The sequence below is a fragment of the Cupressus sempervirens genome, chromosome 1 (assembly GCF_028749045.1).
Source record: "Cupressus sempervirens isolate cs-2001-9-10 chromosome 1, ASM2874904v1, whole genome shotgun sequence".
Lineage (NCBI taxonomy): Eukaryota > Viridiplantae > Streptophyta > Pinopsida > Cupressales > Cupressaceae > Cupressus > Cupressus sempervirens.
In genome coordinates this window covers 319,118,146-319,262,324 of record NC_143118.1, presented here as the reverse complement: position 1 = coordinate 319,262,324, position 144,179 = coordinate 319,118,146, and the positions used below count along the sequence as shown (strand labels likewise).

Genomic DNA, 144,179 nt, shown 5'->3' with positions numbered 1-144,179 from the left:
TTGTGTCTTTCACATGATTTCACTGCTAAGATAGGAGGTTATTTATCTTCAAATTAGTCACACATGTTGTTTAGGACAAGGTATGACACCAAAGTCACTATCCAATTTGAGCCTATTGCAAAAGATCACATTGAGCCCTATAATCCTAGCCCTATCAATGCCAACTTGATAATAAATGAATTAGAGATAATGGGGCAAAAAGTCAAACTCCGATTGAAGGTATTTCAAATATACTTCTTGATGAATGGCTTTTTCAAGACCAAATGCAAAATACTTCAGCCCTTGTTGAACAGTCAGACCTTGGAGTTTACATGATGATGGAACCAAATGCCATGATCCCAAATCTTGTCAAAGAGACTGACGAGCATGATGAAGACTTAGTTGAACAAGTTTGGGACATGTATTTTGATGGTGCTAGAAGCAAAGTCGAGGCTGGTGGTGGTTGTATGCTGATATCTCCTAGTGGAGAGAGGTATTATTCTTCTTGTCATTTATGTTTTAGTTGTTCCAATAACACGACTGAGTATGAGGCATTGATACATGGACTAGAATGGGCTAGAAGGATGGGTATCTATTGTTTAAGGATCTATGGAGATAGTGAGTTAGTGGTTAATCAAGTGAGGAGTTTGAATACAACCAAGAAGAATTTGTTGAAATCTTACAAAAATAGAATATGGGATTTGTTAGAAGATTTTGATGCCATAAACCTGATTTCAATTCCAAGAAATCAGAACAAACATGCTGACAAGTTGGCTGCCATAGGGGCAGAATTTAATGTTCCCAAGGAAGTGAGAAACACAAGCTGGAACAAACATATTAAGGTGGTTGTTAGACTGGTTGTACCTGATAATAGCGTACATTGGAAGGTTTTTGATAGTGACTAGCAAATCATAAATTTTATCAAAGAAGACGTAGAATTCTCTCTGATGAATCAAGATAAAATTCAGCATCTCTTTGATGATCAGATTATACAGCTAAAAAATAACAAAGTTCCAAAGGGATTGGTTACCCTTGAATTAGTATTTAATATTGATGATGAAGCTAAAAGGCCAAAATCCAGCATTCAAGTAGAGCAAGATCATTACGAAGAGGTGAAGGTTTCAGTAGGGAAGAAACTTAAGCTAGGAAAAGTGTGTACAGCACAGGAGAAAGTGTCTTTTATGCAGCTTTTTAATGAGTTCAGTGATTTTTTTTCTTGGGAGTATGGAGACTTGAAAGGCTTTGATCTGAAATTAGCACAGGATACCATCAAATTGGAAGCTAGTGCTAAACTAGTTAGGCAGAAACAAAGGCCTATGAATCCCAAATTAGAGCCTTTAATGCAAAAAGAACTTAACAAACTGATTGAGAGCAACATAATTTTTCCAATCAAACATACTTCCTAGGTTTCAAATCTAGTCCCAGTGAGAAAAAAGAATGGCAAGCTTAGGCTTTGTGTAGATTTCAAAGACCTTAACAGGTCCTCATTGAAAGATCACCACCCTCTCCCCTCAATGGAACAAATTCTATAGTTTGTTTCAGGAGCTGAACGTTTTTCATTGCTGGATGGTTATAGCGAATACAATCAAGTTTTGGTTAAAGATGAGGATAAATATAAAATAGCATTTACAACCAAGTGGGGAACTATGGCCTATAAAAAGATGCCTTTTGGGTTGTCTAATGCTGGAGCAACATTCTAGAAAGCTATGGATATGGCTTTTGACAAACTAATGTACAAGATAGTGTTGGTATATCTTGATGATATAATAGTATTTTCAAAAGAAGCAAAGGATCATCTTGGCCATTTGAAGCAATTTTTTCAATGCTACAGAGAATTTGGGATATCCTTGAATCCTAAAAAAAGTGTTTTTGCTATTCACCAAGGCAAGTTGCTAGGTTATATTGTGTCAAAAGAAGGAACCACCATTGATCCTAAGTGGCTTTCTACTATTTTGGAGCTGCCTTTGCCTCATCGTAAAAAGGGACTCCAAAGTTTTTTAGGAAGGATCAATTTTGTTTGAAGGTTCATTCATAACATTGTAGATTTGCTCAAACCATTGATAGCCATGCTCAAAAAACATGCAGTTTTCAATTGGACAAAGGAGGGAAAGCAGCATTTTGAAGAGATCAAGAAAGCTCTAAGTGAAGCTACAACTTTAGAAAATCTGAATTTTGATAAGGATTTTATCCTTTATGCTTATGTGAGCTATGATTGTATTTCTGCAATTTTGGTCCTAGAAAATGAAGATGCCTTTGAATAGCCAATAGCCTTTTTCAGTCAAGGGCTTCATGACTATGAGCAGCATTATTCCTTTGTGGAGAAGCATGTGTTGGCTATTATTAGAAGTTTAAAAAAATTTAAACCTCTAGTGTCTAACAGCAAGATTAATCTTATGGTTTCTCATCCTAGCATGAAGGATCTCCTCTTAAACAAGGATTTAAATAAAAAGAGGGCAAGATGGATCACTAAAGTCATGGAATATGATGTGCATATCAAAATTACCAAGCTCATCAGAGGTAAAGGTTTATGTGAGTAGCTAGCTGAAGGCCTTGTTTTAACTAAGACAGACAATGTTTTAATGCTGCAAACTAGACATCAGGTGATTGGATGACTGAAATGATAAGTTTTTTGTAGCATGGCACATATCTAGCTGATATGAATAAAGCTAAAAGAAGGTATTTCAGGTTGCAGTCAATTCCATTTGTGTTGCTTGGAGGTGTGCTATTCAGAAAGGATCATAGTGGTGTGTTACTGCGATGTGTAGCTTCTCATCAGGTTGAGAAGATCTTCCATGAGTTTCATGATGGAGTAGCAGGAGGACATTTTGCACCTAGGACTATAGCTTGGAAAATCCTAAGGGATGGCTACTACTGGCCAAGTTTGTTTAAGGATGCACATGCTTGGGTCAGAAAATGTACCAAATGTGCTATTTTTACTGGGAAAGACAAGTTGCTAGCTTTACCCCTTCAACCAATTCAAGTGGATCAGCCCTTCATCAGGTGGGGGTTGGATTTTATAGGACCTATTAGCCCTCTATCTAGTTCAGGACATAAATGGATCCTTACTGCTACTGATTATTTTACAAGGTGGACAAAGGTAGTGGCATTAAAGGAGGCTAATAAAACATTGGTTCTAAATTTTTATGAAGATTTGGTAGCTAGGTTTGGAGTCTCAGAATCAATCATATCTGACAATGCATTGGCATTCTTGGGATTAAGAATCACTGATTGGGTTGTCAAGCATGGTATTCATTTGAATACATCCTCAAACTATTACCCTCAAGGTAATGGTTTGGCTAAATCCAAAAATAAGAATCTGATAAGGGTTATTAAGAGAACATTGGAAGATAACCAACAAAATTTGCATACTAAGCTAAAATCTGCATTGTGGGCAGATCGTATAACACCAAAAAGATCAATTGGAAATTCCCCTTTTATGCTAGTTTATGGGGAGGAAGCCAGATTACCCTTATTTGTGGATATTCTAGCTTTGGAGATTGTGCGTTAGTTGGAAATTTTAGAGGGTTAGGACCTGATGGCAGTCAGATATGTTGAGCTCATGGAGTTAGAAGAAATGCGAGACAAAGCAATGAAGGATATGGAGTATCATCAACTCCAAATGAAAAGAAGTTTTGATAAGAAGTCAACTGTCAAAGTTTTCAAAGAAGGTGATGTTGTCTTGAGGTGGGATGTTCTAAAAAGTAGACCGGGATAGCATACTAAGTTTGACAAAATGTGGAGCGGTCACTTCATCATTACAGAGTGCAAGGAGCACAATGCTTTTCAGTTATCAAAGATGAATGGAGAAAGGCTACCGATCCCTATGAATGGGATCCACCTCAAACCATGTTTTGAGGTATGAGTTTCAGTCCTACTTTGTACATATTAGGTTTAGATTCCCTTGTTTTCAATAAATGCGTCTACTTTTAGTTTAGTTTTTCTTTCTATCATATTTTGGTTTGGTAGTCTAGGTTAGTTAAGTTGCTGGTTTATGTTATCCTACAGTCATATTCGCCATTTCATTCATGCATGCATAAATGTGTGTGCTCAAATGCATATATATATCCAACATACGCACACATACATATCACTAACACTAAATATGTCTGGTCGTCAGCCATACATATCTGCATACCCATGCATACGTTGCATACATGCATGCACTTAAGTCCATACATCCACACATATGTCTACCGAATGGTCGACTATGATAGTTCAACTCCTAAAGTTGATACTCGAGTTCTGACCCTGCATACCAGTCAATTTAATAAGATTTTCCAGCCTTATTAAATTCATGAACATACATTCAAAACTGAACCAGCAACTTTAGAAGTCGCTTTGTGTCAAGTTTAGGTGCTAGGGATGCATAATTCAAACTCTATGTCTAATGAGTATAGCAAACTAGTTAGATGTCTTCACAACATACATACAAGCATGATTGCCCAATCAAGATACCTATGCAAGAGTCAACCAACATTACTTCCAACTCAGTATCATTCATATAACTCATAAAGATGAAGATAAGTCTTCATCATTACAAGACACCCAAATCACACTGAGCTGAGAACAATAATCATTGATTCCTGCATTATCAAAATCCATAGCCCAATGGACATATAAGACAACTGGTCTTGTGTATAGCAGGCATACATCCCATGGAAGTCACCAAAAATGTTATCAAAATTTCATTACCTACGAAATTTTTTTTTAACATGAGTCTACTGTTTATCAATTGTATTAATTTTCCAATGTTCACAGAAATGGAAAAAGTACATTGCATTGATAAAATGAGAAAATTCTTTATTTGTATTAAGCAATGAAAATTTTCAATTTGGAGTTTATACATTAAAGAATTAAAGAACATGTACTGAATGAAAAAGTGATCAAAATCTCTCACACAAGGCCGTGAGAGTAACCTGTTCATTATTCTTGTGCAAATAAGGAACATGTAGAAAATAGAATAAATGATACAAATGAACATGAAAGAGTATAAGAAAGGGAACCAGCCATTGCCTGGGGGTATATGGCTGGTCTAAGCCCACATTCCTGAGGTTGCCTTGCTGAAATTCAGTTCTCCCTGGCTCCCTAAGCATCCAACTCCTACAAAAAAGTCAAAGAAAGGTATAGGTTAGATCCATATGGATCTAAGCAATGTCTGGTTCCGCAAAACATACATATACACTTGTATCATTTAGTCATGATCCAAATTTGAACAATAATAATGAATTCAATTAATCATGGAGTAGCAATATCAGAGTCTGAAAATCAAAACAATGCATACCAGTGATTTTATTATTAACATGTTTGTGCCATGTGTAGAAAGCAGAGACATTAAAATGAACAATAACAAGTTCAACTACTGATGAAGTTGTTTATAGGTGTCACGAGCCTGTGCTTGAACCCTATAAGTCAACTTAATCAACATTTTTAATCCAGATGCAATTGAGCAAGTTAAATTAGAGCAAGGGAAAAATCCAATTACAAAGAGTAATATATGCAACATTTGTGCTGTATCAACATCATTAAATCTACAGTGAGAGAAAGAAATATAAAAAGAATGTTCGAAGCCAAATCCATTCATGGTGGCCCTAGAAATAGAAAGTAACCAGCACGAGAATATACAAATGGAATGCTAGACAACGAGAGTGTAGAGTAATTTTGTCTAGAAAGACATCAAAAAAGAAACAACAAAAAGTTTATCTGTTCAAACCCTGCAAATGTGTACTAGAAGCTGATTTAAAAATTCTTGAATATTTGATATAAAATAGCGATATATCTCTTAAAATTATAATCCAAAAATCTGGGTGCAAATGAATCACTGGTTTGGCATTATAAATAAATCTTACCTTCAACAAGTCATGGCAAGAGTTTATGAATAGCAGTCACAATCAGTATTTATGAAAGATACATTTTCTCCAGTTATTCATTTAAAGACCAAGTGTATAGGTAATGACAGAATAGTGAATATGTTGATGATCAAACTGTTAGTGATAGCAGAAGGCTACCTCCAGCAGACATCATTTATGGTGAAACTAATCTTGTTAAGGCTGGAAGACAGCAAGCTCATTGAAACAGTTAGAATACCTATTAATGAGGAGGGGGGCTATATCTATCTCATAGCATCTGTTTCCTCACAAGTATGCTATCCTCTATTTTGCACATTTTTTGCTATTGGAAAAGGGGGAAGTTCTTGAAATCTCAAGCCACAAGAGATTATTGAATATGTTTTGGTTGTAGAAGAACTTTTTAAGTATAGAGTTTCAAATGTTGTGTTTATGGAATGAGGGAGCCAATGTTGAAATTGAAAAGCTATTTTGGAAGCACTTCATGCATGGAATAAGAATATGGAAAATGAGGAATATTCAATCACAAGATAATGAATGAGTTGTGGAGCTCAATTCATCAATTTTCTCAAGAGATATTTTTGATAAAAACCTCTATGCTGCTGATAATGCAATTCCTTGTCTAAATTGTGGTGACAGAATTCTTGAAGAGATATTAGGCATGATGGAAGACACAAAACTTGAGATCCATGGAAGGAATGGACAATTTAACCATGCAATCATGCACGCTCATTGCTCTATGAACGGAGTCTCTTCTAATGTAGAACTTCAAATTATAGAGTTTGCAATGGCAATTTCAGACTATGCAAAACGGCAGAGGAAGATCTTGCTATGTGTTCACACAACAAATGGAACTACGTTCAAAATTGGTATTGTTACTTCCAGCAAAGCCATGGCGGCTTCAAAGCTCAGAACAGCAATAATCTGTTACAAACCTCTTTTTTGTAAAGAAGATGTATTTGAATGACAATTTTATAAGTCATTAAATATATATTCTTCTATTTTAAATGCAAAAAGAGAGGAATTGAATTAATTCGATATTTTATGGTCTTGATTGAAAAAGTTAAAGTTGGAAACATGAGGAACCTTTTTAGGAGGAAGTGTGGAGGTCAAATTTGACTCTTCCTTTGTAGTTGAGAGGTCTTTATTAGCTGTTATAGTGTTTTTAGGGTAGTTATTAGTGAGTCATTGGGTTCTTTATGAGATAATGGAGTTTTCCTAGGGATAGGACTTCATTAAGTGAGTGATTAAGTCCCCTCTTTTTTGTGCTATCATTTTGCATACGACCCAAGAGGTTGGGTTTTGTACTTAATGAGTTTTAGAACTCATTGGAAAGTAGTTCTGAGTTATGCAAAATAGTATTGAGTGATTTTTTTTATCCTGAGTATTGTTATGTGTTTTTCTACAACTATTTTTGAAGAAATGTTGAATATATGTCAAGCATTTTACAGGTTCATTTTGGAAAAGATTTTCAAGCCTCAATCTTTTTTTGTGGTACTGTGTAGTTTTTCTGATTTGATAGGTTAGTCTATGAATTCAAGGGTTCCTTGGTAAATCTGTCTTAGTTTTTACCCTGTCACTAGAGTTTATTTTGACTGCGGGTCACCTTTTGTGTTTGTTTAATTTTCATCTTATAAAGTTAAAAATTTCTATTTTTCTTAATGAGTGAGAATCAAAACCTTAATGTGAAACATTGTTGCAGGCCAATATAAAGTTTGAGTGCTTATTAGTGTTTTTCTTGTATATTGATGGTGAAATGGTTGTTATTCGTTGAAATCTTTCTTTAAACATATTTGGTGCATCACCTTTTAGGAAGTAGTTTATTTTTTCCATTTTGCAATCTTCCTTAACCCTTTTCTCAACACGAAAGTAGTATTAGAAGAATCAATCAGGTGATTTCCCATAAAGGAGCCGGCCTAGAATTTGGAGGTTTAACCATTGATAGGTTACCCATAGCCTTTGGCTATTCCAATGTTGGCCTAAATTATCAAATTTCTCTTGTAATTCGATAGGGTGCAAATTTAGGTGACAACAATGACTTCTTGTTATAGATTCACAAAGAATAGATTTAGTAAACAACAATAATAAATGCATGTTTACTTAGGCAATGGGGGTCATGAGCATTATTTCCAAACCATTGTCAATAATACATTACGATGTATACAAAAAAGTGTTGAATCTCATTCTTTTTCTATATCCTCTCCCTTATCGCCTAACATATCTTCTCCTACTACTCAAAAAAAAAAAAATTTCTAAAATTATTCATGGTAAGGTGATTACTAGACCTAAAATTAGAAAGAAACTTAGTGAACAACTTGTGAATATTCTATTTTGCATGTATCACTGTGATCATGATCACTGTATTAATGGTTTTCAAGATTTACATTACAAGATTCAACAACTCATTAATGACGAGGTTATTCATATGTATCCTTGTGATAAGGTCTACTTCAATCCCAATTTATATAAATAACATCTAGCTCTCTAATATGTTTTTCAGTTCCATGTAACATTGTTAGCCTATCTTTTGGGGCCTTACTGTCATGTATGATCTTCTCTGTGAGTAGCATAATACTTCCTATTTTTATTTTATCTTACACTTGGAAGGGAAGGGAACCCTATCCATCTTTCTCAATGTTCCAAGGATCCACTATTTCCTTTGTTTGTGTGATATTTTTTATCATGTTACATTCAATCTTATATAATTTACAATTGGATTTCCATGGTAAATAGATCACTCATCTTGGAGCCTCATAATAGCATGTTATCACTTATGAGGATTTGTTTTTTCACTTTTTTCATGGTCTCCTTATTTTCATATATTTTCATTTAATTCAAACACAGAGTACAATGACATGGAACAACTTGTTAGGGCCAAATCCTCTTCCTATGTACATGTCTTGGGTTGATTGACTAGCATATCACACACACATGCAATACCATTTCACCTATCCTATAACATACAAAATCATGTAAAATTCAATATGCTAAATTCCATACACAACTAATGCATTTAAATTCAATATGCTAAATCTTATACATAGATAATGCATTCAAATTTATCCCATATACGAGTAATGCATTTTAATTTAAACACACTAAGTCCCATACATGGGTAACACTTTTTTTTTGGTATGATTCATAGTTATATGTACATGCATTGGGTGAGATAATCACATTGTTTGCTCTTTTCTTCCCTCTATCAGTAATTTGTCTCTTATTATGATCTTGGAGTTAGGAAAGAGTCAACCCCTTTGGAGCTTGATAGATTATTTGTCTCCTTGATTATGATAATATTATCTGATGCCTTCTTCTCTACTTTTCCAAGAGCTTGGATTGAGCCCACACTTTCATTAAACTAGGGACTAAAGGTATCATCTTAAATTTGAAGCACTTTATCTAATCATGGTTTAGTACCCATTTAATGAGATTTCATTGAATTTTCATTCTCCCATTTATTATTGTATCTTTTTATTCCTCCTAGATGGAATTTGAGTATGATCTAATAGGTCCTCCTTGGTATTCTTATTTGATGGTAAAAAGTTTGAGGTAGGACATATCCAATTGGTGTCCTTTTTCACATTCAATAAAAAAAAACCCTTTTTTGCAATGAAATGAAGTGTTTCTCAATATCTACACAAAATATCTCAAAATCAATGCTTGTTGTAGGGCCCTGAGGGAATCCCAAAGCTTTTTGGGCCCTAGGCCAAGGATTTATTACAATCCTGAACTAGATTACAAATGTTATGCATCTCTACATTGGGTTAGGGATTTACTATGTCTTGTTGTGGTCTCACAATGTACACCCCCTAGTATATGTTTTGTCTACCAAATTCCTAGTATAGAATCTAGGTCACTTTAGGACTCCCTTGAGAGTTTATTTCAAGCCCCAGTAACTGGTTGGAGGGACTCAAAGAATCAAGAACCTAGAGAGAATCTTCTAAAGGGAAAAATTTTCACTCCTAATAGGTGCACATGTGTGCACCATTACAAGGTGTGCATATGTGCACCCTTATGGAGTTGCACAAATATGCACCTCCATAAGTGTGCACTTGCACACTCTTGGAAGTGCGCACTTGCGTACCTCCATAAGGTTTCCTAGTGTGCACACCCCTAGAAGCATGCATGTGTGCACCTCCAAGAGTGTGCACATGTGCACTATCCTAAATGTGCACCTTCCTCAGGATCTATATAATACCCCAAGCCCTCGTGAGTTTCTAACTTCATTTTTGCCTCCTCAGTAATGTGCACCATCACACCTTCCAATGTGCACAACTCCTCTGACCCATTGAGCTACAAATACACAAACTAATATTAGGAGCACCATGAAGGTGCACACATGTGAACCTCCACCTAAACCTAAAAGCCTAAGAAAGACAACTCTAAAACTTAAACCTTAAGACACAAACACTATAGGAAGGTGTGCACCTCCCCAAGGTGTGTATATGCGCATCTTACCTTACAATTCAAACCTAAGGCATCAAAGGTGTGCACATGTGCACCTACATGTGCACCTTTCTACTTTCAAAAAAATATTAATTTGGTAGACACTAAGGAAGTGCGCATATGTGCAAATTTTGTGCTAAAAAAACACACAAAACAACCTAAGTCTTCCCCCCTCAGTATGCATATGCATTGTGCATGTGCATAGCTCACATGTACACACCTTTTCTAGGTGCCAGGTGTGTAACTATGCACAAAAGACCAATTAGGAGCCAAATAAGTGCATCTATGCACCTGTAAGGGTGTGCTAGGTGTGTTATATTACACAATAGGGAATTTGGGGGGATTGACTATTTTGGTTACACTCTGACTAGGTTTTGATCTGTTTGGGGAAAATTAAGGTTTAGTTTAGGTTAAGGTCTCCTTTCTTGTGTAGATAAAATGGCATCATCATCCTCTTCAATGGAAAAAAATATAACTCTGAAACCCATAGTATTCAAGTACCAAGGTGCACCAAGGAAATCTTAATTCCAAGATGGACATGCTGAGATCAGAGATACATAACTCGATCATATAGACAAGAATACCTTCCTTACAATTTGTATAAAACCTAAAGAACAATCTCCAATGGTGTTGGCTCTTATCAAGTTAGGCCTTGTTAATGTTTTATCATATCTAACATTCATCCAACCTTCAAAACTCATAATGACTCTTGCAGGAAACTATGTGATCGAAGAGAAGGTTGTCAAGAGTGTTATAGGAGAAATAGTCTTAGACCTCTAACCAAGAAACATTGAGAAGGTATTCCATCTTCCAAGATTTGACCAAGATTTGAAGATAACCTATGACAAAGTAGAGAGATGGTATCAAGAGAATGAAAAAGAAGCCAAAGAAATAATTCAATCATCTTTTCTAATTGACCAAACACTAGTGGACTGTAGGGTCAGCAAAGTGGACATGACAAGAGGGTATATGAAGGATGACATTGTATATGAAATTATACTTCTAAGTAGAGTCATGGGACTTCCTACAATAGGACACCTTCACATCTAGATGGTCAACTTTATAGAAACCATCAGGACAACAATGATCCCAATTAACTGCTTAGTGATAATTTGCATGAGCAATTCATAGCCATGAAAGTCAATCCAAGATTCTATATGACATCATATATAGTGTACTTACTAGAGTCAAGAAAAACAAACTACCCATGACTTTACAGAAAAGGGAGCTTGTAGGATTCTAATGCTTAGCCCGATGTGGTGTATCCATTACTAGTGAAAAAGAAACTTTTAGAGTAGAGTGTAGAATAGTAGGTGGTGAATGATGGCTTTATATTCTCAATCATTAGATTTATAAAAGGTGATTATGCAAAAAGGATGTCAGTAGAGGGTGTGTTAATAATAGTGCAAACCTTCCTTGATCAATCCCTAGTAAGGCCAGAAATGGTGCACCAACATGAGAGGGAGTTCAAGTACTTTAGGGATGATAAGGGCTCGAACAAAAGGAAAAGATTACCTATAAAGGAAAAGAAGAAAACAACCCTAGTGTCTCAATATGAACAAGCTAAGACACAAGTTGAGCTTGAAGCTCAAGAGTCTGAGCAAGAACCACAAGTTCCTCCACATGAAGAATAGGTATAGGATGAATAGGTAGAGGAAGGACAGATAGAGGAGAAGAGGGTGTCACCAATAGCTACACAAGAGGAAGAAGCCTCCCCATTAACTCACAAAAAGGCAAGGATTGAATCAACTATGATGGGAACATAAGGAGATGATTAAAGGAAAAGAAAACTCCACCCCCACAAGTTCCTAAGACAATCCCAAAAGTGGAAGCAAAGGAAGAAGAAGGGGAATAGATTGAATATGTCCCACTAAGCCAAAGGACCCATTTAACAATGGCAACAGAGAAAGAGAGAAGAAGAAGTTCAATGGTGACCCCTCCATCTACTTTAAAGGATCCTATCTAGTTATCAATGTTAGAAGATGAGAAACAATAATGGATAGCTAACATGGAGGATCAAGAAACCAATATGTTTGACCTCTCCAACCTTGACTTCATGCCAGTGGGCACTGAGATGGTGGGAGATAAGATAAGAAATACTCCCACAAGTGAACCCTTAGGAGAGTATTAGGATTAAACCACAAATAGAAATAATAATTACATTCAAATATAAACAATAACAAAAAATAATGGATCACACAGAAAAGAACAAAAGGCACCAAGATTTAACATGGTTCACCCAATCCCTTAGCTACGTCCACCAAACAGCAAGTCCAATATTATTACAATTCAATGATTACAAGAACTAATTTTTGCATCACAACTTGATGAAAATACCTAACCCTAAGCCCTTTTATACAAGTAATTTTATACCACTTTAGGGTTACAACATGTCAACCATATGTCAGCCATGGCCCAAAAAAAATTCAAGGTGATGCCCTGAACCCCAAAGAATTTATGAAGTATGTACAGTACTTTCCTAATCAGTCACCACAAACTAATAGAGAGGATTAGAACCAATTACTACCTCTACCTCAAGGACCTCTAGGTATTCCTTCACCATCATCTCAGGACTTGACATTTTTGGATAAAGGCTCAATGACTCCACTTCCTCAAGCTATAGAAATAGAAGAGCAAGTGACATAGGAAGGAGAGCCCCAGCCACTACATGGAGATGAAGTATCTAAGGAAGGGTAATTACTTGAAGATCCTCAAAAAATTAATCATTATATAGAGGCTAGGACCTTAGCCCAACCAAATACAATGACTCCAACTATAGATATTTCTCAATGAGAGAAGACTCTAGAGAGAACTAATAAGGAAAAGAGGCCTATAATACAAGAAACCTCTTTAGCAAAATACATATCTCCCATGTGTACCACACCAACATGGTTGAAGAGAGAGGTCATTTTCCATAAAAAAAGGCAGTTGGACTGACTATTGAGGAGCAAATGAGATAATTTATGAAAGCAATCAAGAAGCCTAAGCCATCTACGAGCAATGTGCGAATACTGGCCTTCATAATGAAGAATCAAGATCAAGACTTGATTGCACATATAGCCATTCCTCCTCTGCATGTTGATAGTGAAGACCTAACTCCTAAGGATTATCAAATCAAGGAGGTCATGTTGGGGAAGCCCACAATAGACACTACAAAAGTGATGATCACTATAGATATGAAAGAGGTATTTAGACACATGGACCAAAAGAGTCTAAATTAATAGAACTACATAAACAAATGAGTTATTAAAAGGCTATTTTCATGAGGTTGTGGGCCCTATTGACCTAGATAATCTAGAGATCACTCTTTCTAAGGCATTAGAGAAGAAAGGCATGGGAATAGTAAAATTGGACCCATTTTTGGAAGCATGTCATCTTTGGCATGATAATTTTGAGGAGAAGGTTGTGCAGATAATACATGATAATTTGAACTTGTTGCACCATATTTAGATGAGTGTGGAAAAATTGGTATCCATAATGAACCAAGATTTTTGATTAATGGATGAGGTACATACCTAGGCTAATGACCTACGAGCACCAAAATCAATAAAAGCACAAAGATATTATACGCTAATGGAGGTATGCATTGCTAAAGAGCTAGAAAAGCTCGATGATTGGATTGAAAAGATATTAGCTGGCAATGCAGTCATGGAAAAGCTACATGTAGAGATCTAGAGGATCAAAGACCAAACTCAAGAGCAATTTTTGGAAGTGGAAAGGTATTACAATACTACTTGCCTTGATATTTTTGAAGATGAGTCTAAGACCAAGCTAATAGTGATGCAATCAATAGTCCAATAATTTCAAGGAATATTCAAAAATGCTTCATTAGGTGAAGACATAAGATAAGCATTCAAGATTGAAGAGGTATTGCTGGAGCTAGATACAAAGATTGAAGATTTTGCAGCTACTCAGATTGAAGTAATGAACTATCAACAATTAGTAAAGAACAAATATGGAGCTTTGGATTTTCCAAAAGCCACCTAAGTAGCAAAGATTATAGAGGAATTCAAGAGCAAAAATCCTGCCATCATTTTGGTTTGAAGGGGAAGAAAACCCAGATGCTAGAAATGTAATTTTGACACTTAAGAAAATTTTGAATTTTTGGAATCTATCATCAAGGTGCACAGGTGTGCTTTTTGTAGAGTTGTACCAACAATTTTGAAGAAGTAGCAGTGTGTTGGTAGTTAATTTCCAATTCCTAATTTAGAGCATTCTATGTACTGGAAACATATTTTGATGGTAGTTCAACTCCCTAAAATGCCTAGAGAAGGTTGAGCTTCCATTTTTAGAGCTTGCAAAGACTCCTAGATTATCTTGTGGCTTCATTCTTCTTATCTTCTCATTCTTTTATTCTTTTGTGTCATGTAAAGGCTCATGCACCCATTAATGAATATAAACAAGGGTAGAGACCTACTTAGCACCATTTAGAGAGTCAATGTGTATATAATTAGATTTTTTAAATTATTTTTTAGCATGTGTTTGCATTTTAAGAGCTTTCACTTCTAACACAAAAGAAGGAGATGATTTTTTATTAATACATGGATGTAATCTGTACTCCAGGCCATTATTTTGATGCAATAATATATGCTATTGGTGCTTTCATTCTGAGTGTAGTTATTCTTGTTAGAGTGTGTTATTTTTGTGAATCCATGTTCATGAATAATAATGGAGCCAATAGTTTTAATGTGTTGTTATGATTATGTGACCTTTTAGTTTTGGTGTTTTCTTCATGTTAACAAATTTTGTTGACATACCGAGTTGGAGAAAAGATCACCTATTGTTCCTACATAGCTTCTTGTCTTGCATAAGTGTACTTTCCATGGCCTTGTGATTTGATGAGATGTAAAACATCTTTCAGTTTATATTGAGTTCTCATCAAAGATTGCATCAGTGGAATTGAGGAAGTGTTGCTCCTATTTTCATTAGTTTCCTACCTGATCTTTTTGATGATTTAACTTACAGACCATGGTTTATATCTATTAGGAATTTCCTTTTCAAGTTATTTCTTAAATCTTTCATCACCATGTCTTTGTTATTTTCTTTTCTAACACTTGGTTAACATAGGAATTCATATAGTTACATTGATAAATTGCATTCATCATGAAATAGAAAATACCAAAAATATATCTCTTTTGTGGTTACTTTTTAAAAACAAAAAATAGATTAAACATCTTATCCAAAATTGGTTTGAACCAGCAACGACCTCCTCATGAACATACACATTTATCTTCAATTGAGCAGATTTTAGTAGGTCGCAAGATCACCCAGAACCTTGGAGTTGATCCTAGATTAGATTTTCAAGAGAGGAGTTCAAAAGGATTCCTATCATTCACCATCATGCAAATCGACAACTCAACACATCCCTCACCTAGAATCTATTTTGGGTCCTCTTCTTGATCCTTGTGTCAGAGTTGATCTGAGGTATCATTACTTTTTCCCAATAGGTTGGTAGGAGAAAGTTTATTTAGAATCCTTTATAAGCCCACTCATTTGATTCATTTGGAACCACAATTATACAAACAATAAAATTAAGGAGAAGAACCAACCATTTAAGAATTCAAACATTTGAGCACACAATCCTTCTTCAAGTACATTCAAGGAGATCCTTTTGCAATCCATTAGAGAGGAGATAACTTGAATTCAAGGTTCTTTCAAGGAACTTCAAAGGATTTTATTTGGGGGCTTCATCATTGATCTTCTATTCTCATGCGACAACCTATCAAGATCTAGCTTCCTTCATTGCTAATAGTGGAGCTTGTCATCAAGAGAGGGTTCCAACATTCATCTTTCTTCTACATTCACATCTTCTTGATCTAGTCAACTTGCTAGAGTGAGTTCATTGCATTTTATGAGAAATCCTACTATTGTAAGGTAAATGTTTTTATTTACTTTACATCTCAAACATTATTATTTTAATTTCAAGGTTAATTCCTAAATTTTTGTTTGACCAAGGAAAACCCCTTATCAAAAAAACAAAAGCATTTTTCTTGTAGGTTATAGATCTTAGAAATCATAATAGAATATACATTCAAATACCCTTTTCGTAGAACTTGAGATATCTAAAATCTATTTTGTGATCAAGCACAGAAGGTCAAGGATGCATTATATCCCCACCCTCACAGATTGATCCCATCTTATATTGATGTTGTCCTTGTAGGTTGTCTTTGACTTGGAGCTGAATGATTTTTGGGTCCTGTAGATATTGTAGTTTCACATCTATAACTATTTATATTCGCTAATAGGAGCATAATAGAGGGCAATGTTAGTTACCAAAATTTTCATCCTATACTAAACTGAAAGAGTTAAGCAATTTTGGCATAACATGGGATTCCTTTTAGTGTGGGACATTAAAAATGAAATGAAACCTCTAGGTTCTATGTTGGCTCCTATTTTAACAATCGCCTAATTGTACTTGAAATTTATCTAAAAACTTTAAGGGTAAAGGGTAAAAGGAAAACTTGAAAGGAAAATGATAGAAAACTGATATGTCAAGGTGATACACTACAAATATGATAGCACTTTTATCCATAACACATTACAATATAACTGATAACATTGAAGCATGCATAAACACAACTTGGTAGCAAATGATAAAAGTGTTTCATGAATTGGAGGCCTATTACTTCAAAATTCTAAATTTGTAGGAGAAATGACCTTTTAGGACTAATCAAACTTAGAATTAAGTAAAGCTTCACACTCCATGACCTACTCATCTATATGATTCTCAATAAAGGTACATTTTCAAGAAATTAACATATAAGATTTAGACAAACTCAACATGAAAACATCAAATTGAAGGAAAGAAGTACACAAAAATTAGAACTCCAAATAGGTCTCAAAGCTTATGTGTGTTCAAAATATTTGCAAAGGTGCTTTCCAAAAGCACTATGTGTTACAACTACAAAAAGATATCAACTAAGCTTCTCTTAGGAATGTAGAAGAACTAACTAAAAATGATCCTCAATACATGCATTTATCTTCCACATGAAGATAATACCCATAAAAATAGGCCATTAAAACCTCATTGATTCTTTGGGTCAAGTGCAACAAAAATCCTAAAATATAGGACCTAAGTTGCCTCTAAAATGTATGGAAATAAACAAATAAGTCTCTCCACTCCAAAGATTACCATAAAGAATCTTGAAGATGACTTCTTTTATCCCCTAAATTAACTCAAAATCCCTACATTCCATCCACATTTTAAAACAAATTCAAACTTCCTTGAAGAAGTCAAAAATCAAAAAATATTTTAAATGGAACTCAAAATATTATTATAAATAAAATATAATCTATAACAATGTCAATTTTAATCACAATTATTACAATACATATGGCATTCACATTAAAACATTTCATTTTGAAGTTAATTAATCAAAATGGCAGAACATATCAAATCACACTTATCCAAAAAGTTAAATGAAGGGGGGAACACATTGCTATCAACCTAGCTATGGATTCCAAATTTTAACAAATAAGATTTTTGGTTTGGAACCAACACAAAAAAACTAAGTGTTTGATCATATTAGAAAATGCACTATTCTTTTGGCTTACACAACAATCTTCAAGGCTTCTAATACCGAACTTTCATGTAGTTGTTGTAGCATCATTGTGATTGTGCTAGCAAGATTTTATTGCTTCTTTGGACTATGGCCTTGACCTACAACTTGAACTGGCTTGCATGAATCTTACTTTTGTTGTTGTGAAGGATTTCTTTTTTTTTCTTAGGTCACAACTATGGTTTGAATCTACATTCTCTATGGCATGAGAATTGATTTGAAACTAGAATTCTTTGGTTAGGGCTCTTATCTCTATTTATATTGACTTTGATTGTGAACTTGATATTTATTGGAACAAGGGTTGGTAGATTTGAACATTTGACTAGAGATAAGTTATTTTCTATGAACTATTATCCTCACTTGCTACTAGTGACAATTGGATGTTTTGATGTTTTTGTTTGTTTAAAGTATTTAAATAGTATGTCATAAAAACATAAATTGTTGTCTTTTTTTTTTTTAAGTTTCTCTTTTATCTCACAAGTATGAAGCCGATAATGTTAGAGTAATTAATTTTTTATACTTATTAATTAAATCACTTTGATTTAATTAAATAAGTTGCTTATTACTCTAGTTTTCTTAAGCTATCTCTTAGGTGCATATAATTAATATTTTATATTAATTATATTGTGCAACTTAGCTTTTTTAGGCTTTAGGGATTTCGTTCACCTTTAAGGTTGAACTCTTGTAATTCTTTTTTCAAGCATTCATTCAATCAATCTTGGTATACAGTTTTTCTCTCATCTTGTTGAGTTTTTCCAAACTCTGCTTTTTCCTTCTTTTTTCAGTTTCTCTTCAGCAGGTTATTTGCATGCAAGTGATCTTGGCAATCTGTGAAGTTGGTTTTCACAACTTCTACAGATAATGTCAGTATTTACTTTGAATAATGAATCTTAGTTGAACTTATTGCTTGAATAGTGCATTGTGAAGCTCTTCTATTGGGTTAATTTTCTCAAATATGCATATAATTTCCTAAGTTTTTTTTTTAATTATTTGTTTAAAATTACCCTTCATGCAAATATGACTTCTCTTGAAGATGCCTCTTATTCAAACACTATGAATGGAACCAGAGTTGAAAATATAGGTTTCTCCTCCTATTCTGAAGTTTTATAATAAAAAAATGATATGGGTTCTCCGTTTAACAAGTTTTACAACACAATATATGGTTTTGTTTCTTCATAGGTCCTCATACATATCTCTTTTTTGCTCCTTGTTACAAACTTCATATCATGGGCCCATCTTTTTATCTTCTTTCTATGTCTAGTTGTTTATGTACTATACTTCTCCTTCTGATGTGGTATGCAACATGGTTGTAGATGTTGTTGTTGTTATTGCTTAAATAAGGTCGTCATCTTCTCTACTATAAAAAGCAAGGGTTTTCTTTTATGGTTCAATTTTCCAAGGTGTGTTAAAAAAGAACCCATCATTATATGTTAGCAAGAATATTTGTAGATCTAGGCTCTATTAACAAGCAAAGATGAAGTTTCCTCTCTTCTCATAAACTAAACAACCCATTTAGATTTTCATAATTGGGACCCTAATTTAAAAATAATGGCTCTATCTATTACTCACTCTACTTTACCAACTAAAAGCTACATTTTACATATTATTTCATGTTGGTCTTGTTCTTGTACAAATTGTTTCGATATTTCCATATAGAGACTGAGATGGTATTTCCTTTGTTAATTTGTTTTTACTTTCATTACCCCTAGTATACTAGAATTTTGTTGTATGCAAATGCAAGGCTTGACATTATCTTGTTGTAATACTCATGACTCCTCCTACAGGCTGTAAACAAAGCATTATTATCTGGCTAGGAAAAGTGTTTTATATAATATCTACATTTTCACATTGATGAAAAGAGTTGGAAATCATATGCTATTAGATTTGATCACTGCCATAAATTAGTTACATTTAAATATGTCACAATATCTCTTGTGGTTTTTCCCTATTTTATTGAAAAAAATTGTTTGACTTTACGATCATATTCTTTTGCTTTTGTAGAGACCAACAAATAAAAATGTTTATGGGTAGCAAAAAAAATGCCTTCTATGTTCACATTATGATTATGCTGCTATTTATGCCTCTTATTATCTCATTATATTTGATGATACAATATATTGCTCCATAATGTTGTTTATGTGTATGTTTGTTGAACTCGCTCTTCTTTTCTCACGGATACTCTATAAGAACCTGTGATGTATTTCGTGTTCTCTCTATTGTTGAAGATAGTGACAACATCATCCTTCTATTCAGTTGTACCCTTATTCAATATCCATTTGCATGATAACAATAAAAAAAGTTGTCATCCCTATTGATTATTCTTTGGCATATACTTTAGCTCTTATTTTGAGGAACATCATGCCTGTTTATTTCATTATCATTCTCACTTTGGGAAACAACAACTTTGTTGTTGTTCGTATGTTTGATAGACATGTCTTATCTATTTTTGCACTAAAGTTTTCTTAATTTTATGATAGTGACATGTTCTACTATAGATGTTGACTTTATTTCTTTTAAATGCACATGCTTATCCATAAACTGATGTTCATAATTTGATAGCATAATACCCATTGTCTGTTCAAAATTTTGATTTTCATCCTTTTATGGTAAGGAACATTATTGTTGATCCACTACTAGCATGATATTGTGATAATACATGAACTCTAAATAGCATCCTCTATTTTTGTCAAAACTCATCGCATCTTGCTAAAAAATAGAATTTTATACTCATTTTAATCATAGTTGACGTCATGTAATTTTTGTAAAATAGAAGGTTTGATCCATTTAAGTGATGTCCATTAAAAAATTTCCTTAGTTATTGCAACTATCATCTACACAATGATATAATGAAAAGATTCATATCAAGAATTTAATATGTCCATGTAATATTATATTTTTCCTTTCTTACTTTTATCTAATATATGTTAATCAATGATATTTTAGGATTGAATGCTTTTGGAAGCCACACTTTGCATCTATGTGTCAAATATATGGATACCTACAAAAACACATTTCAATAAACATTATATCATTAGGGTTAGCACATGAAATATAGCAAAAGAAAGCACAAAAATAGTAAGAAATTTGTCATATTGCTATCTAACTAAAGCATGAGTTGGAAAATAAGCATGGTCGCCCTCAAACCAAGATCCTAAATTAGGTGACAATGTACCCCTAGAATAAGTGATTCAAGATGCTATGAGAAAGTGAATGACATGATTCAATTCCATTATCCAAGATGAAAGATTAGCTAATTATTTAAAACATGAATCAAATGCATTAAATGAGTAAACAATTCAACAACGTGACAATACAATTCTAAAAGAGAGGTCCATGAATTTGGAAGCATAACAATGAGTCTAAGAATAAGGGCCATTTGAGTTTCAAGTGCATTTTATTTCTATAAACGAGGCCCAAATGAGTGGTTAAGATTCAAATTTTAGGGACAATTAGGATGCAACATGGAGTGATCCATGTGATGTTCCACCATTTGTCCATGTAGCAACCTCCTTGTCTCCTAGTCCTCTTGAGGATGACATGCAATTAGGAGGTTTTATTAATTCATTTTTATCAATTAGCTTAGCCAAGTGTATTTAGTAATTTCATTTAATTAAATAGACTACGAAATTAATGTTTGATTTAGGAATTAATTGATTTAATTGATCATTTGATTGAGATTGAATTGATTGATTTTGATGAATTGTGTCAGTAAGAGGGTCGACATAATTGAATTGAATTTTAAAAGAATTATGTCATTAACATGGTTGACATAATTAGGGGAATGTTTTGATTAGGAGAAAATAGGGTCTCGAGTCTATAGGCCCATTTTAGGTGATTAAGACATCCATGTGTCATTAATTTACTTTTGTTTCACATGGCACAATTAGCTTTAAAAAAATTGAACAATGTTTTGGATTTTGGATAACATGGATATTTGTTATGAGGTATTTGATTATAGGTTGGTCATTTCTTAGATCCCCAAATCTAATCAAATTTTCTTCTTCTGTGATTGCAAGGTATTGTGCTTTGAAAAAAGGGAAAATAGAAAAGCTAGAGCACACAAAATCAAACACGGAAAACTCTATCAGTCATTCATACAATGACTAACCCCATGACTCTCATACCTTATTTCATTCTTTTCACATGCATTCATTTTGTGAATTCAAACATCGTTCTATTTTTTCCCTAGCTAGTTTCACAACTTGTGTGAAGCGTTTGAATACTTTGATAAATGAGATTTATATTTTTAGAAAAGATGTTTGATAATGTAGCAACTTATGTCATGTTTATTTATCTTTCCTTCATAAAATATAAATCTATGCAATGAATGGGATCAAATTAAATATCTTTTATATCATAGCATAAAATAATAAATTGAATTTCAAAATTATCACCTTGTAGAAACATGGTTCTACCTAATTTGAATGTGTAGGTGAAAAATAGGTAACAAGCATAAATTTAGATCCAATTCTCCACTCACTTTTCAAGGTTAGTCATTTATTTTCTTTATTCATTAGAACATATTTACTTTCCATATCTATTATCTTAATTGTATTTAATAGCTTCTTGCTATATAAGGAATTTAGGTCTTGCATTCTCTCTCTAATTCTATAATCATTAGATCTCTATTTGTATTAGTGCTCCTTCATCATTAGATTGCATTAATTTTCTTAGATCTCATAACCTTAGATTTGAGATTGAAAGGATTAATCTCCTTAACTTCCCTTTGAGGTATAAGGTCATCTCCCCACAATGATATGTGAAGTATTTAAGAGCTTTATGATTGCTTTACATTTCACTTTATATATATATATATATATATATATATATATATATATATATATATATATATATATATATATCTTATACTAGTACATATCTCTTGAAGAACAAAGACCATTTTGTATCTAAGGTACTTTAGTATTATGGACAACTATTTTTGTCATACTTATATTTTATACACTTATAGTTTATTACAGATACAAAAAAAAACATTGACATTAAGAAGTGTTTGTTAATGTTTGTTGCCAAAATTTGCATCTGATACCAAACTATACAAGTTTAGCAATCTTGGTATAATATTGGATTCACTTCTATGTGTGACACTGGAAATGATGTGAGAAAATATAGATTCTATGACAACTCCTATTTGGATAATAACCTAAATGCACTAAAACTAGCTTGGAACTTGAAGGTAAAAGGATAAAATGAGCTAAAAAATGAACAACTTTGTAGGAAAGCAAACTAGCTACTAAAAAGTTATGAAGGTGGTTCACTGAAATGATTATGATACTTAGTGAAGAATAAAACTTAAGAGTAGTATATATAAATACTAAATATGGAATAAACACAACTTTGGTATACAAGCAACTTAAAATAATTTTTTTACTACAAGGAATAACACTAGCTCTGAGCTTTGGACTACTAGGAAAAAGATATTTTTCATAACTAGTCAAACCCTCAACCAGAAAAAATTCACAAGTTATAACCTTTCCAACTACAATAATTTCACTCAAGATGCAAAATCAAGACATCACATGTAGGATTATTAGAAATCACAACATAAAACATCAAATTTAAACATATGCATACAAAAAGTGAACTCTAAAATAGGTCTCCAAAGTCTCTATATTATTTTGTCAACTATAGAATGTCTTCAAAAATATCATGAGTTACAATTACAATAACATAAAAATATTGGTACTAAAAACTCCCCCAAAATTTTTGTATACAATAAATAAGAACTCCAAAGAAATGAGCTTCAAAGCTCATTATTACAACTCTCACCCACTCAAGGTCAGATCCAAGAATCTAGGCTTCAAAACTAAAGTCAATCACCCTCCAAAATAGGAGAAAGAGGTTAAAAGAAGACCTCTCAACCCTAAAAGTATGTCCCACCTATCTAATAGAACTCTCCACTTACTAAAAAGATTCAAAAAAATCCTTAAATACTCTTAAAAATTATCAAATATTGAACTAATCCATCATCCCCAAGTCCACTCCTAATGTTCCCAACTAACTCCAACTGCTAAGAAGAAGTTAAAAAAAATAAAGAACATTAAGAGAGCCTTATCTTTTCTTTTGGAATCTCATTAATATTAACCTCCCTCAACACCAATTAAGAGAATAACTTAAGTGTGAAATTTCTTTAGAATTCAATTTCAACAAACTGATTTATGTAAACATCCATTAGCTAACATTCATTACATTAATGAATAGGTAGTATAATACAATTTCAAACACTAAGAAACATGACACCCTACCCCATACAACCTTAAGTATTTCCTTTGAAGATTATGTAGAAAATAAGAAGCCATGTGGACACTTTTGGTTCATATGAAAACTAGGAAACTTACTCTAAAGAAATAAAACATTTTGCATCTCATTTCAATTGGGCTTTCTAGAAGGCTAGAGAGAAAGGCGACCTAGATTTTTAACAAAACACTGTCATTTTTTTACATATCCACCATGAACCTCTACGTATTTCTCTTTTTTGGAGAATTCAAAGGTAACAATGCCTTTTTAAAAAAATTTATGGGCTATAGAATTTTTCTAGTTTCAATTCATTTATATTGCATATGTGACTTCATTCTCATATAAACTATAATTTTTCCTATGTTAACACTTCAACAATAGCTTATTAGGTTGACCCTTTACTTCTCACTTGCAAAACCTTGATATCTAAGTCCCCATGAAGATAGATTAATAATTTTGAGTGCTTCTGAATATATGTGTTCTTTGAAAATAAAAGAAAACTCCACATTTTTCTTCTTCCTTTTGTTTGGAGATTCCTGCTTTTAAAATCATCACGATGTTTACATTTTCATTTGGGTATTTAAAATTTCCTTTTTTCCTTATTTTCACTAAATTTTGGTATATTTATCTATAAACATATTGTGACATTGAGACTGAGTGTAGGGATTTGTTAAAAATAAAACCTTGGCAATGTTCTAGTTAGAATTTTTTCTTGCAATCGTAGGCATTGGAAAAAATAAATGGAACTCTCTATGCATACTATTGTAACCTTATTCATGTACTCTCCATTTTCATGTTTTCATCATACATATGGGCCATGAGGCTTATGATATTTTATCCTTTGGATTTTAGAGAGAATTTTTGTGTTGGAAATATTCATAAGAAAGTGAACTCTATTGGGGGGGGGGGGGGGGGGGGGGCGCGGTGAATCAGTACCTTAAAAAATTAACCATAAAGCATTCACTACACGTCCATCTCATAATTTATCATATAAACTAAAATAGCTAACTAAAAATGTTCATACATAGCATAAAACATATAAAACATAACACAATAAGATTTTTACCCAGAAACCCTCCAATGAGAAGGTAAAACTGGGGTGGGGATGACACCCACAAATCTTCATTACTGCAGTTGTAAAGTGTAGCCAATTAAAGTTACAAGAAGTTTGATCATAAACTATGATCTACCCTATGAAAGGTATGTCATGTTAAAAGCTTACAAAGACTATTAAATCTTACCCTGTTAAAGGATTTCAACACCCTACTAAAAGTGTGCCTTGTTAGATAACTTAAACTCGCAATAAAACAAGCACTCGGTTAAGAGATTTACACAAGCCTATTAAGACTACACTGTTAGGATATTTTCTCTACATCACTTGTTAGAATGATTTATCACCATGATCCTTGGGTTAAAAATATCAGATCTTCTCTTTCCATGTATATCCTTGATCCTCTTGATTAGATATGTCTCCTTTGTCCTTTAACTGCTCTGCTATGTTCTCTCTAATTAATTCTGTAATTTATATCTCTGCCATAAACTCCATAGTCACCATGAATGCTCTCTCTCTCTACACTTAGCACTAATTCTTCTCCTCTCATATGCACATGCAAACTCTTTAAGGTTTTCCCTCCTTAAGAAGACTTAGGTGAGCTAGGGTTAGGTAGGAATCAACGATTGTAATTCATCCATTTTGTCACTTAATACATCCCTTTTTCTAATTGGTTGCATGTATTATATAGGGATTCTTAGTATACCTTCATATATATCTTCTAGAATAGTAAAACATTCCTTAAGTCATCCCAAAAAATGTTACATGGGAGTTTGTGCCATTACCAACAACTATGCCAAAAACTATTTACTTGGCACTTGAAAACTCTGATACTCGACATTTATTATATCCTTAATGTCCTAAATGAGTCAAAATCTACTATTTTACTTGACATCTAAATCACTTAGCATATATGACTTGCTCGGCACTTGAGTGACTCGGCACATATCATCTACTTAGCACATATTGGTGCTTGGCACTAACTATGTATATTGCTCGGCATACACTACTTACTCAACACATACTAAGTTTTGTTAAGTAATGACTTAAGTATTTTCTTTTTGACTTGTTAAAACCACAATGAGATCAACAATCTCCACCTTTAATATGAGTGTAAAAAACACTTTTTCATGCATATACAACCTAACTTATGTACATAACTCAGGTAATATGTATACATTTACTTGGCTCTCATACAAAATGATGAAATTTGCAAAATTGATGACACAGCTGTCATACCTTAGTGCACCAAAATTTTATAACTCCCCTGAGTTAATATTTCCTTTCTGTAATTGAATGTTATACTCCTATTGAGTAAGTGTGTGATCTTTTTTTGTTCCCATTTTCTGCATGAGTACTCCCCCTGACTCAAAACTATACTATGTATTTGTCAATCTGCTTTCTCATTCCCACTTTGTTGCAAAAAAAAATTTAATCCCCCTTTTTTGGCACTTATGTCATTTGGGTGGTACATTGATAATGTGTTTGTCCAAAAAAAAATTTTGGACCTCCATGATTATTTTCAATGTTGCCTCCCAGTTATTGCATGCTACCTCTAGAGAGTAGTATTGAACATCTAGTCGGGCAACAAGCTCAACTAGGCCATTATGTGTTGAAAGTTGATTATCTTTCTTCATCAATGTTTTAGCGAAGGCTAGTTCCTTATGCAATACTTCCATGTGTGGGGTCAACATGGACTAGATACTAATCAAGGTAGCCCTTATAATTACATCTTGTTTTTGTAGCGTGGCTAGCTTACCTTGAGTAGATAGTAGTTTCTTAAAATGAGTCTAGCTTTGACCATGAGATAATTTCAATGTTGTACCTATAGAATATAGATCTCCTTGTAGCTGGTCAATAGCCCTCTATACTTCTTGTGTTAATAAATTCACATTAAAAAGCTTTGTGTATAGAGAAAATATATCCTCTAACACCTATTTCACATCCTCCATTTTGGTTGCTAAGTCAACCTATCTTAGTGTAATAGCACTAGAAATTTTTTCAAGAACTTTAGAGTGAAACTTCTTTTCAGACCATTCTAGAAGTTTAACATTGTAATCTAGGTCCTCATCCCTGATCTTATTAACTATGTTGACTAGTTGCTCAATGATTAGTTTTTCCTCACTTGACTCTAGTAGACTGAATGGATCAAGAAATATCTCTTTGATGTCATGAAGCACTTTTTTTTTTTATGCTCTCATCTAAGCAACTCTTTTTGTTTCTTCCTTTCAAGAACTTCCTATAGAATCCTCATTTTTTCTATGGTAATTGTTGTAAGATCAAACTTTGGTAGTTCAATCACCTCATCTAATTTTACATCTCCATAAGATGTACCTTCATCATACTTAGATGTACTAGGACTATGCCTTGATATTTGTAAGGGTGTAGCATTTGTACTTAGCCGTTGAAGAGTTTGAATAATAGGAGGTGATATAGAAACTAGTAGGGTAACCAAGGTCTATATAGCAATTTGTTTTTCTTCCTTAGTAGTTAAAATTGACTCTTCAATCCTATCCTTATCCTTCTCTTTGTTGGAATCTTCACCTTGCAGTTGGGAGATAGGTGTACGGTTGGCTTCCTAACCTATGTGTATTGTTGTCCCATCCTTCTTAATAGTTAATATTGTTTCCATTAAAGGATTTGGAATTAAGGTGCTAACATTTGGTGTCACTACATCCTTCGCTTGATAAACCACAATGGGTAATGCAATTTGTGTATCAGTTGTGGCATTTTCCTATTCTTTGTCTTATGTAGATCGAGGGGGAACTTTGGATGATTCTTGTGATTTCTCCCCTATAGATGCCAATTATTCCTTCTCAATCTCATCTACTCTCACCAATATAGGATGGTTGCATAATGTAGCTATAGTGGTGGAGTCAATCAAAAGTTTCTTCATGTCTTCATCTATCAAGGGATTGATGTTTTGAGCAAAGTTGTTAGGAACATCCTTAATTTGTATTGAGTCCTAGTGACTCACTTTGTCTACATGTGGGGGACTAGCACTCAGCACTTGTACCTTTGGTACATTATGATTATCTTGTTGCTTGTCATCAGCTATGGCCTCTATTTCTATTGTTGTTATAATACCTCCCACATGACCATCCTTGACTTGGACTTCTTGTCCTTTTTCATCTTTCTTATCTCCAATTTCCTCAGGAACTTGATCACTTGGCTTTTTTGTTGTCAACCCATAGATGACTTTTCATATCTGGGTGCTCTGTTTGGCAACCTCTTCAATGTTATTTTGCAAAATGTTAAAAGCTCTATATTTGGGGATAAATCTCCCCTTGAATTTGTTCATATCTTTTTTCATCATTGTCTTATCCAAAGCAGGCATTACTATGGCAAGTGTAGTCTCCCTAATCTATCTTTCTATTGTTAAACTATATTGCCACTTCTGCTCAACTTAGTCATAAAGACTCTTTGGTAGTAAGTCAGAAATCTCTATAGGCATGGTCTTAAATGTAGCCATCATCTCATATATGTCCTCTTCCACGTTATTATGATCAATGTTTCCTAACTTATCAAATACACCATTGCAAAACTAGACAAATCTACATTATTTTTAACATTTTCACACAAGTTGTCTATATCTAATGAGGGATTGTGGCTTACCACCTAAAATTGGCTGATGTCATCTAATTCTATCCTCTCCTCATCTGAATTAGCTGCTAGAGTTTATTTTCTTTGTACATATGTCTTCTTTGTAAGCTGGCTTGGCTCTACTGAGGAAATAGTCCTCTTTCCTTTTGGTTTATCTGCCTCCTTTACTTTCTTGGTGGTTTCCCTTATGCTTGACCTAGAAGTAGGTACTACTAGCTTTTTTTGTGAAAATATCACAAGCTTCTTCTTGGGTTTCTCCACTTCAGGCTCCTTTTCTTTTCTCTTCTTTTCAGTTGGCTTGGGTGCTTCCTCGACTTCTTCTTCCTTGGCACCTTCTATATTTTCTTCTTGATCTTCTCCTTGTCCTAGAGTGAGCACCAATACAGCTTCAACTTGATGTTCTTCTTCATCATTTTCATCTTCTTCTTCTTCTTCCTCTCCCCCTTTACCAAATCTCTCCTTGATCTTCTTCACAAGCTTGTTTTTCTTCCTTATCACAATAGTTGTCTTCAAATCAATAGTGATTCTTGATTTGGCTTCCTCATAGTTTCCAAATGAGGTGGCACTCTTTTCAACTTCCTCTAATAATAAAGATGTAATGGCTATAGATGCCTCATCTACATTAACTTCATAAGGGAAGGGATTCATCCAACTGACCCTAAGTATGGTTGCTTACACATATGTGTAATCTACATCAACTAAAAATCAAACATCATTGTATTATTGTTCAACTAGTGATATAGGAATCCTTAGCCTCTGTTTCATAGACTTCTTGAAGTCCTCAAATTAGATTTTCATTACTATTTCAAAATTGTCTCCAAGCTTCTCAATTAGATCTATAATTTGTAATGTCACTAGCCTATTGGTCTTCCACACTATTTGACCAAATGTTGGAAAAACATTATGCACATAGAAGAATATGCAGACAAGTAGTGAACCAAATTTACATTGTGCACTCTTTTTCTTTCTTATGGCCTCCAAGTTTTCTCATAATTTTTGAATTTGTAACTCAGAAAGGTCATAAGTGTGATCTTTCTTCACTATCTTGTATCCCAAATCCATAGCCATGTATGATACACTATTCAATATGCTCGATTGAAAGAACATGTGAGCAACTACTCTCACTGCAAATTTAATAAGGGGATCTAAAATTGTGTCTATGGACATTCCTCTCTTATTCCATACTACCCTTGTATTACTTTGCATCACTCCACATAGTTTTAGGTATGTCTAGGGCTGGATACCCTGTCACTTGATTGATGATCCTTTTATTGATCTTAATGGATCCATTCTCTAACCAAATGAAATTATTATGAATATAGCTCAAAACAATGCATATCCAATCATTGTTAAAGACTTGAGGAAAATCTAGGCCATGATTTAACCCTTTCCATTCAACAATCTTGTAATCTTCCCTCAAAACTCCATTATTACATAATTTACTGTATGAATCTCTTATTTTCATGTCTCTTACATCTCCTATATTTCTAGTGTAGCATCATCTGACATCTTGTATCATTAAAATTTTTGGTGGTATCATTAATAGTGCACCAGACGGGTCTCCCTTATATGATATCTCAGGAATAGCTTGGAAGGGTGGTTGTCTAACTTCTTTACTAATTAATTGCACATTAAAAACTTCTTTTCCTTCCTTCCCAACATTTGTAGAAGAGCTAGATGTTATTTTATGTAACTAGGGTTCACGAAAATTCAAAAAGCAAAACTCAGCACTAGTGAAATACCTTTTGAATCTAAAAAATGGTACTAAGTAGCAGTTGAATCTAGTTCACAAACACTTGAATCTTTCTCCTCAGTTCACCTTATGCTCTTTGTACACTCTTTAATCTCTAATGAATGCAAATGAGTCAAAAATTGACTATATAATCCTTGATATTTGACAATAAATGCTTAATGCTTATACAGCTGTAAGCTTGGCTATCATAGGATTTCCCATTCACTTGGCTTATACATGATTTTCACTACACTCAGCAACCACATCAAGCTCAACCACTACTAACATGATTCTATCACTTAACAATAACATGAAAACTAATAAAACTATAGTTTTCTTCCAAGTTCTAACCAATACATTGCATCTTAATTCATGCATATATAATCTTTTTAGAACTCAGATTCTTGGAACCAATGTATGAAATAACTTTGAGATATCAGTCCCACACATACCTTATGATTGCTTAGTTGGGGGTAATATTATCACTTGATCCATTAGATAAAGTGACCTCATTTGAACTTGATGTGATACAAAATTCCTTCTTCCATGTTGTTCATCTACACTTTGACCTTTTCAACATTGACCTTTCATTTGCCTTTATTGTTAGCATTACTCAATGCTGGTGATTTGGTTGGATTGTTTTTGCTAATATAACTAGTCTTCAAATAGCTAAAGCATGTAGTCTCACTCAATCATCTATTGTAGTTGCCTCTGAAATGTTTTCTAACACAATTCTCAGGAACATGTCCATACTCTTGACAATAGTGACAACTATACCATGTATTGTAATCCCAATTGTAGGATTTTCCATTTTGTTGTACCTTTATCTATTTGTTTGATGTCCAATTGGCATTAGATCTCCTTTCATATGCTTTATGTCCATACTTCTGACAATTATGGAAATATCCTTCAAATCTCTGTGTGCTTAAGGTCTTCGTCATGCATTTATGTGCTTGATGTCCTTGTTTGTTGCACTTATGATAATAACCCTTCAATTTATGCTTAGGGTTTTGATTTGCATTGTTGCTCCTTCAACCATTTATTGTATGACCTAACTTTCTACAATTATGACAAGTGGGTTTGTAGTTCTTACTTTTTTATTTCTTTGTTCACCACTTTTCAACGATTCTCCTTCCTCAGTACTGGTATATCCCAATCTAGTAGTATCATTCTAGATCTAGGAGATCTCAATAGTCTCTCAAAGTATTTGATGGGTTCACTAGGTTTGTTGAAACTTTCAGCAAATTCCTTTTCTTTTCTCAGTTCATTCCTTAGTTTCTCATTTTGCAACTTTAGGGTTGTGATCTCAATATCCTTTCCATTCAATTCATGATTGACAATCATCACTTGATTCATTATTTCCAGTTGTATGTGAGCAATTATAGTTACCTCTGAAGTCTTCTCTTCCAGTCTATTGGTCAGTGTTCTGTCTTCATCTTTAATCATGACTTTGACTTTGTCTTCCTAATCATGATTGTAATTCATCCATTTTGTCACTTAGTACATCCATTTTTCTAATTGGTTGCATGTATTGCATAGGGATTCTCAATATACCTTCATATATATCTTCTAAAATCATAAAAAAATTCTTAAGTTAGCCCAAAAATGGTTTACTTAGGAGCTTGTGTCATTACAAACAACTATGCCAAAAAATGTTTACTTGGCACTTGAAAGCTTTGATGCTCGACATTCACTATATCCTTAATGTTGTAACTTGACTCCTGAATGACTCAGCATCCATAGTTTTACTCAGTATCTGAATCACTTGACATATATGACTTGCTCGACACTTGAGTGACTCAACACATACAATCTTCTTAGCACTAAATATGTATATTGCTCGGCAAACACTACTTACTCGACACTTTCTAGGTTCTATTAAGTAATAACTTAAGTGTTTTGTCACGGCCTTGTCAAAACCATGATGAGATGAATAGTTTTGAGATTTTTTTCCCTATCTTACTGTGCATTTTGAGTTTTACATGTAATCATTTTTCCTACGACTCAGTTGTTCCTTGAAGTTTTACTTTCTACAACTCGCATGCTAGAAATATATTCTAGCTACATTGACTCATTGTCTTCCATCGATGATTTTTTTTTCTTGAGATCAAATAAGAAACCATAGATTTGCTAAAAACTTCTTTTTGTTTTATTGAAACATAAATTATGTCTCTTTGTTTGATGATGGTTGTTTTTCTCTACTTCTTTATTGAGGTTGGACCTACATTAACATGTCAAATGTTATTAATAAAGAACTCCATATTCACCCATGGGACCTTTAATGAGCTGCATACTAGTCTTATTCTATATGGCCTCATATTGGCCCCAATGATAGGATAAAACATTAAACTATATACAAATTTCCTTGCATTCTTACATATAAGTTACTCTTCTCTGTTCATTAGATATGAAATGTTGACTATTGATAAAAGTTCTAGTTGATCTTCTGATGAAATAAAATCCAAACATTTTTTTATCTCCACTGTCAATAATTATTTAATCACAATATTAGTTTCAATTTCATGTTTCATTAAAAATATATCTGAATACAATAACATCATTGTGTCAAAAATACAACACCTATAGGTTTTCCCAATTTTATTTTTTTTCTAATTTGTGTACCCACCACTACTTCCCCTTTTCTCAACACCATTAACTTTGTTCTTTTGACTTCTAAGGTATTTCTAGAAAAATATCATGTTCATCTGAAATTTTCTAACTATTGTGATGTTTTTATCTCCTCCAGTGTGCTCAATTTCCATTGCTACTCCATGAATACATGATGTTTTCATAACCCCCTTTAACATTTAATTGTTGCATCACATATCTTGATTTGGTATGATGTTTAACATATACTAATGATTGACATGTATCACTGTTGTATGACTATAAATGTTCAAAGCTATTTTAAATTATGTGCTTATGAAGTTTTATGTTGGACACAAATTTGTTATTCTAGTGAAAATGTAAGATCATCTTTATCAGTAGCATGAATTTGGAAATTATTTCAATTTGATCAAACTATATTAGGCATGAAATATATCTTGAATGGACCCTACCTCATATTGGTGTTCTTGTGTGTTGAAAGTAAGCTCAAAAATGGTATTTTCTAAAATTGTCATTTACTTATGAAAAATATATCTTTCTAATATCAAGACTATTCTAGTTTTCATGTTGACTTTTTCTCATAGTAGATATGCATGTTATTGCTCAAATTCATTGTTACCTTCATATTTGATCTTAGACTAAAAATATTTATTCCTTGATGTGAAAAATACATAGATCTATTGTTGCTAACTCCTTAACATTGAATCTCCTATTTTGTTGTTAGAGATGCTAAAAAAGTTGTTTTACTGAATTTGTGTTATACCCATGACATGAATGTTGATCATCAACATGAAATGATGAACATATTTCACATCTTTGCTAATTAAATAAGCTCCTTTGCTTGACTTTACTTATCATTGTTACATTAACTAGTCTTTCCATTAGAACTATAGGATTACTTTTGCACTACAAATACCACATTAGAATCTCACTTTTTCTTTCCTGTAGTAACTTTCATTCTATTAATGGAAATCATGCTAATATAAAACTTTCATTTGATTAAAAACACTTTTCTATTTAAAGATTTACTAGAAAAACATCTTAACGTTGAGATGCATCTTTGTTTCTTTGTTATGATCTCATTCCTTGATACTGAATCCATTGTAAAGAATTTTGGAAAAACCATTTTTCTCATATGCAACCCCATATTTTTTGCTATCTTGAACTTCTTCCTACTTCCCCTCCTTCACGCACTACTAAAGAATACTTCACCAAGTTTTCTCCTTCACACCTATGAATGTCTATCTCCTTTCTTATTGATTTTCATGCTTCTCTTTTACAATATGTTGTACATTTGTCTCTTCTAACTCATATCACTTTCAACATGATTGCAATTGTGATTCTTGTACCATCTTAATAGTGATTAGTCATTACTTGCTAATTGAACTCTATGTTGTTGTTCAATAAAATACAAGGTTTTAATTAAAAAGTGTTATCCCTTAAATAACTTATAAATTTATTTTTATTTTTATTTACATATAGATACAATAAAAGGTTTCATGAAATGAATTTACGTGTCCCTTTAGTAATTTATTTACTTCTTATAACTAGATCTCGCCTCCCATTGACATGCTAGGCTCAAACCCTTGTGGGAGTCATATTTAAGTCCACATGCCACTGTTACCCCAAATTGTTGCATAGGAAACAAACTAGTTAGAAAATAAAGAAGGCTTTGGGATTTGGTTATGTGGATGCATGTGTGGGGTATAATGATGAGGTAGGTTAGTCATTGCTTAGATATTATGGATCTAACTCTATCTTGTTATCTTTTTAGGACTTGGCACCAAAGGGTGGGAAAGGGGGAGCAGTAGGGCATCAAGAGTGCACGTGGTCAAAGAAACCAACATCACAATTAGTCATTTAGGAAATGACTGGCCCCCATGACTCTTATGCAATATTTTCCTTTTCACACATGTATTCATGTTATAAATTCAAGCTCTTAAATTTATCTTTTAGATAGTTTCACGACTTATGTGAAGAAAAAATAATACTTTGATGTATATAGATTTTATATTTTTCAAAAAAGATGTTAATGATGTATCAACTTGTATTATGTTGTTTTTATTTTCCTCATAAAATGTAATATCTATGTGCATGATTGGATCAACGTAGATGTTTTCTTACTAAGGCATAAAACAAATGATCAAATTTTGAATTAATCATCCCTTAGCAAGAATAGCTCTTCTTGATTGATCTTGTGGGTAAAAAATAGGTAATATTTAACTTATTGAAAGAATTCAATTTGGTCATTTTTCAATCAAAAAACCTTATATTATTACTTATTATGCAATCATTTTATTTGGAAATATTAGTGTATATACTTCAAGAGTCATGTAAAAATTGTACAATTGGAATATGCAAACTCTAGCCATGTAAAAATTGTACTTATGGAACATCTTTTAAGAATACATATTCCCCAACATGAAATTTTCAAAACAACATAGGAACATTAATTAAAAAATAATTAAATCTTACTAAAAATGGTTTTGTCAATACTAATTATTGCCATTACAACATATTATAGCATAACAAATGCATAGAAAATGTAGAACTAATAATATAAAATAAATTTACCCATTGGTTTGACCATGTAGAAGGCATACAAAGTGTTTGCTAAAACATCAAAATGAAGTGCTAGGGGAAATTCGGGCCAATAACTATTACATGGTCCAATGACCATGACATTTTTTTTCATGTTTAGCTCCAATTATTAATATTTAAGGAGCCCCCAAAAATTGTAACCATACACCAAAAATCGATCATGCATGTAATAATAGTTGACTAATTTTTAGCTTTTTTGGTTGGTTTTTGGCCCATTTGTACAACACAATTGAGATATTTCATAAAAACTATTGGGAGATTAGGCCACAAGTACTAATATTTTTTAGTGAATGAATAGTGGTGTAAAAAATAGTAGGTACTAGGAGACACTTTGAAAATGTAATTTTTTGACCACTTTATGTTTGACAATATCTACAAAAAGATCCCTGAATACCCATGATGCAGTAAAAGATAGGTAAGTCTCCAAAGGATATGAGCTAGCCCCCAACAAATAACCACACAATAAAAATATAACAATAAGATAAATGTTATAGTCTAAAATAACATTTATTCTCATAATAGAATCATAAGATTTACATCCAACATGGTTGGCTATAAGGCCTTTTGGGTTATGGCCAAATACATACAAAATTATAATAACAACTTTACAAGACCTCACAAGATAAAAACCACAACTAGCCCAAACCTATTATCTAGTAGAAACCCCAAGGTGAATGCATTAAGTTGTGGTGCCAAAAAGATGACACACAACTAATATTTTAAAAATTCTAAAAGTGCGCACGCGCTTTGGCTCAAGCTCCACAAGCCTGTTGCACGCTATTACATGTGCGTGCTTTTTAAAAATTCTATATATGGGCTACAAACCCATGGCCCATTCCATTTTCTATTCTTTCTTTTTGTTGGTGCCTTCTTTCCCCTCAATAGCACGCACACAATTTGTAGAAGTTAAATAATTTTCTCACTCTCCTCCTCAAAATGCCTCCTCGTCACCAGAGATCAAGATCAGGATCATCAAGTATGTTTTATACTATTGTTTTTGCATTTTTTTATATGATTTTGCATTGTTTTGTATGTTTTTTAATTTTTTCTTCAAATTATTTATTTATTTAAAATCAAATTGGTTTCTTATCAGGAAATGTGAATAATCAACCACCAAATCCCTAGCCTGATCAACAAATTCAAAATGAAAACCCTCCAAATGAAGAGAAAGAACTTTCACAACCTCCACCAATTGAAATACCTCCTCCTGGCACCCAAGACAATATAATGAATGAAATAGAAAGAGGTAAAAATAAATTATAAGAAATCATTGGTAAGTTGAAAGCGTGTGGGAAAACTAATCCTATGAGAGCACAATTGGCATCCTCCCTTGAGTCCATTATGAGCCATGTATCTTATGTTAGTGGTCAGCTGGATATTTGGCGTGTTAAGAGAGAAGAACAAAGAATATATTATGCAAAAAAATTATCCTATAAAGATGTAAGAAAAAATGACGTAGCGAAAGGTAGCATAACCCAATTGTTTAAAAAGTTGTTAAACATACAACTAAAAGGTTCCCCATCCATTAGTGCATACATGATGATATTAGAAATAAATTTTGGGATATATGGTGGATTGTCTTTGATGCCCCTCCCTACAATAATCACGAGGTTCCAATGTATTTCTTAAAGAAATTGTATTGTGAATTTGTCCTTAGAGAGAGCCCCAATTATTTTGAAATGTTAGATTCTTGGAGTAGAGGTGGGGAATAATCATTTGAGAGGTCGGGGGCATGTCATGACCTTAATGTAGTTAGGGCACCTGTTGTCAACCCACAGGGTGAGCATGTCATTATTCCTTTAGCTATGAAGGAACATGTAGAGACCAATACTCTAAGGACTATCAATGCTTTGATACATACCCTAATTCATTATGCTAGTCCATCAGTTGAGGAGGAGCCTTTTTTATGTCATAGTCACATGTGCACATCATGTGGATCCTTATGCAGGTTTGGCAGTCATGTTGGAGACACTATGGATGATGGGCTAGTCATTGATGAATTCTTGAGTGACACATTAACATTGAAACATAATTAAATTACTATTATAATAAACTAATTTGATCACATTTTGTATGTATAGTGAATGACTAATTAATTAGCATGTCTTGACATTGTTCAAAATTTAGGGTAAGAGTGTTGATGGCCCTTGTACAGATTACCTAGCCCCATTTTACATCTCATCGATGAGATGAGAGTTATGTATAGATTTAATCATTTAAATTAATACATATATTTATTAAGTAATCATATGAAGGATTGACAAAAAAAATTATCCAAGTGCATTAGTTCTCTACTTGACCATCAACATTCACAAGGGACTTTGAACCTAGGCATGATACAAGCTTCATAGAGGTACATTTGTTTCATGTTAATTTAATTCTTTTGATTATTTTATATTCTTAAAAAAAAATGTAAATTATATCATATGATTTGCAGAAGTTGATGTCTGAGACTCCTCATCTTCGTCAATCCATCGATTGTGGAATTGCTATCGTGATGGCTAGTTCAGAACCATTAACTAAGGTATGAAAGAATTTTCATAGTTTTAGTTGTTATTTATAATATTTAGTATTGAAATTTTAAATGGTATTTATAAGTATGATCAAGTGATTATATTGATTGAATTGTTGTAGGGCCTTGTTACTCCCGATCATCCGCGAGCCTTTGAGGTGGATGTACAAAGTGCGTATTTCATGGCAGTAAGAAAATAATTAATTTTTTGTGTACATATATTTGATTTTGATGTATAATAATTATTGATTCATATATACTTTTTTTGTATCAGCTCTAATTAGAGAGGAGCCTAAACAAGAGGACGAGTGAGCATGTGAGGATGACCCCATCATCTCCCTCCACACAATGACCAAAGACCTCTAGGGATTTTCTACCTTCCCCTAATAGGAAGGAGAAGATATAGGGATGGACACACATGTATAAGCATTAGTGGACATATATCCTAGATTTTATGGTAGTGGACTTATTCGACATACATTTGATGTATATATGACATTTTATATTTGATGTATGACATATATTTGATGCATGCCATTATTAGACTTACAACTTTGATGCATTAGTTTTTTCATGTATGACATTATTAATTATCATATTATATATCTTGTTTTTCTTGTTTATGTTTTAAGTATTTCATGTATTTCATTTTAATATAATTTGCATCCAAAATAAGGGAAGGAATCATTATAATAAGCTCTCATAGTATATTTTGACATGTGAATAAGGCTATGATATCAATTTATATTTAAATTGTACAAGTTATGAGTACTTTTGATTATGAGTAACTTATTTGGAGTTTTTGTTAGGATGAGAACAGTGAAACTTGAATTCTTATTATTGTTATACAATTAAAATTGAAGTTTGAGTCTTGATTTGGCTACATTATATAAATGTCTAAGCTTGAATCTTATTATCATCATAAACATTTGAAGGGCTTATATATGCTTTATCTTCAAAACATGAGAAGACTTGAAATAAAGTTTTTAATTTATTCATGGAATTTGATATCAATATTGCTTGCTTATCCATCTCTTCGAGATCTTCATTCATGGAAAAACATTATATATGCTCTTCTTATGATTCCCATAGCTATAGTTGTTGCATTTTTTCTTGGATATTTTTGTAAGGGCAATGATAGAATGAGAAATCTAATTTTGAAAGTTGTGATAGGGAAAAATGTTTCCAAGTGGCCTTTTGTCGGTGGTCCACCTATTTTCATGTCAAGTCCTCAATAAACTAATGCTACACACAAACTGTATGTTGAATCCATGACTTCCTTCATGGAGAAATAATCATGACATTGGGCTTCTCATCTACAGTAATATAAAAAGGAAACAAAAATGCAACACTATCTGTAAAACTCTTAAGGAGTAGTATCAATCAGACAACTTAGAAGAATGTCAAACACAATCTCCATGAGAGAGGCCAAAGAAGAAACTACATTAAATGTTGAAGTTTTACCTTGGATTAAGTTGGTTCATGTTTGTATAGTACTTTTTGCTTCATTAAAATTTCCTTTAAGTGTTCAACTTCTTATATCTTTTTCATTCTTCCAAGTATCGACACATAATATTTAGTGACTCTTAGGGTCAATTCCATCTAGTGTGCCTTTGAATGTTCAAACAATCAACAAGATTGGATGATCTTATGAATAGGGTCTACCCATCCATTTGGAGCTAACGAAGTAGACAATTCAATCCCATGATGAACGATTAGAGAGATTCACTAGTTGACGACTTTGTATTGGCCAATACTACAAGTTTCAACATCGCATAAGATGGGACCACAAAATAAAAATAGAATCCAATCTCCAAAAAGAAAGAGAGGCTATTGTAGATGTCAACAACATGATCCTATAACACCTAGAATTGCATCCATACCTTGCAAAAACTCTAAGATATGACCCATCAAAGATCGTTTCCCTATGGCATTTAGTGACTCTCAAGGTCATTTCTGTTCAGCGTGCCCAAGAACGTTTGAGCAGTTAAGAAGATGAGACAAGCTTGGGAGTAGGGTTTACCCTACCACTCGAACCTAATGGGATAGGCAGTTCAATTCCATAATGAACAGTTAGAGAGATTTATTAGTTGGAAACTTTTTACTAGCCAACGCTACAAGTTTCAACATCACCTGAGATGGGGCTGCAAAATCAAAACAAAATCCAATCTCCAAAAAGAGAGAGATTTTATTGTAGGTGTCAACAACATGATCCTATAGCACCCATAATTGCATCCTTACCTTGCACGAGCTTCGAGATATGCCTGTCAAAGATTGTTGTCCTATGGAATTTAGTGACTCTCAGGGTCAATTTCATTCAATGTGCCCAAGAACATTTGATTGGTCAACAAGACAGGACAATCTTAGGACAAGGGTTTACCCAACCACCTAGAGCTAACAAAATAGACAGTTTGATCCCACAACGAATGGTTAGAGAGATTCACTAGTTGGTGACTTTGTACTGGCCAACACTACAAGTTTTAGCATCACCAGAGATAGGGCTATAAAATCAAAACATAATCCAATCTCCAAAAAGAGAGAGATTTTATTGTAGGTGTCAACAAAATGATCTTGTAGCACCTATAATTGCATCCATACCTCACACAAGCTCTAAGATATGCCCCATCAAAGATCATTGCCCTATGGCATGTAATAACCCTTAAGGTCAATTTTGTTTGACATGCCTGAGAATGTTTGAGTGGTCAACAAGACATGATGAGCTTGGTACTAGGGTTTACCCAGCCACTCAGAGCTAACAAAAGAAATAGTTTGATCCCATGATGAATGGTTAAAGAGATTCACCAGGTGCTAACTTTGTACTGGCCAACACTACAAGTTTCAACATTACTCAAGATGGGGCTGCAAAATCAAAATGGAATCCAATCTCCAAAAAGAGAGAGAGATTATTGTAGGTTTTAGCAAAATGATCTTGTAGCACCCATAATTACATCCATACCTCACACGAGCTCCAAGATATGCCTTATCAAAAATTGTTGCCTTATGGCTTTTAGTGACTCTCAAGGTCAATTCCATTTGGCATGGTCGAGAACATTTGAGTGGTCAACATGATGGGACAAGCTTGGGAATAGGGTTTACTTGACCACCTAGAGCTAATAGAACAAACAGTTTGATCCCACAATGAACGGTTAGAGAGATTCGTCAATTGGCAACTTTGTACTAGCCAATACTACAAGTTTCAACATCACCCAAGATGGGGCCGCAAAATCAAAATGAAATCCATTCTCCAAAAAGTGAGAGAGTTTATTATAGGTGTCAACAAAAAAATCTTGTAGCACCTAGAATTACATCCATACCTTGTACAAGCTCCAAGATATACCCTGTCAAAGATCAATGCCCTATGACATTTAGTAACTCTCAAGGTCAATTTTGTTTGACGTGCTTGAGAACATTCAAGTGGTCAACAGGATGAGATGAGATTGGGAATAGAGTTTACCCGGCCACATGGAGATAACAAAATAGACAATTTAATCCCATGACAAACGGTTAGAGAGATTTACCAGTTGGCTACTTTGTATTAGCCAACACTACAAGTTTCAACATCACCTGAGATGGGACCGTAAAATCAAAATGAAATATAATCTCCAAAAAGAGAGAGGTTATTGTAGGTGTTTAAAACATAATCCTATAACACCTATAATTGCATCCATACCTCGCATGAGCTCCGAGATATGCCCTGACAAAGATCATTGCCTTATGGCATTTAGTGACTCTTAGTGTCAATTTCATTTGATGTGCACGAGAATATTTGAGTGGTCAATGGGATGAGACAATCTTGGGACTAGAGTTTACCCAACCACTCAGAGCTAATAGAGCAAACATTTTGATCCCACAATGAACAGTGAGAGAGATATGAGCAAGATGTGTATGCCTAGGCCACATTGTGCATGATATGTGAAAAGTTGCTAATTAGGCAAAATTAGGTCTTTTTGAGTTTTTTTATCAAGATAGCCTAGGATTAGGTGTTTTTGGTTGTTTCTTAATAATTTGGAACCTTTTCCAAGTCCTAGAAGTGAAATCTAGAGAGCTTTACAAAAGTTGCACTTTTTGTACAAAATTGTAAAAGTTGTAAAAGTTGCTAAAAAATGCAACTTGTTTGGAAAGGAGTGTGAAATCTATCTGGAAACCTTCTAACCTTCCAGAATATGTTCCTCATGCTCATATGCCTAAGCATGGGTAGTTACAACTTCCCAAACCTCCATTTGTAACTTTTTGCAAAAATTGCACAAGTTGCTCAAGCAAATTTTTCAGCAACTTTGCAACTTTTGAGCAATTTTTGCTCTTTACATTTTTTGGTCAAATGGGTCCATCTAGGACTATTATAGGACCTTAGTTAAGATTCCTAGGATCTATTAGGTAACCAAATACCTTAGTTTCCCATCCCTAACAATTTTTAACCTCTTGAGCAACTTTTGGCTCATTGATAAACTTTTGACCAACTTAGGACCTAATGAACAATTTTGGCTCTTTTACAAACACCTTGGGACTAGTTGCTTATTAGACACACACAACCTATATTAAAATGTAAATAATCCTTCTAACAATGTTTGGATAGGATTTTGCATGGTTGGAGGCCTCTAATGGAGTTTAGGGGGCTATAGGTGCATGAAATGCATGCCTAAGGAGCAGCAGCAGGAAATTTGCCGATTGGAGAGGGGTATTTTATGATAGATTATATCTACATATGCCTTGGAGATGGTGATAATCCCTTAAGTTGATTGAAGCTGGTTTGGGAAGTCATACGTTGATAAAGCCCTAGATTTGAGGGTTTGTAAGAGATCAATTTGGGGATTTCTTACTTGCAAAGGTTGGAGCATCAAATTGACCTGATATTCCTTTGATTAGGTCCATTTGAGGAGATTTCTGACAGCTTGGAGCATTGGAAGCAAGCGCAACAAGTAGTTGCTTTGGAAAACCACCCTATTTTATGCTTAAAAATGGTGCCTAGTTGGAGGATTTGTTTGTTGGTCCAAAAAATCCTATACTGAGGTTGAGATATTTTAAATAAGGCTGAAATGGGTATATCAAAACCTATTTTATTTAAGAAGTCCTTTTGAGAGTTTGGGAGAAAACTTAACATCTTTCTCGTTGGAGACCTAGTTATGGGCAATTAGGCCTACTAGGTAATTTTGAGGAATTTGAGTGCTTCCCCATGCTAAAAACCTTATAAACTTCCAAAATATGGTTCTACATGCTCAAATACCAAAGCATGGGTAGTTACAACTTCCCAAACTATCATTTGCAACTTTTTGAGCAACTTTGCAATTTTTGAGCAATTCTTGCACTTTATATCTTTTGATCAAATGGGTCCATCTAGGACCATTCTAGGACCCTATTTAGGATTCTTAGGACCTAGTAGGTAACCAAATACCTTATTTTTCCAACCCTAACAACATTTTACCTATTGAGAAACTTTGGACCAACTTAGGACCTAATGAGCAATTTTGGCTCTTTTACAAACACATTCGGACTAGTTGCATTCAAAGGACTCTTGGAACTTATTAGACACACACAACCTCTTAACTAACCCTTTACAAATCTCAAAAGCCAAAGAGAAGGGAGGTGCCCTGCCCCAAAGTGTGGGAAAGTCCATTTGAAGCTACCTAGTTGTGCACTCTGCATCATAAAAAGTGAAAGAGGTCCATGTTTTTGTAATTATATTCAATCTAATGAACCAATTGGATCTGCTTTACCTTTTAATGTCTCAAGTATTGCCTTGTGGTCTGACTCGCAAATCTTCCAAAGAGTCTTAGTATATAGTTTTCCACCATATTTTATCAAGTGGACATTTGACATGACAACAAGGTTTGAATAATGAAGAATCTTCCTATCTGTTTGCCAATCCTTGAATAACCACAAGTTAGGGTTCTTCATAAAATATCGTCTAAGCCATGTACCAATTACAACCACCATACCTATATGGTACTCTAAACCTTCACCATCTATAACTAAGTGATCCAATCTTTTTTGGTCTAGACATAATGACACAAATAATAATATGTCCCTTGTTCATTGTCTTTAGGTGCAATAATAACAAAAATATGGCCTCTAGTGATAAATGTACAAAATGTGGTCATTAATTTAGCAAATAGTTAGGTAAACATTATAAAGTTACATATTGAATTTACAAAGATATATATTACCATGTTGCATTAGATCAAACAAGTGGTTAAAGTTAATGGATGAATCCATCTCTACCATTTTCAGTGCTTGTGGGGGATGATAGGTGTTAGTTGGGTCCAAAACCTATATATCCCTTTTGTCCACCCATTCAATTGACTCACACTCATCCCAATTTTTCTCTACACATGATGGACAAAAGCATGCCATTTTTAATGTGTGGATACTCCATGAACTCCCATTAGAGCTTCTAAAAGAGTGCAACTCACTTGATCCTATCAGTTTGCAACAATCTTCATATGGTGCAATGTTAGTATTATCTATCAACCAAAAAAATCTATGAACTATAGAATCACCTTCCTTACCTAGAACGATTGTAGCATTACACCACTGGATGATGGATTTTATATCTATTAATTTTGATCCATCTTTTTACTTTAATTCTTCATGAGATAAGGCTCTTTTGATGCATGTGTCTGCACTATCATGCTCTCCCTTTCCATGAGCAACCTCTATGAAATTCCATATATATTGAATTCTAGACAACATGTACATCCTACTCAACCAATAGATCATATGTGCATTCTTGAATTGAGATGTGCAATTGTCTGACCAAATAATGTGCTAGCAATATGGTATGCCCCTATTAGCCAAATCTCCATAAAATAGTTGAAAACAACCATATACAAACTCTATAGAATGTGATTAATCATCACTGATGTAAAAATGGTACTCCCTCAATATCTTCTTGTCATCCTTTGTACTTGTAGGTGAATGCATGTATGTTATGTAAACAAATATGGAAACTTGTTGAGAAGTATAATACTTTTCTTGCACCTCATTTTGTGTTTGTAGTGTGTAGTTATCTGTGAAGTCTACAACTGAAACAATGGTGTCTAGTGGAAATGTATCCTTGCACAACTTGAATTGCAAATCCAACCGTCGAGCTCTATGTGTATACCTTGCATACTTGTAAATAATCTTTTCATAAAAAATCTTCATGAACTCATACATTGGAATCTTTTCAATGACTAAATCACATCTTTTACCCTAGTTCCCATCTTTTAGAGCATACGTCACTATTTTATATTTTTCATAATCTACTATTTCATTTCCAATTGCATGTGTATTATCCACATGTTCACAAGTTGATAAAAGCTACAAATAACCACAAAATAAGCATGTACATTCCAAGCATGAAATCTTATAAAATTGTTGATCGTTATTTCACATAAAATGTTGGATACAAATTCCTTTGAAGATCTAGGTGGCTCATTCATGTCACAATCTTGCAAAACAAACTAAGAACGCAAAAGCACACATATATGCCTAAAAACATCAAAATGGTTAGAAAAATCAATATGTATCCTACAACAACAAGTTGTGTGTGTGATTTATCTTCACATAAAAAAGGTTTACCCATCTCAAAAAAATTTTGACCAAATTTGAAGATGCATACCAATAAATTTTGTAAAAAATTGTGTTTGAGTTGAGTCCAAAAAATATTTCACATGTGGATCATGATTTCGGCTACTGATCCTCCTTCTTATAACACCTCTTTGATTAGGGGAAACACACATGTTATTTGTCCAAAAATATTCAATCAATGATTTTAAAGCTTCACTAATTTCTTTATCCTTTTATGATAGTCTACCACTAAATATCCATAACTCATTTTTCGTTGGATCTTCCACTCTCTCATGCCTTACCATAGCTATCTTTAGAGTACCTTTATTGATTTTCAATGTTTTTCTTGTCTTTCTCATGAGTTAAGCTTTCTTGATTTGGGTACTTACTATTATCGATGTAAAATGCGTCTTGTGATATTACTATCTTTGGAGTGTGATTTAGAACCCACTTTGTCATATGCACTCATTAGATTCTTTACGATACTTTTTTCATTTGGATCATCCATCTTTCTTAGCCAGGGAATCTTAATGATGGGCCTAAATTTAAAATGCCTCATCATTTCAACAAATAATTGGCATCGACCTCTAATATTTAATTCTTCAAAGAATAATCTCCACATACGATTAACTTTTTTTTGACAAGTACACTTGTTAATCTTATTAGGAATTGATTTCAAAATGTTGGTATTAATATGAATCAAATATTTTGGTATTCTAAAAAAAAATCTAGAAAGTGTTGTAATCTCTTCCATTCCCTCAACATTTTGAACATCAACCTAAGGTTGAGTGTTTTGCATACCTTGAACCAAAGATTATGTGCTTTGGAAATAAGATGCAAAAGATGGAATATCACCTACTTGATATGTTGATGTTGTGCCTTCAAGATGACATGATGGAATGTGTACATTGTTGGTTGTAGAAATTAGTGTCTCCTCAACATGAGATGATGATATGACGCCAACATTGGAAGATGGTGTAACTTCATAGTTCAATTGTTTCCTTGAGTGTAAGAGTCTCATTCATTCTCTTTGTCTTTTCAATTCTTTCTCTTTGTTTCTTTGTATTGGTGGTTCATGTTCCTCTTCAAAAGACAATTCTTCATTATTGCATTACAATTTTCTTTGTTCACATAGTAGCTAAATTTTATCTCTTTTAATTTCCAAATCTCTCTCCCTCTCTTCTATTGTTTGAGTTTTTGGTTTCTTCCTTGGCATGATGATGATTTATATATGTCAAATTATTCAAACATTTGAATTATGTACAATTTGTAAATAACAAATCATTCAAATACATATACAAATTACAATTATTTCAATGAATACACAATATATATTAAATAACTTGTCAAAATTTAACCATTTATAAATAACAATTCATTCAAACATACAAATTTTAATGAATTCACTATATATGAAACAACTTGTCAAATTATAATAAAATTTGTCTCTATAGTAACAAAGAATATCTAAAAAAGAACTACACTAACCTTTTCTATAGAAAGAATGTTCAAAAAGCCTTCAAATAGTGTATCCAATGATTGAATTGTGTGTTTGCTAGCTTCCAATAACATGAAAGAATGTTCAAAAAGCCTTCAAATAGTGTATCCAATGATTGAATTTGGTGATTGATAGCTTCCAATAGCATGCAACCTATATTTTCTATCAAAATGGGAGAACAAACAACAGACAAAAAAGAGAATGTGTTTTAGTAGGGACCCAAACTTTCCTTATAACCATTTTTTGGTGTTTTCATATAGTGCATACACACTATAAAGCATGCACACACTATGTAAAAAAACTCTCTCTCCCTATCCCACCCTCTCCCATCCTTCTCTCCCTCTCCCTCTCCCTCTCCCACCCCCTACTCTCTCTCCACACTCTCCCTCTATGTATATATGTATATATCCCACCCTCTCTATCTCTCTCTCCCATCCCCCACTCTCTCTCTCCCTCTCCCATCCCCTACTCTCTCTCTCTCTCCCTCTCTCCCTCTCCCCCAATCCCACCCTCTCCTATCCCATACTCTCTCTCTCTCACCCCTATCCCACACTCTTCCATCCCCTACTCTCTTTCACTCCCTCCCTCCCTCCCTCCCTCCCCCTCTCTCTTACCCTCTCCCATCCCCTACTCTCTCTCTATCCCACCCTCTCCCATCCACTACTCTCTCTCTCTCTCCCCCTATCTCACCCTCTCTCATCCCCTAGTCTCTCTCTCTCACTCCCTCCATTTCTCCCTCCATCTCTCTCTATCCCACCCTCTCTCATCCCCTACTTTCTCTCTCTCACTCCCTCTCTCTCCCCTCTCTCTCTCTCCCTCTCTCCCTCCCCATCTCTCTCTCTATACCACCCTACCACCCTATCCCATCCCCCCCCCCCTCTCTCTCTCTCTCTCTCTCTCTCCTTCTCCCCTTCTCCCACCCTCTTTCTCCTTATATCCCTCCTACTTTCCCTTTAGGCCATCTTTTGACCTTTTTTTTTTGGGCTATATCTTGAGTATACAGAGGTCTTTTTTTAATTTGAAAACAACAACAGAAAGCTAGTTCCAAGACAGAGACAATGGGGTAGGAATTTTCTAGTTTTGATGTGGTTTGGTTGCCTGTTTGGGTAGTTAAAGCTAAATGTTCTATTTTTCACTCCAGAGGGCATATCTTGAGCATACCATCTCTATTTTTTAAAAATATTATATTTTTGGAAAGTTGGTTTAGTTCTCTTTCCAAAAATGCTAGTTTGTCTTCTAGATTTTGCTTCAAGCTCTTTCTGTTATGATTTTTGCTTTATTGCACTATGGTGGATATCTTGGGTGTTTCAGGTCCAATGATCATTTTTGTGGCATGAAATTTCTTTTTTTGGGTTGTACTAGCTATTGTAATAGCTCTTTGCCCTTTCTAATCATTGTTAATATCATTAATAAGCATTTTTATGCAAACACACTGAGATAAAGTGCCACTTCTTGCATTTTGAGGATCTTTCTCATCATTGTGACTTATTGTACTCACACTACATTATAAAGTGTCATGGGGGATAGTTGTTTGACTTTTAGTGCCCTCTTCCTTTATCAAGTGAGTGTCTCTTCCATGACATTAGCCCCATAATGTGTGAATGAAACATGCATTTTATAAGTGTCTATACCTTTTCCTCACACTTGATGTTCTTGGTTCTTTCTATTTTGTAGGAGTTATTGGCCCATTTTCTCAGTTGCTTGTCACTTCACCCTTGTTTGCATTAGGGGGGTTCTTCCATTTTTTCTCATGCTTCATTGGTTTGATTGATCAGATCCTTAGGCTTTGGTGTTTCATGCCATCTATATCTTTGAGTTGAGTTGTTTGCCTCCTAATTTGATGCAGATTATAGTCTTCTCTACCTAGTTAGGTTCTATTTCAAAGGAGGTTCTACAAATAATTTTTTTTATTTTTGATAGATTTTGCAACTTATTCATGCTTCACTAATGTTTCTTTGTGATTTCTCTTTGTTCCTATTTTCTAGAATATTCCTCTAGTTGGAGGCTTCTATAGTCCTTCATTAGGTTTTCAGCTATCTCTTTTTGCAATAAAGTTTTTCCACTAGATTTTCTCTATTTCTCCATTTCATAGAGATTTGATTGTGATTCGGTACCTTATTAGGCCTTGTTGCCAGGACCCAAGTTTGCTTTCAGCATTGCATTGTACTTTCCTTGCTCTTTCTACATTGTTTGTAACTGCATTGTTTCTCATCTTAAGTGGGGAATATTAGAGGAAAAAGTTAATTTAAATTCATTAATTAATTTACCATTTCCCCCTTCTTAATATTTCACTTTATGCACCTTTTAATTCTCTATTCAATAATTGATTAGTAATTATTAAATAGCTTTTACCCTTTTAGGTTACCCTTTTTGGGTTTTGATCTCCTTGTAAGGATAGATCGTTTGTAAGCATCTTTTATCTTTTCTTTATCTAAGAATACATTTGCATATTTTTTAGAGAAAACCCTTGCCTTCTCTTGTCTTTTTCTTCTCTGTGACAAGTTTTCCACATGCAAGTATTTGAGGGCTTCATGGATTTGTTTTGCGTATTTGCTCAAATCCTTCATACAAAGGGTAACCTAGAAGGTAAAAGCTATTTAATAATTAATTATTAAATAGAGAATGCAAAATGTGCATAAAGTGAAATCTTAAGAAGAGAGAAAAGGTAATTTAATTAATAAAATTAAATTAGCCTTTATCTCTAACACTCCCATCCCTCTCTCTCTCTCTCCCCCCCCAGTGCACACTTTCTCTCTTCATTTCTCCCTTCGTCTCTCTCTATCCTACCCTCTCCCATCCCCTACTCTCTCTCTCTCTCTCTCTCTCTATACACACACACACACACACACACACACACACACACACACACATATATATATATATATATATTCATGTATCTATCTTGATCTTCATCTCCATATTTCTCTAGCTAAATCTCTCTCCCACTCCTATCTTTTACCATATATTTCACACACACACATCTCTCTCTCTCTCTCTCTCTCTCTCACACACACACACACACACACACACACCCTCTCCCATCCCCTACTCTCCCTCTCTATTTCTTTGTCCCTCTCCCTATCCCACCTTCTCCCATCCCCTACTCTCTCTCTCTCTCTCTCTCTCTCTCTCTCTCTCCCGCCCTATCTGACCCTCTCACATCTCCTACTCTCTCCCCATACTCTACTCTCTCTCACTTTCTACCCTCTTTCCCTCTCTCACCCTTCCATCTATTGAAATTCAAGCTTACAAAGTGCATGCACACTATAGCGCATTTGCGCTATGTAAGCCTGAATATAAAAATGTTTTAAATAACACACATGTGCTATTTAAAGATTTGGATTCTACCAAGCCTAAGGCTTGGATTTTCCTTGGAATCCAACCCAAAGGTTTGCAGTCTCTAAACTGGTCTAAGATGTGTTTTGCAGCAAGCATACAAAAATAATTAATTTTTCTTCTGTGCTCTCCTTCAAGTTTCTTCATGGTTGAGCATCGAAAAAATTAGGTTACATGATATTGTAGATCTTTGTGTTAGCTATATAACCATCTAATTTATTTCAAATTTGAACTATTTCAAGCCTTTCAACTATAATTTCTTTTGAATATATGTCCATTTTCTCTCAAAAACCAACATCTACTAATTGGGGTGCAAATTTTAGCTCATTCATTGAATTTTGCAACAACTTAGTTTTTTAGAAACTAGACTCCATTCTACACACTTTGAAAAAAAAAGTTTTGATATTAGATTAGTTTTCAATCATTTCTAGGGGGAGCACATAGATATTTCACATTTTTGAGATGTGTCCAATTATAAAATTCATATTAAAAAAATACACATTATAAAATTACCCAAAAAATCTAGGACAAACTATATAATGTTAGGTAACTTTTGACTAGAGTGATTAAAAAATATCAATTTAAAAAAAAAAATTTAGTGGGGCCACACTTTGCACTATGATATTTTTTTTTGGAAAAAATAGTACCACTTTCTATGGCCCCCTTTTTTAAGGACCTAAAAATAAACCATTTTGAAAAAATATTAGTAGTTTAGAAACTAGATTCAAAGGACTACTACTTTTTTTTTTTTGTCATATCTTAAAATTTTGAGCATAACTATCTTCAAATTCTTGTCGAAGTTTAGAAATTGTTGATTGTAGAAAAAAAGTGGCCACTTATACCCCCTTTTTGGCACCACAACTTGGTATACTTACCCCCCAAGAAGAATTTGAACTTGTGCTCGCAAGCCTCCAAGCAACCTTCTTGTTTTCCAAACCCACACTGAACTACTAGCTTTACTAAAATTTGCTCCTCTAATCTACTCTCACTCCACTCAATTTTCAATTAATCCCTCTAGATATCACAAGACCCTATACTTATAATAAAACAAGCCACATGTCAGCCTAGAAAGTTACACCAAATAAACCCTTACATTAAATAAACTCTCAAGCCACAAGTTGACCTGACAGATTAAATAACACTTAGGACATGCCCCAATTTTACAATCATAACTAATTCATAAGATAAACTAACATTATGCAGCCTTAGCCATATGCCCACACACCATCCAAAAATCCATATCTAAGAGCATGCAAGATAACTGTCATGGATCAAAGCTCATGGAAAAAATCTCCAAAGTCCACCAAAGAAATAAGGATCATGTTATCAGTAGCTACCAAAAGAACTCTAACTCCAATACGATCAATCCAATCATTATGTGAACATTAGATAAGGCCCACCAATATGTCTTCAACATAATCCTAACTACATGAAACATAAGGTCCACACAATCCAATCTCTATGCTACTATGGGATCGCCTACTATCCCAGGGTGCTCCTGCATCAACCCAAAAGTAGAAACACTAGCTTCAAGCTTTTAACTCACATATAATGTAACTTATGGTCTTATAGTTCTAGGTGTACAAAATTAGCCTTGATAGATACTCAAGACTTTCTCGTATCTCATGAAATATTAAGACTATAAGAGACACACAAAATGGATCTATACAACCATTTCAAAAATTGTTAAATTATCTAAGATTGTGTGGGTTTAGTTATGTCTTCATTTGAAGCTATTTATTCTATTCAATATTGATTGTAATAATCTAATTTAATCAAGTGAAGACTAACTTATTTGAATATTCATGTACTTTGAAAGGTTTTTTTTGCATCTAATATGTAGGAGAAAACTAGTTTTGGAAAAAAATTAGGTGACAATTCTCTTATCTTACTTGGCATTTTCCTATAGAACTTAAGATGTGGGATTGTAGTTTTTGTGATTTTCTTAGTTATCTTAATTCTAACAATAACTTGTATATTCCCTTTGAGGTGTCTTATACATGATCTAATGATGTTAAATAAGGGACGATCGATTGCATGTAGTGCTGAATCAAGTGACGTGTTTAAAAAAAAAAGGAAACCATCAAACACTCACCAATATTGGTGAGTCTATAACTCCAAACCCTCCTAAGTCTTCGCATTTTCTCTCTTCATACTATTTATGATATCCTACTCTAAAAGAATGAGGTTATGAGAAATACATTTCATGTTTTCATAAGTCAATGAAAAATGCAAATTGAATTATTTAGTAATAGAAAACATGTTTATGCCCACATCAAAGCTATAAATATTATAATATATATTCAATAGAAGAAATAATAATAACATGTATTACACAAATATTTATAATATATTTTGATTTATCAAGAATCCTTGAAACAAAGATGTAAATGGATCAATAATATCCAAGAATATGAACTGAGGTATATAAGATAAAATTGGCTAGATCCCAAGGCTCTACCAAATTGATGAAAAATTAACTTTAAGAGGAAACCAAGGTCAATATAGATGATTTGATTATGCATATACTTGTTATCCATCAAAGGATGACCCTTGGTACAAGAATATTATCTTTTAAATTTAGAACATGAAAGTTTTCATTTGGGATGAATGAATGTTTACAAATTTTAAGCTATAGCATCAAAAGTATGTATTAATGTATGATAATTGATCTAAATATATCCTAATATTTTTATCAAGTGCCTTAATTAAATTATTTTTAATAACATGATGCATGAGTATTGTCAATGTATTTGTGGAAGAAAATTCAAGGCTACAAACAATGCACAAGATACTTATAAAATGAAACTAGTGACCTATCCTATTTAGAGATGTTGTTAAATGAGTGAGAAGATTTGATTCCTAGTATAGATTTTTAGTTTAGATGAACATTTTAAAGGAAGACAATTCAAGGCTACAAACAATGCACAAGATACTTATAAAAGGAAACTACCACCTTATCCTATTTAGAGATGTGGTTAAACGAGTGAGAAGATGTGATTCCTACTATATATTTTTAGTTTGGATAAACATTTTAAATGTTCTTCCTCTCATGTTGATGATACAGGCTCTCTTTCAACATTAGGGAATTAAATGTATATGATAAATTTATAGAAATAGAAATATATACAAGTGGATTCTTATAGTCATTGACTATTTAAGTAAGTGGTTCAAGGCAATCCTAGCTCATAATACTACATCAATAGTTGTGGTAAATATCCTAAAAAATATAATTATAAGAAAATTATACGCATGTACAAGGATTGGTACAAACAAACAAAAAAAAACAAAAAAATTAAAATTCATACACCCAATATGTAATTTAATCTAATTGATTAATCTCTCTATCACCCCTAATGACATAGACAAGCCAAGTCCAATAATAAGAGCCTCGTGAAGATAATTACAGTAATTTTATATATAAACAAAAGAAGGTGAAATGATAGCTTAAAAGATATAATGTTAGTTGGCAAGGTAACTTAAAGTATAACCACTTGTCATAGTTTATCCGTACCTTTTTATGGGTTGGGTGTCAAGGTGTTAATATGCTCATATTACTTGTATAATAACTATTGCATGACAATAATGAAGGAGTAGGATCTTAACAAAGAGTGATGCAACTAAATGAGTTAGATGAAAGACGTCTTGAACATGAAATTATTTTATCACACAAACACATATTTGATAATAAATTACTATAAATAGAAGCTTAAAACTATTTGAATATTTGGTTCTCATGTGCATGCTATATCGAAGGATAAATGAAAACATTAGAAATGTAATTAATTATGGCATGGACTATATGAAGTTGTAGAGGGGCGTGCTCACAATATGTGCCATCTCAAATATTTTTTAGAACATTTGATGGAGCTACCTACTTGTGGCTAGTATCAAAAGCCAAACCATTAGTTCATGTGAGCAATGTTACTCTACTATGTTCAATATTATGTTTCATTTCATATTATATCCTATTGTTCACATCTTTTTTCAATTATGATCCACACTTGATCATGAATACATGCATGGTTATATTTCTCTCCTCGTGCCTCTTTATGGTTTGGTTTCAAACATTTGGATTCTCATCGTATTGTCAAAACACATGTATCCCCAACTCATGTTAATGTTCAAACTCAAATTTTTAATTTCTAAATTCACCAAGGTCTCGCTTTGTTTGTGTGTTCTATCCCTATTTAGCTATGTTTATTATTGTGATTGAGATTTTTACTTTCATGAGTATTTATTTTGGGTCCTTTTTCTTCCTTGAGTTATATGTCTTAATTATAACTTGAGACCAAAGCTCTAGGTTGCTAGATCCCTAATATATACTTCGTCTTCGTCAACCTCTCCCCTAGTTTTCTCTTAGGTCATAAGTTATCCAAGATATAATAACTAGGTACAAGATCCTCATCCTTGTGAACTTCTTGACATAGTATGATTCCTCTCCTATATTCTTTGATTTCCTTTCTCTTTGGGTGTAGAAACTTTGATGGAATTGGGACCTTGGATCCTAGTGCTAAGGTCCATATTCCTCTTGATGCATTAATCTATACAAATTCATTTCTTTCAATATTTCTGTCATTATGCTTCTTTACTTGCATTCCAAATCTTATGTACCATCTAAGGCTCTATTTCACCCTTTATCTTGGGTCTTCTTCTCAACTCCCTCTCCACCATTAAGGCCTAGTTGCATATTACATTTAGACCCTGAACTCCTAGGGGAACCTATCACCATTTTCCTATTCTCTTGTTTACATTTATTCAACTTTCTTATTTTTATCCCCCTTGAAGTCCCCTACACTATACCTAGTCCTCACACCATGATTCTTTATCTACCCCCATTCATAATTATATCTTTTAATTCCTCAATTCTAGTTGTTTCATGCATTCCTTGATGCAAGAGCATCTAGAGGTATAAGGGCAATCCTATGTCATCCAAAAAAATGTACTTAGACTTAGTTTCTATTTGATGTGCTTTCATTTCTGGATACCCATTTGGGTCAAATAAAGGTTCCAACTCTCACAGTTCCACTATTAGTGTTATGGGTTAGAGTTTGTAATCACCTTGGGATACGTGTAAATGCCAGAAAAATATGAGTATGTAATTGAGCCATCATTTTGGTGAACTAGAAGGTGTAAATTGGTCGAATGATTGTCATTGTAATTTAGAGCATTCCAAAAAAATAATTAGGTCAAAAGGCCCCACGGTTTGAAAGTTATCACAGTTTTTCGATTTTTAGAGACATCCTAAGAATGCTTCAAAGTTAGGTTAGGGGCATTAAATGACCTTGAACAGGGCCAAAAAATGGGGGACAAGAAAAGCTGGTCTATACGGCTATAGAACGCTTCGAGTGCTTTTCGAAAATGTAAACGGTTTGTCAATCGGAGCTACGGTTCAAAAGTTATGCCTCTCGAAAGTTCGGTTACCATTTCTGGATTCTTCTAATTTTGTGCCGACTTCTAATGCGACTTATAGAGCCTTCTATTTGGTTGGTGGATGCTAACTAGCACTTTCTAGAATGTATTCTTAATCCTTAACCCTCCGGGGTCTATTTAAGAACATTTTTGGCATTGTAAAAGGTAGTTAGGAGTGGAGTTTGAGAGAAGGTACTGGGAGAAGAATTTATCTCCAGATTTATGCTATTGTAAGCCCATAGGGCATGTTTTGGAGTCTGTTTCTCTGCACTAAGTGTACTAGCATATTTTTACAGTTAATAAAATTTTCCTTTTCCTGTTGTGTCCATTCTGTGCTTGGGTTGTGTCCCCATCATTCCTGCTCTATATTCCTTTCTTTGTTGGATTGATCCTTAAATCTTCACTTCATATCCATAATGTTCATTCCTTTGGGATGTGAAAAATGACTATATGGCTGAAGTGGCTAGGAAAACCTAAACATGGAGTATTACTTCAGTTATTATCTATAAAACAAGATGTCTTAATTGTAAGGCATAATGACCTACATCTCCTAAAGGGTTTTCTTATTTTCCATGTACTCATATTGTGTATTACTATACAAAAACCTAGGGAAGCCATTATTGATGAATTATTCTATGTACTTGAGGTATCATACCATCCCTTATGAGTATAAAGGTCATTTGGGCCATGATTTCACATTGTGAAGGACCAAAAAATGTTGCTCAACTAGAATAGGTAGTTATGCTACAATAAATGTTATTTAGCGATGTCACTAAAACCTTGTTATCCCCATGTTCTTGGTCTTTCCCAATAATTTTGCAAGTTCCATTAGATAGAATGAATCCTATGTGCTACATCCATGAATTAATGTGTTTCCCAATACTTTCATAGGGAACTAGGCACCAAAATTGAAAACCATATATACTAGATTGCGAGATTCCAGAATGGTTGGGCATTCTTCTTTTTTACATATACCAAGTGGAAAGAACAATTGAGGGTTCCAAAATTTTTGATTTACCATCTAGGATTTTCCATTTTGAAAGTCATAGATATTTATTGGTTTTAAAACAAGTTTTTATTACTATCTCCTTAGTTAACTATTGACATTTTAGACTTTTTCTAGGAAAAATATTATCAAACTCCCTTTTACTTATGTTTTTCTCTTATCACATTAATTAGTGCAATTGCGTCAATTTGAAAAATGATTATTACGTAGTTTTAGTCCTAATAATCATACTTTCCTAATTTAAACAAGTGCTACATAATGACTTACTACTTGAATCTAGTTTTTAGTTTTATTTTAGTAAAATTATTATAGTATATAAATATTTTAATTGAACTATTTAACTTAAATATTATATAGTTATATTTATCGATAATTATAATTGTAGTAATAAAATATTTTTTGTTATAATTATATAAATAATTATTAATTGATTAATCTAATCTTAATTTTTATTTTAGTGGTAAATATAATTATTGATATATATTTTTTATTGGATTTATATCATATTATACTAGTATATTATAAATAAATTATAATACTAAAATAATAATATTTTAATAATAATAACATATAATAATATTTCTTAAAAGATTGTATAATATAAGTATATATTATATTTTTAACATTATAAATTGAATGACAAAAAATACATTCTACAAAGTATAAAAATCTAAACTAAGTTATTTACATTTAACAATATTAGACATTAATAAATCACATTAGATTAATAAAAAAAATTCTCATAAATATTAATTTTACAATCTAACATTTTTAATCATGAATAACAAAATAATTTATTCACATTTAACAATATTACACATTAATTAATCACATTAGATTAATAAAAAAAATTCTTATAAATATTAGTTTTACAATCTAAGACAATGTTACACTTATATTTTTCTTCAGCCTTAAAGTCAAACATTTAAGTCATGGTAGTGCCCAAGTTGAAGTTGAAGTTGAACCTTCAGGTCAGTTCAACTTCAAGTTCAGTAATTTCGTATATACTTTTGGGTGTCGAAGTCGAAGTTGAAGCTTCCAGCCAGTTCAAGTTCAAGTTCAAGTTTTTTCATTAGCACAAAATGTTAAAAACAGGTCAGTCATTCTCCTATTTTTCAGCATTCCTATTCACATATGGGGAGGTTGAAGTTGAAGTTGAAGTTTTAGATCAGTTCAACTTCAATTTCGAGTTTATGTTGGAATCGGTGCAAAATGCAGTGTTCAGTTCAAAGTTTCAGTTTCAGCCCTAGCAATCAGAAGTTCGAGAATCATTATGATTCAATCAAGATTGGGAGCTTCAAAATTGTATTTGAAATGGTGAAGCCTGAAAAGAATCCACCGTTCTTAAGTTCAAAGCTCATGGACAGTTTCAAGTATGCAGTTCACAAATCAATGGCCCAGATTCAGCAGTTGGAATTTGTGGCTCAAATTCAAAATCAAGCTCAGACCTTGTTTCAAGGTTCCAAGTCTAAGACCCGAGGCCAGAAGAGGATGGTGGATAATGAGATGAGATGGAAGTCAAAGGAAATCATTGTTATCTGCTATGAAAGATGCATTGATGATAATGGAGGATATGAATTCAAAATTGGACCTTATTTCATTATAAGTAATATGTTTTGGCTTTCCAAGCACTTGATAAATTCGTAAATGAATATAGGCATTTACGGTGGAGACATAATAGGCAGGCTCTTATGCAACTTACAATTAAATTCCAACATGTGATTTCTATGCAAGTGTTGGTGTATATACTATTATAAGTTTTAATACAGCCTATAACTACAGATTTTTGACAGCATTAAAATAGCAGTGACAATGTGGAGGGTATAACTTTTATCTCCACTGTTGGATCTAATTGAATTTTGGATATGTTGTTCAAAATCAAGTTCTCTGTCTCTTCACCGAAGCGATCTTCAAAATTTGGTCAAAATCAAAAGTTATAATGAACTTTATGTAGGTCTGTCAACACATCAGCAAATGCAAATATTCTGCAGTCAGAAAAATAGTCATGTTGCGGGGCCCACAACTTTTAATCCGACTATTGGATTGAGCTGAATTTCGGATATGTTTAAGGAAACCTAGTTATCTAAATCCTCTCCAAGCCGTTTTACAAGATTCCTGATGGATCAAAAGTTATGACTATTTAAGTGCAATAGTATATTAATGACAGTTACAGGATTATGATTGCAATCTGTAACCAGCACATGCCATCTGTCCAAAAATGCACAAGGGATTCATTTTAAATTTGGTAAAAAGATTTGTTATAATTTATGAAACTTTAAAGTGGCCCAGCTATTAAAATTCCAAAGGGGTAAAGAAGAAGAGGAGTCATGAGAATGATTAAACTGATTTTTCAAGAAACAGTTATGGAAACCAAAAGACAACCCAAAATGTTATTTATTGCAAGATTCAGATGTAGTAGGGGTTCTTCTCTTCACCAGCAGTTCTACAGCGATAGGAAAGGGAGAATATATTTTATGTGCAGTGATTGTAACAGGGAGGGGAATAGCAGTGTTATTTCTATTTTTCTGCAACTTGATTGTAATGACAGAGATAAAATAATATTGTTATTGTTTTGTTATGCATCTGAAATAAAAGAGAGTTTCATACATCAGATTCTAAAGTCTAAATATGGTTTTCTTAGATTGAAAATGATTCTATAATCATTTCTTTCATGTTTTAGGTGCAGTTTTGCATTATCATTCATAGTCAGCAAAATAAGATAATGCTTCTTTGTACTTTCCCTGTGATATGAGAAATTGGACAGGTAGTCCTGTGGCTATTTGTTCATTTTCTTTCTTCATTGTACAACTTTTAAATTTTATAATTGTATTTATCCCATAGTGATAGGTAAATGCTAGAAAACCTTTATGTTAACCAGTTATCTAAATTTTCTGAATATCCTTTTAAGAGGGAGCTGTACCTCTCAATTCAGAGGAAAGCTATCAATCTCATGATAGTATTTCCAATTGTTAGTGGCAATTGTTCTTCTATTTGGATATCTTGAGTCATTCTTTGTATTTAATTTTGGAAGGACAATGTTTACTAACAGACAACAACAAAATAATTTATTCACATTTAACAATATTACACATTAATTAATCACATTAGATTAATAAAAAAAATTGTTATAAATATTAGTTTTACAATCTAAGACATGAATAACAATAAGTAGTTTTCGAATAAGCTTTTTAAAAAATCTGAGGTTTTTTTTCCCCAGAATTTGACCTCACTTCGGCGTGTAGTTTATTTTTCAAATTTTGACCTCACTCCGGGGAGGAGCACGCGCCAACGGCTCTGAAGCCACAAGAAGATGCAGTTTGTTTTAATATTACCGTTTAAAGAAGCATGCTTTAAAATCTCGTTTCTTGTATTCTGTATATGAGCATGAATTCAATTCTTGTATCCGTTCTTTGTATATTACCGTTTTTAAAAAAGCACGATTTCAGCTATCGTTTCTTTCATTATGTATATTAGCGTTTGAGAAAGCGCGAATTCATCTCTTGTTTATGTTATATGTATATTACCGTTAAAATTAAAGCACGAGAAGGCAGGCCTAATGATTTTCTTCCGCCTCTGCCTCTTTAAGAATCTCGCAGGGTCGACTCCCCTCCAAAAACAGGAGGAAATCTTCAGTCTGTTGTACGCATAAAAAACATTATCAATGGATTCTGTGAGGCAGTTTTCAGCTTTCTCTATGGCTACGAGAATACTTAATGAAGTGAGATTGACGTATTGGCAGGATTAACAGAATTGAAGAATTTTGTTATGGATATGTTGACGGATTGGCAGGATTAAAGAATTTTCAACGACCTCTTTCTGTGGAATCATTTCAATTCAGAATTGGCAGGATTGACGTGATTTTCAACAACAGAGGTTGAGGTACTTTTGCTATGGATATGTCGACCGATTTTCAACAATTGGGTTTTCACCTAAAGAGTTATTAATCTGTTAGTTTTTAAAGCTTTTTAATTTTGATCTCATATAACAAGATTCGTTATTCGTTCTGAAAATTGTTTTTAATTTTGATCTCATATAACAACCAATATTCGTTATTCATTCTGAAAATTGTTTTTAATAGGGTGAAATTTATTGTAAATACAACTATTTTGCAGGTAGAGGGCGAGTTAGCAAAATAGTGGGTTTCATTATAGAGCCCTAGTAATAATGGGAATAAGTTTTGGACTCGTGAGTGGGAATGCCAGGGAAACTGTGGCTTTAATCTTAATGAGAATGACTATTTCAGCTCTATAATTGCTCTCAAGATACAAATAGATATTCTAGGTGTTCTTGAAGTTGCAGGTAAGGATTGTTTTCATATGCATTTTTGGGCTTTTATTTAAGGCAAGTAATCATTAAAACTTTTATTTTTATTTTGTTCTTAGATCTGCAGATATTTTTCTCACTGGAGAAGAATGCAGTTTAGATGGGTTATTGGAGACTATGGGTGAGCCTATTGGTGTTGTTCAAGAGATAAGATGGAATAGAACCTTGAAAGGTAAATAGTTGTCTGCCTTCACATGCTTGCAAGGTAATTTTGGACTCAAATGTACATTCATTTAGAGTGAGGCCTTTCCATTGGCTTTTGTTTGCTTTTAAATCACATTCTTGAAACTGATTCAGATTTGAGCTGAGGAAGAGGGAGTGAACAAAGACTTTCTTACTAAACTGAACACCACTTTCCAATGCGTGGAGATATACCCAGGTGCCCCACTCTGCAGGGCATTGCAACAACACTGCTGGAGGTTGATTTTAGCACAATTTGATTTTGTAAAGTTCATGTGCTTTTGAAATTATCATTATAATCAAATTAAATTTGGAAGAAAAATGAATGGATGTTCCCAAGAAAGAACAAATTAGGTGATGCAAATTGTGAATATCTCGAGTAATTTGAAACTTAATTATATCATGCTTATGCTTTTGTTTTTACTTCTTGCTTGAAACCCTCCCAGTGCATTTAACGTTCATGTTATATTAGCTTGAGTTTTTCGTTTAGATGTTAAAAACCATTATGATATGACTGTTGTGAAAAAATCAGTGAGCTGCCAAAAATCATTTTGCAGTCCATATATCAGATTAAAAGATTACCAACTTATCAATTTATACTTGTTTGTAAGTTATATACCACTCACATAAATGTATCCATTGAATTGTTAAAAACATCCTGTTCGTATATATATTGTTATTCATATTATTATTTTTGTTAATATATTATTATTAATTAAATGATGATTAAACCATAGAGACATGTCTATTCATGAGACATGTCTCCTCTCATATTTATATGAGATTCAAATCTGCATTTGGAACACTCCAATGCCACGGCAGTGTTATTACATTTGCAGAAACGATCCTTGAAACATTAAAATTTTTAATTTAGCTTGACTGTCACCTTAATTTGACAAATCTTTTGTTTTGTTCCTCAATCTCTGCTAGTGCAAGGATTAATGTCTAACATTGTAATGTCTCTTTTTTGGGATTCCCCTTGTTTTTACCCTAGAATCACAAAGCTCTTTAAAATTAGATTTGTAGGATTGTTAGATATATAAATTTACCAATAAAAATGCCTTAAAAAAGGTAAATTGTGACTTAGATCCTGCAATCCTCAAATAGGGAACAACTACATATAAACAACTGACTATATTGTTAGTGCAATATAAATTACCTTAACCATTATAAATTGGCACTATAAAAGATATACGATTCTAATCTAGAGATTAGGTAACAATATCTAATGCATATGAAAGAAATTCACTTATGTCATCTAACATTCAATGGATTATCCTTCACCAATAGTGTCTTTGTATGATGTAACCCTTGCCCATTCCATCACAAACATCACTCCTTGCCTTCGTATGATGTAGCATGGTCCATTCTGCTGTAGACCTTATTCTTTGCCTCTATATGATGTAGCATGATTGATTCCACCGTAAGACTTACCTATCTTGTGAGATATCAATTAAATGCAGTTGAAAATATAAATACATGTATTACTCAACTTCTTTTAAAGAGGGGTAAACGCTTTGACCTAGAGCTATGAACTAGTGAGGCCACATACAGGGGACTTCATCCCCGTTAGATTTGAACCTTGATGGCAAGGATAACAACTCAACAACTTAACCATCACAACATGCCACTATTGGCTATGTATTACTCAACTTCAGTTACACATTTGTTGTCTAATTTTTACAGAATCATGAATATGATTACATCATATTTTCAAACAAAATATACAAAGCCTGATTGATGCAGAGAATCCCCAAACAACTTCTTTTCATTAGGATCCTGATGATCCAATCTTGATTCTATCAATCAGACAGTTTATTAGAGGGCCAGAGGCATTCAGTCGATGTCTTCATCATTATAATCAGATTAATATACAACCTTGATAGGTTCCTCAATCCCATCAATGCAACAATCAATATTTAAACCATGTAACAAGGTATATTCCTGGTTCTTGAATTCAACCAAACCCTTTACTCACTTAGGTACAATCACAATATTCACAATTACTCTTTAACAACATAACTCCTTAGTCTTCAAACAAAGCAACAGTGGTTCACATAAGGTCACAATCTACATGCGTACCCAAATCCTGATTCAAAATATTAGGACTGATTCTATATTGAGGTTGGGTTTATCCTTCTGACCATGCTGGCCCACCATGCCTTTCTTCCACTCTCCAATAGTCCTGCTTACCCTTCCTTAGGTATTCCATTTATGATTAATCCTATCTGAATCCATATGCTCTGTCCTGCAACCATAGCATTTGTTCCTGCGTTATTTCAATTGTTAGCTCTTGTCAAAACATTGGTTCTTGTCACATCTTGTTTCTTGCATTAGTCTTTTACAAGCATTCTTATTTGAAATGATATCCACTAGTTCTAATAACCTTTCATTCATGGGAACATGTAATTCACTAAATCAGTCATAAAAGGAACTTTGCTCAACACTTGTGACTGCAGTACGATAGGCCCATCTGTTCTTCCACATTTAGTCAAGTCTCAATATCAATCCACTTTCATTCAATCTTAAATTTAAACATATTTCATTTTTTAACTCAGCCTATTATCCCATAACACTATACCAATCAAGGTAACAGGACTGTAGCATTAAAGCAATGCACATTACTGTGACTGCTAATACTATGATGGTAAAAACTATTCTTACAAAGCCCATCTACCAAGATATATAAAAGAATCCTTTGACTACCATGTTAGAGGGAAGCATGAAGTTGTTTTCCATCTTGTCCCCTATATATATATTCCATTGATCAAAACAAAATAGATTACTGTTTTTGCTGAAACTGTCATTGGTTAAGATGATTGGCAGTTTGCATGAACAAGACTTGAACCCTTATACAAATCTTTCATCTATGAATTGGTGAAGGTTAATCACATTCCCTTAAATTTATCCCAATCATTGTTTTAGTTCATATCTCATCAATAATAAACAAGAATTTGTTAGTACTGGTGTCAGCACACAGGAATTGACTGTTAGACCCGATAGGGCTTTAATTTTCTCTCACATGCTTTAACCTTTTGATACCAAACCTTTTGCACAATGGAGAGTCACATGTTTACTTTTAAATAGTGAGGAAACATAAATTTTCACTGGTTAAAACCTGAGATAATATCAAACGCTTGTGAGCAACTCTGTTACAGAGGGTTTTGGAACAGTTTTGTGAAATTGCATGCATTCTCATGCTATGATCAACGGCTAATGCTAAGAGTAGGTTCATAATAAATCTAGTTCATTATGCTACTATCTGCCATGGATTTTTGAACCCATTCAATTCAATGTCAATAAGAAAATATGCTTGGAAACAGAAAAAATGTGCCTGTCACAGTAAACTGTCTTCATTGTGATTAAAAAAACACCTTTCCTCATTGATCCCCATTCAGAAATCATTACAATTGATTTACATGTAATCTACTTCCTTTCTATTACTTCAATTAACCTGTACATGAAAAATCTGCAATCAAAATTGTACATTATGCTCTGTACTGTCCACCAAATGCCTGCAGGGTGGTGACAGATAGAGGCTTATTGATTAGCCTTTACACACCCTTGCTCTGACTTGATCAACCACACAAACTTAGAGTATCACAACCTTTTTATAATGCTTAAAGTAGTTTCAAACTGCAATATCCACCTCAAGGACTGACCAACTACGTTGGACAGCATGTTAACAACTTGTTAAAATGTTACACCTTGCAACTTTGACAATCTTTTAGGACTTCGTCACAAATAACCATAAGTATTTGTATGAACCTTCCTAATACATCAAAACAAACTACAAATGACCTTTTGGAATCGTCTACCTGATCTTTTACCCATTCATAGGTCATGGTTCACATTTGACCTATAAGACCCAACTAGGACATTTTAATGATCCTCACACATTAATGGCTTCACAGCATTACAGATGGACCAAAATACATTCGATATACATGTATTAGACCAATTGCATTACATTGATAACATAGTGACGTTACTGTGACCCTTTTGCTCAATTTGACTAGGTACTCCTGCACCACTGATCAAGGATTCCATCATATATATTGCATATAAAATGTACAAAGTCTGATCTAAGTGCAGTTCATATATATGCAGTTTGTATGTGTTAGTATTATGTAGTCAAGAATGTAAATACCATAGCCATCTGCCTAAAGCAATATGTCCATATGTCAACTGAATAAACAATTATCTAAATATTAATTTGATGCATTCTGTCCTAGATGGACGTCTGTTATAAGAAGTCACAGGTATTAATCTATTTGTATTTACTGTGTAGTGAACAGCAGTAGTAAATTAATAATTATCATGCCATGAATATACCCCACGTACACACACCAGATACCATAGATAAATATGAATTGACATTTATTTGCTTCGATGATTACTTTTTGTTCTTCTTTTCCTCTTTTATTCTGATCCTTTATTGGTGTTGGCTTATATTGATCTGCTCTGTCAGTGCATTTCTGCCTTTTACCTTGACCCTCTATGCATGTTTTTGTTATATTGATCTGATTATTTTCTTACTTAATATTCTTGCTCTGCTGGTGATCATCCATCATTACTTTACTTGTCCTTTTCTAGCACTGTCCTCTGCATATTGCTGCCCTGGATGAATGTCCTTCAGTGGACTGTCATCTTATCCTCTGAACTGTTAGCGAGTCATGCTACTGAGCTTTAAAATGCTATCATGTATTTTCTTGCAAAATCTCGATTCATTGTCTACTCTACTTTGGTCTGCCATCGCTTATTGCTGCACAGTCATTTGGTATGAGTGTCATGGGATAACTGTCTTCATTGTGATGTTTCTTGTGGCTCTATTCAGACTGCCTGTTAGTCTTCAAAATTTTGCTTTCATGGTAGAATATAAACTGGTTGAGATCAACTTGTTTAGCCTTGACTGTTCTACTTTTTAGTTCATTAGGCCCATGGACTAATTTGCTTTGTTCAATTTTATCAACATGTGTGATTGTCACAACCATTTAGGTTGTTTTTGATTAGATAAATAGGTTTTATAGGGATCCTAAAACCCAATAGTTAAAACATATAAGGCTGATAATAAGCGTGAAAGCCCAGCCAAAAAAGTATAAGTTCAGAGGCTGATAATAAGCATAAAGCCCAGCCAAAAAGTAAAGTTCTGAGAAAAGACCAGGAAAAAAGACAAGTATTACCACGGCCTAAAGCCATAACAAAAGCCAAAAGACAAAGAAAAACAAAAGAACAGGCGAGAGTTATTCCTCATTCTTTCGCTCCAGCTCTTGCACAACCTAGGCAGCCTCGAAGGCCAGTTGATTCTCCTCCGCTTCCGGTTGTTGCGCCCTTTGGTCCCCCTGGTCCTGATCAGGAATGGTGTTGCCCTTTGCAGAGTCGTCCTTCGTTCTGGCTTCTTCCCTGTCTTTTCCTTCCTCATCATCCTGCATTTCTCTGTCTTTGATCCAGCTCGTAAGAGAGATGTTGTTGTTGTTAATGGAGCTTAACAAAGAGAAGATTTGATTCGCAAGGTTGTGATTGTAGTTCTCCAGGTTGTGTATCCTTCTTTCCGCCAGACTGAGCCTATCAGCCGAATCCGTCCTCTTGTTAGCATCCATCCCATTCCTTGTTGCCTCAATATGTCTCACCTGTTCTTTGACCTCCTCCAGCTCGTGGAGAAGCAATTTGATTGATCTAAAATTGTCAATCATACTGTTACGAGCATTATTCAAGAGGTTCATCCCTGTCTCCCTGGCTCTGTCCGAAATAGCCACTATCGCCGAGTCAATGAGTTCTTCCAGCCGTGGTTCATCTTGATTTTCCACGAGGATTTGGGGATTCATGGCCTCCCTATTGTTTTCCATTTACGCAATTTAGATTCTTCAAAGGACTGACTGTTCTTTTTTTTTTTTTTGTATCAACATGCTATCTAACCTTTTTAAAGGCTGTCCTTGTCTTCCCTGTACAATTTATAAACTGTTTGTTGCAACCTTAATGTTTGGGCTTATGACTGTCTACTAATGTCTTTGGCAAGAATGTCATTTTTAACATGAAAGACTGTCCTAATTGCTTTCAGCACTGTCCATTGTCACTGATGGGATTATATTTTCAATCTTTCAGATTGTCATTTTTCTCACCATTCTTTTATTTAATGTGTAACCTTTTGTTAAAAAATAATGACAATAAAATATTGTGCTTGTACAAAAACCTGCCAAACATGCTTAAAACAATCTTGATTTCAGTGTCCAAAATATTGCCAAGAGAAGAAACTCTTAATAACAAACAAATCCTGTGACTGTAAAAATGAATTGTCTTCCATATTATGAAATCTTTGCATAAGTCAGAGTATAGGCTTTAGAGTAAGAAAGACTATGCCCTGCTGCATTTGGATTATCAAAATAAACTATCAGTAAGAAAGACTATGCCCTGCTGCATTTGGATTATCAAAATAAACTATCTCTCAAGATTTTCGCAGTCTTATTCACGGTGCAGGACTAGAAATCCCTTCCCTAATGAATCTCTAAGCTCAGTGTCTTCAGCACCTATCCTGGTCTAATCTCTTGTTACCACAGTATTCATCTCTACAGGCTACCATAATCTTGTTTTCTTAATTGTTTATTGTCTTTTGATAATTCAATATACATTTGGTAAGCATATTTAAGCCAACTTTCTTATTTCTCCCCATAACTCAACCCAAAGAAAGATGGAGATTTTGTTGTCGTAGGGCACTTGATACCAATCTACAACTAGGCTCTGGAATGTCCCTAAGTAGAATCCAAATATTTCTCCGACAAGCATTTCTTAAAGCTCCATTCCATCGAAAACTTAGCCACTACTCTTAGGATCAAGGTGCTTCTGCACCACATCAGCATGGTGATCCCAAATGAACCCTCAAGACCTAGGTTTGCCTCTAGGGATGACACTAATTGTGGCAGATTAACACTTTTGATTGTAAGTCCATATACTATGGCATTGAGTTCCGCCCACCATGGTGATTGGAGGAGTTTCAATGTGATGGCCTCTATTCTAACTCATCCTTACTTTTTCATATTCTTTCCTTCTGCATTGCCTTGCCTTATTTCCTGTTTCAATAATTTTGTTTTGTATAATTTTCCTCAGCTGCTGAACCAAAACTTGTGCATTGGAAATCTTGGTCTTTTTTGCAGCAATGATTTTCGAATAACAAACTATTATAGTAATGGCCATTGCATTTTTCAGAGCATGATATGCTTGATTTCTCATCAATTTATTGTCCAAGCAATTCTATTTGAGCCCTTGTGTCATAGTTGGACTAGCTAGAATTCGTGCTCATAAGAACCTCCTAATTGTGATATCATTTTCAAACTGACCTTTTATAGCTTGTAATGGTGGATTCTCTTCATCGTACAAGTGTTTCCATGCACATGTTCATAGTCTATTGTATAAATTTGAAAAGATAGCTTCATCACATAGGTGAATGCCCATTGGCATACCCATTTCTGTCATACAATGCACCAAAAACTAATAGTAGCCTTGCAGGTTATGTTCCCAACACAAAGGATGTTTTAATATACCATAGTTTAAGAGGCTAACATGTTTTGTATGTGAGCTTTAGAAGCGTATGTAGAATAATTTTTTTTCTTGACTTGAATGTTGATGGCAAGTAAAAACATTCTAGTCTATGGTATAGTAGAAACAAAAAAGATGAAAAAAAAGACATATCCTACTCGTACTTTTCGTGATTAATTTTACGTTGGTTTATTTGTCTAATTGGAAACTTACTACATTATATGTTGGCACCGATGCTTAAATAGGGAGAATATTCAAAAACAACATTTTTGCTGCATATATTTTTAACAACTGAGAGGTCCTTCCATAGCATGTTTTGTATGTGAGCTAGAGGTGGAGTGTATGTAGAATAAAATTCCTATTTGACCTAAATTTTAATAATCAGGAAAAACATTCTAGTCTATGGTATAGCAGAAACAAAAAAGAAAAAAGAAAGAGATCCTACCAGTACTTTTCACTATTAATTTTCCTTTAGTTTTTTTGCCTAATTGGAAAGTCATAACATTATATGTTAGTGCTAATGCTAAAATAGGTAGGATATTCAAGAAACAACATGTCTTCTTCAAATATTTTTAAGAATCGAATGATCCTTCCATTCAAAGTGCTGACATGTATTTAAACATTGGAAAGAAGTACCTAAATATTAACATGCAATAACTAAGGTACCTAAGATGAGCATGGAAAGAATGCTAACAATTTGGTTTAATGGTTAGTATGTATAGATATATTAACCTTGATGTGCATTAGGTATATTAGAATGAAAAAATGTTAGCTATTTGCAAAATTAGTCAAACAACAATGATTTGGCAATGGTATATACGTCTAAGAATATTTTATGCCATAATATAGCAGCTTGGCCAGTTGTGTTTGCAACACATAGGATGGTAGAATATAATAGGGTTACGATACCTAATATCATTGAATTATATTATTGTAGGAAATACTTGGAACCATATAGGTTCCTTGCACAATTGTGACATTAAGACATTATAATTGATGTATTAGAATAGTTTTTATTTGAATGCCATTAAAGATTAATAAATTGAAACATTTTATCCTTCATGGGGAGCTTTAAAAGGGTTTTATTCCTATAATTGGTTATATCTGACTAATAGGTTTTTCAAATTGGGAAAATTCTTTTACATAATAATGTTGGTCCAGTAAGAACGGGAAATTGGGCATATGTCCTCAAGAGTATAATGTTGAATATTATTGTATACTTTTATCCCTGGTAGAATGTTGTAGATGTGTTATAAAGAACTAGTTTGACCCATGTATGTGGGGAATTGAATTGGAGATGACTTACCCACAATCTAATGATTATTATATGACAATAGTTTCTGTTCTTATTGAGTAATAAGTCTAGTTGCTATATTAAAAAGATAAACCTTAACACGTTCAAGGTAGAGTATGAAGATGTTAATAAATTTAGTGTTATGATTGGAGTTGCTCAATTATGATTTCTTAACTACTATCAAATGTGTTTGGTAACAGAGGAAGCTTAAAAAAAGCCACAACAATGTGAAGCTTTTCTTTATGCATCATTTGAGGGACCCTACGAGGAGAACTACATATAACTTTGGACCGTTTAGAAGTGGGCATACAACCAGTCCAGGGGCAGACGACACTCTTGTAGCCTCAAATCCATAAGGAATGTTCTAGGGGGCGAAACAACTACAATGTTTGGTTTTGTTCCTAACTTATTAACCTTCTTTCTTTGGTAGGCTTCAGATGAGGCTAAAATAGGTATTGATAGATTAACTTGTATTTGAATCATAGCATGTTTATGGTCAAGTCTAAAAGATTTAAGAAAGCCTTATAAATTTTATTTAATTCATAAAGTATTTGTGACGAACGAACTAAAGTAAGTAAATAGTTTGAACTTAGTTTTTGCTAGGGGTACATGTTGAGTTTATGCCATTTTGTGTCTAGTCTACGTGATCATAATGTGTTTGTAACATATAACCCCATAGCTATAAGAATTTGTGCATAGACGCCTAAATAAGTCGATTGTTGTATAGGTACCCATTTGTTCAGTATTGTGAATCTTGTATCTATGACACCCACAAGTGTGAATGATCGAGATATTTATGCAGTGTGAGGTAGTCATTCAAGTTTTAAGATAAACAAGTTTTGAAACATTGAGAATAATAATTCACCTTGGAGTACTATTGTCGATATGCGTTGGAAAGGGATGAAGGATCAATCATGTTTAGGGAGCTTTTTCATTGACCTATTAGTCTTGTTGTTGATCTTTGGTATGTTGATAGTAAATGCTGATTTCCTCTGAGCTTCATAATAATTAATAATCTAGCTTTTTGATAACCATGTGTTGCTAATTATTGATGCAAAATTGTAGCTTTTATGTGGATTGCAATAATGTCACATGTATTAAAGTATGATGTACCCCAAAACCTCATGCACAAAGGGGTACAACTTTCATTGATGAAATATGCATCACTTAGTTTTTCTACTATGGATAGGTAGAAAAATATGTATAATTGTAGTAAATCACATTTCCTAATACAATTAGATATATATTGCAGCCGCAAACTAAAACCTAGATATGTATGGCTTAAGGGAAATACAACCTTCTTATAGACGTCAATAGGTTAAAATGAGCGTCCCCTCATCTTTGATTTGAGGAGATCATTGTGATGCAAGGAGGGAGAGAATAACTAGGGCCAAAGGCACACCTAGCTAGCCAAACCAACCTTGCAGAGTAAACACAATGGAAGCAAACACACAAAGAGAACAACACCACAGAGAGAACAATATTCTTTTATTGATTCATGAAATTATCAGCATACATGCCCAGTTGTAAGGCCTTCTGGGTTACGGCCAACTCAATCACAATCTGCGATGATTCTACTTCACATTCTTGCCCCTATCATCCTAAGTTCTACCAACCACTATCTAAAACTCAATCCTAGACTTCCTTAAATACTTGCCAAAACAACTTACAGAAGATTCTAGAACATAGAAAGGCCACAAGTCGGCCTAATGCAAATACCAACTAATAAACCCTTACTTTAAATGCATAATCAAGCCATAAGTCAGCTCACATCAGATATTGACTACCTAAATAGGAATTAAATACAAGCAAGGTTGGCCCAAACTGGAACCAGACATAGACAACTCGGCAAATGAAGGCTCCACGAAACACTGAAACTCGGCAACCACATGAGCTTGGTATCCAAAGAATCACTTGGCAGCAACTACGAACTCGGCATCCTCCAATGCTCGGCAACCACGGAGGACTCGACAACCAAAGGAATCACTCGACAACCAAAGGATCACTCGGCAACCAAAGGAATCACTTGGCAATAACTAAGAACTCGACAACAATTAAATGCTCGGCACCAACTAAGAACTTGACAATAATTGAAAACTGGCGCTCGACAACGATTGGAACTTGGTAGCAATGGTCAGAATTAACAAAAGTGCAGGATTACAAGGAAGCCCAGGATGCTTCTGCATTAGACAACCAGGGTTGGAAGAAATGATTCTCTTGAATCATTGAGATGTCACATCCTGAGCTGAATCCAACTTAGATTGGGAAATATATGAGGCATCTTCAATAGGTCTGTTCTTCCACTTTACCAAATATTCATAGTAATCTTTTTCTCTTGTGCTCTTGCCAACTCTCTGATCCAATATCTGTTCAATCTGCTTCTTAGGATAATCTTCTGATACAACAACTCCATCATCTGACTCATGATACTTATATAAATCAACAACATTGAATATAGGAGATATATCCATGTCATTAGGTAACTGAACTTCATAAGCATTACCACTATCAAACTTCTTCAAGATCTTACAGGGTCCAAACTTCTTCATCTTCAGCTTATTATATGTTCCAACTGGAAATCTTCCTTTCTTCAAATGAACCATCACCTCATCACCAATTTCAAAAACATGATGTCTTCTAGACTTATTAGCATTCTCCTTGTACTTCTGATTACTTGTTCCAACCTCAACTTCACTTCCTTACGCGAAGACTCCATAAAATCAACAAATTCTTCCTCTGCAACACCTCTTTTCTTCACCATCAACATCCCTCAAATCTGATACTCCTCTAGGCTACATTCTAGTAACAATCTCAAAAGGTGTTTTCCCTGTACTCCTATTCACAGAATGATTATATGCAAATTCAGCTTGTGTTAACACTATTTCCCAATTACTTGGCTTGTCTCCAACTAAACATCTCAACAAATTACCCAAGCTTCTATTCACAACCTCTGTCTATCCATCTGTCTGTGGATGGAAAGTAGAACTAAACTTCAACTCAGTACACATCTTTTTCCACAAAGTCTGCCAAAATAAACCAACAAACTTATTGTCTTTGTTAGAAATAATACTTCTTGGTAGTCCATGCAATCTCACAATCTCTTTAAAGAAAAGTTCAGCAACATGCTCAATATTTGATGTCTTCTTACATGGTATGAAATGAGCCATCTTAGAAAATTTGTCCACTACAACAAATATGGAATCATACCCCTTCACTATCTTAGGTAATCCAAGAACAAAATCCATACTGATGTCACTCCAAGGTTTCTCAGGAACAACAATAGGTGTATACAAACCAGTATTTTGACTTACTCCTTTTGCAACTTGACAAACTCCACAACTCTTCACAAATTTCCGAACATCCTTATATATTTGTGGCCAATAATACTTCTCTTTCAGCAAATTCAATGTCTTATCAATCCAAACATGTCCAGCGAATCCACCACTATGCTTTTCCTTCATTAGATTCAACCTCATAGGAGTTCTAGGAATACACAACTGAATACTTTTGAACAACATACCTTCTTGAATGAAATATTCATCATACTTATTTATGTGATCTGTTTAATTTGGCGCTCTACACTCTCTCCACGCCTTAGAAAAATTAAGGTCAGTATCATACAACTCTTTCATTTCATCAAAACCAAGAACTTCAACCTTCATTTCAGTCAATAAAGAACGTCTTCTGCTCAATGCATCAACAACTCTGTTACTAACTCCACTCTTATGTTTAATTTGGTGCTCTACACTCTCTCCACGCCTTAGAAAAATTAGGGTCAGTATCATACAACTCTTTCATTTCATCAAAACCAAGAACTATTAGGGTCAGTATCATACAACTCTTTCATTTCATCAAAACCAAGAACTTCAACCTTCATTTCAGTCAATAAAGAACGTTTTCTGCTCAATGCATCAACAACTCTGTTACTAACTCCACTCTTATGTTTAATGACAAATGTGAAACTCTGTAAGTACTCAACCCATTTCATATGTCTCTGATTCAATTTATGTTGACTTTCCACGTACTGTAAAGCTTTATGATCAATATACAACACAAACTCCTTGGGAATCAAATAATTTCTCCACTTCTTCAAGGCTTGAACAATAGCATAAAATTCTTGATCATACATAGAATACTTCCTTTTAGCATCATTCAACTTTTCACTAAAGAAAGCAACAGGTTTTCCTTCTTGACTTAATATAGCTCCTATTGTACTACCACTAGCATCACATTCAACTTGAAATACTTTATTGAAATCAGGCAAAGCCAATACAGGTATCTCAACAACCTTTTGTTTCAAAGTCTCAAAACTATTATCAGCTCCATGTGTCCATTTGAATTCCTTTTTATCTCCTCTCATTGTCTCAGTCATAACATTACAAATAGAACTGAAATTCCTTATAAACTTTCTGTAAAATCTAGCCAAACCATGAAATGATCTTACCTCACCCACATTCTCAAGTGTAGGCCATTCCAAAATTGCTTTTACCTTCTCAAGACCCATCTTCAATCCATTAGCTGAAATAACAAATCCCAAATACACAATCTCCTCTTGCGTAAAAGAATACTTTTTCAGATTAATCAACAACTTCTCCTCTTTCAACTTCTGCAATACTTGTCTAACATTCTCAAGATGTTCTTCCTTAGTCTTGCTGAATATTAGAATATCATCCAAATAAACAATCACAAACTTACCCAAGAATCTTTTCTTTACTTCATTCATTAATCTCATGAAAGTACTAGATGCATTAGTCAAACCAAAAGGCATAACCAACCATTCATACAAACCATCTTTTGTCTTGAAAAAAGTCTTCCATTCATCACCTTATCTGATTCTGATTTGATGATAGCCACTCTTTAAATCAATCTCGATAAAATACTTTGCTCCACTCAAACAATCCATTATGTCATCCATCCTTGACATAGGAAACCTATATTTCACTGTGATCTTGTTATTAGCTCTGGAGTTAGTACACATTCTCCATTCTCCATTCTTCTTAGGTGCTAACACAACAGGTACAACACATGGACTCAAACTTTCTTCGATCAAACCTTTCTCCAACAACTCATACACTTGTCTATTAAGTTCTTCATTATTTGTAGGTGTCAATCTATATGGTGTTTTGTTCGAAAAACTAGCTTCAGGAATCAGATCCATACAATGACTTATGCTTCTCATCGGCGGTAAACCATTAGGAATATCTTCAACAACAATATCCTTATACTCATTCAGCAATTCTGTAATTTCTTCTGGTACTCGGCTACCACTATTTGCTGTCACTTGGTCATTACCAGCTTCTACTGCTTAGTCATTACTACCAACACTTGGTCCTCTAGGAACTATAGCAAAACAAACTTGATTCTTCTTTACTTCCTTTTCAAATTGCTTTCCATTAACCGTGCAAACTTTTATTGCAGTACAACTAACCTTATTCAGACTTTTAGTTAAAGGCTGCAATATTTGCTCCTTCCCATTCACCCAAATAGTATATTGATTTAATCTTCCATCATGTATAGCATATCTATCATATTGCCATGGTCTACCCAACAAAATATGACAACAATCCATAGACATAATATCACACAAAACTTCATCAAAGTAATGTCCAATCTTGAATTTCACAATACATTGCTCACTTACCAATATCTTATGCTCATCTTTGATCCATGAAACATGATAAGGTTTGGGATGTTTCAGCCTCTACAACTGCAACTTTGTAACCAGCTCTTCTGATGTCAAATTTGTTGAACTTCCACTATCAATGATCACTTTGCAGCATTTTCCAGCCATCTTACATCTGGTCTTGAAAAGACTTCTTCTAAGGATAGGTTCCTCATCACTTCCATTATTACAGAAGGTTCTTCTCACCATTAGATTTCCTCCAACCTTAGGTCCACTTGGTGAACTCACTATGTCCTCTTGAATCACAACATTTCTATTATTTTACCCACTTTCAAAGGATCTACATTCAAAAGATCTATGCCCTTCTTTACCACATCTTAAACAATTACCATGAAAACCACCTCTAGAATAAGAATTACCTCTTCTTCTGTAAGATCTAGTACCTCCTCGATAAGAACTACCATCTTTCCACTCAGTCTTGCCTTTGTCATGATTCTTCCATTCAGATTTGTCCTGATCTTGCACAAAATTGTCAGGTCTGCCACCTTCTCAATAAGATCTACCTCTACCTCTCTGGAATCTACCACCTCTATCTCTTTGTCTTTGTTCATGCTTCTTTGTCAAGATCTCCTCAGCTTTCTAGACATATTGATATGCTTCTTCTACACTTTCCAATTTCACAAAACTTATTTCATCTTGAATTCTAGATCTCAATCCATTTATGTATCTTTCAATTTTCTCAACATCATCATCCACATGTCCAGATCTGACGTCCAATCTATAGAATTCCTCAGTATACTCCTTCATAGTCATGTCCTTTTGTCTCAAATTTTGCATCTTTCTTAACAAGCTAATCGAGTAATCAGCAGGAAGGAATTTGTTTTTCACTTTGTTCACCATCTTCACCTAAGTTCGGTTCTTTTCCTTTTCTCTCCTTTGTCTATTAATTTGCATATGCTTGCACCATAGTGAGGCATGTCCTTTCAATCTTGTAACTGCAATCTTCACTTTCCTATTATTGGGAATGTTTTCATATCCAACACAACATTAGTGTCCAATTTTCCATCATAAGGAACAACTTCTACAATAGGCTTTGAATTCACCCTAGATAATACTCTCAATAACCTTGCTTCATCTTCTTCTTCTTTAGGTTCTAGATTACGGTTTGATGCTACTGCTTCATCATCACTTACATCATCAAGATGTGCTCCTCTCTTTTGGGTTGTCTCCATAGCATCTAATCTAGCTGCAATTTGTCTCAATGTATCCAATATTGCATTATCAACATTTCCTCTACCTCGAATCATCTTTACAAATTAGGATCTTGTAAGATTGTAACCCTCTGCAAGCTATAGGTTAAATCCGTAGATCTGCAACCCTACAACCCAATTCACTTAGGGTTCTACACGATCCAATCACCACAAGGACTAACCTCATGCTTTGATACCACTTGATGTAAGGAGGGAGAGAATAACTAGGGCCAAAGGCACACCCAGCTAGCCAAACCAACCTTGCAAAGTTAACACAATGGAAGCAAACACACAAAGAGAACAACACCACAGAGAGAGAACAATATTCTTTTATTGATTCATCAAATGATCAGCATATGTGCCCAACTGTAAGGCCTTCTGGTTTATGGCCAACTCAGTTATAATCCACGATGGTTCTACTTCGCATTCTTGCCCCTATCATTCTAAGTTCTACCAACCACTATCTAAAACTCAATCCTAGATTTCCTTAAATACTTGCCAAAACGGCTTATAGAAGATTCTAGAACATAGAAAGGCCACAAGTCGGCCTGATGCAAATACCAACTAATAAACCCTTACATTAAATGCATAATCAAGCCACAAGTCGGCTCACATCAGATATCAACTACCTATATAGGAATTAAATATAAGCAAGGTTGGCCCAAATTGGAACTAGACACAGACAACTCGGCAAATGAAGGCTCCATGAAACATTGACACTCGACAACCACATGAGCTCGGCATCCAAAGAATCACTCGGCAACAACTACAAACTCGACATCCTCCAATGCTCGGCAACCACGGAGGACTTGGCAACCAAAGGATCACTCAGCAACCAAAGGAATCACTCAACACCCAAAGGATCACTCGGCAACCAAAGGAATCACTTGGTAGTGACTAAGAACTCGACAACAACAAAATGCTTAGCACCAACTAAGAACCCGGCAACAACTGAAAATTGGCGCTCAGCAACAACTGGAATTCGGTAGCAATGGTCAGAATGAACAAAAGTGTAGGATTACAAGGAAGCCCAGGATGCTCCTGCATCACATTGTATATTATGGTGGTGTTGATGGTTGTCACAACATGTGGGAACAAGACAATATCAATTCGTCTCTTGCTTCGCCAATATGGTCTCTATCAAAAGACTACCAAATTAAGAACAATAATAGACTAGGATTTACATTCTAGGTTTGAACTTATGATCTCCCATTAGAATTCCAAATGCAATTGCAAATAAGATATAAGATGATAAATCATAGAAAATCTTGAGGACCACCAAGAGGTCAATATACATACATACACACATACACACATACAGACATGCATACATACATACATAGATACATACATACACGAGGTTTCTCACAAGTAGATGATGCAAGTCAGCCAACCATAAATTATAAAAGAGTGGCCCAATGTTGGCGTTTGTTGATAATGTGCAAGTAGGACTTGTCCAAATATATATCCCTTTCCATTGCGAGGTCAATGGTCCACATAGATCAAATTGACCTCAAACAAGAGATAGCTAATAGGACTTGATAGGAGAGGACATGATAATGATCAATGTTCGGGCTATTGAAAAGGTTTGCTCAACATTTTCGTTATTCTCGGAGGTGAAGTGGCCAGTGGCTACCCCTGATATGATATGAACCACTTATCTATTTTCTTTTAGACTTTTCATGGTGGATGCCTATAGCTTCTATTGCATCGTTTGTATTAGTCCACGTTTCCCTTGTTTGCAAAGGTAAAAGATTGCCAAGGCTATCCCTACTTTGATTTAATAATGACTTGACATGTAGTTATCTGAGCATTCTCTTAACCTTTTATTGGGAAGGTTGTATGACAATGACATATAGACTTGGTTTGATTGATGGGGTGTGTTAATAATTTAAGTGACAATATTGCAAAGGTCACCAAGAGGATTAAATATTACTAGCTACTTCTTCCTGGTTGGACAAACTTGTAGCTAGTGGCATTTATTGACTCCTTTTCCCATGTCCATTGGTGCGGAAGAAAGGGGAAGGAATGGGTACTACGATGTAATGCGAAATGCACCAACATTCTTTCTCTAATTTTGATGTGTTATGGAAAAGTTGTAGGTGAACATTGTATATGAGCCAAGCATTATTATCTTCACGATGCTTATTTGAGCCAATTATTATTATCTTTTTGATGTTTGTAATTAACATTGGGTATTATCATTTTGATGCTCATATGAGCCAATCATTCTTATCGTTTCTGAGGCTTATATGAGGATTGCTATATTGCCGACATGAAAAAACCATTGTGTATTATGAAGGTTTTGATAGTTATCACAACATGTGTGAATAAACAAAATATCAATTTGTTTCTTCTCTGGCCAATATGGTCTCTATCAAGAGACTATGCCAAATTAAGAACAATAACATACTAGGGTGAATATTCTAGGTTTGAATGTGCATTCTCCCAATGAAATTCCAACTTGTAACTGCCAAGAACAAATAAGGTGATTAATGATGGATGATCTTGAAGACCACCAAGAGGTTGATGTATACAACGTTGTTCACATGTTGACAATACAAGTGAGCGAAGCATAAATTAGAAAAAAAATGCCCATTGTTGGTGTCTCTTGATAAGGTGCAAGAAGAACTTGTCCAAATATACATTCCTTTCCAATATCACATCAACTGACTACAAAGATCTAATTAACCACAAGTAAGAGATCGCTAATAGGACTTGATAGGAGAGGACATGATAACTATCAATGTTTAGGCTACCAGAAAGGTTTATCAACGTTCACCTCGTTATCAGAGTTGACGTTGCCAATGACTACCCTTTATATGATACAACGGAATTTGTCCATTTTCCTTTATACTGTTCTCATGGTGGATACTTACAACTACTATTGCATCTTTTGTATTGGCCCACGTTTCTGTTGTTCATGATGAAAATATTGCTAAATGTTATTTATGCTTGATCAATGTGAATTGTTATTTGAAATTATGAATAATTTACTTGACAATATCGCAAAGGTCATCGAGAGGATGAAATGTGTGAAGCTAGTTATTTCTGGTTGGACAAACTTGTCGCAAGTGACATTTATAGACTCTTATACCCATGTCCATTGGTGTAGAAGAGAGGAGAAGGAATGGCACCCACATTGTATTGCGCAGTACCTTGACATTCATTTTCTATTTTTGATGTGTTATGGACATCTTGGGTAGACATAATAATTGAGCCAAACATTATTATCTTCATGATTAAGCCAATTATTATTATATTTTTGAGCCAAAGGGCTGTTAAAAAGGGCAACAATAGAAAATATTTCTCTATGCAATCTTTAAGGAACCCTACGAGGGGAACTAAGCATGACTTTGGTCCGTTTGGAAAACGAGGGGAACTAAGCGTCACTTTGGTCCATTTGGAAACTTACAACTACTATTGCATCTTTTGTATTAGCCCACGTTTCTGTTGTTCATGATAAAAATATTGCTAAATGCTATTTATGTTTGATCAATGTGAATTGTTATTTGAAATTATGAATAATTTACTTGACAATATTGCGAAGGTCATCGAGAGGATGAAATGTGTGAAGCTAGTTATTTCTGGTTAGACAAACTTGTCACAAGTGACATTTACTGACTCTTATACCCATGTCCATTGGTGCAGAAGAGAGGAGAAGGAATGGGACCCACGTTATAGTGCACAATGCACCAACATTCATTATCTATTTTTGATGTGTTATGGACATCTTGGGTAGACATTATAATTGAGCCAAACATTATTATCTTCATGATTGAGATAATTATAATTATATTTTTGAGCAAAATGAATGTTTAAAAAAGGGCGACCTTTAAGGAACCCTACAAGGGGAACTATGCGTGACTTGGGTCCATTTGGAAAACGAGGGGAACTAAGCGTGACTTTGGTCCCTTTGGAAATGAGTATGTAGGCACTCTGGAGCCAAAGTATACTCTTGCGGCCTCAAGTGCATAAGGGATAGTCTAGCAGACGAAACAATTATAATGAAAGTACCTCAAAAGAACACAACCCAACCAAACCAAGGGCATGGACACTTAAATTCATCACCAAACAATGTATTCAAGGGATTTTAAGTGCCTAAACCTCCCAAATTTCAATAATATTACTAGTTTAGATGACAAAACTTCTCTTAAGTACTTCCTCTATCATTCCATGTAGTTATGGTATCCTTATTGAGATGTCCGTACCAAACCTTAAGTTAGGGAAAAACATGTAAAATGAGGAAATCGACAAGTAATTCTTATTGATATTCTACCCAAATTGACATCCAATCTCTAGCCTCTATGCATAAGGACTTTAAATACCTTATTACATCATATCCATTTGATTCCAACCAATTTTTGAATGATTGGATGTTGGAAGTTACAAGTTGCACGTTTTGCATAGCAAGTTGCAAATGTTGTCATTGTGGTTTTCACAATTGTGGCAACTTTCTGCATTTCCTAACAACTTGAGTCCAAACTTAAATCTTACCCCTTATACATGTCCAAATAGGTTATATTAGGCAAATACAACATTTCCACTCCCTTGGAACACAACTGGAGTAATTTGACCAATGTTGACCCAATCATGACCATGTAGGTCTATATGATGCAATTGGCATAAAAAGCCTTGCAAGACGACTTGAAAATATTAACAATGGTACTTAAGACATTATGACAACTTAGAACAATACAAAAACAAAGGACTATTACAAAATCATTTCCAAGGAATAAAGTTGACATCATGTGATCAAGGAGCTGCTGCACCACATTGACACTGATCCCAAATGAATCTTCAAGACCTAGGCTTGCCTTGAAAAAAATATCTAGGAATAAATGCTTGAATGGAAATATCAAGAGGAAAAAAATGAAAAAATACAATAAATGCTTGAATGGAAATGTCCATGAATCTTAATACAAACAAGTTTTGTAGCATTTAGGCCAGTAATTCACCTTGGGGTAGCAATGCCGATTTGTGTTGGGAATTGTTGAAGGATCAAGGTTTTTTTGATTGAAGGGAGATTTTTTGATAGACTATTCCCGCCATTGTCCTTTAATTTGTTGATGGTAAATGCTAATTTCCTTTGAGCTTCACAAAAATATATAACCTAGCTTTTCGATAATTTTGTGGTTCTATTGCTGATGAAAAACTAAAGCTTTTATGTTGATTGATGATGTAGCCCACAACCTCATGCACCAAGGGATACAAGTCTTACTTATGGAATAAGTACCACTCAGTTTCACTACTATAGATAGCTAGCGAAATATGTCTAGATAGCTAGCGAAATATGTATAATTATGGTAGATCACAACTTCTAACACAATCAAATATATATGGCTGAAGTGAAAGATAACCTCTGTATAGATGCCAATAGGCTACAATGAGGGTCCCCACATTTGTGATATGAGCAGATCATTGTGTACTATGGAGGTGATGATGGTTATCACAACATCTGTTAATAAAAAAAATATTGACTACTTGTCTCTTGCTTCGCCAATATGGTCTCTATTAAGAGGCTCTACCAAAATGACTAGGAAGGATATTCCAGGTTTGAACTTGCAATCTCCCAATTGAATTCCAATTTGCAATTCCAAATACGAAATAAGAAGATCAATGATAGATGATCCTGAAGACCACCAAGAGGACAATATATATATGAGGTTGCTCACATGTGGGTGATGTAAGTTTGCGTAGCTTAAATTAGAAAAGAGTGGTCCAATGTTAGTGTCTTCTAAGCATGTGTAGGGAGATCTTGTCCAAGGATCTATCCCTTTTTAATGAAATTTTAATGGGTCACAAGGATGAAATTGACCTCAAGAAAGAGATAGCTAAGAGGACTTGATAGGAGAGGACATGATATTGATGAATGCTCTGGCTATCGGATAGGTCTGATTAATGTTCACCTGATTTGCAAAGGTGAAGTTTCCAAGTCTACCCTGTATACGGTAGGGAAACACTTGTAAGTTTTCCTTTTGACTAATTTTATGGCTGATACCTATAGCTGCTATTACGTCTTTTGTAATAGCTTGCATTTCTCTTCTTCAATAAGGTAAAATATTGCCAAAGGCTACGAGTGCTTTGATTTAATAACGACTTGATTTGTAGTTACCCTAGTCTTCACTTAATCATAAGCACAACATTTATTTATTCGAACGGTTGTATGACAGTAATATATAGATCTAGTTTCATCTATGCGGTTATTTGAAATTGTGAGTAATCTAAGTGACAATATTATGAAGCTCATCAGGAGGATTAAATGTTAGAAGATACTTCTTCTAGGTTGGATAGAGTTGTTGCTAGTGGCATTCATTGAATCCTCTCCCCATGTCCATTGGTGCAGAAGAGAGGAGAAGGAATAGGACCCACAGTGTAGTGCGTAATGCATCGACATTCCTTCTCTATCGTTGATGTGTTATGGACATGTGTTAGGTGGACATTGTATATGAGCCCAACATTATTATCTTCATGATGCTTATTTGAGTTAATTATTTTTATTCTTTTGATGCTTGTAAGGGCCATTGGGTATTATTATTTTACGCTCATATGAGCCAGTTATTCTTATCACTTCTGACACCTATATGAGCTGGTTGTTATTATTTATGTCATGGATGTTGGATCTTCTCATTATGTATGTGTAATGAACCGACCTAGCAATACAGTGTCTAAGTACACAACAATGAATGGTTAGGTACAAATGATAGTTCGTACATGAAGGTAGGAGTTTGTACAGTGGAGGCTAGGTTGAAATAGATTGTATGGTGTAGAGGGGATGTTGTAGTATGGTATAATGGAAGGATTGTACACCAGCAACGGAGGGAAGAGCGTACGGGGTGGTAGGATGAAGTACGGTGGAGTAATAGGCCGTACAGTAGGAGACTTGGCCGTATGGTGCAGGATGCAATGATCGTATGGTGTGATAGTGATAACCGTGAGGGAGGCACTAGGGTTGTACAGTAGACTTGGGGTGAGCTGGTGAATGTTGAGGGAGGCTGTATGGTTGATGGAATAAGAGAAATGGGAAGTTGCCGTATAGTAGGACAATGTAGGCACATAGAAAGATGAACATTGTACAGGGAGAAGTGAATGGTGTATGGATAATAATGCTTGGACATGCAAAAACTCAAAGACCCAAATTCTTCAAATAAAGCCAAAACACGAATGGAGATAAACATATAGAATCTTCAAAAAATATTTAGCACAATATGGTGCTCCGATTTGCCAGATCTGAGAAAAGTATTACAGATGATGGAATAGGGTGAGGGTTGAATCCCACTAAAACTGAAAAGCCAAGTAGGGAAGATCTTTCACTTCCGAAATGGCGAACATACCAGAACTCCAATAGGATTTTGCAGTACAAACAAAATAATCCAAATTGCATACCTCATGACTACCTACAAGCCGTGCTTAAATACCCATCAGGGAAAACTTTCTGAGGGTGTACAAAGATAGCCGACGACAACACAAACTATGAAAAAAAATAAATAAAAAAATGGGTCTGAGATATATTAAATCAATTGGCTCATTAACAATAGTTTGATTAATAATCTATTTTTTGATGGGGATATTACAATCCTCCTATCCCAAAATTTTCTTGTCCTCAAGAAAATGCAATGCCGAATGCTGTAGAATGTGCTCGCCTTCCTAGGTTGCATCGTCCAGTGACAAGTGTTTCTAGCGTACCAAATATTCCTTCACTGTTCGGTTCCGCAGGGTCTTCTCACGTACTTCAATAATCTCTGTTGGCTCCAATATGAGCTTTCCTTCTTCATTGAGCGGCGTAAGGTCTGTAGCTATTGTGAGGTTCTATCCCATAGCTTTCTTTAGGCAGTAAACGTGAAAAATGTTATGAATACGGCTCCCCTTCGAAAGTTCTAGGTCATAGGTGACTTCACCTATGCGGCGTACTACACGATAAGGGCCATAAAATCGTGGCTTCAGTTTTTCTTTGCCCTTTTCTTTCAATGAGGATTGTCAGTAGGGCAGGAGCCTGAGGTAGACCAAGTCTCCTACTTCGAAACTCCTCTCTATTTGATGTCTGTTGACGTACATCTTTTGTTGATTCTATGTGTGTTGTAAGTTTTCCTTCAGGTATCTTAGGATGTCCTGTCCCTCCTGAAGCTAGTCCCTTGCCCTTGGTGCACGATTGTCTCCTAGAATTGTGTCAATGAAGGAAGGAGTTCGTACCTGTATAGAGCTTTTGAATGGTGCCATCTCGATGGACATGTGGTAGGTGGTATTGTAACAATATTCCCCTAGTTGTATCTATTTGACCCACACCCGTTGTTGTGCCGAAACATAGTTTTGAAGGTAACCTTCTAGCCACTTATTTACAATCTCCGTTTGTCCGTCTATCTGAGGGTGGTAACTAGTACTTGGTGACAATTTTGTCCTTGCCAACCGAAATAGTTCTGTCTACAAGATACTGATGAATCGCCCATTCTGATCACTGATAGTGTTTCTTGGTAACCTGTATAGACGAAAGACTTCTCTAAAAAATAGATCGGCAACTTGTGTGGCTTGAAAATTTGAGGGGATGACGAAGAAATGTGTGTACTTTGTCAGTTTGTCAACCACCACAAAGATACAATCCTTTCCATTCACCTTGGGAAGTCCGGTTATGAAATCCATTGAGATACTTCCCTACTTATGTTCTAGAATTGACAAAGGTTGCAGTAACCCGACAGGTAGAGTATGTTTGGATTTGTTTTGCTGGCAGACCACACACTCTCTTACATACTACAATACTTCTCCTTTAAGTCCTTTCCATAAAAACCTCTCTCTGAGACATCTGTAAGTTTTGAGGAAGCTCGACTGTCTTGCCAAGGGTGAGTTATGTACCTCCTTCAAGATTTTTTGCTTCAATTTGGATTCCAACACTAAAAATATTCAATTCTTATAGTAAATGATGTCATCCACCACGTTGTACCGATCATCCTGGGTGTTGCCACCATTAACTCATAGACAAATGTGTTTTTGGAATATTCTACTAACAAATGTGCTTTCCAGTTAGTTGAAATCTGGGTTAGTAAGCAGATGGCGGGTTTCCTGGACAAAGCATTTGCAACCACATTGTTCTTTCCTTTCATATATTCAATGTCAAAATCAAAAGCCTGAACCTTGCTTACCCATTTTTGTTGCCTCTCTTTCAAGTCCCATTGCTCTAGAAAATATCTCAAACTATTGTGATCCGTACGAATGACAAAATTGGCACCCACCAGATACTGCCGGAACTTGGTTAGTGCATGTACGATGACCAACATCCCTTTGTCGTAGATGAAATATAAGCATTCTGTTTGCATTAGCTTGCTACTCTCATAGGCTATGGGGTGTTTATCTTGCATTAGTACTGTGCCAATGCCTTCTTTGGATGCACGCACTCCATAATGAATGTTCAAGTGAAATCAGGTAAAGCAAGCATGAGACAAGTGCTCATTGCTTCCTTCATCTTATCAAAAGTGAATTGTGCCTTTTTATTCCACTAGAAGGACCCTTTTCTTGTTAGATTTGTTAATGGTGCGCTGAGTTGAGAGAACCTTTTTACAAACCTCCGGTAATAACTGCAGAGTCCAAAAAATCCTTGCAACTCCGTGAGTGATTTTGGGGAAGGCCAATCAAGGATAGCCTGAATCTTCTCTTGATGAACTTGAACTCCATATTTATTGACATGTCCCAGTTACAATATTTCTGTCATACTGAATTCACACTTGGATTGCTTGACAAACAAAGACTGATCCTTCATGATCCTTAGGACTTCATCTGGATGCTTCAAGTGCTCTTCCCATGTCCTGCTATAGATAAGAATATCATCAAAAAATACTAGTAATTTCTCACGCAATTGTTTGTTGAAGATGTGATTCATGCATGATTAGAATGTAGTAGGTGCATTTGTTAATCCGAACGGCATGACCAGGAACTCATAATGCTTGTAGTGACAATGAAAGGCCGTCTTTCTCTCTCATGCGAATATGATGGTATCTGGAACAGAGATCTATTTTTGAAAAATAGATTGCGCCATGTAATTCATCCGACAACTCATCTATCCTTGGAATGGGATATTTATTCTTTATTTATTTTTGTTCAACGCACGGTAGTCCACACACATGCGCATTGTCCCGTCCTTTTTGACCAAAACCACTGATGACACGAAGCAGCTAGAACTAGGACGGATCCATCCTTTCTCTAGCAGTTCTTGAATTGTCTCTTTGATCTCATCTTTGAATATTTTTGGGATGGCGGTAGGGTGTGGTTATGGCTGGCTTGGCTCCTGCTTCCAACTCGATAGTGTGTTCAAACCCTCGATGAGGCAGTATGCCAGGAGGAATGTCTATAAAAACTTTATCATGTTCACTCAAAATAGTCTGGAGATCATCATCCTGGGGAGATGTTCGTTTCCCTTTTATAGGTTCTGTCGAGACAAAAGATGTGCAGCCCAAGCAACATCATCACATTGAAAAATTGCCTCCATCCAATGTGCAAAAACTTCCTTCGGACCCTCATTTGTCATTCTGCGGAGAACAACCTTCTTTCCATTGACAACAAAAGTAAAGTCCATCCATTTGAAGCTCTAAGTGTATTCATCAAGTGTCTCCATCCACTGTATGCCTAAAATAATCTCCATGTGATCAAGGTCCACTATGAGGAAATCCTCGGTCACCGTGTGATTCGCCATTGTGATACTTAGCTGAGGAACAAGGTGTGTGGAGAAGAGTCCCTTCGATGACCTTGACTTGGAATCCTGCAAGCGTCTCCATAGGTAGACCTCTTTTCACTTCACCAGAGATGAGTTTATGAAGTTTAGAGTAGCCTCGCTATTGAGCATCACCATAACTCTTTGTCCTTGAAGGGTTCCCCGTACACGAAACACTGTGCACCTCGGGCTACCGACAAGGGCAATAGTTCCTCCATGCCGTACCAATGCTACAATTCTTTCTGTATGGTTCAAAGTAACCATTTTGGTGTCGTCGTGGGGTTGGTTGTCTTCGGAGGGTTTATCTTCTTGTTTGTCCTCATCATCGGACACGACCTCAATGTAGTGGATTTTTCCTTTCTCAGGGCATTTGTGCCCAGGGTCGCATGGTCCTTTGCAGTTGAAACATAGTTTCTTCCTTCGAAGCTCCTGTTTGGTAGTTTTGTCCACATATGGATTTCTTGGTGGAGGTTTGTTATCTTTGTCCCTCGGAAACACCGGCGGTTTAGAACGTGAGTAACTTCGTGAGGATGATGTCGTTGATGATGCCATACTCCTTGCCTTCTTAATGGCCTCCGACAGGGTGGCAGGATTGAACCCTTTTACCCAACCCTTCAGTGGTTCTTTTAGTCCGTCCATGAAGAGCACTATTCGTCTTCTTTTAGAAATGTCTGTGATCAAAATAGAGAGTTTTTGAAATTTTGCAATGTACCGGTCAACTGATTTAGTTTGCCTTAGCTGTGCCAAATTTTTGAAATTGAGTTCTGGATCTTTACTGTCAAATCGATCTACAATCTCTCAGTGAATTCCGCATAGGTATTTATTTGATCATGCCCTAGTGTGATGGTGCCGTGATGCCACCATTTATTCGCAACTCCCTCCAAGTGTAAGGTCGCAAATTTAATTGCTTCTTTTGGCATGGGATTAAGCTAGAAGTCTCTGCCTTCATTACCCACACTTGCGTAGATATGGATCCAGACCCATCAAATGTTGACAAATTTACTTAACTTCCTTCTGAGATTATCGTTAAAATACCCTCGGTTTTCGCCTCCCAAATATATCATTCTTAGATCTATGTAATCTTTGTAGGATATATCTTCCTTCAAATTCACATTCTTCCAATCTTCTCCCAGCTGTTCTTGCATTTCTTCAAATGTTGGATGCTTCTCTCCGGGTGGTGCCTTCGTCCATAGGGAAAAGACATGGAAGGTCGAGAGCGTGCTAGATGAGGGTTTGCTTTACTCGACACCGAGTCCACACTGTGACCATTTTGTTCTACGGATATTTTATTGTTTGCCAACTTCTTGAGAGTCTCTTCCATGAGTTGTTGAGTATCATTGATTTGTGCCTAATTCCTTGCAAGCTCTCTTAATAGTGCCATGAGTTCGACAGCTATGGGTTCCGTTTCAACAACCATTACTATCAATGGAATGGTTTCTTCTTCTCTTCTGGCTATAAACTCTCATTCATTGTCCATAGGTTGACAGGATCGAAGTTTTGATACCACTGTAATGAACCGACCTAGCAATGCAGTGTCTGAGTACACAACAATGAACGGTTAGGTACAAATGACAGTCTGTATATGAAGGTAGGAGTCCGTATGGTGGAGGAGGTTGGGCTGAAATAGATCGTACGGTGTAGAGGGGATGTTGCTATACAGTATAATGGAAGGAATGTACACCAGCAGTAGAGGGAAGAGTGTACGAGGTGGTAGGATGAAGTATAGTGGAGTAATAGGTTGTATGGTGCAAGATGCAATGACTATATGGTGTGATAGTGATAACCGTGAGGCAGGCACTAGGGTAGTACGATAGACTTGGGGTGAGCTGGTGAATGTTGAGGGAGGCCATACATTTGATGGAATGAGGGAAATGGGAAGTTGCTGTATAGTAGGACAATGTAGGCACACAGAAAGATGAACATTGTGCAGGGAGAAGTGAACGGTGTACAAATAGTAATGCTCGAACATGCAAAAACTTAGAGACCCAAATTCTCCAAATAAAGCCAAAGCACGAATGGAGATAGAACATATAGAATCTTCAAATAATATTTGCCACAAGATGGTGCTTTGATTTGCTAGATCCAAGCGAAGTATTACAGGCGACGGAATAGGGTGAGGGTTGAATCCCACTGAAATCGAAAAGCTAAGTAGGGAAGATCTTTCACTTCCGAAATGGTGAACATACCAAAACTCCAACAGGAATTCGTAGTACAAAGAAAATAATCCAAATTGCATACCTCATGACTACCTACAAGCCGTGCTTAAATACCTGTTGGGGAAAACTTTTTGAGGGTGTATAAAGATAGCCGATGGCAACGCAAACTATGGAAACAAAAACAAAAATAAAAATGGGTCCGAGATATATTAAATCAATCGACCCATTGACAATAGTTTGATTAATAATTTATTTCATGACGGGGATATTATAGTATGCAATGGATGTTCGATCTAGTTATTTTGTGTACCTAGAATGTGTATGAACTATCCCTATCTATATGTGTGACCTATGCTTGAGAAAATCACTGTGTGATTTGTGATCTTACCCCTTTGCATATGTTTATGCTTCTGCAGTAATGATTTGCAATGATGGGTATGGAGCTTACACTTGATTAGAATGTTTATTGTGATATATGTACGGACTAAGTTAATAGACTCCCCAAAATAAGAGTCATGGTGTTCAAATGATCAAAATATCTCATCAAGAGGAGAGAATGAACTTTCTATAATAGTTGCCCACAAACTGCGAAGGCTTTGATTCCTAGAGAGCAGATACACTATGATGCAGATAGTAAGGGATCACACACAACAACTTCTTCATAGGACTTATACATTTAAGAAAACTTCAAACTCCTCTTCACAATGAGATTCTACATTTAACATTGAGAACAATAATTCACCTTGGAGTACTAATGTTGATATGCGTTCGAAAGTGATGAAGGATCAATGATGCTTAGATTGAAGGGAGCTTTTTGATTGACCTATTAGTCCTATCGTTGTGCTTTGGTATGTTGATGGTAAATGCTGATTTCCCGTGAGCTTCATAATAATGAATAATCTAACTTTTTGAGAATCAAATGTTGCTAATTACTGATGAAAAATTGTATTTTTTATGTGGATTGCAATAATGCAACATGTATCAAAGTATGATGTGCCTCACAACCTCATACACAAAGGGATACAACTTTCATTGAAAGAATATGTATCACTTAGTTTTGCTACTATAGATAGCTAGAAAAATATGAATAATTGTAGTAAATCACATCTCCTAACACTATAAGATAAATATGATTAAACTAAGGAGCCATAAACTGAAGCATAGATATATGTATAGCTCAAGGGAAATACAACCTTCATATATATGCCAATAGGTTCAAATAAGAGTGCTCCCAACTTTGATACGAGTAGACCATTGTATATTATGGAGAAGTTGATTGTTATCACAACTTGTATGAACAAGGCAATATCAATTCGTCTCTTGCTTCGCTAATATGGTCTCTATCAAGAGACTCTACCAAATTAGGAACAATAATAGACTAGGATTTATCCATGTTTGAACTTGTAATCTCTAATTAGAATTCCAAATTGCAATTGCAAATAAGATATAACATGATATATGGTCGATGATCCTTAGGATCACCAAGTGTTCAATATATATATATACACACACACAAGGTTGCTCACATGTAGATGATGCAAGTCAGCGAAGCATAAATTAGAAAAGAGTGGCCCAATGTCGGTGTCTCCTAATAATGTGCAAGAACAACTAGTTCAAATACCTATCCCCTTTCGATTGCAAGGCCAATGGTCCATAAAAATCAAATTGACCTCAAATAAGAGATAGCTAATAGGACCTGATAGGAGTGGACATGATAATGATCAATGTTCGGGCTATTAGAAAGGTTTGGTCAACATTTACTGCATTCTCAAAGGTGAAATGGCCAGTAGCTAATGCTGATATGATACAAACCAGTTGTCTATTTTCTTTTAGACTTTTCATTCTGGATACCTATAGCCGCTATTGTATCTTTTGTGCTACTCCACATTTCCCTTGTTCACAAAGGTAAAAGATTTCCAAAGGCTATCCCTACTTTGATTTAATAATGACTTGACGTGTAGTTATCTGAGCATTCACTTAACCATAAAGCATTTTTTTAATTAGGAAGGTTGTTTGACAATAACATATAGACTTGGTTTGATTGATGGGGAGTGTTATTTGAAATTGTGAATAATTTAAGTGACAATATTGCAAAGGTCATCACGAGGATAAAATGTTACAAGCTCTTTCTTCCTGGTTGGACAAAGTGTTGCTAGTGGCATTTAGTGACTCCTTTATCTATGTCCGTTGGTGCAGTAGAAAGGGAAAAGAATGAGATCCATGATGTAGTGCGAAATGCACCAACATTTCTTGTCTAATTTTGATGTGTTATGGACAAGTGTTACGTGGACATTGTATATGAGCCAAGCATTATTTTCTTCATGATGCTTATTTGAGCCAGTTATTATTATATTTTTGATGCTTGTATGGGACATTGGGTATTATCATTTTGGTGCTCATGTGAGCCAATCATTCTTATCATTTCTGAGGCTTATATGAGGATTGCCGTATTACCAATATGAGAAAGTCATTCTGTGTTATGAAGGTGTTGATTGTTATCACAACATGTGTGAATAAAAAAATTATTAGTTTGTCTCTTCTCTGGCCAATATTGTTTGAGCATTCACTTAAACATAAAGCATCTTTTTTATTAGGAAAGTTGTTTGACAATAACATATAGACTTGATTTGATTGATGGGGAGTGTTATTTGAAATTGTGAATAATTTAATTGACAATATTGCAAAGGTCATCAAGAGGATAAAATCTTACAAGCTACTTCTTCCTGGTTGGACAAAGTTGTAGCTACCGGCATTTAGTGCTTCCTTTATCCGTGTCCGTTGGTGTAGTAGAAAGGGAAAGGAATAAGACCCATGATGTAGTGTGAAATGCACCAACGTTTCGTGTATAATTTTGATGTGTTATGGACAAGTGTTACGTGGACATCGTATATGAGCCAGACATTATTTTCTTCATGATGCTTATTTGAGCCAATTATTATTATATTTTTGATATTTGTACGGGACCTTGGGTATTATCATTTTGATGCTCATGTGAGCCAATCATTCTTATAATTTCTGAGGCCTATATGAGGATCGCCACATTACCAATATGAGAAAGTCATTCTGTATTATGAAGGTGTTGATTGTTATCACAACATGTGTGAATAAAAATATATCAGTTTGTCTCTTCTCTAGCCAATATTGTCTCTATCAAGAGACTAACAAATTAAGAACTATAATAGACTACGGTGAATATTCTAGGTTTGAATATGCACTCTCCCAATGGAATCCCAACTTGTAACTTCGAATAATAAATAAGATGATCAATGATAGATGATCTTGAAGACACCAAGAGGTCAATATACAGACAAGGGTGCTCACATACTGATGATTTTGCCTTCAAGAGAAAAAAGTTTATGTTCATGCAATCCAAGGGCATGTTTTTGATGATAATGTTAAGATTTCTTCATTCTAGTCCACGAAATCAATCTACATGGAGGCGTTTTGAAGTTTCAATGCATATTCATGCCTTTGGCGTTAGCATTTCTTGCCAAATCGAATCTTTTCAAAGCAAATCAAGGGCACTTTTTTGCCCTACAATGCCTTGAAATGATGTTTGAAGATCACATTTTTGGATTAATAGGAGGCATTTTTGAGTATTGATGCTTGACATTGCCTTTGGAGATCACGTTTTTTATCAAAACATCCCAAGAACATGATATTTACAAAAACATCTTTCATATTTAGGGATTGAAGAACACGTTTTTGGCATCACCATCCAAAAACGTATCATCCATTGCTCATTCGAATCCATCATTTTGAAGTGTTGAAAAGGTCAAAAAGTTGTTTGAAGATTCGAATTTGGAGGAGAAACATTCTTTCGAATCTATTAATCTTCTACATTTGGCTCTTTGATCACCAAGTAAGTTGACGTTTTCAAGCCTTAGCTATTTCATTGCATAATTTGTTTCATCCTTGTACATTTGTCCAAAGATATGCCATCTGTTTTGCAAATTCTCTTTAAATAAGTTGAAAACTTTCATTTTCAAGTGCTTGGGATTTCCCCAAATTCCAAATTCAAAATTGCATAAGAAAGCAACTAAGTATTTGTCGCGATTGAGTCAAAAACCAAAGGTATGTTTGTGCATAGTTTTGTTTGTTGTTTGCTTGCTGTTTTGTTTTCCTCTTTTGAAAAGATAAGGTTCTTTCCCAAGAATACAACAACATTTTTCACCATTCCACCTTTTCATGCAATTGCATCACACCATTTCGTATTCCACCAACACATGCCAAAACACATTGCGTCTCTTTTCCAATATATGCAAATACATCCATTCACACTTAAATGTAATCTCATTCTCCATCCACATTTACATATAACTATCTCCATACCCACTTACATGTAATTCCATCCTTTGAACCTAATTACATGTAATTCCATCCTTTGAACCTAATTACATGTTTACATCAAGTCATGATTACATGTAAATCACTTTACATGTAATTGCATCCGGAGAATCCGACTTTGGTAGAAGTTCACTCTTCAAATACCAATGTCATCATTTGCACATTACTTCATACATCTAGCTTATATTTTTGAAGCATTTATGTAAAGCTCATCCTTACCTATGCGCATTCCATCTTCCTAAGTTCCGTTTTTGCCCTCTACATGTACTTTCCATAACTCATTCATTTCATTGCATAAGTTCCATGAGTGTTTAATCAATATTCCGAACACATTGTTCTTCAGAGATCCATTTTCACCAATATATTCATGGAGTCTATATCTTCCGATGATGTATTCACCCTTTGGAATTTCCATGTTGCAACACATGATATACCCTCATCTACAAAGTCCAAAGGAAAGGTGAAGTATGAATATGACAAGGAGTTAGCTCATGCAACTACATCACATGTCTCATCTCCTCTCGATCAAGTATCTGACACAGAGATATAACATGTTGACATGGCTGATTTCTTATAACGGGTTGAAACTCCTTCAAATAGAGAGATGAGACACATCAAGAGAAGTAACATTGATTTGGTGTCTACTTTCCCTATGGCTGCCTTGGAACCAGAATTCGTCTTAGGATGTGCTTGACATTTCAGTCCTAAGACCACAACAATCAAGGATACAGATGGTAACGTCATTATCAGCCTAGATCCAAAAGTTATTGAACAGATTTTCCGAGTTTCTTACAGTGCAGAATATGTAGATCTATCAAAAGAGACGTCTTTGGAGCTATGGGACGACAAGAAGGCTGATTATCAAAGGTATATAAATGCATATTGGTTGGATGTCAAAAGAAATAATTTTTCAAGATGGCCCAAGACCATTCAAAGATCTAACTTCAAGCTAGAATGCAAAGATTTGATAACTCTTCTTAGTAGGATATGTGGTGTAATTTCCCTATTCCACTAACTGATATTCATTAGCTCTAAGCTCATCAACCTTCAGAGTCAATCACAGTTTGACACTTCTTTACAGAGATGCTACTCTTGCAATCCTTCAAGGATCTGCGTCTTACTTCTTATGGAATATTAAAAGGGTTCTTTTGTCAATAAATAGTTTAAGTATTTCCTTCTAAAATCATTCTCAGGCTGTGAATGTTGACTTATTCTATCTCTTGTTTTCTTAACACTATTATCTTTTGAATCTCTTCTATGTCCTAATGATAGACTTTTCTATTTATCTATTTATTTTCTCTTAATTCTAAGAGCTATTATATAGGATCAAACTATATACACTTCCATCTGGAATATTATTATCCTTTGTCTGTAATAAGTGTTATGTCTGAGAATTCAGATTTTTGTCTATTCTTATAGTTACAATCGAGGTGTGTATGCCTACAATTTAAGTGGAGGAACTTAGAAAATCCCAAATAATCGTGGATGATGATACTGAAATGGGTGATTGTTTGTCTTGTCTTATTCTATATCTTGCCTACTACTGGACTTTCATGTTGCCTTCATTGCTTGTTTTCTATCTACCATCTCTGATTTGCCTTGTCTTATTTTCTATTTATTGGGTTGATTATATTTGTAACTTAATTATTTGTGAGTATGCGGGCTTACACATACTATGTTGAATATCTCTCTTTTATTTCATCTTTCCAAATGATAATCGACTTCTTACAAATCTAGGTAATAGAGTTTTATCTGCATCATCTGTGATATGATTATATGAATGGTTGAATATCCTACACTTTGCCGAAAAACATTTATTATAACTCTCATTACTTTATGTATTGTTCAGTGTTACTTATCACTGAATATTATTTGCCATGTATATCCTCTGGTAATATTGGAGGCTATATCAAATTAGATTCCATATGACAACCCCTTAGATAATCTCCTGATGTAATCGCAAATGAATGTCTTGTTGTGGACATTCTAACGTTGGGCCTATTCCTTGCTGTATATGTGCTAAAAATAGACCTTGAGACAATATCACCACTATTGAAATCGATGATTTGTAATTGTTCTTCCATACTTCATATTGATGTTGCTTGTTTGCTGTATAATATTTGACCCTATGTTCTCCCATTCTCCATGCCTCTCTACGTGTATGGACTTCTCTCTTCACAATATTATTTTGTTCTTCCTCCTTATGCATTAGTAATGGGGCATATACCTAGGTAGGTTCTTTGCTCTGAATAATCTTCCTTGTTCGTATTTGGTTTACTGAGTCAAATAACCACTTCCCGATTCCTTTTCTCCTGTGATATTCAATTACCTCTTTACCGTCTGTCTCTATTCTCTATTCTCCATATATATCCTTGGACTATTCAACGTTGTCTCCCTCACTCTTCTCTGCTCTTCCAATCCTCTAAGTGATTGGTAAGATTGTATTCATATATCTTTGTTTTTCTGGATGAATAGTTGCAGTGAACAAGATGTGTCCTTCCAAAATTGCCTCTCTTCAACCCTTATTAATTCTTTCAATGGTTATATTAATTAATCATCCTTAGACATATATTATTGATTGCAACTTCCTTTAATACCATCTCAATTATATGAGCTATCAACCTATTGATATCAGATCATTGTGGTTGCTGGCCTCCTATCGATTTAGAGTAGGAATACTAATATATTGTATTATTCTTTATTGTTTATTTCTTGTAATTCTATGTCATTGTTTGTCCATAATTATAATCATTTATATTTAATGTTTGATTTTTAAAATATTAGATTAGGTTGTAATATTAATTATTATATTATTTAATTATTATTATTTGTACTAATAATATGTTATAATATATTAATAGTTGATTATGCTGTATTATTTATTAATTATTTTTATATTCTATTTTTAGTTACTATTAAATATTAAATTCAATTTTGGAAGAACATTACATGTGGTCTGAAAGAGTGTAGTGACTTTGAACCATGGATGTACAACTTCATCTTTAAAATCTTTGACAATGACGAACCCATCTTTTGGGTAGAGCTTATCAATATAGCATTATGTGAGTAGTTGCTCAATAAGGGGACATCATCATCATTTTACATGAGCTATTACTTGGTTTACATTTCTGCATCTATGCAATCCTTCTTAGGAATTTCAACTAAAGGGGATCGGCCTCAAGTTCCAATTTAGAGCTATTAGAATCAAATCACATTGACACAGAGCAAGTACCACGATAGGAGAGTCCAACATGCATTCTTTAGACATCTCAGGTGTCAGTTTGATAAACAAATGGTAATCAGGCAAGTATTAAATGAAGCTCGGAATTTGGTAAATCAATTTGGTGCCATCTTTTTGCATTCTCCAACTTTAACTTATTTGAGATTTGGTTTTTCAAAGGGAACCATATACCCTGCCAAGATATGCTAATGATAAAATCATTTTGATGGAGTTAGCTAGACAATTCATGGAGGTGCAGACATATCAAAATATTCAACATAGACTAGGATTTGGTACAGGCCAGGATTTGGTATCACTACAACCAAGCCTTTAGTAATTGGTTAGTATATGATCCATTCAATCTACAAGGCAACAAATATGGAGGCAAAACTTCAGCTTATTACATTGAAGAAATTCAAAGCTAGGTTTGATTTTGACTCCTGAGGAATGCATTCAAAAATCAAAAGAGCATTCACCCATGTTCATCACATAGGAGACATATGGATCGCTTTGCGCACAGAGTTGGATATCATGAAGATGGATTATAGAAGGCTCACCTTGCAACAATTCATTGATCTTAACATGATCCAAATCCCACCCAATTCTTAGATTGAAGATGATGGCAATATTCTTGATCCAAAATATCACCGGGCTGGTTTTGACAAGCAGTGTCCTTTTCCCATGCAGTGGCAAAAGAAAGAAAGTGCTTCTGTCTTTGATAGATTTCAATCCATCTTGGCTAATACTAACAAATGGCTGAAAATCAATTGCCTCAAGAGAGTATATCCTAAGCTTGGTGTATATTGTGATAATTTTGGACTAGTAAGAAGGACAACTCGAGTAGAGATTTCAAGCAAAGATGGTGCATCTTTCTTAGTTCCGGCTAAATCTCTCAAGTTCAAACTTAAAGGTGGAAAGGGATCAAAATCAGTTCAAGAATCTTCTCAAGCGCCTGTGCAGGCTCAAGAATCTGAGGAGGAATCTGAAGAAGAGTCTGATGAGGGAGATGAAGAGGAAGGAGAGATTATGATCATTTCTCCTTTGCGGCCAACAAATATACAAAGTCCATCTATTCAAGAAACACCCTTTTTGGATGATATAGACAATGATGTGGATTTATTTTCCAAAGTTGTTACGTCTATTATCCCCGCTTCAGAAGTGAAAATGTCGGCACTCCCTATCTCTTCAACAACCTCTCCTATTTTCATAGCTGAGCAGTATGAAAATTTTGGACATTAGTTTGAAGATTTCCCAACACTCATGGAATGTTAGGTTTCCCAACTTGATACTTTAGTGACAGGCTTCGATTTGTTCATGACAGAATCTTCTCATCAGAGACCCATGAATCCAGTCATGCAAACTGAAGCATGCACGATCACAATGGAAATACAATCAAGATCAAGGTCTATGGTGATTACTGTACATGTTTGTGTAGATGAGGGTTTTAGTTTTCTTGCATGGTTGGGTAAAATCACTATGAAAAGAAGAAAGGTTGTCGTACCTCTAAACAATCTTCCTATCAAGAAAAATAAGTCTAAAACTTTGAAAGACAAGATTGTTTCAAAGATTGTGGTGGATTTTGAAAAGACTAAGTATGCAAAGATTCTTAAACCTTTGGTAGATTAAACAGATGAAGAACTTAACATTTCAAATTACAAGTTTCAAAGATTGTGGTTGATTTTGAAAAGACTAAGTATGTAGAGATTCTTGAACCTTTGGTATATTAAACAAATGAAGAACTTAACCGTTCAAATTACAAGTTCACTAAGATTGAACTTGGTAAACAATCACTGCTGAGTTGTCTGTAGGATGCTCAAGATGCACTTGCTAATGTGTCAAAAAGAAATCATGAGTTGTGGGAGAAGAAGAATCAACTAAAGAAAGAAGTTGCTCGTCTAAATGAGATCATTCACCAGCAGTCTGCACAACATGCAGTCACCACATCTCAAACACCTCGAAAAAAACGAACAATTCAAGCGGCAAAGACTTGGTTTGGAGAGGTTGTCTCTGAAGGAGTTCAGGCCATCAAAGATGCGGTCAAGGTTCTTGAACATGTCAAGTTGTTGAAGAAATGTTACATGACCTGATTTCTTCTTTGAATCGAGAAGATGATATCTTGAAAGAAATCCTAGGTGATTGGAATCAAATAGCTAATGCTGATTTGGATGACATGATTGCATGTGAAGTCATTCCATCTTTAGAAATGTTCTACAAATGTCAAAGACTCATAGAGACACTAGGAAAAATTCTGATAAAGTTACAGGCAACCTTAGAAGACTGTCAATAAATTGAAACAAAGATCATGTATAATTTGGAGCAAATGGGATGTAATGTCCTTATTGAACATGGAAACCTAGTCTCAGAGGAGGAGATGACTTTAGAATATACAGTTAGTGTTAATGCTGATCTTGATTCTGAAGAATTTGGATCACACACGATGAAAAGGTTTGCCGCATACAAACCAATGGCAAAGCGCCTAGGGGATTTTCTTTCACCAAATTACAAGGTTGTGAAATCAGCATATGTCGATGCAATCGGAATTGAGGCAATATCAAAGACAAAGGAAATCTCAGAACTTCCTATAGTATGTGATTGCATCGCCAAGTACAAGGCCCTTCAGAACAATCCCTAGCATTGTTTCATCTTTCTTCCATCTTCTTCTTTCTTTAGTCATAATAATTGTAATTGGAGAGAATGAATTGCATGAAATTATGTAATTACATGTAGTTTGATTGCATATCCTTATGACATGTAATCCAATAATTTCTCTCACCTAGTTTGATCGAGTCAAAGTTGGTTGAGTTGCTCCCATGTTTCCCTCCACTTTTTTCTCAACTCCTTTGCCTATATAAAGAAGTGCCCTCTCATTGTAAAAATCATCTTTTATTGTATGCAAAAAAGCTCTAAAGAAATTGTGCAAGCATAACTTTGATTGTGTAGTACTATTTTAGATGAAAAGTGAATATAAAGATACAATTAGATTTGAACTTTGATTGAGTGCAACTGTGATTAGTGCAAATTGGAAACTTTGACTATAATTTGTGTTTGTCTTCTTTGATTCATGTTTTTTTTGTTTGGTTTAAATAATTGAGCATAAAGAGTTAAGAAATAGCTGGATTCAAAGCTTTGATTGGGAGCGACTGTGGTAGTACATAGACTAGGAGCTTTGACTGTAGCTTGTATTACCTTCTTAATTCACAAAAATAATTAGAATTCTTCACTTCTGGATGTCTTTGAGCCCCAATAATAAAGTTTATTCTTATTAAATAGATTAAAACCAGACTTAGAGACAAAGAGGTGTACTTTCAACTGGCCTTTGAGTTAGTGTTGGTTTATTGATATCACTGTTTCCAGCTTTAGATAGAAGTGTCGTTAGAGATTTTATCTTGCCCATTACTTGCTCTGTGGGTAAGTGGTTTCTTTCTTGAACTTTAAGATGAAAGAATATTGGTAATACCCTTTCAAAATCTTTGAACTTCTTGCTTACCTTGAGTTGATCTAAGGAAAAGTGAGAAGGGGGAACCTTCCCTTTAAGGCAGGAGAGACTCTGTCTCATACGTTATGGCTGGTCATCCTATTTTGCGATTGGATTTTCACAAAACCATCGGTTGCAAAATATCCACCCAACACTTTCTTTAGTAGGCTACAAATGAGTTTGAAATGGGTATGGGTAGATTAACTTATATTTTACTCAGAATTCATTTGTGTGTAAGTCTAAAAGATTTAAGAAAGCCTTATAATTTTATTTAATTCATATTGTATTTGTGATTAATGAAGTAAAGAAAGTAAATGGTTGAAAGTCATTATTTACTTAGAGGTGCATGTCGAGTTCAAGCCATTCAGTATGGTCTATGCGAGCATAATGCAGTTTTGAAATTCAACCCCAAACCTATAAGAATTTGTGCATAGACTCCTAACTAAGTCAATTTTTCTATAGGTATCCTTTTTTTTACTATTGTGAATCTAGTATGTATGACCCACGCAAGTGTGATTGATAAAGCTATTTATGCATAGTTGGGTATTCATTTGAGCATGACAATGATTGAAAAATCCAAAGTACGCATAACCAAGAAAAATATGGCAAATCAAAATATATGCATGAATTGAAATATCTATGAACAAGTTTTGTAACATTTAGAACAATAATTCAACTAGGAGTACCAATGTTGATTTGCCTTGGTAGGTTCTGAATGATAAACAATATTCACATTGAACTAAGAGTTTTTGATCGATTTTCTAGTCCTGTAGGTTTTCTATGGTATGTTAATGATAAATGCTGGTTTCCTATGAGCTTTCTAATAGTTGACAATCTAGGTGTTCAATAACCACGTGGTGCTATGGTTGATTAAAATTGTAGCTTTTATGTTGATTGCAATAATGTCACATGTATCAAAGTACGATGTAAACTAAAACCTCATGGAAAAAGTGAAATAGCTTTCACTGACAAAATATGTATCACTTAGTTTTGCTACTATAGAGAGCTAGACAAACATGTATAATTATGCTATACTACAACTCCTAACAAAATCAGATATATATATAGCTGAAGTAAGTAGCTGTAACTTGAAGCCTAGGTATGTATGGCTGAAAGGAAATACAACCTTTGTATAGATGCCAATAGGTTACAATGAGGATCACCGCATTGCTGATATGAGCAAATCATTGTGTATTGTGAAGGTGTTGATGAGTATCACAATATGTGAATAAGAAAAATATTGTTTTGTCTCTTCTTTTGCCAATATGATCTCTATCAAGAGACTACCAAATTAAGAACACTAGTAGACAAGGCTGATTATTCTAGGTTTGAACTTGCATTCTCCTAATGGAATTCCAACATGTAATTGTGAAAAAGAAATAAGATGATCAATGATAGATGATCTTGAAGACCACCAAGAAGTCATTATATATATATATATGTGGTTTCTTACATGTATATTTTGCAAGTCATTGAATCATTTTAGAAAAGAGGGGCCTAGTGTTGGTGTCTCTTGATAATGTCCAGAAGAACTTATCCAAATATTTATTCCTTTCTAATGTGAGGTCAATGGTCCACAAAGATCAAGTCAACCTCAAGCAAGAGAGACATAATAGGACTTGATAGGAGAGGACATGATTATGATCAATATATGGGCTACTAGGAATGTTTGTCAATGTTCACCACATTCCTAGAGGTAAGGTTACTGATGGCTACCCTTGATATGGTAAAATAACAGTAGTTAGTTTTCCTTTAGACTGTTCTCACAATGGATACTTATAGTTACTATTGTATTCTTTGTATTAACTTGCATTTTTGTTGTTCACAAAGGTAAAAGATTGCTAAAGGCTATTCGGGTTTGGTCAATGCGAAAAGTTATTTGAAATTATGAGTAATTTAAGTGACAATATCATTATGGTCATTAGGAGGATTAAATATTGGAAGCTAGTTCTTTGACCTAGGACAACCTTGTTGCCAGTGGCATTCGCTAACTCCTATTTCCATGTCCATTGGCGCAAAAAAGAGGAGAAGGAATGGGACCCACAGTGTAGTGCGCAATGCATTGACATTCGCTCTCCATTCTTGATGTGTTATGGACATGTGTTAGGTGAACATTGTAAATAAGCCAAGCATTATTATGTTGATGATGCTTATTTGAGCCAATTATTGTATTATTTTTGAGCCAAAGGAATCTTTAACAAAAGGGCAAATGGGAAACATTTATGTATGCATCCTTTGAGGAACCCTACGAGTAGAAGTAAGCGTGAATTTGATTTGTTTGAAACGAGTACGTAGGCACTCCAGAGCTAAAGTATACTCTTGTGGCCTCAAGTACATATGTGATGGTCTAGTAGACAAAACAACTGCAAAGAAAGTGGCCCAAAAAGATTCAACCCCAACCAAACCAAGGGAATGGTCACTTAAATTGACCACCATATCACAAATTCAAGGGGTTTTTAGTGCCTAAACCCCTAAAGTTTTACACAACATTACTAATTTACAGCACCAAACTTCTTTGAACTCCTTGCTCTATCATTCCATGTAAGTATGGTGTCCATATAGTTCCATAGAAGTCCCTAGCAAACCTAAAATGAATGGAAAATGTGTACAATTAGGATATTCTTCCTAAATTGACACCCAACCTTTGGCCTCGATGCAGGATTTAAATACCTTTGGCAAGTTGTCAAGGCCCCAAAATGGTATCTGCAACTGTGTTTGGACTGTCAGGATGTTTGCAAGTATTTGAAGTTGAAGGGGAAAAGCTAGGTGAGCAAACCTAATTTTTGACTAGGCCTAATTGTACCTACTATACCAACTTGTATGGATAGAATGGTAAAGGGTTTGAGAATTGTTGGGATAGGACCTCTATGCCTCAAGGATGACAAATATGTGCCAAACCCATGCCTAGGAAGTATAAAGGGAGTTTGAGCCACTTGTAGGGGAAACGACCATTAAGGAATTAAGTGGAATCCTTAATGAGAAACATGGAAGTGGAAGTGGAAGATTGATAGGTTGGTTTTTGGCCAAGAGGATTAGGATTGTCTTCAAACTTGCAAGAGACTATAGGGATTTGGAGTAGGGAGGATTCCACGAGGAGAGTGGCTTTGTTATAACCTTGTGCCATTTGGAAGGGAAAGACTTGGTGCAATTAACCTTATAGTCTTTCTCAATCAATGGCACTAATTGTAGTGGATTAACACTTTCAAGGGTGAGTACATATACCATGGCATTGACTTCCGCCCACCATGGTGTTTGTAGGAGTTTCAATATCACCACCTCTATTCTAGCTCATCCTTAGTTTTTCATATTTTTTCCTTCTAGGTTGCCTTGCTTTCTTTCCTGTTTCAACTAATTTTATCTTGTAGTATTCTACTTGGCTGTTAGACTCAAACTTATGCGCTAGAAATAATTGTCTTTTTTGTACCAATGTTTTGTGAATAAGAAATTATTATAATAATGGCCATGCATTTTCTAGAGATCGATATGCTTGATTACTCATTAATTTATTGTCTAAGCGATTCTATTTCAGCTCGTGTTGTAGTTTTGTATAAAGGAAGATTTATCTTCTTGTCTTGGATTCATAGTGAAATTTATATACAATCTTCTTTATTAAGAAGATGCTGTGCTAGAGGTTGATGATAAGAGAATATCATCTATGGTTGGGAAGGCAATATATTTGATTGCTTACCTATGGTTAACGATCACTATCAAAAATTCAACATGGTATTAGAGGAGGAAGGAGATTGGATTGCAAAGGAACAATTTGGAGGAATGAAATGTCTCAATGGTTTGAATTCAATATTTAGTATGCAATCTAATCTGCCTTAAACCTTATAAACTGGTACTATAAAAGATATAAGATTCTAATCTAGAGATTAGGTAACAATATCTAATGCATATGAAAGAAATTCACTTAAGTCATCTAACATTCAATGGATTGTCCTTCACCAATAGTGTCTTTGTATGATGTAATCCATAGCCATTCCACCACAGGCCTTATCCCTTCCTGTTGTATGATGTAACCCATGCCCATTCCAGCGCGAGCTTCACTCCTTGCCTTTGTATGATGTAGCATGGTCCATTCCACTGCAGACCTTACTTTGCCTCTTTCTGATGTAGCATGGTTCATTCCACCGTAGGACTAACCTATCTTGTGAGATATCAATCAAATGCATTTGAAAATATAAATACACATATTACTCTACTTCATTTACACATTTGATGTCTAATTATAAACAACTCATGAATATGATTACATCATATATTTGAAACAAAATATACAAAACCTGATTGATGCAGAGCATCTCCAAACAACTTCTTTTCATTAGGATCCTGATGATACAATCTTGATTCTATCAATCAGACAGTTTATTAGAGGCATTCAATCAATGTTTTCATCATTATAATCAGATTAATATAGAACCTTGGTAGGTTCCTCAACCTCATCAATGAAACAATCAATACATAAACCATGTACCAAGGTATATTCCTGGTTCTTGAATTGAACCAAACCCTTTACTTGCTTAGCTACAGCCACAATATTCATAAGTACTCTTTAACAACATAACTCCTTAGTCTTCAAACAAAACAACAACGGTTCACACAAGGTAACAACCTACATCCATACCCAAATCCCGATTCAAAATATTAGGACTGATTCTATATTGAGGTTGGTTTTATCCATCTTACCATACTGGCACACCATGCCTTACTTCTGCTCTCCTATAGTCCCAATTACTCCTTCTTAGGTATCCCATTTATCCACATGCTCTGTCCTGCAACCATAGTAGTTGTTGCTGCCTTATTTCAATTGTTAGTTCTTGTTAAAACGTTGGTTCTTGACACATCTTGTTTCTTGCATTAGTATTTTACAAGCATCCTTATTTGAAACAATAACCACTAGTTCTAATAACTTTTCATTCATGGGAACATGTAATTCACTAAATCAGGCAGAAACGGAACTTTGCTGCTCAACACTTATGACTGCAGTACAATAGGACCTTCTGTTCTTCCACATTAACCGAAGTCTCAAAATCAACCCGCTTACATTCAATCTTAAATTTAAACATATTTCTTTTTTTAGGTAACCTATGATCCCATAACACTGTACCAATCATGGTAATTGGACTGTAACATAAAAGCAATGAACATTACAATGACTGCTAATACTATGACAGTAAAAATTGTTCTTACAAAGTCCATCTACCAAGATACATACAAGAATCCTTTTACTACCATGGTTGAGGGAAGTAGGAAGTTCTTTTACATCTTGTCCCCTAAATATATGTCCCATTGATAAAAATAAAATAGATTACTGTTTTTGCTGAAACCATCATTGCTAAAGGTGATTGACAGTTTGCATGAACAAAACTTGAACCTTTACACATATCTTTCATCTATGAATTGGTGAGGGTAAATCACATTCCCTTAAATGTTTTCCAATCCCTTACAAAATATTTTTAGTTCATATCATATCAATAAGAAACAAGAATTTGTTAATACTGCTGTCAGCACACAGGAATTGACTGTTAGACACAATAGGGCTTTGATTTTCTCTCACATGCTTTAACCTTTTGATACCAAACCTTTTGCACAATGGAGAGTCATGAGTTTACTTTCAAATGAGACAAGAAGCATAAGTTTTCACTGGTTAAAACCTGAGATACTATCAAACCCTTATTATCAAGCCTGAGATAATATCAAACCCTTGTGAGAGATAATATGCAGTTTGTATGTGTTAGTATTATGTAGTTAAGAATGTAAATACCATAGCAGTCTGCGTTAAATGATATGTCCATATGTCCACTGAACAAACCATTATCTAAACTTTAATTTGATGCAGTTTGTCTTAGATGGATGTCTGTTATAAGCTATCACAAGTATTAATCTATATATGAATTGACATTTATTTTCTTTGACGGTTACTGTTCATTCTTCTTTTCCTCTTTTACTTTGATCCTTTATTGGTGCTGGCTTATATTGACCTGATTTGCCAGTGCATTTATGCCTTTTACCTTGAACCTCTGTTTTTCTTATATTGATCTGATTATTTTCTTGCTTAATATTCTTTCTCCGGTGGTAATCATCCATCATAACTTTACTTGTCCTTTTCTAGCAGTGTCCTCTGCATAATGCTGCCCTGGATGAACATCCTTCGTTGGACTGTCATCTTATCCTCCGAACTATTAGTTAGTCATGCTACTGAGCTTTAAAATGCTATCATGTATCTTCTTGCAACACCTTGATTTATTGTCTACTATACTTTTGTCTGCCATCACTTATTGCTGCGCGGTCATTTGGCATGAGTGTCATGGGATACCTGTCTTCATTGTGATGTTTCCCGGGGCCCTACTCAGACTGCTGGAATTCTTCAAAATTTTGCTTTCATGGTAGACTATAAACTGTCTGAGATCAAGTTCTTTAGCTCTGATTTTTCTACTTATTATTTCATTGGGCCCATGGACTAATTTGCTTGGTTCAACTTTTATCAACATGTGTGTTTGTCACACAACCATTTAGATTGTTTTCCATTTTTTGAATTTCGATTCTTTATAGGACTGACCTATTTTTTTTTGTATCAACATGCTATTCATCCTTTTTAAAGGCTGGCCTTGGCTTCCCTGTGCACTTTATAAACTGGTTGTACACAACCGTAATGTTTGGACTTATGACTACCCACTAATTTCTTTGGCAAGGATGTCATTTTTAACGTGAAAGGCTGTCCTAATTGCCTTTAGCACTGTCCATTGTCATTGATGGGATTATATTTTCAATGTTTTGGATTGTAATTTTTCTCACCATTCTTTATTTAATGTGTAACCTTTTCTTTTAAAAATTAAGACAATTGCCAAGGCGAAGAAAACAATAAATTATTATGCTTGTACGAAACCCTGCCAGACATGCTTAAAATAATCTCAATTTCAGTGTTCAAAATAATGCCAAGAGAAGAAACTCTTAATCAACAAACAGATCCTGTGACTATAAAGATGGAATGACTTCCATATTATGAAATCTTTGCATATGTTAGAGTATAGACTTTAGAAGCTAGACAAGAAAGACAATGGCCTGCTGCATTTGGATTATCAAAATAAACTATGTTTCAAGATTTTCACTGTCTTACTCAAGGTGCAGGACTAGAAATCCCTTCCCTAATGAATCTCTAAGATTAGTGTCTTCAACACCTATCCTGGTCTAATGTCTTTTAACCACAGTATTCATTTCAACGGGCTACCATATTCATGTTTTCTTAACTGTTAATTATCTTTTGATAAAATCCTTGTAATGTCACCCACACAAAGGCTGTCAATTTCTAGCATTTTACATACATTACTATGCATCCAATTCAATTGAATTTAAAGAAACAATGAATAATTCAATATACATTTGGTAAGCATATTTAAGCCAACTTTCTTTTTTCTCCCTTGAACTCAACCCAAAGAAAGATGGAGATTTACTTGTCGTAGGGCACTTGGTACCAATCTACAACTAGGCTTTGTAATGTCCGTAAGTAGAATCCAAATATTTTTCCTACAAACATTTTTTAACACTCCATTCCATGGAACACTTACGCACTACTCTTAGGATCAAGGTGCTCCTGCACCACAATGGCATGGTGATCCCAAATGAACCCTCAAGATGTAGGTTTTCCGCTAGGGATGATACTAATTGTGGCAGATTAACACTTTTGATTGTAAATGTCATGTCCCCTTTCTAGTGACACAATTCTTACAGTAGATTTGCCTATCATTGACTCTCGTAGGCAAATGATTTTGGAGAGAGAGTCATCTCGTTGCCAGATGATTGCATTTTGCTACATCCAGTAAATGGGGCCTACATGTTCTAATGTTGAATTGAGATTGCACTTTTAATTTTATAAAGTTATTTATTTAATTTTATATAGTTATTTGATAATAAAAGTGCATTATAATAAGATAATATAAAAGACGTTTCTGGAAGCTTCCAGTGACTTCTCAAAAAAGTGAATAAATAGAGGACAAAAGGCACCCATTTGGGACAAGCGGTTTTGTGGATTCGACTTCTATTTCAGTTGGAACAATTTGTAGTCATTTGGTCTGCAAATTTCTCAAATTATCTTTGGGAATGAAAACTCCCATTGATAAGCAATTTTGAGGGTGTGGAATATCACCTAAATTATTGCAAAACAGGAGGTGACATTACAGTCATTTTATCAGGGCGGAAATCTGTGGCCTAAGGCCAAGTTGGGAACTCTTGCATTTTTTTGATTGTCTGAGAAGAATCAATTGCCATCCACGAAATATTGCAGAACTAGGCGAAATTTGGGCCAGGGCTAGGGTTATTTGCCGCACGGCTACATTAGAGGTTGGGTGATTTACTTGCATGAGCCGGCAGCTACTTCAGGCCCTTTTTTCGACTCAGTCTGGAAACCCATTTTCGGCGGATATCCAAGAGTAGGTAGCAGAAACTCACTGACCTCAAGCGCTCCAGTCAGGCATTTTACACGAGTTGTATACTGCACGTCTTCATAGTTTCTACCACTCACTCTAGTATTGGCGAATTCGTCAGCAAGAACACGCATTGTGAAAATTCGGATGTGGATGAATTCGGCAGCGGAACAATATATTTTCCATCAGTATGGGCATCATTTGAAAGGCTACGAATTATGATAAATAAATCGCACAAAATACAGTAGTCATCAGGTCGACTCTAATTTGAGGGTTCTAATTGCAATGCGGTGGTGAACCCAGGACAGTCGTCATTCTAATTGGAGCAGAGACCCGTGCAGCAGGTTGGAATGAATTCCCAGAATGTGAAGGGCTGATCCAAAATCCGTTAGCAGCATTACAATCTGGCAGAACCCATGGAAGCAAGAAATCTCAAGTTCTTGATGTTGTTCCTATTATTTGAAAACTAAGTACTCTCAGACATTGTTATGCAATTGTTACAAACATAGTTCCAAAAATCGCCATGAAATCGCCGAAATCGCGATAAGATTCATGGCTCCCGATTTTTTTGGAATTGGAAATCGCTGGTGGCGATTTTTTCCTGTGAATCACCTGAATCGCCAAAATCGCCATCGTGAATCTCCAGAAATCGGCCGTGGCAGCAAGGATAGAAAGTTCAATTTAAAAAAAAAAACACATGTTTTATTTGCTTTCTAAGTTGACTTTCCTCTTTGTTATAACCCTAAAGAGCCTTCTATTTGCTTAGTATGAGTAGAAGAGAGGAAGAGTGAGAGAGAAGAAGAGAAAAGAGAATCCATAGGTTTCCAACCGGCAAGAAGGAAGAGCACCAAAGAGATCAGAAGTCCATCTGGGGAGGCCATAAATTGCATTGGGAGCATTAAGGAGTCAATATCAACACTCCTCAACTCATTTGCAAGAGGTAAGTGTTGGTTTTTTTTTTGCATGTTAGTGTAGTATGCATTTTTTGATAAATTTTTTTAGTGTTCATTTGCAAATCTTGAATGTTTTTTATTTTTACTAAATTGCAAACTAGGGTTTGTTGTTTTGTAGTTTTTGTTTATTAGTTGCAAACTTTGATTTTTTACATGAATTTTTTTATTGCAGCAGCCCTTTGCTTTCATTTTCCAATTTCCACAATGGGTAAAAAAGATGAATGCTGGAAATATAATGAAGAGTTTCTTGGGAGAACCAAATATCAAACAAAATGTATATTTTGCAAAGAAAAAATAAATTCGGGAGGTATCTATAGATTGAAATACCACATTGCTGGCCCATGATGTCACAGTTTGCACTCATCAAACCGCTGAGGCAAAACGTACTTGTTTAGTGGCATTAGAAAAAATTGAACAAGACAAGTTGACTAAGAAAATGCAACTTGAAGGGTTAAGAGGTATTGGCTCCCGTGCTCCCACATCCGCAACCGCATCTACATCTGCAAGTGCATCTGCATCAGCTTCTGCATCCGTAGGTTGTGTTGGAGAGGGTTCTTCTAGGCCTCCTTTTCATCCTAGTGCTAGTGCTCATGTGAGTGTTAGTGGTAGTCGGTCTCATACTGAGACAGAGTCCAACACCAACCTATTGCGGCCTAGAGTGCGGAAAAACAGAATGGATAGTTACTTTGTGCCCCGCACTACTCTTGGCTCCCAACCCACACTTGAGGGCATGGGTTTGAACAAGGAGATTCATGATGCTGCCAGAAAAGAGATTTGCAAATTCTGGTACTTTTGCAACATTCCATTTATTGCAGCCAGGTAATTGATTCTTTTTTCTTTGTTATCTTCAAAGTTAAAGTTAAAAGTAAAAGTAAAACTTTAATTATATCTACTTGTTTTATGATTTTAGTTTTTGACATCTAAATTTCTAATCAATATCATTATCTATTTGTGACAGGACTCCTTATTGGCAGAACATGATAGATGTAGTTACCATTTGTGGTCCGGGGTTTAAAGCTCCAACTGAGGCTGAGTTGAGTGGATACCTCCTGGAGGAAATGGTTGAGGATATGAGGCATGAGCTTGAGGACAACCGAAAGGAGTGGATCGAAAAGGGTTGCACCATCATGACTGATGGTTGGACAGATAAGAGGGGAAGAACACTCCTCAATTTTCTTGTATCCTGTGGAGGTGATTGATCATTCTACTTTCCTACATACATAATTTTGAATTGTGATTGACTATTTCAAATTTTGATTTGTTGATTGTTAATAGTAATTATAATTCGTTGTTTTGTTACTTGTAGGATATACCATGTTCCTCAAATCCATTGATGCTTCTGCTCATGTAAAAAACGCCACATACTTATGTGAGGTTATTGAGGAAGTTATAGCAGAGGTGGGGGAACAACATGTGGTGCAAGTGGTGACGGATAATGCAGCAAGTTATGTTGCTGCAGGTAAACTTTTAACTTTTTAAGTTTTGAAAATAAATTTATTTGAATTTTGAACTTTTTCTAATTCTAACTTAGAATTTCTAAGTTTCCTAAGTTCTAACATGTTTGAAATTTGAATTTCTAATTATCTTAAAATTGTTGTAGGCAAATTTTTGATGGAGAGGCACCCCACCATATTTTGGTCCCCTTGTGCAGTACACTGCCTTGACCTCATGTTGGAGGAAATTGGCAAACTTGAGTGGGTCAAGTCATGTGTGGAAAGGGCAAAAAACATATGCAAGTTTATTTATAATGATTCATTTGTCCTTAGCACAATGAGGAAGTACACAGGAGACAAAGAGTTAGCTCGTCCAGGGATCACGAGGTTTGCCTCGAATTTCATCACCTTGCAGTCCTTGTTGACATCAAGGGATGATTTGAAGAGCATGTTTGTTGGGCGGGAGTGGATTTCATCTTCCTATGCTACGACCATTGCAGGGATAGATGTGGTGGATTGCATATTTGATGATAATGGTTTTTGGAAACCTGCTAGAGAAATCCTTAAGGTAATTTTATTGCAATTTAACATTTAATATTTTACAGTTTACTATGCTAATTGTTTAATGATTTAGTTTTACCTTAAGTTATATTATTGAATTATTCTATGTTTAAGTTTTGACTCAAATTTTTGTTTTACTTTATATGTAGGCCACTGAGCCCCTTGTATCTCTCCTACGAATTGCTGATGGGGAGAAGCCCTCTATGGGCTACATATATGAGGGCATGGATAGGGCCAAGGAGGCCATTAGAGCTCAGTATGCAGGAGTGCAGGAGAAGTATGCCCCTATTTGGGACATCATTGATAGGAGATGGCAGAATCAGCTCCACAGACCCATCCATGCAGCAGCTTACCTTTTGAATTCGGCATTTCGTTTCCGTCCTAACTTCAAGGCGGATGAGGAGGTTCTCACCGGATTATATACAGTGATCCAGAGGTTGAGTACTGATGAGGATAGCAGTGCTGCAATTATTGAGCTTGATAAGTTCAATAATAAAGAAGGGCCACTTTTCTCTAGCAGGGTAGCCATAGATGCTCGGGAAACAATACAGCCAGGTAAAAATTAAATAATATATTCAATGTTCATGAATCTAGATTCTAAACTTAAAGTTGATTATGTAATTTTAGAGTTAACTTGTAATTTGTAATTTGTAAATGAGACTAATTATTTTTATTTTCCCTTATTTCAGATAGATGGTGGCAAATGTTTGGGGCCACAACCCCAAAACTTCAAAAAATTGCCATTCGTATTCTGAGTCAGCCAAGCAGTGCTTCTAGATGTGAGCGCAGTTGGTCCATGTTCGAGCACATCCACTCGAAGAGGAGAAACAGGTTGACAGTGCAGAGGTTGAATGATTTTGTCTTCGTTCATTACAACCTCTGTCTTAGGATCAGACAGATTTTGGGCACTGACTCCTCTCCGATCATTCTGGAGGAGATTGATCCAGAATCAGAGTGGCTCACAGAGGTTGTAGATCCAGTCTTCACTGAGGAAGACCGTGCGTGGATTGACTAGGTGGATATAGAGGCTGAGGCAGCTAGAGCACGTTCTTCAGGCATTGGTAGACGCACACGTGCACGCACAGACACAGGCCCTAGCGACGTTCGTGAGCCCATCTTATATGCGGGAGATATGGCTCGACAGTCCTCTAGGACCTACATTAGACGCCTTGCTACTAGGCAGACTGAATACTCAGAGGCTGAGGCTGAGGCTGTAGCCGAGCTTGAGGGTGATGTTGAGGATGATGATGACTATGACCCTGAGGCTTGAGTTGGAGCCTTGTTTTTATATTTTGTTTACAGATATTGATACTGATTCATTGATAGACATGTTTCAAACTTTCATGGATCTTCATCTTAGATTCTTACATACATTTATGATTTGATGTCTTATGGATCATCTTACATACATTCTATGATTTAAATCATTATGATCATTTGATTTCTATTTACTTCAGCTAGCCTACAATTTACATTTTAGATAAAATAGTTACGTATGTGATGGATTTTATGTTCCATGTTTATGTATGTTAAGTTTTAACTTCTATTTGATGATGTTATAGTGTGCTTAAGTTATATTCAATAAAGGGTGCATGAAATAAGTTTTAAATTGTTAAAATCTTTAAATTTAAAGGGTTTTTTCAAATTTGCCGATTCATCGCCGATTCATTGCTGATTCATGATTCGATTCGGCCTTGCCGATTCCGATCCGATTCCGATTCACGTTTCTTTGGTTACAAATACTGTAAGGATTAATCATTACCATCAGATGAGTAACAGAACTGTCCTTAAGGTAAATTTACTTGAATTCTGTTGATACTACCATTGTCCATTACATTGGTTACAACCAGCACATTTGGTGAATTGATTGAGACATCACTCCCTTAATCATTTAATAGTTTGTATGCCCAGTTTTGGCAAATTTTATAGAACATTATCTTTTTATAGTACAGTTTCAGACTACAAGACAAGTGTTTTACGAATTGTCTCAGTTTAGCATTGGATCTTATTGACCTTTATAGTAAGGGTCATTTCAGTAAGTACATATACTATGACATTAAGTTCCGCCGACCATGGTGATTGGAGGAATTTCGATGTGATTGACTCTATTCTAGCTTATCCTTAATATTTTGTATTCTTTACTTCTGCATTGTGTTGCCTTCTTTCCTGTTTGAATAGTTTTGTTTTGTATAATTCTCCTCAGCTGCTGAACCAAAATTTGTGCATTGGAAATTGTGGTCTCTTTTGCAGTAATGATTTACAAATAAAAAACAATTATAATAATGGCCATTGCATTTTGTAGAGCATGATATGTTTGATTACTCATCAATTTATTATACAAACAATTCTATTTGAGCCCTTGTATCGTATTTGGACCAGATAGAATTCGTACACATAAGAACCTCCCAAATGCGATATCATTTTTAAATTGAGCCTTTATAGCTTGTAATAGTGGCTTCTCTTCATCATACAAGTGTTTCCATGCACATGTTGATACTTTGTTGTATAAAGTTAAACTGTAATATCTTCATTTGCACTTTACTTGTGCTGCTGGAAGCGCCGTAAAAGAGGATATTGTTATTTGTTTTCACCTTGCTGTTTGAGTCACCATTGTTGAGGGTTTTACCCCTTCTGTATGGAAGTCGGGTATATTGCTGAATATAAACACCAGTGCTGTTGTAGAAAACAAATCTGGGCATATTTTCATGTTTATGCGGCCAGTTCATGAAGGAAATTTGGTGTTTGAAGGAAATTTGGTGTAATCTCGCCTGTAGCTGCTCATTACTGATTTTTATGTGAGTATCTTCTTTCATTTGCAGCTGTAGATGATTATTTTGGAGCTGTCATTTGCTGGGTAAAAATAATTCGATTTGATTAAATGCTATGGCTGAGTTAATATGCCTTAACATGTTGTATTTCATTTGTATGCTATGGCTGAGTTGTATGCCTTAATATGCCTTTTCCTGTCAACCATTCAAGAACTCCTTGTTCCAAAAAAGATCTGACAATGTTCCCATGCCTGAGATTGTAAAACATTTTGAATTGTTAAAATCTTTTGATCCACAGTGATTTCATTGTTACTGCCCTTGTTCAGCAATTGGTTTTCATTGATAAGTAGAACTACAGCAACTTGACCTAGGACAATGAGTTCTAGTCCCTCCCTATGCAGCTGTAATGTATCTTTATTCTTGTATTTTTTTCTTCCAAGCCGAAAATTACTTTTCCTCAAGTGATCTAAACCTATCACAATTTTCAGATGCCTTCTTGTAATGCATGTTTGAAAAGTTTGAAGTCAAATTTTGAAATGTAGTCTGACAGAGCTTGCTTCTGGGCCTCATTTCTTGTTCTAGTTCTGCTGCTAGCTTTTCTTCAGCTTGCTTTTGATGCAATTTCTCAAAACTTTTCCATCTTTTACATTTTGATTTCACTTGGTTTGCTGGTGTCGGTTACTGTTACTGTTGCATTACCCTCCATTTTAGACAGCTGCTCATACCTGTTTGTTGAGAAGAAAATACTCTGATGCCATCAAGATAGAATGCTTTTAAGACTGGTAAATGATATGCAATTGTATCTATTTGGAATGAATTACCCAAACAGCACAAGTGAAAAGAATGACTAGAAATTTCATGAATGTGACATATTTCAAATCCTAACATGAGTTTTATTCCATGAAGTTCTAGAGGGCCGACCATACCAAATTATAGTCTTGACACTTGTCAATTATGTATTTTGTGCATTATCTCATTAATACTGTTCTCAATCTTCAGCATATTTTACTTCTACTTGAAATTGGCTATCTCACTATATTAACGTTCTGTGGTATCTCCATACTTGATCCTTCCTGCAGCAAGTTATGCAATTTTTATCATATTCTGAAACAACTCTTTGAGTGTTGAATTATCTCGTTCTGTAATATTTGAAAAGTATTCCATGAGGTTCGAGCACGGGCTCGTGACACTCATAAAGTACTCCTTTGTGATTTGTATTGTTTTTGTATGTATTCAAAATAAGAGAAATAGGACATGTGCGGGTACGTAGTTTTGGATAACCAGTTATTGCTTAGATCTTTAAGATCTAACTTTGCTTTTTCTTATGCAGGAAAACGAGAACCAGGAGCTACCAGATCGAGGACCAGACCAGGAGAAGCAACAAAGGACACTTAACTAGTCAAAGGCTCAAAAGGCAATGATTGGTTACCCCTGACTCTTTTCTCATATGTCATACCTTTCTTTTATTGTCAATATGTATAAAAAAAGTAGTTAAACTCACGGCTTGTGTGAGATACTTTAATTTCAGCATTTCATTCTTTTGTAAAATATCAATTGTATATTCGAGAGATGAATGATACAAGGACATTTATATTCTTTCAAATATCAAATGACAAGTGCTTTCAGCAAATAAAATTTTCAGGACTGAATTTTAACATATGTTAAAAGTAAGTAACATAGTAGCTCTAAAGGACACAACCTAACCAAACCAAGGACATGGATACTTAAATTCATCTCCAAACCACGTGTTCAAGGGGTTTTTAGTGCCCAAACCTCTTAAATCTGCACAACATTACTAGGTTAGATGACAAAAATTCTCTTAACTTTTTCCTCTATTGTTGGGTGGATATTTTGTAACTGATAGTTTGTGCTAATTCAGTTGCAAAATAGGTAGACCAACCACAGAATATGAGACCAAGTCTCTCCTACCTCAATGGAAAGGCTCCCCCTTCTCACCGATCTTTGGATCAACTCAAGATAAGCAAGAAGTTGAGAGATTTTGTAAGGGGGGTTACCAATATTCTTTCCTCTTAGCTTTTAGGAAAAAATCTACTTACCCGTGAAGCGAGTAACAAGCATGATTAAATTTCTAAACTACACTTCTATCTAATAGTTGAACACGATGTTACCGATAAACCAACAACAACTTGATTGAAAGCGTATGGTTTGGCTCTAAGTCTTATTTGTCTAATTTATAAGAATAATCACAACCATTGCACAAAGACTTCTAGAAGTAGATGATTTCCCTTCTATAAATTATTTTTATACTTTTAATCTATTCTAAAAGAAAAACCTCCATCATTAGGGGGGGAAAACTTCCAAAAGTAGGGAAATTTTAACTATTTTTCTTGAATTTGATATGGTAATACATGCTAAAGTCAAAGCTTATAGTCTATGTATCACCATGATCGCTTTGAGTCAAAGCTTCAGCTCGTATTGTATCTTAACTCACTATGCTCTACTATTTAAACATACCATAAAACATGAATCCAAGACAATAGACACAAATTACTATCAAAGCTTCCAATTTGTGCTATCACAATTGCTTCTTATCAAAGCTTCGAATCCAATTGCTTCTTTTTATTCATTTTTCTTCCAAATTTTTACCACAATCAAAGCTATGCTTGCACAAGCTTGGTAGAGCTTTCTTGCATTCAATAAAGGATGATTTTTACAATGAGGGGGGCACTTCTTATACAGGGAAGAAGTGAGATAAAGAAGTAGGAAAAAGTGGGAGAAACTCAACCACTTTGACTCATTAAAATTAGATAAGAAGAATTATTGGATTACATGTCACGAGGACTTGCAATTGAATTAAATGATTGTGGTTACATGTAATCTATCTTTTGCATCTACAAAGTTGATAAACACTTAATGAAAATGTTGGAGCTGTTAATTCTGAATGAATCAATCTTGTAGATTATCAACAAAGCCTTTGTACTTGGTGATGCAATTGTGGATGATCACTAGATTAGAAGTCGTTGTATTCCACGCTACTGCACTCTCTTAGATGAATTGACATTTATTATTTGGAAACTTGATGTAATCAAGCTTTTCCTCATTCCCTAGTTGTGAATTCATCTCTATTAGAATCGTATTCTAGAGTTTTTGGCACTTTGAAAAACCTTCTCAATGATGTTTGGATATAAACCCATAACAACTTTCCCATCAACATCTTCAAATGATTTTTTTTTTTACAAATTAAAGTGCTTTGGCACATTCCCACACGAACTCATGTTCTAGGCCAACCACAGGGAAAGTGTAGTCCAAATAAATTATTGCTTCATTGGATTCGAAGCACACGTTGACAGTATGTCTCTATTCTTTAAGGAAATTTTGACTTATCTTATGGAGTGTGTCGCAATATGAAGATGAAAACATCTTCCAATGAGATTGGATCCTTGAAAACTTTAGGATTTGAGTTACAATGAGCACTTTTCAAGGCTGGGAATGAAAGGAACAACATATATTTTGGGCAAAAATGGGCAAAATTGGGTTCAGGATGATGGAATACATGTGGGCAAAAATAGGGCTTTTGTTAGGAAAGGTCAAGAATGCAGGTTGGAAGCATTTGAGTATGTGTAAGATGAGAGTTTGGGTGCTTTAAAATGTGAGTTTTCACCCAAATTGGGTTCTCTAGATGTCATTGCAAGTGGTAAAAATTTCTCATTTTACATGATGTAAAACATGCAATCGGGTGTAGCAAGTGCAATTACATGTATGAGAAAGTGAAAAATAAGCGAGTTAGGAAAATGGATGAAGTGCGGGTGATGAAAACATGAAAATGCACTTGCATTCTTGGGTGAAAACTTCTACTTTTCTCCAAAAATAATTCAAAACAAGCAACAAACAAGAAATAAAAACTAAAAGCAAGACAACTTACCTCTTGCTATTGACTCAAACATGACAAACATTAAAATATCCCTTTACATGGAAATTTCATTTTTGGTGTTTGGAAGATTTTTTTGCATTTGCAATGAGAGGACTTCAAACATATTTAAAGCCAAAATGCAAAAGACAAGGCTTGCATTTGAACAAATGGACGAAAATGAGCCAAAGAATGCAATATTGTAGCAAAAAAAGTAAGAAATACAAACAGAGTTGAATCCTTCTACTTACTTGGAGCTTAGTGAGCCAAAAATGGAGGAAAGAGAAGTTTGGATGAACAAGTCTTCTCCAAAATTAGGTCCTCCAAGTGCAAACACATGCAACCATTAAGTGCCCTTGATATATTCAAAGTTGTGAATCATGATCTCCAAGGTCAAATGCATGGACATTTTTGCATGTATATGCCAAAATGTGGTCTTCAATCTTTTTTAAATGCAAATGTTTTTGAAAAACACATGTTCTTGGGCATTTTTGGAGAAAAACGCGCCCTAAAACATGAGCCATTCTAGCTTGAAATGGTAAAAAACGTGGGCTTCAATGTAATGTCCCCGTTTTTGGCCAGTCTGTGCAGTTGATAGAGTTAGCTCATCATAGCGACCCTCGTGAGCTGACACAGCGTTTTGGGGGTCTTAGTTTTGGATTTACTATTTTTAGTAAGCTTATTTTTAGTAGTTGCTATTCTTGGCAGTGCAGTCGGTGGCTTGGTAGTTGGTCATCACCTGCGGTTGATTAGCCTAATAATTGCATGAGCTCTTATTTATTTATTATTCATTGAGTTGCATTATTATAATAATGTTTATATTATTATAATAATGACTTTTAGAGATATTTCTAAAAAGCAAGTTGGAAAGTTTTTAGTGTTGAGTTCTTTTGGGAAACTTCCATTTTTTTGAAGTGGAGTTTTATGGAAACTTTTGCCAACAGAAGCTTATAAATGAGAGCTCATTTCATTGGGAAAGACACGCTTGATTATATATTTGATTTTGTGATTATTGGCTTTTTCCTGGGTTCTGAACTGTATGCCCTTGTTGATGTATAAGGGTTGGAAATTCTGAGAATTGCATTTGCACTTTAGCTGTTGAGGTATAGCTAAGATTGCCTAACTTCTCTATTGTTCATCACTATATCTGAGAAGTGTTTTCATTCCACTGCTGAAGTATAGCGGATTTGATATTTTTTGGATTCTCCTATTGTGTTCACTGTGGCTAAGGAGACGAACATTCTAGAGGTTAATTAATTGCTGCTATTTGGCAATTAAGGAGGGATCGAACTGGTTATTGTGATAGCTGGAAGTGTCATTTTGGAAATAGGTGTGGTATTGGGGGTTTCAATTTGGACATTACTGAGGTATTGCAGGTGATTGGCGACATTGAAATACGGCTAGCAAGTGGCCAAGAAAATCTTTTGCAATCACGTGGGTAACCCGTGAAGTGACATTGACATCAGACATCCTTTATAATTCTGTTGCTATTGTAATCGAGATCGGAATTCACCATTCGGATATTGGGTGTGAAGTCTGGTTGCATTTGAAATTGGAGGTGGTAGCTGCCAAATGCTGAAGCCACGTGAATGCATTCTAGACGTCCTTGCTAATTGGAGGCAATTGCAAACATATTCGGCAAATAGGTTCTTGTAAAATATTGTAATTTGATAATAAGTTTGCTCATAAAAACTTGTCTTTCCATTTCAATAAATGCAAATAAATCTAGAGTTGTTTTTATGGTCATTGTGTTAAAATGCAATCTGAAGAATTCAAAGAGATATAGTTTATATAAAATAAAACAGTCGAATTAGTTCATTGGCTGTCTAAGATTTGCAGAGGAAAAACCAAAGGTTTTTATTTGACAAAATGACCATAAAAAAAACTCCAGATTTATTTACATTTATTGACGAGTTTTTATGAGCAAACTTATAATCAAATTACAATATTTTGCAAGAACCTATTTGTTGAATATGTTTACAATTGCCTCCAATTAGCAAGGATGTCTAGAATGCATTCACGTTGCTTCAATATTTGGCAACTGCCACCTCCAATTTCAAATGCAACTAGACTTCACGCTCAATATTGGAATGGTGAATTCCGATCTCAATTACAACAGCAACAAAATTATAAAGGACGTCTGATGTCGATGTCACTTCATGGGTTACCTACGTGATTGCAGAAGATTTACTTGGCCACTTGATTGCAGAAGATTAATCACCTGCTATACCTTAGTAATGTTCAAATTGAAACCCCTAATACCACACCTATTTCTAGAATGACACTTCCAGCTGTCACAATAACCAGTTCGATCCCTCCTTAATTGCCAAACAACAACAATTAATTAACCTCCAGGATGTTCGTCTCCTTAGCCACAGTGGACATAGTAGGAGAATCCAACAAATATCAAAGTCACTATACTTAAATAGTGGAATGAAAATACTTCTCAGATATAGTGATGAACAGTAGAGAAGTTAGGCAATCTTAGCTATACTTCAGCAGCTAAATTGCTAATGCAATTCTTAGAATTTCCAACCCTTATACATTAGCAAGGGCATACAGTTTAGAACCCAGGAAAAAGCCACGAAGCACGAAATCAAATATATAATCAAGCGTGTCTTTCCCAATGAAATAAGCTTTCATTTATAAGCTTCCGTTGGCAAAAGTTTCCATAAAACTCCACTTCAGAAAATGTGGAAGTTTCTCAAAAGAACTCAATACTAGAAACTTTCCAACTTGCTTTTTAGAAATATCTCTAAAAGTCATTATTATAATAATATAAACATTATTATAATAATGCAACTCAATGAATAATAAATAAATAAGAGCTCATGCAATTATTAGCTTGATCAACCGCAAGTGACGACCAACTGCGAAGCGACCCACTGCACTGCCAAGAATAGCAACTACTAAAAATAGACTTACTAAAAGTAGTAAATTCATAATTGAGACCCCAAAAATGCCATGTTAGCTCATGAGGGTCGCTATGATGAGCTAACTCTATCAACTGCACAAACTGGCCAAAAACGGGGACATTATAGTCCTCCCTCCCTAAGATTGCTTGTCCCTAAGAAATGCCGGAGCAAAATGAACACACAATCCACCTGGATCCCAAAGGTAGAATTGTGTACCATCCTTGTTGTGTGCTGATGAAGGCAACAACCCGTCGGAACTCAACGCAACTGAAATACCAATTCTGTCTACACCTAAGTTCCCATCAACCTGATAATCATACCCAACTGCACTGTGGAGATGGTAACAACCACAGGTACCTGAATCACCAACACCAACTCCAACCTCTACCAAAATGTCTGAGGTGTGTAGATATTGCAAGCAGCTATCAATCCCATCTGCAAAAGATGGTGCTAACCCATCCCATAAAATATAAAATTGGGGCAAATCCACATTGATGTGAAACCAAGTCCTCTACCTTTGGGTCAAAAGAAAAATGATGAGCACTCCTCACAGTGTAATGCCAATAAAAACTCCCAATCTCTGTCAAGGGCTCATCATAATCAAACTGGGAATTAGAAGCTGGCTCCAACCTCTGATTCCGAATGATTGGTCGGGCAAGATCTTGGGCAACCCTCTTAGCAAACCCAACCTCAAAATCCTTGTGAGGAAGCATAGCAGACATACTCTGTACAATCCTTCGCACCAACCTCCGAATAACATGAGAGCCTCGGATGAGAGTACCCTTAGACACTCTATATGAATCCGCCCTCAATAGATACTCCATGAAGGAATTTGTGCACTAGAAATTATATGTGGAAGCATCCACCTGCTCCCCTGCGACCTACAACTAATCCTTCGAAAAATGTGGCACTGCCAACTATCCAATGCTATCAATTGTATGAGATGAAGAAATAGATTCGCTTCCAGCTGAAGGAAGCAAATCAGCACGAGAGCCCAACTCCCTTGATATTCTCATCTCATCCATACCTACTGCACCCATATCTTGGACAGATGTGTTGGCCCCATTATCACATCCATCACCCCCAACCATAGAAGCAAACTCACCACTAACCACCATATGCAATTGACTGGATCTGGGGCTGGTGTGGTCCGAACATGCTCCAACTCCATGGTTACCTCATCCAATCGTGACAATGACTCCTGAAGAGCCAACTGAGTACATTGAAGAGAGTCCACAGTTACCTCAAGCTCTTGGGTGAGCTCCACCACCTCCTCTTTCTCTAATAATGTCTCATGACAGGTGCTACCCCACTCCAGAAGATAATCCTAGTCAGCAACTAGCTGCGAGTAATTATGCTTCAAGATCCTGACAGCCTTTCGAAGTGCATGAACCTCCACTAGAGAAAGAGTACTATCATCGCACTCATCAGACATAGGAGCACCCTGACTAGATGTAGCTAACATTTGACGGACAACATCATGATGCCCAAGACTTGAAGAAATGTCACTATCACTCACCTTCAGCTGACTGGTCACATGATGTCTTTGTAACCCCTAACTCCTATGCAACCTCTCTATCTCACTAATTGCACTGTGATAGGAAACTAAATCATAATTGCCCATCACAAGATCACTCATACGTGTGCCATCATCCTCGCACAACTCCTCATCCGAAGAAACATAAACCCTCACAATATCAATCTCCTTGCATGTCTCAGCTTCCACCTCAATTGTAAGATTGTGTAAACATCGATCCTGGGACTTAACCAAAACCTCCTCGGAGTCATCACCCAATATCTGATAAGGGATATCATACCTGGTGCAACTCATAGTATCATTAGATGTGTCCATACCATCTGCATCCATATCTCTCGTCTTCGTTGTAACACCTATATAACCAACATCATAGTTGGGTGACTCCATACATGCCTTGGTCCCACCTAAGGAAGTAACTGCATCTTGTACTAGAGCAACACTATAGTAGCTGACATATAAGTCGCCAATAACAACTCCCTCCTCTGGCGAGTCTGAAAAGTCAGTGATAAGTACATCACCAACTGCCTCTGAACTAACCATAGTGACTACTTTGGGAGCCTCAACCTGCTGAAGCTCAGTGCTGCTACCCATCACGGGCACATTCACATGTTCTTGTGTAATGAGTCCATCATCAACACTGCAGATAGGGCTAGCAGGTGCTGCACTAAATATAGGTACATCAGCATCATGGATACCTATCGGGGAAAACTCAAGCTTCCTTCCTTGCAACCTCGATGTCGGCCTTCTAAAGGTGGAAAGCATATACCTCTTTGCCCTTTCAACTGTCGCAGGATCCGACAAGCTCTCTGCCAACCTTTGTTGATGAAACTTAAGTTTAACCATACTCTCTTGCAAAGCATTCATTTTTACGCAACTTCCTCATTACTCCCCTGCCTTCTAGAACTGCCAATTGTATGTTTGTCCATAGTTGGAGAAATTGAAGTGGTGGTCACTCCATAAACAGATCTGAAAATGAAATTACTTTCCTACCCCACAGGATGGCAGGAAACCACTTTGATACCACTGTAAAAACCCTTGGTTTTTCCTCTGCAAATCTTAGACAACCAATGAATTAATTCCATTGTTTTAATATGCAATTTGAAGAATTCAAAGAGATATAGTTTAAATAAAATAAAATAGTGGAATTAGTTCATTGGTTGTCTAAGATTTTGAGAGGAAAAACCAAGGGTTTTTACATTCAAATGCAAATACATCTATTTGAACACCAAAACATGACCGTCAAATGCAAACACATGGGCAAAAAGAAATGTGTTTGGGTATTTTTGGAGAAAAACATACCCTTTTTCTGCCTTTACATGTGACATTTTGGGCATGTAATGAGGAAAAACACCCTTTAAATGGTGTTTGCGCGTATCTAAATACCAAATCGCATTCTTTGGTTGCATATGCATGGTTTATTTCTTCCTTAAACACCAATGTTTTTGCTTGGAGACCGAAAATGGTGTAATGTCCCTATTTTTGCCAGTATCAGAGTTTGAGAGATTAGCATATTATTGTGATCCTCGTAGGCTAATTATTGTGGATAGAGGGTCTTTTGAGGTAGTGGCTTGGCTTTGGAGGGTCTTATCTTCTCCACAACTCAGTAAGTTACAGGCTAGTCTTCATTTGGCTCAGATTGGACTTCATTTGGGCTTAGTACTTACTATTTGTGGTAAGTTGGGTGGTGATTGAGATGTACCCTTTCTAATTTTTGAATGTGCATTTGTTCACATGGAGAAATAATAGGTGTGACTCCTATTTCAGATTACATATTTAAATGATTGTTTACCGTACTGGGTAAAGAAATTAACGCATACAGACAATAGATGAGAACAACAGAACTTGTTTTATTCGCATATGCCAAGACACTACATTATGCTTATCATGATGATTACAATGATCCCGGAGGGTGCATAAATACTTTTCGAAGAACCCTCCCGAAGGGGTTTGTCGGCTACATAACAAGAACCTTCCCGAAGGATCATATACCAACGGGATACATCCTGACACCCTGTCGACTACACGATATTTACCGATGACATCATCCCCCCCAAAAAGAAAAGTCGTCTCCGGATGACAACACAACAAAATTCAAAACAACTAATTATATTTATTCATAAAAACAACATAGACATCATGAACCAGAAGGTTGTGTCTCAGATTGTGAAGACCGGCTGCGTTGAAGCTGATACACTTGATTTGTCTGGACCTTCAAATCAGCTCTGATCTGGGAATTCTCCTGCACTACTTCTTTTAGCATCAAAGTGACCTCTTGGCACTCAACTTCTTTTTGATCATAAGCCTATTTTGCTGAGTCCTCCTGTAGTGTTGCTGCCAAACACTGTTCCGTTGCTGCTAGTTGTTGTTTTGCCTGTTGCTTTCTTCGTGCACTTTCCTCGAGTTGTGCTAACAGGGCTGTCCGCTCTGCTTCCCATTCAATCCGCTAGGTGGCTAGTCTGTTGGCCATCTCCTCCCGAGCCTTTTCAATCGTCTCTCGAGCTTCCTGCCTAGCCTTTGCCCGTCTTTTCTTTGTAAGCACCAACTCTGCCAGGGACTTGCTTCGCTCTGTGATGTCAGCAAGGCATGAACGAACATCCTTATCCTTCTCTTCCACTAGCTGTAGAGGGTCTGTCACCTGCACCCCTCCATCTACTTTCTCTGTTGCTGCTGCTACACTTTGATCCTCCACCCCCAGTGATGCCGGTACCTCGATTACCTCGCTATTCGACCAAATGGCCTCCAACTACAAGTCTTCTCTCATGGGAGACTGGATGGAGGGACCTCTGGCAACAGGGGCAAGTAGTTGTTGCCTTAGGTACTCATTTGCCTGACTTACTAAGCTCATCCGTTCCACTACTGGCACTTTGGGTTTTGCTTCCGGTATGCTCAAATCAACATCCTGATCCGTTGCCTCATGCAACAGAGTGTTGGCTACTGTGACTACTGCATCCATCCCAATCACCTCTAGACGGACTTGCTCTTGTGCGCCTCCCTGACTGACTCCACCCTCCGTGACTGTCGGCTCTGCTATAGGAGATGGCTGAGGCAAACTCGTGGCTATAGGTATGGGGGTCGATTCTTGAACCGCTGGCTGAGGCTGTGATCCCGTAGGTTGTGTACCCATAGGCGGTACCTGCTGGTGACGCTGTCCTCCGGCTTACTGAAGGTTGGACAGGCACTGAGTGTGAAACTAATCTTGCTACTGCTGTCCATGATCTGGGATTAAGAGTGATTGGGGTCATCAGCACTAGATGCCGAAATTGTCTGAACCCTGGAATATGAACATCCACCATGGTGTGCATATGCGAAGGTAAAAATGACAGAATGGATGGTGTGATAGTTGTTGGCACAGCTGGCAACTGTCGCGGAAAGCGAAGTGGGGTCGCTGAAATCAACCCAACTTCCTCATCATCTTCCTCCTCATCTTGCTTCACCTCTGTATCCTCTGACTCGCCCTCCTCACAAGATGTATCCTAGCGGACACTATCTGTGTTGCCTGATTCCTCCATCTCTTGTCATGCCCTCTTCTGATCGACGCCCTCTGCCTTGCAGGTGAGTCTAAATGCTTCCATTGCATTATTGGAGGCTCCCTAGGTACTGCCAGACTTGGCTCTATTTCCAATTTGTTCTGGGGTATCATCCTCGCAATTGCCTCCAGAAAGAGTTTGATGGCATAATGCGGCATGTAAAACGTTTTATGTTGCAATGTCATGAACTCATCCATACACGTGGCCAAAAGAGAAGCCCAGTTGTACACCTTCCCGTTCATGAGTCCATTCATCATACTGACCAATGGAAAGGAAATGTTTGTTGCCTTGCTTGATCCTGTCAGTCTACTTTTAACCACGTCCATGAGGCACTTCCAATGGCCTTCTCTGATGTCAGATTTTCGCAACCCTCTTCCTCTTGAAGTGCCAATAAGGGTATCTTTCTACTATTGTACCTGGTCATTGTACACTAACTGTACCAACTGAAACTTCCTCTCCTTGTCCATCTTTTTGGGCTTACTGTCAGTTTTCTTCCCTCCTTGTGCCGCTCCTAGAATGCCGAATACTCTGGTAAAGTCAGTTGGCTGAAATGAAACCACCACGTCGTACCCCAAATATGGAACTGAACTCTTCTGGGAGTGCCTGTCATATGCCGCAATTATGGGATGCGGATTGCCCACTCCACTTGTGCCTTTCAGATGCTTGCTTTGACGAGGTGGGTATCCAGATTTTCATTCCACCACTTCCTACAGTCCAACCCATTCAACCCTTCGAATGCTACATTCTGCGGTGTTGTCTGCACCTCTGGCTGATTTTGTACTTTGGCCCTTTGCTTGCCCTTGTCCTTTCCACGTGGCTGCACTGCAGAAAGCCTTGCCTGCACATCTTGACTCATAGCTGAATCCTGATTGAGTTGCTTCCTCTAAGCCCTCTTTCCGGCTGATTCTATACCTAACACGCCTTTACCAGTTTTTTTAATATATTGCCGTTAGGTCAGTTATTTTTCTTACACCTGTCTTCTATCAAAATCCCCTTCAATGTACGGATCCTGGCAAGTAATGTTTGCCTTCTCCTTCTCTGCTCGCCGTACGGATTCTCTTCTTCATTGCTAGGGAACACTGTACGGAAGGCTTTCCTTACTGTGCACGCATGGACTCAAGGTTTTGAGGAATGAAAGAATGCTTGAGTTTCTACGGCTGACAACTTCTCCAATTTCTTTACTTGCCTTGACACCTTTGTCTTATTTTTGTTGAAACCCTTTGCTTACACACCTGTTACAGTGAGATTATCACCCAGACGCCTAATTGTTATTCTGATTGGAGGAAAGAGCACTTGGCATACCCAACGCTGTGCCTGGAAGTCTTGCCATCCTTCAACGATTCGTTCCACGACTCCTTCAATAACTCACAATATCCATACAGTGGAGGCCAAGGGTGAAGTTGCTGTGCGGAAAGAAAATGCTAATGTCTCCTTCCCTTAATTTAGCCGTATACTGGGAAATGCTCTTGCCTAGGTATGGTGAAATGTTGTACTTGACCTTCAGTGATATATTTACCATGCTGAACAATCACATCCCGTACAGTGAGTATGTGTTCAAGGAAGCCCGTAAATGTTGACTTGGTCACTATACGTGTTGTGGATGCCTTAATGCCTTCAGACCAAATGCCTCCAGAAATGTAACCTCCTTATTTTCCCCTTGTATTTCCTGTTGCCGCCTCTAGATGTCCGTATGGTGCTTGGTGCATATGAAACCTGCCATACGGTGATATACTTGGAGTGCTGCCACCTAGGAAGAAGCCATATGGGCTTAATGTACAAACACTATGCCGTACGGTAACATCTTCATGCCATACAGTGTTCAGTGTGCAAACACTAGTGACCGTACGGTGCTTTTTCTCCTCTTTTTTTTTTTTATTGCTCCTTGATATTTCTTGATGGCGGCTTCGCTGGCATGTGATAAATTTTCAACTTACACTCGTTCACTATTTGCGGAACTTCCTGTCCATCCAGCGTCCATAACTTGATCGCTCCATTATCTCCTACTTCCTGAATCTAATATGACCCAACCCACTTAACTTTGAACTTGCCCAGTTTGATCTCATTCCAACCATTGTACTTCAACACCCACTATCCGGGTTGAAACCTATTCAGTTTCAAGTGCTTATCGTGCCATGCCTTGCGCCTATTCTGTGTCACCTCCATGGCCCACTGCTCCAATAATCGCTTCTCCTCGATCTTGTTCAATTTATATAGCCGCTCCCTTAAGCTTTCCATGTCGCCTAACTTATTTTCTAGTGCTATCCTCAGGCTCAGTATCATGAATTCCACTAGTACCACTGCCTCTTGCCTGAACATTAATTGAAATGGTGTGTGCCCTGTTGTCACCTTGTACCCTGTGTGGTATGTCCAAAGAGCAGAGGGTAATTTTTCCTTGTAGTCCTCACCTTCAACCGCACAAGACTTGTAGATAATTGATACCATGAGCTTGTTTGTAGTCTCGGCCTGTCCATTTGCTCTCGGGTAGTACGGGCTCGATAATGAATGATAAATCTTGAATTCAGTGGTGAGCAGTCGGATAACATGGTTAACAAAGTGTCCACCCCTATCACTTGTTAACTGCAATGGAATCTCGTACTTGGTAATAATTTGCTCATAAATGAATCTAGCTGTGCTTATGGCCGAGTTATCCGGTAGTGCGCGTGCCTCCACCCACTTGGTTAGGTACTCCGTTGTGACAACAATGTATCAACACCTTTTAGTCTTTCTCACCTTCAAAGGTCCAATGAAATCCAATCCCCATCGTTCGAAGAGTTCCTGCGCTTGTGAGGGGTTAAGCGGCATAAAGTCTCTCTTTAGCGGTTTCCTGGCCCATTGGCAAGTGTCACAACTAACGACCCATTCCCACGCATCGTTGTACACTATTGGCAACCACAGTCTTGCCAACAATATCTTCCCTGCCATGGTATCAGGTCCCATGTGTCCTCCCATTGGACCCTCATGTGCTTCCTTGAACATTCGTGGTATTTCTTCCCCTAACACACACCGTCGCAGGATGTGATCAGGCCCCATCTTGTAGAGAAATCCATTGATCAACTGAAAGGTACGGCTCCTGATTATCAATTTGCACCTTTCATTTGGTGGCCACTTGGGAACTGGCCTGTCGAAAGGTATTCGCCAATGCTCGTGTACCATTTCGGCAGTACTACAATCTGAAACAACTGTGCATCAGGAAAGTCGTCATTCACTCCGTTCGCCAGTTCCCATATTTTGATTTTTGACAGATGCTTTGCGTTGACATGTTTCTTCCTAGGCTGTACAATGATTTTGAAGGTGAACTCCTGCAACAGAAGCAACCACCTGCTGATTCTACCTTGAATGACAAGTTTATTGATCGTATATAACAGAGCTTGATGGTCAACATAGAACATGAATGGCGTTGCCAACAAGTAGTGACGGAACTTCTGCATGGTGTAGACCATTCCCAGTGCTTCCTGTTTTGTTGTACTGTAGTTCTGCTCAGCTTTTGATAACAGTCGGTTGGCAAAGTATATCGGGTGATCCAACCCGTGGCTCCTTGTTTGCACCAAGGTTGCTCTGATTGCATAGTTGGACACGTCAACATGAACATGAAACTCTTTGTTCCAATCCGGATACGCCAAGATGGGAGCCGTAGCCAATTGTACCTTGAGCCCTTTAAATGCCTCATACTGTTCTTTCTCCCATCTGAACGATTCTCCTTTGCATGTTAACCTATCTAGCGGGTATGATACCTTGGCAAAATTTTTGATGAACCTTCTGTAATAACCTACGTGTCCCAGGAAAGATTTTACCTCCGTTACATTGGTGGACGACTGCATTTCCAATATGACTTTGACCTTGTCCGGATCTGTCTTCAAGCCCTCTTTACAGACTATATGCCCGAGAAGTCTTCGTTGCGGAACCATGAATCTACATTTCTTTGGATTCAAATCTAGTCACGCTAGTCGACATCTCTCCATACACTCGCCCAACACTGCTAAATGTTTGTCCTCAACATTGAATACTGACCAATCATCCAAGAATGCCTTGAAGTTTCCGACGGAGATTTCGTGAAAGATGTGTAGTATGATCCGTTGGAATGTAGCAGGTGCATTGCACAGGCCAAATGGCATCCTGTTATATTCGTACACCCCATCGTCGTCTTCAGTTTGTCCTCCTCTGCTATTGAAATCTGATTGTATTCGGAGAACCCATCCATAAAGGAATAAATTTCATGTCCTGTGACCTCTTCCAATATACTATCTGTAAATGGAATTAGGAAGGGATCCTTGATTGTGACTGCATTCAGGCATCTGAAATTAATGCATATCCGGATCTGGGTGATGTCCTTCAGTGAGATTACTATGGGTGACACCCATTCACTTGTCTGTACCTTGAAAATAATATCGGCTTCCAGCATCTAGTTGATCTTTTCTGTAACTCGTGCCGTGTAGTTCTTGTTCATCTTGTAGGGTCGCTTTCGTACGGGAACTGCACCTTCAACCAACGGGATGCGATGTACACACAACTTCGGTGGTACTCCTTTCAGATCTTTGCATGTCCACGCAAACACATCTTTGTATTCAAAAAATTTCTTGAATGCCACTGCTTTCAGTACTGGATCCTAGTTATCTCCTACTAGTATGTTCCTTGGTTCAACCTCATCTCCCAAATTCATTGTTTGCAGTGTGGCTTCATTATATTTGATGGGCTCCCCCTCAGTGAATGCATGGGCGGGTGTTTCATCTAGCGGCGCATCCCCCTCTTTTACCTCCGTGAATTCTCTTTGAAATCCATCATCGTTGTGTCCTTCCTCTATCGTTAATACGTTGCAACTCTGAAACGGTTCATAGTCCTCCATTTGCCAGTGGTAGAGACCGTTTACTGAATCCAAATCGTCATCTCCTTCCAACTGCAGGACTCCCTCTTGATTTGGTTCCATACGCTGCCTTCCTTCATCCTCTTCTTCTTTAGAATCTGATGACAGAGCTTCTTCCCCAACCATTTGGGTGTGTAAATCAATGATGTATTTCTGCCCTTTGCTTTCAAGTGATAGAGTGTTTTTCTTCCAGTCATGTTTAACTTTGGCTTGAATGAGCCACCCCCGGCCCAAAATGACATCGTATCCTTTCCTTTTCAAGTAGAAATGGCTGTGTTCCAATTATCACCAGTTGTGCCATGAGGACTCCCAACGGTTTGATCCTGTGGTGGTCTGCTATTAATAATTGGAACGTAGGTGGCCACAACGTCGACTATCCCAACCTTTTCCAGGTGTCCTCTAGTAACACATTGACACCGGACCCTCCGTCCACAATCGTGTTCGTCAAAACAGTCCCAAGAATTCCCATTTCGATGATTGTCGGATACCGTCCGGATGAGAGGGCTAGCAGCATGGGATCTTCTATGCTTACGCCACCTTCTTTCTGCCTTCCTTGTTTTGCTGGTAACTTAGCAGTTGGAGCAATGTTCGTGAGTGTTGTACGGAGTTGAGGCATAGTGAGTAAGAGATCGTTGATTTTGACTGGTACATCAGTTTGTAATATTTGTTGTATGATGTTATGTTCTGCGCAATTCCTTGCGGACGTACGAGTATTGTCCTTTAGGTGTGCTTTCTGTGCCTGCACTTCCTCCAGTCTCTTCTTTTCTTCCGTTAGGTTGGGGTACACTTTTGCTTGCTTTCGTGTGATGGCCAAAACCTCCTCTTCGTCCGTCCTGACGATGATCAAATTAACTCCCAACTTGGGGCACTTAGCATCTTCATGATCACCAGGTCCACACCACCTACATAATAATTTCGGTGTGTTTGCCATTGTACAGTCACAGGCAAAGTGGCCCCACAAATTACATGCGCGGCATTGAACTATGGGCAGGCTATTTGCATCATACTGAATTCGACTCCTACTGCCATTATTGTTGTTGCCATTGTTGTTGTTGTTTTGACCTCGCCGATTATTTCTGTATCCTCCCAACGTGGCACCCTCCGTACTGGTGTTCCTGCTCCCTCCTAACGCGGAAGCCTCCCGTGTCAGGAACACTTGCTGAGGTCCTCTTGTTTTCATAGTGAAAGGACATTCCTTAGTGGAATGTCCCATGACCTGGCAAATCTCGCAAAATTGGTCCTTCGGACACGATCCCTTCATATGGCCTTCTTTCTTGCACTCAGTGCACCAGAGCTCATTTCCCTTGGTCTCCTTCTGCATGTTTTTGAATTCTTTCATTATCCAAATCATATCCTTTTAGAGGGCTCGGACCTTCTTGCTACCCTTTTCGTCATCGCTGCTCTCTTCTTCTTAAGACACGTAGTCATCGGACTCGAATGAACTACTCTTTTTTTTCTTTTTTGTCTTTTGCTCGCTTTCTAAATTCATCGCTCGATTGTATGCTTCTGTGTACGATGATGGCAACACAATCTTCATTTTCTTCCACAACTTTGGGTGCAGGTCTTCAATGAACTATCTTTTTTGTAGTCCGTCAGCCAGCTTATTTTTCATTTTATTTATCAAGTCTTTTAATTTCCTGGCATAGACTCGGACTGTTTCATTTTTCCCTTGTTTTGTGTTGTATATCTTGACTACAATCTCATTGTCGTCGCGGAGCAGTTGAAATTTGGCAGTAAACTCCTTCTTAAGGTTGTCCCAAGTGGTTAATTTCTAGGGATTTGCATCGGCAAACCAATCAATTGTGACACCCCATAGGGTGTCTGAAAACTGCCGGACCCATTTGTTTGTATCTATTATGCCATTCGCCCTCCAAATCATTTCACATGTTTTACAATGTTGAATGGGATCGACTGCTCCATCACTATCAAATTTAGGCAACTTCTCCTTCCGTCCTGCCATTATTACTGGATGTGTAGGGACATTGACGTTCTATATTTCGGCACCAATGCTTTGTATCTTGATGCCAATGCTTTGTACTCCAGCACCAATGCTTTGTATCTCGACACCAACACTTTGTATCCCGATACTAACGCTTTGTACTTCGGCACCAATGCTTTGTATCCCGGCACCAACGCCAACTTTCTGCACTCCGGCACCTATGACAGCTGTGCTTTTTGGTGAAGAAGGTTCTCTGTTAAGCGAATTTGTCCGTTCTGGATGTGTATCGTGGATGAAGAGTTCACTCCATGTTCGTGCTCCCTCGGCACTCCGAGCCGTGCGAGTCGATTCCCTTCTGTCTGGATTCTCTTCCCTCGCCGAATACAGACTCAAAACTCTTCCCTTGCTTCTTCCACCAATTCCACTCGCTGTCGAGTCTCTTCCAACAATTCTTCAGTGCTTTGGTGTCCGTCGACAATCTTCTGAAACCTCCTTCTGCGTTCGGCTTGTTGTGCCAAAATTAAATTTTCTTGCGCAATATGTATTCCATCTTTTCCTTTTATCTTATTTCGATCCTTGTTAAGCTGATTTGGCATTAATCTTCATTCCTCCCGTTCATTCCTCCTGTCTTCCAGGTTCATGGGGCAATGGCGCCAAATGTTTACCGTACTGGGTAAAGAAATTAACGCATACAGACAATAGATGAGAGCAACAATACTCCTTGTTTTATTCGCTTATGCTAAGACATTACATTATGCTTATCATGATGATTACAATGATCCCGGTGTGAAAAATCTAACTATTGCAGTCACTGATTATTAATCTCTTATCATAAACGATTATTAAACTGCTGAAAACAAATTCTCAGCTAATATCGAAAAATAACACAACTGCAACTTCACTTATAAAATACGGAAAGAAATGAACAACACAATGAACACAATATTTTCGAACAAATTGTCCCTGGAAAAACCCCTAAGGGAAAACTAGTTCTACAGATGAGGAATTATATTAAACTTTAGCAAATCAAGAGATACAAAATTCCTTGCCTCTCACTGGTAGAACTCCGACAACCTCCTAATTTATCCTGCTGATATTCCCCACTGCTATTCCCGCGCTAACACTGCGCCCTTGCTAATACTGCAAGACTGTTTGCTAACACTGCAAACGTTTCTCCAAACTTCTTGTTTTCCAAATGCCCCCTAGACCCCCTTTTATACTACTCTCGTTGGTAAACCAATGGCCGAGATTGATTTACAATCGACGGTGGAGATATAAAACAACTTACCAACCCTAAAAAAATTGGTTTCTAATTGCTTCTAAAAGAAGTCAATTATTTAATAAATAATTGTCCTTGCTCTAACCAATTTGTTAGCAAAAACAATTAGATACTAAATAATAGCATATGGACAAACAACTGTCCAAGCTAACAAAACTAACACTCGGAGGGTGCATAAATACTTTCCGAAGAACCTTTCCGAAGGGGTCTGTCAACTACATACATGTTGGCACATAACAAGAACCTTCCCGAAGGATCATATACCGATGGGATACATCCTGACACCCTGTCGGCTACACTATTTACCGTCGACAATGATGAGTATTTTGGGAGTTGTAATATTTTTAGTGGCCAAATTATTATTAAATCATTAAATGACTTATTATAAAGTTATAATTTAACTTTATAATCACTTAATTTGAGGGTTGAGTCATCATTGGAAGGGGCCATTTATTTTATTAATATTATGCCTAAGCCAAGTATTAAATGTTGCCAAAAGAGTTAAGTTGGAAAGTTTCAAGAGTTGAGTTCTTTTGGGAAACTTTCACAATTTGAGAAGTTCAGTTCTTTTGGAGACTTTTGTCAACAAAGACATTATAAATATGAGCTCATTTCATTGGGAAAAACATGCTTGGATATTTTATTCTCTTTTGATGCCTTTGTGACTTTTTCTGAGTTCTTATTTTTGTGCCTTTGCTGAAGTATAAGGGTCTGAATTTTGAGTTGTTCCATTGGATCTACAACTGAAGTATTGTAGATTCAAATCAAAGATTTTGTTCTAAGTTGCATTGGCAATTGTGCTGAGGTATACAATTGGCCATCTCTCCTACTGTATTTTCTTGTGGCTAAGGAGAAGTCTATTGCTGAAGGTTGTGATCACTCCATTTTCATTACTGAGGTGTGGGATTTAGGTGGAAGACTGGTGTCTATTACTGCAAACGCCATTCTGATTTTTGGAGGTCTATTGCTGCTCTTAGTGTTCAGCCATAACAGGTGTTCATGCCTCTATTGACAGTGAGTTTGTGTGTGAGATTATTTCCTGCACTTTGATTGTATAAGGATTGATGGTTTGGCATGCAAAGCAAGGACTGTGGGATTGCTGCAATTAGACCAAATGCTGGAAGTTAACAGGTTTATTAATTTGTAATAGCTTCAATATTGTTGCAACAGTAGTATATGAAAAAACTAAATTGATTTTGTATAGAATTCAATTGTGAATTTCTAAATGATAATTGGAAGGTCAATATTTCAGTGCCCTATTAATTTCAGTATTAATTATTTAATTAATCTTGAAGTATTGGTGGATGATTGCCAAGTGTTTGATTAAATGTCAAATTATGGAGTTGTAAAAGAAAGTTGTTGATTGTGTAAGTTATAACCAGCTGGGGTTAGTACAAGTGGCGCCTTGGGATGCAAACACATATTTGAAATGGACATGTATTTCAGTTGGAAGTGAAAATCGCACTCTAGAGGAGTCATTGCATGTAACGTTTTGTATGTAAAAGGAACTTTTCATGAAAATCAGACTGTAGGAAGGGAAACACATGCTTAAAATGACTTAGCAATAGCATGTTTGGAGTCTTTTGGTGCAAATCACATTCTAGGAGTGTAATTGCATGAAACGTTTAGTCTGGAAATGTCTCTTTGCATGCAAATTGGACTCAAGAAAGGGCACATGTCTAATTGATTATTGAGTAAATATCACTTTAAATTGGTCAAAATAGAATATTTACATTATATAGTTTACATTTTGTGTAAATATTTATTTAAAAACAACATTTTATTAAGATGTTTAAAATAAAACATTAAAGTAAATCTCAACGTTAGATTAGACTATATAGAGCACTATAGTCACTTAAGTGAAAAATTAAAAAACAATTCAACATGAAAATATAAACTAAAGTGCACTATATTCACTTAAATCACTTGAGTGACAAAGTAACTTAAAAACATAACATAAAGTCATTTTAAATTATATTTTTAATTAGAATATAATATCCATGTGTTAAATATGTGATTGTGATTGGAGAGTCCACTTTTTTGGCACTTAAATGATCATATCTTTTGACTAAGTCCGATTAAGCCCTAAGATGTACCACATCGAAGGAAAAACCAAAAGCAAGAGATTGAACAGAACAAAAAGTTTAAAGCAAACTATATAAATACTCAAATAAGGACTTTGAAGGCTTCAAAAATCGAACATAGGCTAATAAAATGAAAAAACGAAAAGGACTTGATGGAAGCCTTCGATAAAACACTTCATAAATGAATTGATAGTAATTGTTTGATCAATTTTTAACAATAAAATACTGAACTTGCTCAGAGAAATGCAAAACTTAATTGGAAAAGTTTTGTATTTTTACCTCCATTTTGTGGTGACAAAATGCAAGACATCCATCATTCCATGTAGTTATGGTGTTCATACAATATTTGAGAAGTCTGTGCCAAATCTAAAGTTAGTGAAAACGTGTAAAATCAGGAAATCCACAAGTAATTCTTATTGATATTCTACCGAAATTGACATCCAATCTTTGGCCTTGATGCATAGAAACTTTAAATACCTTATTGCATCATTCCCAATTGATTCCAACCAAATTTTGAATGATTGGATGTTGGAAGTTACAACTTGCACAATTTTGAATAGCAAGTTGCAAATGATGTCATTGGAACTTTTGCAATTTTGGCAATTTTCTGCATTTCCTAGCAGCTTGAGTCCAAACTTAATTTGTACCCCTAATAAATGTCCAAATAGGCTGTATTAGGCCATATACAACATTTTCACTTGCTTGGAACACAACCGGAATAATTTGCCCAATGTTGACCCAATCATGATTGTATAGGTCTGTATGATGCAATTGGCATATATAGGCTTATAAGATGACTTGAAAATATTAACAATGGTCCTTAGGACATTATGACAACTTGGAGCAATACAGAAACAAAGGACTATTACAAAAGCAATTCCAAGGAATACAGTTGACTTCACATAATCAAGGAGTTGCTGCACCACATTGACATAGTGATCCCAAACGAATCCTCAAGACCTAGGCTTGCCTCTAGGGATGATTGGTGCATGCAAATGTTTGAAAAACGCCAAGCATGCATCAAGGGGAAAATAATGGAAAAAACAAAATATATGCTTGAATGGAAATATCGACGAATCTGAAGATAAACAAGTTTTGTAACATTGAGGCCAATAATTCACCTTGGAGTAACAATGCCGACTTGCGTTGGGAAGTGCTAAAGGATTAAGGCTGTTTAGATTGAAGAAAGCTTTTTCGATGGACTAGTCATGTCGTTGTCTTGTAGTTGATGGTAAATGTTAATTTTTTTTTAGCTCCACAAAAATAAATAACATAGCTTTTCGATGATTTTGTGCTCATGTTGCTGATGAGAAATTGCTGTTTTTGTGTTGATTGCAATAATTTCACATGTATAAAAGCATGATGTAGCCCACAACCTCACAGACTAAGGGATATAGGATTTACTTATGGAATATGTATCATATAGTTTCACTACTATAGCTATAAAAGCATGATGTAGCCCACAACCTCACAGACTAAGGGATATAGGATTTACTTATGGAATATGTATCACATAGTTTCACTACTATAGCTAGCTAGAAAAATATGTGTGATTGTAGTAGATCACAACTTCTTTGACAATCAAATACATATGGATGAAGGGAAAGGAAACCTCTGTATAGATGCCAATAAGTTATAATGAGGGTTGTCACATCTGTGATATGAGCAGATTCTTGTGTACGATGGAGGTGATGATGGTTATTATAGCACATGTGAATAAAAAAAAAGATCGACTTGTCTCTTGCTTCGCCAATATGGTCTCTATTAAGAGACTACCAAATTAAGAAGACTAGAGAGGATATTGGAAGTTTGAACTTGCAATCTCCAAATTGAATTCGAACTTGCAATTCCAAACAAGAAATAAGATGATCAATTTTAGATGGAAGGTCACCAAGAGGTCAATATATATATGAGGTTGCTCACATGTGGGTGATGTAAGTTGGAGATGGAGATAGTAAGGGATCAAGCACAACAACTTGTAAACATATCTCCCTTCAATGGACTTGTACATTTAACAAAACTTCAAACTCCTCTTCACAATGAGATTCTACATTTAACATTCAGAACAATAATTCACCTTGAAGTACTAATGCTGATATGGGTTGGAAAGTGATGAAGGATCAATGATGTTTAGATTGAAGGAAGATTTTCGATCGACCTATCATTCTTGTCATTGTCCTTTGGTACATTGATGGTGAATGCTGATTTCTTGTGAGTTTCATAATAGTTAATAATGTAGCTTTTTGATAACCATGTGTCGCTAATCACTAATGCAAAAATGTAGCTTTTATGTGGATTGCAATAATGCCACACAAATCAAAGTATGATCTGCCTGACAACCTCATGCACAAAGGGATATAACTTTCGTTGACGGAATATGTATCACTTCGTTTTGCTACTATAGATAGCTAGAAAAATATGAAGAATTGTAGCAAATCACATCTCCTAACACAAACAAATATATATGGCTAAACTAAGTAGCCGTAAACTGAAACTTAGATATGTATTTCTCAAAGGAAATACAACCTTAGCATAGATGCCAATAGGTTGAAATAAGTGTCCTCATCTTTGATATGAGGAGATTGTTATCTATTTTACCTACTAGCTCAAACAGAAAGAGCCATGTTGCTGAAAATGACTGATTATGTAAGTGTTTATGTTCAAAGCCTAACATTATGCAAACACTTGTCGTTTATGTCTATTAATTGCATTTTATGATGAATATATAACAATATCTCATGAAGCAAAACAAGTACCATAAACTTTTTTGTAAATGTCCATAATGTTCCACATAGGCTGTGAAACTGACCAGTAAAAGAAACTAAATCAAAGCTTGATTTTGAACATAAATACAAATGTGGAAAAGAAATATGAAAGTAAGAAGGGTCATGGGTGCCAGCCATTGCCTGGAATGACTGGTCGTGTTGCTGTTTGTCCATGTGCTTGATTTCGCTGTCCCGCTTTCCATGGTCCCACAACAATTCCTGCAAATATAACAGAAATGGAAGCAATGGCTAGTGAACTCACCATTCTACCCCGCATATGCATCTACATCCAAAATCTTAAGCCACAATTTATTTTTCTAACTGTTTGTGGCATGTGCAGAAAATGATCAATGTCACGTGGATGTAATATTTTGCTCCCACAAGGGTTTGAGCCCAACGTATCATTGATCAATTGATATTAAACAAAGCAAGAAAAGTAGATAATATTTAAGGGACATGTATTTATTATGCATGCAACCTTTTATTATATCAACTATGCAGGAAGATAAATCAACTAGTCGTTTAAGTCACAAGTTATTATTGATACGAAACGTTGCAGTTAATATGTAATAAAAATGCATCATAGTTCAAACAAAGAGTCAATAATTAGTTACGGAACAATCAGTTATGGGACAAATGACAAGTAAAATGATTAGTGTGAACATTTCAATTTTTGATTTAGAGTTATAGGTGCTTCATAGGTAAACAAATTGGACAGAGTATGCTACTAAGATTATATTGTTCCTAAAGGTGACAAATTGTTGTAGAGGTTTGAGGTCAAGGGTATCATCATGTACTAGGAGACAAGTTTCAAATTCAGTTTCGAAGAAGTAATAAAAATCACCAGAGAAAGAAAGTACTTGTAATGCTGAAAATCAATATAAACAATGAGTCTTCATACGAATAGAGCAATACAGTAGATATTTGATTGAACTTCCAAAAGGCATGTGTGTAGCTTATGGAGAAATATTCACAGAAGTAAGCAGAACCTTAAAGCTATGGAGAGGGAAGCTGCTAGAATTTGAAGAGCAGATCGCCAAAACTTCTTAAAAAATGACAGATTAACTAAACATGGATCAGCATTATGAATTAAAATGATGCCATCAATACAGGTAGAAAACATCATTTAAATGTTAATCTCAATCATCATCATCATATAAGGAAGTAATGATGTTTTAGGAGGCAGATGAATTCAAAGGGCATAGCAATCAGCCACTTGAGATGTACAGGTGTATGAGAACAACAACTAATGCATATAAACTACATATTCCTGCAAAACTCGCGAGCTTTCGTGCATATATCTAAACACTGCATCTATGTTCAGTTGTTAAAATTAAGATGAAACATGGTTTGGGCAAATTTTCAAACACCCAGAACAACATATTCTCTGCAAAAAAAAAGCTTCTATTCATAGCTATTGGCGAAGTTGTCAGTACCTAGGAAATGAAAAATGAGAATCTGCCTAAAGGTTAGATAAAATGTTAACAAATTCCAGAAAAGTGCAGCTTTCATAGAAACAACTTCCAAGAAAAGCTTCAGCCATGGCATGGAGAAATATTCTAGAGAGATTTGTATGCAACAGATAAAGTAATGAAGTGATCAAAGGAGATGAAACCCTTAGCCTCATTTCAAACAAATCACAGCTGAATGATTTCATTCTAAAAGGAAGTATGGCATATATAAAAGAGAAATGATGAGAATATATCATATATTGCCCAAGTTTACAGCAAGAAAGTAATGGTGGCCTCCAATTTTTTTTTTACAAGACTCACCTTCCAAAGGTAGTGGCGTTGTTCCAACAATAAATATTGTTCCTCTTTGAGCATATGGTAGCTTTAGAATGTGAAAAGAAGGGAAATCTCCATGTAAAGCTTGAAGATAAGCTCAGTAATGGCAGCCCAACAAGGAAAAAGAAACAGTAATGAATACAAATTGTCAAAGAAATCTACACGAAGGCCTTTCCAAAACGACGTAAAGTTTCCCAAAAGAATAGCAATGGAATGTTTTAACAAAGAGATATATGGAATTTTCACCTTCTAGGAGTAATGACGGCCAAAGTCATGGGTGCATATTTTAAAAAACCCAGGTCGAGTTCCAAATTTGATTAGAAAAGGACAACATCAAACTTCTGTTTTGCTCAAAGAAAATAACGCCCAGACAGATCCAAGAAGACACATCACAACTCTAGCAACTGAAAATAATTCAATGCATGCAACAAACAAAAGAAAATAACGACATCTTCCAGATTCATCAAAGAATGGGAGAAGGAAATGATTGTAAGTAATAGAGATCTCTAGCTATGGCATCTTCCAGAATGCCAATAACGAATTTCCTTAATAGCACTAGAAACCCTATGTTTTCTTCTACTCTCGAATTCTCTAGAATAATGAAAATGAAATGGTCTTTAGTGTATTTGCGTAACATGTGTTTTCCCTCAACTTCTTTTCATAAGTGTTTGAAGTCTGAGGATTTTAGATCAGTTTTCTTTTTGCAAAGTCCAAATTGAATATCAATGTTAGGACAATGACTAAGTTTAAGTGTTTTTTTTTAACACTTGCTTTTTGTTAAAAGGTTAGAATATTTGCATTTCACATTGTAAAGGGATTATTAATTGGTGTTTTGTAAGTCATTTTTTAATTTCATTAATCAAGTGTCAAATATTTAGACTTCTTCCAAATCTTATCTTATATTTCACCTTGTGTTTGTAAGCTTTGATGACTTTCAAGTCAGATTTGACATGTGTTGGAGGAGTGAAAGTTGAGCCATTATGTTTGACCAAGTGTTTGAATCAGTTGAAGTTATATGGAGGGAATATAGGAGCTTGTTGGTCGAATTTGACTTTACCTTGGCAGTTGAAGGGGTCTTTATGACCATTTTGAGCATTTTATGGATAGTTTTGAGTGAGTCATAAGGGTGTTTATGACTTTGTGGAGCTTTTTTAAGGATGGGAATTTATTTTGGAAGTTTCTAGGCCCTCTTTTCAAGGCTATTTTCTGGCATCCGACACAAGGGGTTGTTGAGTGTACTTAGTGAGTTTTCACTCATTATTGTTTTGACTATTGATTATTGAGGGAGGACTTAGTGTTTTTTCGGATCCTTAGTCTTTTGGTATCATTTTTCTGTAACTTAGTTTTGAAGTGAATATATTTGAAGGCTTATTATTTGTAGATTATCAAGTCTTGTCCTAGTTGTCGTTGCAGTCTAGTTGCATAAAGTGATTGATAAGGTGGAATTTCAAAGTGATGTCAAACCTTCTCATTCAATCTTTCTCATGTATATGTTTCTTGCTGGAAGTAATCATTGTGCAGGTTATTAACTGTGTTGTTTGAATGATCAAAAACTGTCTTATGGAAGTTTTTCCCTTTCAGTTTTTCTATCATTTTAACTAGTTAATAAAATATTTATGTATGAGAGATTCATAACAAGTTGTGATTTTGCGATTCTTGTCTCCAAGTGGATTATGTCATACTAAAAGTGTTCATTTCCATAAAGTTGTTTCACTATAGGTTTATGTGTGGATTTTCAAAGGTTTTCATATTTCTTAAGTTTTCAGTTATTTAATTTCAAGTCTCTATCCCTTTTCTTGGAATTCAGTAGTTTAGAAGCTAGGAGCTGGCATTATCCGAAGATTCACTCCATTTTCAAGCGACCCACAACTTAGGAGTGTTTCAATATTTCCTTGAAATGTTGAATTTTGTCAAACTTAACAAGGGTGTAGTTTTAGGTGATAACGGTTTTTAGCACACTTGGTGGGAGCGTCGAACATGTAGTTTTAATTTTTTTTCATATTTGCTGGTTTTTATTGTGCAAACTTGCAAAAATAAGGCTTTTTAGAGGTTTTCTATAGCACAATTGGCCACTCCATTGGTGAAGAATTAGACGAATCAATACTGATAAATTTTTATGAGTAGACATTAAAGATCGAAGAACTTTCAATACAGAGAGTTGTCTCCTCATAGAAGAGGAAAAATGATAGCTGAGAAGGTCCAAGAAACTCTTGTTTATACAAGAAGAGAAAGGTCAACATGTCCTACCGCAAGAGCTAGTGCAGTAGCAAGTAGTTCAACTACTCAATTCCGAATTTCAAGAAGAAAGAGGACTTTACCAGCTCAAATGGCCAGAGCTTTTCTTGCATTCAATGGAGACAACCCTTTGAATTTGACTAGTCATGATGATATACCAATGATAGCTCT

At 35.5% G+C, this 144,179-nt stretch overlaps 1 long non-coding RNA gene across 3 annotated transcripts; it reads left to right on the top strand.

The window, feature by feature from the left end:
- The first annotated feature begins 60,168 nt into the window (after window positions 1–60,168).
- On the top strand, window positions 60,169–116,873 carry LOC149577430 (uncharacterized). Of its 3 annotated transcripts, none has more exons than XR_016352695.1 (6): window positions 60,169–60,864; window positions 61,098–61,284; window positions 61,368–61,480; window positions 61,606–61,727; window positions 70,513–70,699; window positions 116,545–116,873. It is a non-coding gene; the product is annotated as an uncharacterized LOC149577430 (long non-coding RNA). The 3 variants fall into 3 exon arrangements; XR_016352709.1 differs by having other exon boundaries at window positions 61,368–61,513; XR_016352726.1 differs by lacking the exon at window positions 70,513–70,699.
- Window positions 116,874–144,179: the final 27,306 nt, after the last annotated feature.